Source organism: Phocoena phocoena, chromosome 11, assembly GCF_963924675.1.
Source record: "Phocoena phocoena chromosome 11, mPhoPho1.1, whole genome shotgun sequence".
Classification (NCBI taxonomy): Eukaryota; Metazoa; Chordata; class Mammalia; order Artiodactyla; family Phocoenidae; genus Phocoena; species Phocoena phocoena.
The window spans coordinates 9,670,466-9,802,163 of NC_089229.1; the positions used below are offsets into that span (position 1 = coordinate 9,670,466).

At 44.1% G+C, this 131,698-nt stretch overlaps 4 protein-coding genes and 1 non-coding gene across 5 annotated transcripts; 2 read left to right on the plus strand and 3 right to left on the minus strand.

The window, feature by feature from the left end:
- Positions 1-930: 930 nt before the first annotated feature.
- JOSD1 (Josephin domain containing 1) lies at positions 931-12,423 on the plus strand. The gene is made up of 4 exons (XM_065887714.1): positions 931-1,733; positions 9,228-9,356; positions 9,485-9,679; positions 10,318-12,423. The coding sequence occupies exons 1-4, from the start codon at positions 1,549-1,551 to the stop codon at positions 10,415-10,417; spliced, it is 609 nt and encodes a 202-aa protein (XP_065743786.1). The 5' UTR covers positions 931-1,548; the 3' UTR covers positions 10,418-12,423.
- Positions 12,424-13,783: 1,360 nt separating this feature from the next.
- Positions 13,784-15,788, minus strand: TOMM22 (translocase of outer mitochondrial membrane 22). The gene is made up of 4 exons (XM_065887930.1): positions 15,665-15,788; positions 15,294-15,412; positions 14,735-14,852; positions 13,784-14,500 (listed from the first exon to the last, which is right to left on the minus strand). Exons 1-4 carry the CDS (start codon positions 15,785-15,787, stop codon positions 14,426-14,428), a joined length of 435 nt encoding a protein of 144 aa, XP_065744002.1. The 5' UTR covers position 15,788; the 3' UTR covers positions 13,784-14,425.
- A 4,185-nt stretch (positions 15,789-19,973) lies between these two features.
- On the minus strand, positions 19,974-20,046 carry TRNAD-GUC (transfer RNA aspartic acid (anticodon GUC)). The gene has a single exon. It is a non-coding gene; the product is annotated as a tRNA-Asp (tRNA).
- Positions 20,047-22,630: 2,584 nt separating this feature from the next.
- On the minus strand, positions 22,631-25,349 carry CBY1 (chibby 1, beta catenin antagonist). The gene is made up of 4 exons (XM_065888006.1): positions 25,261-25,349; positions 24,226-24,331; positions 24,022-24,140; positions 22,631-22,750 (listed from the first exon to the last, which is right to left on the minus strand). The coding sequence occupies exons 1-4, from the start codon at positions 25,336-25,338 to the stop codon at positions 22,670-22,672; spliced, it is 384 nt and encodes a 127-aa protein (XP_065744078.1). The 5' UTR covers positions 25,339-25,349; the 3' UTR covers positions 22,631-22,669.
- A 15,229-nt stretch (positions 25,350-40,578) lies between these two features.
- FAM227A (family with sequence similarity 227 member A) lies at positions 40,579-119,725 on the plus strand. Its single transcript, XM_065888128.1, is given in 18 exon segments — positions 40,579-40,702; positions 48,777-48,859; positions 58,829-58,901; positions 59,521-59,597; positions 61,040-61,186; positions 65,267-65,368; positions 65,865-65,969; positions 68,011-68,134; positions 72,726-72,838; positions 74,482-74,556; positions 79,326-79,513; positions 85,361-85,503; positions 91,669-91,763; positions 101,157-101,314; positions 103,051-103,203; positions 109,273-109,399; positions 109,402-109,475; positions 119,587-119,725. Coding segments are annotated over 18 exon segments (2,100 nt in total).
- The last annotated feature ends 11,973 nt before the right edge of the window (positions 119,726-131,698 follow it).

Below are 131,698 nucleotides of genomic sequence, written 5' to 3' on the forward strand. Positions count from 1 at the left end.
TAGACAAAGATAAAACAGCCAGCGCAAGTGAAACTAGTCCGGGTTCGCGAAAGCACTCGGCCCAAAAAGCCTGATCAGAAAGACGGGAGGGCTGGGGAGAGTCGCGAAGTGTAGCCCCAGGCTGCGTCGCCGCCCCGGAACCGAGCCGACGCCCGTGTGATGAGAGGGGCGGGACAGGCATCGGGGCGGGACTCCCGCCGGTCGCCCGGCCTGCCCAGCCCCGGAGGGAGAGAACAGAGGATCCGGGCACCAGCCGAGGAGCCGGGCACTATTTCTACCTGCGGCGAGTCACCGCTACAGCCGCCGCCGGGCTACCCACCCCACACCGCCAGGGGGCCCAACGCAGCGTGCACCCGCGCAACAGACGCACGGCGGCCGCGACCCCACAGCCGGCGCCGCTGACGTCAGGGTGACGTCAGAGCGGACGCCGCGGCGGGGCGGGAGCTGGGACGGCGAAGGAGGGCGTTTTCGGAGCACGCGCTGGGCTGGGGCCGCTGACGTCGGGCTCAGGTGCGCGCGCTCGCTCGCTCGCCCGAGCGCGGCCCAGGTGGCGGCTCGCAGCTCCAGGTGGCAGCCTGCAGCGGTGAGGGGGCGACCGGCGGCGCGTCCGCACGCTGTCCCGGCGGCGCGGGAGACCGGGCGGGGTCGGGGTTAGGGGAGCGGCGGGAGGGCGCCTCGGCTTGCACTCACGTGACGGGCGGGGAGGTTGGGGTGGGGGCGGCGAGCTGGGTGGGCCTGGGCCCCCGAGGGCGAGACGAATTGTCCGGCCCCACCCCTCGCGGGCCTGCCCGTCGCAGTGCAGGACCTTCCTTGGGGCTGGGGCCGGACCCGCCGCGCAGCTTCCCTGGGCAGCCTGGTCCTCTGCGGCGGCCCACCCGACCGCCGGAGCTGACAGGAGTTGTCTTCCCCGTAGGGCCGCGGCGAGAGGGCGAGAGTCCGCGCTTTCCGAGGGAGCTGCGCCGGCCTCGGCCCCGCGGGGTCCCACCGCACCCGAGAGGATGGAGAGCCTCCCCCGACGCCCCAGCAGGGCCCGCGATCCCACGCTGGCCGGCCCTCGCTAGCTGCTCGAAATCTGCGTTTTATCCACCACCTAGGCCTTGTCTCCTGAGTCAGTGGCGTTGTGGTTCCAAAGAAATGGAAGAAAAGGAGCGATGTGACCGACTCCGTTCGGTCCTCCTGCCTTGAGGCCTGGTTGGCATTTGCAGAAAGGAAAATACAGCAAGAAAATCGTGTGTTTTTGGAAGGGGTAGAAGAGGAGGGTGGAAGAAGGAAAACAAGGTCTTAGATTTTATATGATTTTTTAAAACTTATGCACTTCGACAGTGGTGGCAAAATACACTAAATCCAAAAGTTATCTTTGTTTTGAGAAGAAGGGGATTATTTTTCCTTTTGATTACGACCTTTTCTCCCCGTGACAAAGCATAAATCATGGACATCAGAAAATAAGGTAGACCTCAGGAACCCTGCAAAGACTGAGAAGCTTACATTCCTCCTCAGGAGGAAAGAGTGGGGTGTTTTTAGCCCTCTCTGGAACCTAAAACGAAAAACATGAGTTGCGTGCCATGGAAAGGAGACAAGGCCAAATCCGAATCATTGGAGCTGCCCCAGGCTGCACCCCTACAAATCTACCATGAGAAACAGCGCAGGGAGCTTTGTGCTCTGCACGCCCTCAATAACGTCTTCCAGGACAGCAATGCCTTCACCCGGGACACGCTGCAAGAGATTTTCCAGAGGTAGGGGACTCCTTCTTGGTGTCTCTATCCTTTTGTGCTCTTTTTGAATTTCTGCACGTGGGACAGTGTCTCTGCTGCATAAACCTTCGAACCAACAGGGATTGTTAGCTAAATGCTGTTAGCAGGTATAAGGGACACAGGAATGGGAAAGTGAATAATCAGGACCATTTACTGAGCACTTAACAGTGGGCTGGGCACAGTGCTAAGAGCCTCAGTGGTGTTACCTCAAGTGATCCCTTCTACAATCCATTGGAATCTGTGTTGTCATTTCCATTTTATGGATAAAGACGGGGCTCAGAGAAGTTCAGTAATTTGCCCAAGGTAACATAACAAGAGATGAAGCCAGGCTTGAATCCAGGTTTGTTGTTGCTGCACTGTTGACCACTATGCTGTTAATGCCTCTCAAGTCCTGCCCCCAAGGGGTTTAGTCTAGAAGGGGGACAAGGTACGCACACACTCAGTCACCTGTCATCAGAGTTGGAATGTAGTGGGTTCCATAAGAAGGGTATATACACAGCGCTCAGCTTTTCTACGAGGCCGTGTGCTGGGGTTGGTGCTTTTCACATGGTGTTTTGTGTAGCTCTCCTCACAGTAGATTTACTGTCTCTATTTTACTGATAAAGAAACCGAAAGAAAGGTCAGGTAATTTGTCCAAATAGCTTCTAAGTAGCAAAGCTGTGATTTGAAGCTGACTCTAGGTCCCCTCCCCTTTCTACTTCATTCTAGAGGGCCTTTCTTATCCACTTTCCAAACGCTACCGGACAGGTTGATAGAAGTTCAGCTTTCTTCTGTCAGCTCTGATGTTCTAAAATTCTTCTCTCAAAGGGTATGAGAAATGGTTCTGCAGTGGCTGGTTCAGCACGTGTGCTGTCCATAGCAACTCTGACAGTGCGCCCGTCTCACTACGCCAGCTTATAAAGAGTTATCCTGCTCAATTCTCAGTGCAGAGAAAGCCCAAGAATTCTTCAAGCAATGTGTATTGGCAGTTCCAGAAGACCCTTCTCTGACTCCATTCAAAAATGAAATGATTGCCCCAGAGGGCCTGAATTACAGCTGGGAACAACCTATTTGGGGTGATTTATGAAGCATAGGTATGGACCACTTACCCTGAAAGAACCGTAGGCCCTCTCTTAAAAGAATGTTAATCCCAGTGTGCTGACAAAATTGTAATGAGAGTAATTATTTTCCAGTGTCAGTAATAACCATAGTAATGCCTTAGCAGGGCAGATGTGTCCTTTGCATCATGGCCATCATCTGGCAAGTAGAATGAACTCTTCTCAGGAAACAGGGCCCTGGGAGGTGAGATAACTTGTCTCAGATTGCTAGGTCATGTAGCTGAAAGCAGAAAGGAGGCCAGTCCATTAGACTGCTTCCTTTTGGCAGCCATTAATATATCTTCTTCTCCTAATTGGATATTTTCAGATTATTTCCTAATCGAAGTCTAGGGAGAAGAAAAAGACTGACAGTGAGTCCTTGAACTTGCTTGGTACTTGGTACTCTGTGACAGCCCTGCAACAACTTTATCAGCAGTGATCCTAGGAAACTAGGTTTCCATTTAAGCAATTTGCCCAGTTTCACTCACTAGTCAATGTCAATTCCAAGATTCGGTGTGTCCATTCAGAAGTTTTCCACTTCTCTGAATTTGGCCTGGACCTGACATGATGGTGATCACTAACACAGATGAACAGTCACTCTGTGCAAAGCACTGTTCTGAGTGCGTTCCTTGTGTTCACTCACTCCTGACACCAATCTTAAGGGTAGATCCTGGGACTTCCTTGGCGGTCCAGTGGTTAAGACTCCGCATTTCCAGTGCAGTGGGCACCGGTTGGATCCCTGGTCAGGGAGATAACATCCCACATGCTGTGCGGCCAAAAAAAAAGAAAGGTAGATCCTGTTATTTTTCATCTTTCCAGATGAGGGAACAGAGTTCACAGAGCTATTAGTTGCAGGATTTGGTCCCAAGCTTTGTGAATGGAGGGCCTGCTTTCCTATCTGCTCTGCTACTTCCTGAGTATTGGGAAGGCGTCTCAGAGCAATTACATCATCAGTAGCTGTTCACCCTGCTAGGAAGTTGGGCCTGGGTTTGAAGATGTGGACTATAAGCTCTTTGTGGATAATAGCAGGACTTTTTCAGCTATGTTTTCCCTGAATGAAAGAATGCTAAGTATTTGCTAAACACTCACATGGAACCAAAGTTCTGTTCCTGGCTGTTGAAGCTTTAGGAAGTTGTACTACATTTCCCCAGGTACCTGTCAGCACAAGACCCACCTCAGAGTAACAGCAGACCAGTACATGTGAGAATATATGTACCCCACCACTCCAGAGGTGGAATTCTGTATGGAGTATTTAATATGGGAAGATTCGGTGTGGATAAATAGAAACAAGTGTGAAAGGGAGGAGAGGAAAGAACAAAGGGAGGAGAGGTGAGGGAGAGGAGATAGAATTTTTTAAACGAGAAACATTTACTAGCTGCCTTCAGTATGCCAGGCACCACTACACACGGTAGAGAAAACAAGCTGAACAAGACTTAGCTGCTGAGAAGTACGTCTTAGAACCATCCATTGACCCGGCCTTGAGAAAAGACTGAAGTGAATTTGGAACCATGGAATTCAGAGCAATCTAAAGGGAGAAAGATAATCTATTTGGATGTTAACAGAAAAGAAGAGTAACGTTGGCAGTAACGTTAACTAGATAATTTTTAATTCCCAGATCTTAAGTTCTATGCTGTTTTGAAGATGTGGCTGAGGCATGGTAGAGATGGGACACAATTTTTGATTAATGCCGTTTGTTGAGAGGAAGTTCATTCTAGCAGTTGAATTTTAGCCAGACAGAATACAAAAGCAGGGTGGAGTTTCAATGCAGTTGTGGGTATGAGATGACTCATGGTTGGAATAGAAATGAATAGGACTTTAGACAGGACTAAGCTAATGACTCGGAGCAGCGCAGGAACAGGCAAGAGAGGAGTCAGGTGTGACAGGCTCAATCCAGGATTTGAAGATAGTGGTCACAAAGAGATCATCGGTTTGAAAAGGATGAACAACTGCAATTGGAGAAAAGGTCAGACTCTAAGAGATTATAGATACCGGTGAACATCCTCTACCACAGAGAAGCCCTCCTGCCTCCCCGTTAAAAAGTCCCTGAGCACACATTTAAAGGAAGGCGCCACCTTTAAAGGTATGGCGGTTGTAAATGGAGGAAAGGTGTTGGTGAGCGTTAACCTCTAGAGATTTAAATTTTCTCATCCAAGGGCCGGGCAGACGCCTCCTCCTCCTCCTCATCATCGCCAGCACCTACAGAGTACTTTTGTGTGCCTGGCGCTGTGATCTGTGCTTTATGTATTTAAGCTGTGCTTTATGTATTTAATAATTTAAAAACACATTAGGAAGTTCTGAGCCATATTTTCTAAGGTCACACCTCAGAACTTATAAAAAGGAAAAAATTAAGGGAAAAAAGGAGTCTTGATGACATGTTTCCACATCTCCTTTTCATTCAAACCTGAAACATCACCTTAGCCAGACACAGTGGTAACTATAAGAGAGGACCAGAGACTTAACTGAGGGCACAGACATCAGTGGAGAGACCTGGACTAGAACCCATCTCAGTTGTAGATCACTTCAAATCTTATGGCTCTAACCTCTGCCTATGGTGACAAAAATGAGAGGCTAGCGTACAGTCCAGAATTTCCGTGGAAATAATTAAGACAGTCCTGAATAGGAGTTTGCCGAGGAGTCTCAAGAAAACATTCCACTGGGACAGAGTAGAATTCCCATGGAATTCAGTGGGATCAGTGTGTTGAAATATCCAGAAGACTGTTCATTGTAGCTTTAGGTTTAGAGGTGGAATCCTAGCTCTGCCACTCACTAGCTGTATATAACTGTACAAGTCACCATAACCTCTTTGTACCTCAGCTTCCTTACTTACACTACGGGGTTAATTTCTATCTCAAGATTGTTGGAAGGATTAAGTGATAAATCTCATAAAAATAGCTAACACAGTGGGCACTTGATTATTGTCAAAGTAAAAACAAGCACTGGTGTAATGGGCACACTGGATGGATCCCACTTACTCAAATGGCCACTCTTCTAGGAGTGAGATGGAAACCATTCTTAGCATTTCCTATATTGATTGGTTTGACAGACACGTGGTTATGCAGTTGCCAGTGCCCAGCTGTGAGAGATACAGAGGAGATGAGTCATCCCCTTTGCTTCGGGAATTTACTATTTTGTTGGACATGTACAAAATAAAGGAATTCTTCAGTGGTCCTATAAGATAGGAATCATTCCCATTTTTACAGAGAAGCTAACAGGCATGGAGACTAAATCTCAGAATTGATACTGATTCTGCTTGGATGTGAACTCAGATGTGTGTGGTCCTCCTGATCTCCCTCCTTTTTCTACTGCCCTGGAGCCAGGAAGGATTCCATGGAAGAGGTAGGATGTTAGGTTGAGCTTGAAGAAGCTTTAGGATTTAGCTTGAAACAGGAACTAGGATAAAAGAAGAGAGGCCACATGGTCATGGTGCCTGAAGTACACTAAGCCCAATGAAAGGGAAACAGCAGGTCAAGTGGGGCTGGGAGGGTTGGAGTTGGCCAACCAGGCAACTGGCTCCACTGACAGTTCTTATGTAAGTGAGTGAAATGATACCTTGGTGAAGGTGGCAGGAACATAAAGGCTGAATAGGTGGAAGGAGCATTTGGAAGCAAGGAGGTCAATTTAGGAACCTGTGTCCAAAAGTCCAGGTGTGGGACTTCTCTGGTGGTCCAGTGGTTAAGACGCTTCCAGTACAGGGGACGAGGGCTCGATGCCTGGTCGGGGAACTAAGATCCCACATGTTGCATGGTGCAGCCAAAAGATTAAAAAAAATTTTTTAATCCAGGTGTGAGGTGAGGAGCCTCCAGTTAGGGGAGAGATAGTAGGAATAGACAGGCAAGGATTTGAATCTGAGATTGATGTAGGACAAGGAGAAGAGACACTTGGAACACTAGCCCTAGAAGGTACACCTCAAAAAAAAATGTGTGGTCAAACCTGTTTGGGAGCTGAAACCTTTTGTACACCCTCTCCCCGAGACTCAAGGTAAATATTAGCATATTAGGGGCTTCAAGAAAACCTGTAGGAAACCTGTTTACTTGATTCATTCAGCTATTGTATTAAATGCCTCCGTGATCCTCTGAGGAGCGCATTGCAGGGAAACGCAGCACTAAGGTTTGAGCTTGGTAGGGAGTTAGATGGTGAAAGAGGTGGAGGACTCAGCAGTTTCTTTGCTGGAACCTTCGTGCGTCTACTGGCTGGAGACTTCTCTGAAGGTATTGAGAAGCTACTGAAAAGTTGGTGAAGGGAGAGTAACTTGATATGTCTTGAGATAGACTTTCATATGCTTTCTCATTTAATCCAAGTGCCCAAGAACCCACTGAGAGCCTTTGTCCTGTTAAGCTACATTTTAGGCCCAGGCCAAGGGACTCAGCTGGCCTTTCCTCTTATCAGCCCACCGCCACCAGCCACTCTGATTCATGAGTCCTTGCCGTAAGACAGCAAGCAGAACTTTGGATTCAAACAAATCCGAGTTTGAATCCTAGTTCTGTCATCTATAAGGGAAGTGATCACGGGCTAGTCATTTTAAATCACCAAACTTCAGTTTCTAAACCCATAAAATGGTAATAATTCATAGCTTCTTATGGGTTTATTGTGAGGATTAAATGAGATACATATATGAAAGCATCTATCATCAGGCATGGCAGAGAAGTTTTCACTAAACGGTATTTATTGTCACAGGTAAAACAAAGTTTGGTTGCAGAGTGGAGTTTAGTGTCCTCAGATCCCCTTCTTTGCTAACTCTGGAGGCTAGCATATAAGCCCTTATTATTTTAAGGGTCTGCTAATATTTACAGGGCAAGAGAGAGGGAAAACAAAATAAACATGGAAAACGTTTCAACAAACGTCCCTCGAGCACCTATCACGTGCCGGGTATTCTTTGAGGTCTGGTGATGGGTAGAGAAGGCCCCTGCTGTCTTTCTAGTGTGGAAAAACATGCAAGTCAGAAAACATGTCCAGTAGTAACACGAGCTATAATTAAATTAAAGCAGGTGGATGTAAGAGGAAATGACTGGGAGAAACGTAAGGTTGGGTGGTCAGAAAAGGCCTCTAGGGCAATAACACTTGAGACCCAAAAAATGAGGAGCAGAGCAAGTGGAGATCTAGGGGAAGAGGATTCCAGACCGCGGGAACAGTGAGTGCAAAGGCCTTCCAGTGAGAAGGAGCTTTGTGTGTTCAGACTGCAGAGAGAAGGTGTTTGTGCTAAGAGGTAGGGATGAGGTCAGCAGAATCCTAAGGGCCTTGCAGGCCAGAGGAAGTAGTTTAGATGGTATTTAAGTGCTTTGGGAGCCTTGGAGGGTTTAAGTAGTGGCAGGAGTATGTTTTATGTTGGAAAAATATCAGTGTGGTTGCTGTATATAGAGTATAAGATTTCTTAAGTTTTTAGAGTTGACCTAAAGATCTGATTCTCTCCTGGAGATGGCATTTAGCAACCTCCTAGACATCCGCTCTCCACTTTTATTCCTGAGGAACTCACGTCATTTCCCTTCCTCCCCTTCACACAGAGGTGAAAGGCATGCTGCCCCTTCCTTCAAGATGGCCTTTCCTCAGGTGCTGGCCTGCGCCGCCTATGAAATCAAATTAATAGCATTGGGAATGCCTTCAGAACTGACCTTGTCATGAGATGGAGGAGTGGCTAAAGAGGCCTGGGCAAAGGTGGCTTAAAGCCAGTGAGCAAACCACACTGCAGTTGAGTTTTGTTTATCTGGTACAAAATTTTTTTCCAATTTGTGTTTGTGTGTTTTTTTTTAATTCAGGTATTTTACACACGTGTATATTCAGAATACCTTTAGGTGGTTCATGAATTTCAGTTTAATATGGGCCTTACTACTTTATATTGCCTTATGTGGCCCCAGTTCATACATTTATGTTACCTGTCTGAGCCCCTGTAGGCCTTTGAGTATTTAATGATTGATGATTACCAAGTATGCGAGCCTTAAACAGAAAGCATTTAAAGTGTAAGAAGTAAGAGTAAGAAATACTACCCATGCAATCAAACTATCAAATACTATTTTTAATGTTTAAAAAAAAGGCTGTATCAAGGCAGGAAGATCAGCAAGGAAGAAGACTGCAGAAATGGGAAGACTGGGGATTTCATAGATGAGACTTCTTCGTGGAACATTCTCTGTATCCATTGAATTCACTGGAGACACACTTTCTAAATGGCAGGCAGATAGGCCCCACTGCTACTGAATTATTGTTTTTCATAAAAGGAAAGGTAATCCCTAGGGAAGCAGGAGCCCAGACTTCAAAATACTTTGGTAAAAACTCGTTACGTTTACTTGAATGGGAGGAAACAAGCTTCCAGGGGCAGTGGTGTAAAGTGCTCTTTTGTCCCTGCCAGTGCAGGGCCAGGGGGGGTTAGGTTGACCAGCAAGTCTCAGCTTTCCTCCTTTCACATTTGCAGGTTGTCTCCAAACACCATGGTGACCCCCCACAAGAAGAGCATGCTGGGAAATGGGAACTACGATGTGAACGTCATTATGGCAGCACTTCAAACCAAAGGCTATGAAGCTGTTTGGTGGGACAAGCGCAGGTAATTGAACCAGGCTTGACTTGATGAGAACTGGCATTCAGCCGGGGAGGTGGCCAGTGGTGGTGTTACAGCCGGGGAATCCGGGGGAGTTGGCTGCTGCAGAGCCCGACACCGTTTCTGTTCTGCAGGGATGTCGGCGCCATTGCTCTCACTAACGTTATGGGCTTCATCATGAATCTGCCCTCCAGCCTGTGTTGGGGTCCACTGAAGTTGCCACTCAAAAGGCAGCACTGGATCTGTGTTCGAGAGGTGGGAGGTGCCTACTACAACCTCGACTCCAAACTGAAGATGCCCGAATGGATTGGAGGCGAGGGCGAGCTCAGGTACCTGTGTGGCTGATGTAGTGGCAAGTTAAGCTTATCTTTGGACAAAGGAAATGAAATTCCTAGTTCCTTGGGTCCTCTCCTTATTGTCACTTAGAATCATAGGGTTTCAGACTTTAAAAAGACCTGAATCTCTGATGGCCCATGAAGATGTTAAATCCCATTAGTAGAGAAGTCCCATTACCTGGGATGCTGGCTTCCTAGTCTGGCGGGACTGGCATTGTAACATTCTCCCAACTTGACAGTATAGCTGCCAGTTCAATGAAAGGAAGGCAAACATTTGGGCCAGAGGGGGCTAAATTTCCCTGGAACCAAAGAAGAAACTCCTCCTCCTCCTTATTTTATTTTATTTAATTTTTTACAATTATAAGTCCTTTAGAGTACTTTGGGCTCTGTTCCTCACAGAACTGGCTACTGTTGGCAGTAACATATGAGGATGAGCGGAAATTTAACTGGACAGATTGAGGGGTAACCAAATGTGGACTCCTCCAAGAACAGATCACTACTAGAGTGTGTTTAGGGCAGCCAAGGGTATAAATAACAAGGGTCCTGTCTGGCGAACATGTGGCCCCAAGACTGGAGTTTGCAGTTTTACTAGCATTTTCATTTTCTCTTTCATCTACCCTTTTTTCCTGTAGGAAATTTTTAAAACATCATTTGCGAGGAAAGAACTGTGAACTCCTGCTGGTGGTACCAGAAGAGGTGGAGGCCCATCAGAGTTGGAGGGCTGATGTGTAACACAGTTCTACCCAGCCTTCCCTCACCTCAACCCCCGAAATCCTCTGTGATGTGCTGTGGCCTCTACAGTGGGTCTGCCCTTGCCACGTCCCCAAACATCTCATCGGGTTTTTCCCCTCAGATTTGACAGTGCAATAGGACAGACATGTAGACTGTTACAGAACCAACCAGCGTTACTTGTTCTGGGAAAGGAAAGTAGGAGCTCTGTGTGCTTAAGGCAAGCTATGGAAGACTTTTGTTTTATTTAAGAGAGGAGAAAGAAAGGTGGGTCTTAGCTTATTTCCCCGTTTCTCTGAGGACTTGCCAGAGGCTCTGCTGGAGCTCACTGCTGCTCTGACTCACCTGGAGATGCTGCCTTCACTTCCCCTTTCCTGGCAACCAGTGGGTCTGAAGACACAGTACAGGCAAAGCCCATGCTGACGGGTTTGAAGGACTTAGAGCAAAAAGGCCTCTCAGGAAACCATCTCCAAAACTGCAGCAGCAGTACAGCATGCTGTCTCCAACCCTTAATGCCGCCCTTACCCCATTTTTAAGAGTGGTTTATGGCCATCCTTGGAGTTTTATAATGAAAAGTTCTCTAATATTCCATGCCGGGCGGTTGAATCCTGCGATATTCTGGTGTGACAGGATGAGCTAGATACCTAAGAGGATGTGGCCAGAACCAGGCTGGGGCAGGCATGGACAGCCTGTCCGCCTCACTCCAGCATCATCCCTCCCACTTCACTGCATTGCACTGGTTTAGGAGGCTTTGAGGCACAAGATAGGCAAAAGGGCAGTTTTCCCAGCTGACCCACTCTGGCAAAAATCAGGAAAAAAATAAGACTGCCTTTGACATCAAATTCTACTAGTTTGAGACAGAGTTGGGCAAGGAAAGTGTTGGGAAGATAAGCCTTCAGAGACTTGGAGCAGCTAGAGTGGGTAGACGTCCTAGGCTCGGAGTCACTGTAGTGACAAGAAGCAGAGCCCTCACATTGGGTGGGTATGTGCGTTACGCTTTGTCATCTCTCTGTAGCTTCCTTTACAGATCAACTGAGAATGGACCCGCCCCCTACCTCTTTAAATAGTTGTAGGCCACTTTTCTCCCCGTAACTTGGGGAAACAAAAGGAGAAGTAAGGGTCGTACTACACCGCCTGTCACCACAGTGGCTGTGGTTGTCTCAGGGCAGGCGGGCAGGCAAGGATGGCCTGTCCAGCCCTCACAGGTCAGTGGTTTCGGCAGGTCTGAGAGCTGCCCCACTGGCCAGACCTCTCCAATAGCAGAGCCAGCCTGGGGCTTGCGTGTCCAGCCTGAGCAAGCTTAACGGGATGAAGCTGAGGCTTTCTCCCCACTGTGACTGGAGCGCACGTTTACGCCAGCACTTTCTCTGCACATGTATCTTCCATCCAACAAGGCCATTTTTAATGCTGAGTTAACAGAGGCCACCAAGCGGCAACTGCATTACACCCTCTCAGCAAGTGGCCGCATTGTCTTCTGCACCATTTTCCACAGCAGACCTGCTTGGCACCACAGGGAGCTCTTCGCCCCCGCACAATGACATTCCAACCACCACCAGCCAGAAGTTCCAGCCAACCTTGCTCATTGTCACAAGCAGGACCTTGGGTCCATCGGCACTGTCAGTGATGTAAGCCATTTCCTGGGAGGAGACGGAAACTCCTCGCCACCAGTCTGCTTGGGCCTGTGCAAATGGCACTTCAAAGGAGTCCCCATGCACTTGGAGTCCATGAGCCAGTGGGATATATGCAAAGACGCTTAAAACATTTCAGGGCTGGTTTCTCTGTTCATATCCAATTCTGGTGCTTAGGAACAGGGACCCATGCTGATGCCCAAGGGCAAAAAGCCCCACTTCCTTTAAGAAAGGGGGCAGGCCTGACCCTGATGCCCAGTAAGGGGCAACCCTAGGCTTTTTGTTTTTCTGGCTTTTATTCCTTTTTGTTGGCCTTGTGCTGGGTTTGTTTACAAAAGATGTATTTTGTTTAACCAAATATTAAAAATGGAAAACTCCATACATAAATTTCATCTGTCTGAATTCTATAATTGTGTACATTTAAGAGTGAAGTTTAGTATGACGCTGCTTTGGAAGGAATTCGCTACCACCGGAAGTCATCTTGTGGAGACATACTGTGCTTTGGCCAGACCTCTCACTTCAAAAATCCAGACAAGATACTCACCGAGTAGGACTTGATTCAGAAAAAGCCCGAGACACTTTTCGACTTAATTTGTAAAACCTAGGCTCCACAACATGAAGAACCCTAACCCTAATCTTAAGTACAAGTTTTCTTTACTGACAAGCGACTGTTCTTCCCTGGTTAACAGGTGGAAGATTACGTATTTACACAGGGGACCTGGGAGGCCCGGCACCAAGTACGTAGCAGGATTCCGGGCCAGACTGACTAGATTGGAATTCAGATCAGGCGTTTTCTGTTCAGCCTGGAACAGATCACTTAGCCTTTCTGCGACTGTTTTCCTCTTCTGTAAAATGAGAATACTACCACCTCCTAAATTGTGTAGTATAGTTCCAGCAACCCACATAAAGGACTTAGTATTGTTACTAGCACAATGCCAATAAAAATGTGTGTGAAATGGAAAAACCACAAAGTCCAAAGATAGGGCTACCGTTGGATTCACTGTCAATAGCTCATCAGCAATTACAATTGATCCTCAACCAGCACAGGTCTGAACTCTGGGGGTCCACTTACACGTGAACTTTTTTCAAGAAATACTACAGTGCCACGTGAATGTGATTGGTTGGACAGCAGACACACAGAGGGCCAATGATTTTTTAAAGAAATGCATAGGCTTTTGACTGCAAGGAGGGTCAGTTCCCCTAACCCCGTGTTGTTCAAGGGTCAACTGTATTTTCAAAAAGAACAAACCCAAGATGTTCTATTTGCAACCTTCCTACCCCCAGACTAGATAGCAATACTGTGTCATTCTTTGCAAGTTCTTTATAATTATTGTTTTTTCTTTTTTTTTTCCTTTGGCCGAGCTTCACAGCATGTGGGATCTTAGTTCCCCAAACAGGGATCGAACCCGTGTTGCCTGCAGTGGAAGCACAGTCCTAACTACTGGACCACCAGGGAATTCCCCCTTTATAACTGTATAATGTCACTGTAGACTGTGCAAGTACATGGACCCAATCCTTTGCTGGTGGATCTGAAACCGATTGCTTGAACTCAGAGAGGTTCTTGGTCAAAGATGAATTTTTTTTTACCTCTAGGAATTTAACTGACTTGGGCCTAGGGGATCAGTCAGTATTAAACGGTGGTGCTGGCTCAGGTGAGAGAAACTGTGAGGGGCTGTTTTCTTTGCCCTTCTAAAATGGTCTAAATAATTTCAAGGTACGTATGACGAGCACTTGGAAGACATTTTTGGTTGGGATCATTTTTTAATATTTAAATAGAAAAAGTGAGCACTGACTTCTTTTGCTCTTTTAGACACACACACGTCTAACAGCCGAAATATACAGAGGAAATGAGCTCCTGCTCTGTCCTCCACAGTCCCCACGTTGTGGTTGAAGCTGTTGCCAGCCCTCTCTCCATCCTTTCCAACACACACAGAAATTCACAGCACAGCTGTAATGCATTCTATCTCGTGTGCACGTCCCTCCCCAACATCCCCATTCTTAAAAACCGAACAGTCGTCCATGGTCAGGGGCACATCCTTCCCGATGGCATCAGTTCCTACCCCACAACGGGATAGCGAGGAGATCTTCCGTCAGAAGTAATTTAGTGAAAGGGGTGGGATGGCCGGAGCTGGAGTAACCATCTGCATTGCTGCACTCTGGTATCAGAGTGAGGACAGAAGAAATGTCAGGAGAGCATGGAGGGCACAGTTGCAAGTGAGGAGTCTCTCCGTGAGACAATGTGGGGAGAATTCTCCCCACCAGGTTTAGATAAATCAACGTGCCAAAGTTCAAAAAAAAAAAAAAATCCAATAATCAGCAGTTCAAACACTATTGAATTTTCAAACTTCTCCCACCAAGACAGGCCAAACACAGCAGTAACAATCTAGATCTTTCCAGGAAGTGAAGGTAGAGCCCCGGGCATTCCTCCTGACAGCCCTGTATTAGGCCCTAGAAGTATCTGGAAAAGAAAAGGAGGGGTGTAAGGCATCGTCCAGACCTAGGGCTCTCATTTCCATCATACCCGTCCGGGCAGACAAGGTCTATGAAAACAGTGCTGAGGGCACCGTCAGGCACCTCAAGGAGGGTGGGCCGGATCCCAATCCCTTCCGGCACACTAACCGCCCTACCCAGGTGCCGGAGGAATAAACAACTTCTGTCTCCGCTACTGGCAACAAGCAGGGTCTGGGCTCACCTGCCGCTGTTGCAGCTGCTGCTGTTGCTCCATCTGCAACTTCTCAGTCTCAAAGACGACCGGAAGAACCAGGATCATGAAGGAAGTGGTTCCGATCCACAGCGCTGCCCTGGAAAACCTGCGGAGGGAACATGAGCACGACGGCAAGACAAAAACACACAGCTTCACCAAGGACTCGCCAGTAACCAGATCGCTCACCCCGCGCCTTCCGGTGTTCTTGGCAGGCGTGTCCTACCCAGCTCCTGCACGGTGCTCCTACCGGAAGCCGGAGGAGCAGCTCTAGGGCCTGTACGTCTAGTGAGAGCAGTCTGAACGTCCTCCTGAGTTCTCACAGTGCTGCTTATACATGAATTATATCACATGATCTGAGGTGACCCTCACTTTACAGACGAGGAAATAGAGACCAAGAAAGGTTAAAGTAGCACCAGTCCAAGGTCACTCAGTGATCTAGCGGGCGGGCTGGCCTCCAACCCAGGTCTGCGGCTCCCAAAGCCCGTGTTCATTCAGGGCACCTCAGTCACCCCAGGCACACCCCAACGTCTTTGCCCTCGTCCCTTACCTGTACATTTTTTGAGCCACGAAGAGGGAGAGATCAAAAGTGGCTCCAGCCGCGGACCGGACTCTCTCGGGGAACATCTCCGTCAGACCCCACAGTCTCTCCGACAGAGTCTCATCTAACTGTGGTGGAGGAGGCGCGGATATGGGCCGAAGCAGCGGTAACCACCCCCCGACGCCGGGACATGCCGGTCTCCTGGAGCTAGGGCACCCCGGCCCCAGCGGAGCCTCACCCCGCCTCCCGGAGACGCCTCTGCTCGGACCTCTCCAGGCTCCGCGACGCGCCTTCGTCCCGCTCCTGCAGCACGCGGAGCCCTCACCCCCGCTCCCCGCCCGCACCCTCCCAGCCCCGCTCCGCCCCGCAGTGCCCAGTACCTCCTCGTCGTCTTCCTCCTCCAGCTCCTCCTCCGGCTTCTCGGCATCGCCTTTCGGAAGCAATTCTTCCGGGGACAGCGGCGCCCCAGGGCCCGCGGCGGCAGCGGCGGCGGCGGCAGCCATGGCTGTGGGGAACGCCGGAAGCGGAAGAGAAGAGGCGAGTGCGGCGCCGACGGCGGACAGAGCCGCCCTTCCGGGAGCCGGAGGCTGGAGAGCTGGGGAAGAGCGCCGCCCTCTGGTAGGCGGGCTTCACCGGCCTTCAGCAAAGGGCGGCCGGGAGGTCGGAGAACGTGAGACACGTGGGAAACTTATTAAAGCCCTGAATCGGGGTGCGTCAGCGGTCAATTCTGTTCTGTGGGCTTAGGGTGAGCCCGAAAATCTGCATTTTAACAAGCCTCCCAGAGATCGCACATAGACAAACACGAATCCAGTTTCATTTCCCTGAGGGCTCTGTTTGGTAGGAGCAAATTAGAGATTTGGAGATGTATTGGTCTTCTGGGAAAATGTCAAGTAAACAGTCCCAATGTACTAAAACAAAGGCGAGAGTGTACCAGGCACTGTTTGTGCGTGCGAAGGGCGGGGTTGGGAGGGGCGCTTATTTAATCTTTGCATCAACCCACTGAGGTGCTACTATCCCCATTTTTTTTTGGCCGGGTCATGCCGCATGCAGGAACTTAGTTCCCCAACCAGGGATGGAACCAGTGCCCACTGCATTGGGAGCCTCAAGTCTTAACCACTGGACTACCAGGGAAGTCCCTATTGTCCCCATTTTAGAAATGAGGAGATTGAGGCACGGTACAGGGTTGCTGCAAGTATTTCTGGAGGATGGATTTCAAGATGTGGGTTTGCTGGCCAGAACGTATGAACATTTAAAATTTTGGTAGGTATTAGCTAATTGCCCTCGGAATTATTATATCACATACTTTCACAATAGCAAATGGAAGTGTCCTTTTCTCCACACCCTCCCCAGCATTAGGTATTATCCATATTTTCATACGATGGATGAAAATGCTCCTTTTTATAATGTGTCCCACAAGTTATCAATACAAGGGTAGTTTGATATACCTCTTTAGACAACTGACCATGGAACCGAAGAATCTCAGCATTGGACAGTCCTGATCCTTATCTGATACTTGAGAGACTTGTCCCGTGTTTACATATTCCGGGGAGGGGGGGTGGGGTTTGCACTTTCTCCAGATAGAGTCCTCAGTCCTCTTTATCTTTGGACAGGGCAGCTCTAACTACAAAAAGTCTTCATGTCACAAAAGGGTACCTACTGTCTGATTCCATTAGGTAAAGTTAAAAGGCAGGCAAAACCAATCTATGGTGAGAAAGGTAGTGATTCCCTTTGAGGAGGAAGAGGAGGTAATATTTGGGAAGGCAGGAGAGTTTCTGGGGTGCTGGTAAAGTTCTATTTCTTGACGTGTGTGGTGTTTACATGGGTATGCCCATTTTGGATAATTCGTCAGGCTGTACATTTATGAATTATACTTTTTGCATGTATTAAAATTTTTTTTTTAAAGTAGGCTTGAAACCAAGCAGGATCCTGTGGGTCCCTCCCGGGTACAAATCCTTTCCCTGTCCGTGTTTCTCGTTTGTAGGAAATCGGCTTCTTTCAGCTTCCCTGACCTTCCCTGAGTTCCAAAGGGCAGGTTCAAACAGTTGCTAATCAGGGAAGGGAGGGAAAGCAGAAACAAAGGAGGAGCCATCAAGAAACAGTGCAGCAATCCTGGTTCCTCAAGAGATATACATAACCTTTGGGTTCTTCTGCAGGAACTAAGGTCCCCACGCAGGTGGAGGATGGTAAACTCAGGCTGAGAGCAAGATTCCTGCAGCACCCCCCTGTTACCTCACCACCAACCAATCAGAAGAAAGTCTGCACACAGTGGAAGATAAGGAAGACTCTGACCCTCTCCCCCAAATGATTCTCCCAGAATCTTTGGAGTCCGCCTTCTCCCCAGGTTGCTGACCTCCTGAATAAAGCAAGCTTTCCAACCAACACTTGTCTGAGTATTGGCTTTTGAGCAGTGAGCAGCTGAACCAGAGTTAGTAACAGGCTAGCTCTACATAAATGCAAGGGCAATCAAATGCCAATGGCTTTTGATTCTCTTATGGGCTCTTTTAAGAAATGCTGGAAGACCAAGACTCTTTTTTTAAAAAAAATTACTTATTTTAGCTGTGTTGGGTCTTCGTTTCTGTGCGAGGGCTTTCTCTAGTTGTGGCAAGCGGGGGGCCACTGTTCATCGCGGTGCGCGGGCCTCTCACTATCGCGGTCTCTCCTACTGCGGAGCACAGGCTCCAGACTGCAGGCTCAGTCGTTGGTGGCTCACGGGCCTAGTTGCTCCGCGGCATGTGGGATCCTCCCAGACCAGGGCTCGAACCCGTGTCTCCTGCATTAGCAGGCAGATTCTCAAGAAGCCCCTAGACCAACACTCTTGAAGGGTAGAGAAGGCAGTCTTACGTGGAAACTACAGACATCATTGACTCTGATGAAATGAAATTCATATTTTACGGCAAGACAAGAAAAATTTAAACATAAAATCTTTCTCTGCCTGTTTGGGCCTCCTCCCTCCCCTTTAGTGTGTATTATGCACCTGCATTAACCAGACCTCCTTAGGAGATAACCTTCCTTCTTGTAAAAGGCCATGATGGCCCATGACCCGCTACTCCCTGTGTACATATAGATCTGGATTGTGTAAACTGTCAATAATACGTCATTTAACATATGGCACTCTGTCTCAAAACCTTATATAACTGTGCTTTGACCTCTAATAGATGGAAAAATTCTCAGAGCTGAGAGGCTTTCTCCAGGTTATAATCCTCAATTTGGCTCAAATAAAAGCCTCCATTTCTTTCTTAGATTGACTGATTAATCTTTTTTTTTTCCATCGACAACTCCAAGTGGAAAGTCACGAGGCTAATATGAAGAAATTTTTGGAAAACTTTGACCAATTAATTTTGTTTATATTCACAAACAGTACATGATTTTTTAAAAAAATCCATGTTTAAGGCTGAAAGATCTCTTTCAATATTTATAAAATTGTCCAAGGATAAGAAAAAATATTGGGAATCATGCCATGCAGAGTATTCAAACCTTAGGAATAGATGTGATGATCCAGAAAAGGCAAAGTGAGAAAGACAGAGCCCTGTGGAATCAGACAGGTCAGGGGTTACTTAGTCAAAATCATAGACAGAAAGTAGAATGGTGGTTGCCAGGGGCTGGCAGGGAGGAGGAGATGGGGAGTTCGTTTTCGATGGGTATACAACAGCTTCAGTTTTACAAGATGAGCAGTTATGGAGATGGGTGGTGGTGATGATGATGGCTGTACAACAGAATGAGTGTACTAACATTACTTAACTGCTTTAAAATAGTTAAGATGGTAGATTTTATGTTATGCGTTTTGCCACATAAAACAATTTAATTAAAAGCAAAAAAAAGAGAAGAAAACAGAACAACTATCCCCCCAAAAATCCCCCAAAGGGGCGGGGAGGGGCACCTTCTTCCCCCAAATCCAAGAGATTCGAGGAGGAGCTGCTGGAGATGAAGAAGGGAAACCTTCACTGAAGGTTTCAAGGGGAAATGCTCAGTGGCAGCAAAGAAGACATATGGTAAGATTGATGCCAGCCCAGGGGCCTCAATCGAGGCACAAGTAAGGGTGCCATCAAGTAAGTGCTAATGTCTCATGCTGGGCACAAAGCTGACTCTGCCATCTAGATGATGATGAGGTGTTCTAGAAACACCCCCCCCCCAGCTCCTCTCATTCCCTACTCCTCAAGTCCATGGTTTCCACCTTTACTGTTCCTGTCTTGTCAGAATGTGAAACTGGTAATATAGTATAGTTCCTAATTCGGTTCGGTGTGGGGCATAGATCCCTTTGAGAATTTTACAAAAGCTGTAAGTACTCCCCCCAATAAAACATACACATTAGCCCATTTCTGTACAATTGTGCATATGGATCCCCTTGTTAAGCCTCAAACTGTTAAGGTTTCCTCTGATTTGTTTGCACTCCCTCCCTCACACCCGCAGAACTTTCGATCTCAGCTCTTCAGTAACAGTTCTTCCCTTATCTGACACTCAACTCAGAAATTTACAAAACCGCTGTAGTGATTACAAATGATAATGTCAAGTAGACAGCACCACTTACTTGGGTGCCCCCAGAAGTAGTAGATTTGCTCAATAAAGGCTTTGAGGAGGAAGTATTTTAGGCAGAACCTAATAGATGTATCGGACAAAAAGGTAAATCTTTACAGTATGTAGCATTTTTTTTTCTTTTTTTTTGGCCATACCGCCCAGCTTTCAGGATCTTAGCTCCCTGACCAGGGATTGAACCTGGGTCCTCAGCAGTGACAGCGCAGAGTCCTAACAACTGGACCACCAGGGAATTCCTGAAAGTACGTAGCGTTTCAGTGCGGGGGGGAATAAACCAACAAAGGTTAGGGTGGTGACATATAGCTGATGATTTTTCCTATTTCTTACAAATTTCCATTAATAGGATTATCCTTGACTCAGATCACACACCACATCCATCAGCAAACTTACAATTTGATGGTGGGCTCCACCTTCAATTCCTGCCTAGAATCTGACCACTTCACCTCCTCTGCTGCCACTTCCCTGGTCCCAGTCTTGAGCTCTTCAGTCTGTTCTGACCCCACAGAAGCCAGAGGGATCTTTTTAAGTCAATCAGACCATTCCTCTGCTGAAACTCACCAATGGCTTGCTTCCCTCATCACCCCAAATACATGTCCTCCTTCACTGCAGAGCTGTCCCTCATGGCTGCAGCCCCCTCAGGTGCCAGTGCTGGTACAGAGGGGACCAGGACCCACGTCACTATGACAACCAAACGTGCCCCTCCTGACGCCAAAGGTTTCAGTCCTAGCTCCTTCCCTCCCAGCTGTATCACCTTGCTGGGCTTGTTTCTTCATCTAAAAGCAGGGGATGACGATAACAAACTTGAAAAATTCTCATGAGAATTAGAAATATAGCCCTTCTTTGGTTTATGTCCCAATAAACCCATCATAAGTTAAAAATATAAGTCGAAAATGCATGTAATACCCCTAACCTACCAGACATCGTAGCTTAGCCAACTTACATGTGCTCAGAACACTTACATTAGCCTACAGGCGGGCAAAATCATCTAACACAAAGCCTATTTTACAAAAAGTGTCGAATATCTCATGTAATTTTTCGGATACTGTACTGAAATGAAAAACAGAGTGTTTGTCTGGGTCCAGACTGGTTTTAAGCGTGTTGATTGTTTGTCTGGGTCCAGACTGGTTTTAAGCGTGATTGTTGACCCTCGTGGCTGCGTGCTGACGGGGAGCTGCAGCTCACTGCCACTGCCTCGCATCATATTGCATTTTGCTGGCCCGGAAAACTATCAAAATTCAAAATTCGAAGTACAGTTTATACTAAATGTGTACCACTTTTGTACCACCATAAAGTCGAAAAATTTTAAGTTGAACCATCATAAGTCAGGGGGACTGTCTACAGATGTCTGGCATCCAGGGTGCAGGGTAAGTGGTTGCTAATGGTACTGGTCTAGGAATAAGCAAACTCAATTGCGCCTATTATCTGCACCTGAAGATTTACACCCTCATATAACATCCTTTTCCAATGTCTTCTGAATTAGTCTCTCCTATTATCAGGAAGGAAGGTTATGGGCTGGGGCTACAGATCATGCTTCTCTATCCATCCCCCATGGAGCTGGCCCTGAGGGTGGCCTACGCACAGCAGCCTCCATTTGAGGCAGCCCCTCACCCAGCTCCCCTCTTTCAGTGTGGGCTGGGAATCAGCGGGCTCCCACACTTCCCCTGTCTGATCCTAGACCAGTTTCTGAACGTCCTGGGGTTTGCTTCCTTATCTGCCAATAGGCGTGCTGACTGAGAGGGCCTGCTCCACAGGGCTGAGCTGAGGAGGAAATGAGAGTGTGAGCAACATCCTGAGCCCTGTCCAGGTGGGAAACAGGTGTTCTGACCTTAGTAGCCATCCCTGGTCTAAAGCCTGGGGCTCTGTGTCCCCACCCTCAGTGCCTTCCCCCTTGACTTTGGAAGCTCGACTCCCTCTTACTGCCTTTGGCTGGCTCCCTCGCCCAGCCAGAGAAGCCCAGCTCACTCAAAGACACAGATTCCCACTCCAGGAAACCAGGCCCCCATCCCAACCACTCGGTCCCTGCCCGGTCCAGGCTAGTTCCAACACCCCGAAAGAGGAAGGCAGGGGAATCTGAGCAGAGAGATTGCTCTGTTCCAGATCAGCCTCTGCTGATGCCCAGGAAGCTGGAATGCTTCTTCTGCAATGGTGACCTTCCCCCACAACCTAAAAGTTCTGTCTTTGGATGCAGCATCGGAAGCTTAGAACCCAGCCTCCATTACTTACTTCTTCGAGAACTGATGTTTCTTTTCTCAGTCACTTTGGCCGGAGAGAGATTATAGAACATCATTTAATTTAAAAAAGTAGGGTAGACAGGAAAGTAGCACAAAAATATAGTGTTGCCGTGGGAGGTCGGTGCTTGCTGCTGAGAAGCTGAAGCCAGAGGAGGCTGTGGATTTGGGGAACAAGTATTCTTTAAAGGAGGGAGAGAGTGGCCTGAAGGGCAGAGAACCAGGAGACCTTCTTATCTGAGACCCCTAACAACAAGGCTCTGCACACCTGATGCCACACCACACACAACAGTGTGAGGGGATGATACGATGAACTCCGTCCAATAAGCGCGAGCCTGGGCCACGGGCGTTTGTGTGTTAAGTAACTGGAGAACACCAAAGGTCTCCGTCACCCCAGACCTCCCTGAGGAGGCCTCCCTGTGCTGTGAAGCACAGGACTGGCCTGGAATCCACTACGTTGTCGCCTTCCTACTGCCAACCTAAGGGGGCCAGTGCCTTTTGGCCCCATTATATGATACTCTCTCCCAGGACCTAATCCACTAGTTTGGTTAAAAATTCCCTCAGCCACATCCTCCTCTTCTGACGAAGGGTTTCCCCGTGTGCGCCTAACGGGTGGCTTTGGGGTCTTCATTTTCTCCGCCGGCTGACACTCTTCAGTTCATCCAGCTCCTTCTCCATTAAGTGGGATTCAGCAGTGGTCTCAGAGAGCTGGAAGTAGAGCAGCAAACCGTTATAAAGAAGGACGTTTCTGGGCTACGTTTCAGGTCGGCAAGGCCAGCCCTGCGCACTGGGAGAAGCCCCATGGCATTTCCCTTAACGCTGCCGGCAGCCTCCACGATGGGAACCCCTTGGTAACTGGGCAGAAAGTAACCTCCTGATGACCCAGGGCCTCAAGCACTTGAAGAACATTCACCATCCATTCTATCAACATTTTTGATCACCTAGGGCTGCGTGGCACTCACTGTGCGAAGGACACCAGGTTTCAGGGGATGAAAAAGGCAAATATTGGTGATTTTAAGGTTAAAGGACTAAGGTCTAAGTTGCTTCTGAGTCGTGGCTCACATAAAAACGTTTAAAAAAGCATGCCACTTCCCGCATCAGAATCCTTCAGTGGTCTTTAGAGGAGAGGGTGGAAGACACTCCAGGCAGGGACGGAGAGACACAGACTCCAGAGGTCAGCTTACTGTGAAACAGAGGAGCTGCACTTCCTGAGCAAGACACTATTCCAAGAGCTTTGCTTATATTATTAACTCACTAATGAGGTAGATCCTACTATCGCGCCCATTTTATTGCTGAAGATACTACGTTTCTTACAGATACAGAGCAGTTAAGTAACTTGCCTGAAGTCACACAGCCAGTGGTGGAGCTGGGCCAGGGACCTGGGCAGTTTAGCTCTAGACACCTGCTCTTAACCACTGCAGTGTGTGCTCTGCTGCCTCTCAACCAACCGTCACACACAGCCCTAGGCTCAAAAGGTTGTTGGGTTTTAAAAAGCCACAGGAAACCGATGCCAATGCAGAGAGTGCCCGTCGGCAGGTCTGCGCGGGGCACTGACTAATTGCTGCGTGGTGCAGGACCTCGCCCAGCCCGGAGCAGGCTGTCCTTCTTCCTGAAGGCCTTCATCCCAGCCTCCATTCCCACCTTTATCTTTCCACATTCAGCTCAAATATCCCTTCCCCTGCAACATCCTCCCGACTGGACAGAATGAATCTCTCTCTCCCATGTGTGGATACCAGGCCGTGGAAAGACTTTAATCACTGCCCTTACCATGAGGCACTGTCACTATGTTTACTGTCTATCTCCCCACTAGACTGGGAGCCCTGGAGGGTGGGGACTGTGTCTGATCTGGTTTTGTATCTTTGGATTCACAGCAATGTACCTGAGCAAACTGGCACTCGAGAGGTGTGGGCTGGCTGAAAGGACTCGCAGTGGACCTGCCTAAAGAAAGCCAAGGCTTCCCTCCCCACCACCCTCCTCACCATGTCCAGCAGGATGTCCACCTTCAGCCGCAAGAGATTGTTCTCTTCCTCCAGCTGCTGGTTCCGCCTCCGGAGGCGCTGGGCCTCCCTCCGGTCCACACCTCCACTAACCCCTGTCTCTGGTGGAAGGACACAGGCAGCAGTCACAAGGCGGGGGTTCCTTCCACCATCTTGCTGGGCAAAATGGTAGGAAATGCAGCCCACCTGCTATCCACTGGCCGTTTTCAAACTTCAGGCTCTGCCCGGCCAGGTTCATGGTGGGCGTTCCATAGTCAAGGCCCAGCTCCACCTCCCGGGTCGAGCGATCCAACTGTGGGGGAGACGCGCATGTTGGCTTCGGGAGGCCGGAGCACAGGGGCTCGAGGCCCAGCACCTCTTCTGCTAACGGTATGATCCCAACAACTCATTTCTTCTCTATAATCATTACCCAGCACATTTAGTAATTGTTTTTAAGTCAGGAAATTAAATAAGGTACCCCCAAAACTTTTAAACTGTAAGAGAGAAGAAACGTACAGCTTTATACCATAGATATTTTCTGGAAAAGCTATATATGCTGAAATTTGTAAACTGAATTATTTCGTATGTACAGGGCACTTAGCAGTTTAAGAAATCCTACTGTAAATTTTGAATAAAGTGAAAAATTCTTTTTAAATGTAATAAGCCCGAGCTATCATTTGTTTTTTATGGAGCTACGTATGTCCTGGAAAAGGCATAAAATGCTAAGGCCCAGGGAGTAGTAGCAGCTGTTCTTTAATGTGTTTTTCAGTGTTTCTACAGCTCACTGAGCGCCCACCCTGCACCAGGACTGGTACTGGATATACAGAAATGAATGCAACCCCTCTGCCCTCAAGGAGCTCAGAAACTGTCTTTGGACCTGTGATATATCCTTCTGAACGCTCTTAATGATAGCAAAACATCATCCTTTGAGAATAAATTTGATTCTTAGACATGAGTAAAACTGATTCCTGGACAAGTCTTGGGAGTCAAGTGAAGTCAAATTGGATAACATCATTTGGTCCCCAAAATGATAATGAGGACGACTACCTTTTAAGGTTCTTCAACAAGCTCTGACAATAATTCCCAAAGGAGTTTAAAAATGTTTTCAGCAATAACAATAATATGAATTAAAAGGATGCCCTCCCACGAGGATACCTCTGGAGGACCACACTTTCCATAAGAAACCAGGCTCGATGCTCCAGTCACGCTGCACACCGGGTCGAGCCCCGTGCTGACACTCACGTTATGCAGGTTGGAGAGAGACGCAGACTTCCGAGGGGGCGTCTTCTTCGGACTGAACGTACTCCCAAAGAGAGGCATCTTTGGCCTGATGAAGGAAAGGTCAATGCTTTCTTCTCCTAGGGTCAGAAAAAGTCAGGGATACAAAGAGTTGGGTCAGTGACCTGGCGCCCCTGTCCCGGAATCATGAAAACACACATCTCATCACGTGGCCATTAACAATCCTGGGTGACAATCCTCAGCTCCCACGTGCTGAGTGCTCACTATGTGCTAGGCATAGTGCCAAAACCTTGGCAATATCTCAGGCCTCACAACCACTCTTCGTTTAGTTCCTCTTCCTATACATATTTGACAGATGAGGTTTAGAAAGACTAAGGTCCTAAGTGTGAGTGAGTATTAGAATGCAGGTCTGTGTGGCTCTACAGTTCATGTTAACCACAGGCAAGTGCCTAACTGGCCTGTCTTAAGCTTTGTCACAAATTGGCATCACCAGATTTACACTCTGGGGCAAGGCATGTGATCCTACTTATTCCTGAACACTGGTAAGCCTCACAGCTAGGGCAACAGCTTCTATATACACTCCATTTTCAAGAAATGAAGCCTTTCCTGGGACTTGCCTTTTTTCTTTTTTTTTCTTTTTTTTTTGTGGTACGTGGGCCTCTCACTGTTGTGGCCTCTCCCCTTGCGGCGCACAGGCTCCGGACACACAGGCTCAGCGGCCATGGCTCACAGGCCCAGCCGCTCCGTGGCATGTGGGATCTTTCCAGACCGGGGCACGTACCTGCGTCCCCTGCATCGGCAGGCAGACTCCCAACCATTGTGCCACCAGGGAAGCCCCCCCCCTTTTTTTATTGGGTTCTTTTTAAGTTTTTTTCATTTTTCTTAAAATTTTATTTATTTATTTTTGGCTGCATTGGGTCTTCGTTACTGAGCGCGGGCTTTCTCTAGTTGCAACTCCTTGTTGCGATGCACGGGCTTCTCATTGCAGTGGCTTCTCTTGTTGTGAAGCACAGGCTCTAGGTGCATGGGCTTCAGTAGCTGTGGCACAAGGGCTCAGCAGTTGTGGCTCACTGGCTCTAGAAAGCAGGCTCAGTAGTTGCAGCGCACGGGCTTAGTTGCTCTGTGGCACGTAGGACCTTCCAGGACCAGGGCTCGAACCTGTGTCCCGTGCATTAGCAGGCAGATTCTTAACGACTGCGCCACCAGGGAAGTCCTATTGGTCCCTCTTTGATTAAAGAAGTTCTTAATTTTAATGGGATCTAACTTATCAAGAACTTTTTTTAATGATTAGTGTTTTTGTGTCCTATTTAAGAAATGTTTGCCTAAGGTCACGCTATTTTCATATATTAACTTTTGGAAATTTTCTTCTTGCGGCTTTCACATTTAGGACTACGACTCATCTGCTATTAACTTCTGTGTGCCGTGCAGGGCAGGGTCATGGTTCATTTCTCCCCATGTATTACCCAATTTTAATGTGTAATACACAAATAGCTTAAAAAGATTCCCTCGGGCTTCCCTGGTGGCCCAGTGGTTGGGAGTCCGCCTGCCGATGCAGGGGACACGGGTTCGTGCCCTGTTCCGAGAAGATCTCACATGCCCCGGAGCGGCTGGGCCCATGAGACATGGCCGCTGAGCCTGCGAGTCCAGAGCCTGTGCTCCGCAACGGGAGAGGCCACAAGAGGCCCGCGTACCGCAAAAACAAACAAACAAAGAAAACAGTGGTAGAGAGCCCTGAACCAAGATGGCGGAGTAGAAAGACGTGCTCTCACTCCCTCTTGCAGGAACACCAGAATCACAACTAGCTGCTGGACAATCACTGACAGGAAGACACTAGAACTCACCTAAAAAGATACCCCACATCCAAAGACAGGAGAAGCCACAATGAGACGGTAGGAGGGGCGCAATCACAGTAAAATCAAATCCCATAACTGCTGGGTGGGTGACTCACAGACTGAAGAACACTTATACCAGAGAAGTCCACCCACTGGAGTGAAGGTTCTGAGCCCCACGTCAGGCTTCCCAACCTGGGGGTCCGGCAACGGGAGGAGGAATTCCTAGAGAATCAGACGTTGAAGGCTAGGGGGATTTGATTGCAGGACTTTGACAGGACTGGTGGAAACAGAGACTCCACCCTTGGAGGGCACACACAAAGTAGTGTGTGCATCGGGACCCAGGGGAAGGAGCAGTGACCCTAGGGGAGACTGAACCAGACCTACCTGCTAGTGTTGGAGGGTCTCCTGCAGAGGCTGGGGGTGGCTGTGGCTCACCGTGGGGACAAGGACAGTGGCAGCGGAAGTTCTGGGAAGTACTCCTTGGCGTGAGCCCTCCCAGAGTCCACCATTAGCCCACCAAAGAACCCAGGTAGGCTCCAATGTTGGGTTGCCTCGGGCCAAACAACCAACAGGGAGGGAATCCAGCCCCACCCATCAGCAGTCAATCACATTAAAGTTTTGCTGAGCTCTGCCCACCAGAGCAACAGTCAGCTCTACCCACCACCAGTCCCTCCCTTCAGGAAACTTGCACAAGCCTCTTAGATAGCCTCATCCACCAGAGGGTAGACAGCAGAAGCAAGAACTACAGGCCTGCAGCCTGTGGAACAAAAAACATATTCACAGATAGACAAGATGAAAAGACAGAGGGCTATGTACCAGATGAAGGAACAAGATAAAACCCCAGAAAAACAACTGAATGAAGTGGAGATAGGCAATCTTCCAGAAAAAGAATTCAGAATAACGATAGTAAAGATGATCCAGGACCTCGGAAAAAGAATGGAGGCAAAGATCGAGAAGATGCAAGAAATGTTTAACAAAGACCTAGAAGAATTAAAGAACAAACAAACAGAGATGAATAATACAATAACTGAAATGAATACTACACTAGAAGGAATCAACAGCAGAATAACTGAAGCAGAAGAACAGATAAGTGACCTGGAAGACAGAATGGTGGAATTCACTGCTGCGGAACAGAATAAAGAAAAAAGAATGGAAAGAAATGAAGACAGACTAAGAGACCTCTGGGACAACCTAAATGCAACAACACTTGTGTTATAGGGGTCCCAGAAGGAGAAGAGAGAGAGAAAGGACCAGAGAAAATATTTGAAGAGATTATAGTTGAAAACTTCCCTAACATGGGAAAGGAAATAGCCACCCAAGTCCAGGAAGCGCAGAGAGTCCCATATAGGATAAACCCAAGGAGAAACACGCCGAGACACATAGTAATCAAATTGGCAAAAATTAAAGACGAAGAAAAACTTACTGAAAGCAGCAAGAGAAAAACGCCAAATAACATACAAGGGAACTCCCATAAAGTTAACAGCTGATTTCTCAGCAGAAACTCTACAAGCCAGAAGGGAGTGGCATGATATACTTAAAGTGATGATAGGGAAGAACCTACAACAAAGATTACTCTACCCGGCAAGGATCTCATTCAGATTCAATGGAGAAATCAAAAGCTTTACAGACATGCAGAAGCTAAGAGAATTCAGCACCACCAAACCAGCTCTACAGCAAATGCTAAAGGAACTTCTCTAAGTGGGAAACACAAGAGAAGAAAAGGACCTACAAAAACAAACCCAAAACAAGGAAGAAAATGGTCATAGGAACATACATATCAATAATTACCTTAAACGTGAATGGATTAAATGCTCCAACCAAAAGACACAGGCTTGCTGAATGGGTACAAAAACAAGACCCATCTATATGCTGTCTACAAGAGACCCACTTTAGACCTAGGAACACATACAGACTGAAAGTGAGGGGTTGGAAAAAGATATCCCATGGAAATGGAAATCAAAAGAAAGCTGGAGTAGCAATACTCATATCAGATAAAATAGACTTTAAAATAAAGAATGTTAGAAGAGACAAGGAAGGACACTACATAATGATCAAGGCATTGATCCAAGAAGAAGATAAAACAATTATAAATATATATGCACCCAACATAGTAGCACCTCAATACATAAGGCAACTGCTAACAGCTATAAAAGAGGAAACTGACAGTAACACAATAATAGTGGGGGACTTTAACACCTCACTTATCCTAATGGACAGGTCATCCAAAATGAAAATAAATAAGGAAACAGAAGCTTTAAATGACACAATAGACCAGTTAGATGTAATTGATATTTATACGATATTCCATATAAAAATAGCAGATTACACTTTCTTCTCAAGTGCGCACGGAACATTCTCCAGGATAGATCACATCTTGGGTCACAAATCAAGCCTCAGTAAATTTAAGAAAATTGAAATCATATCAAGCATCTTTTCTGACCACAACGCTATGAGATTAGAAATGAATTACAGGGAAAAAAACGTAAGAAAGACAAACACATGGAGGCTAAACAATACGTTACTAAATAACCAAGACATCACTGAAGAAATCAAAGAGGAAATCAAAAAATGCCTACAGACAAATGACAATGAAATCACGACAATCCAAAACCTATGGGATGCAGCAAAAGCAGTTCTAGGAGGGAAGTTTATAGGTATACAAGCCTACCTCAAGAAACAAGAAAAATCTCAAATAAACACTCTAACCTTACACCTAAAGGAACTAAAGAAGAACAAACAAAACCCAAAGTTAGCAGAAGGAAAGAAATCATAAAGATCAGAGCAGAAAAAAATGAAATAGAAACAAGGAAAACAATAGCAAAGATCAATAAAACTAAAAGCTGGTTCTTTGAGAAGATAAGCAAAATTGATAAACCATTAGCCAGAGTCATCAAGAAAAAAAGGGAGAGGACTCAAATCAATAAGCTTAGAAATGAAAAAGGAGAAGTTACAACAGACACCGCAGAAATACAAAGCACCCTAAGAGACTACTATAAGCAACTCTATGTCAATAAAATGGACCATCTGGAAGAAATGGACAAATTCTTAGAAAGGTATAACCTTCCAAGACTGAACCAGGAAGAAACAGAAAATATGAACAGACCAATCACAAGTAATGAAATTGAAAATGTGATTAAAAATCTTTCAAGGAACAAAAGTCCAGGACCAGATGGCTTCGCAGGTGAATTCTAGCAAACATTTAGAGAAGAGCTAACACCCATCCTTCTCAAACTCTTCCAAAAAATTGCAGAGGAAGGAACACTCCCAAACTCATTCTATGAGGCCACCATCACCCTGATACCAAAACCAGACAAAGATGTCACAAAAAAAGAAAACTACAGGCCAATATCATTGATGAACACAGATGCAAAAATCCTCAACAAAATACTAGCAAACAGAATCCAACAACACATTAAAAGGATCATACACCATGATCAAGTGGGATTTATCCCAGGAATGCAAGGGTTCTTCAATATACACAAATCAATCAATGTGATATACCATATTAACAAATTGAAGAATAAAAACCATAGGATCATCTCAATAGATGCAGAAAAAGCTTTTGACAAAATTCAACACCATTTATGAAAAAAACTCTCCAGAAAGCGGGCCTAGAGGGAAGCTACCTCAACATAATAAAGGCCATATATGACAAACCCACAGCAAACATCATTCTCAATGGTGAAAAACTGAAAGCATTTCCTCTAAGATCAGGAAGGAGACAAGGATGTCCACAGTCACCACTATTATTCAACATAGTTTTGGAAGTCCTAGCCACGGCAATCAGAGAAGAAAAAGAAATAAAAGGAATACAAACTGGAAAAGAAGAAGTAAAACTGGCACTGTTTGTAGAGAACATGATACTATACATAGCGAATCCTAAAGATGCCACCAGAAAACTACTAGAGCTAATCAATGAATTTGGTAAAGTTGCAGTTTACAAAATTAATGCACAGAAATCTCTTGCATTCCTATATACACTAATGATGAAAAATCTGAAAGAGAAATTAAGGAAACACTCCCATTTACCACTGCAACAAAAAGAATAAAATACCTAGGAATAAACCTACCTAGGGAGACAAAAGAGCTGTATGCAGAAAACTATGAGACACTCATGAAAGAAATTAAAGATGATACCAACAGATGGAGAGATATACCATGTTCTTGAATTGGAAGAATCAATATTGTGAAAATGACTATATCACCCAAAGCAATCTACAGATTCAATGCAATCCCTATCAAATTACCAATGGCATTTTTTATGGAACTCGAACAAAAAAATCTTAAAATTTGTATGGAGACACAAAAGACCCCGAATAGCCAAAGCACTCTTGAGGAAAAAAAAAGGAGCTGGAGGAATCAGACTCACTGACTTCAGACTATACTCCAAAGCTACACTAATCAAGACAATATGGTACTGGCACAAAAACAGAAACATAACTCAATGGAACAAGATAGATAGCCCAGAGATAACCCCACACACGTATGGTCAACTAATCTATGACAAAGGAGGCAAGGATATATAATGGAGAAAAGACAAGTCTCTTCAATAAGTGGTGCTGGGAAAACTAGACAGCTACATGTAAAAGAATGAAATTAGAACACTCCCTAACACCATACACAAAAATAAAGTCAAAATGGATTAGAGACCTAAATGTTAAGACCGAACACTGTAACACTCTTAGAGGAAAACGTAGGAAGAACACTCTTTGACATAAATCACAGCAAGATCTTATTTGATCCACATCCTAGAGCAATGGAAATAAAAATAAACAAATGGGACCTAATGAAACTTCAAAGCTTTTGCACAGCAAAGAAGACCATAAACAAGACAAAAAGACAACCCTCAGAATGGGAGAAAATATTTGCAAACGAATCAACGGACACAGGATTAATCTCCAAAATATATAAACAGCTCATGCAGCTCAGTATTAAAGAAACAAACAACCCAATCCAAAAATGGGCAGAAGACCTAAATAGACAATTCTTCAAAGAAGACATACAGATGGCCAAGAAGCACATGAAAATCTGCTCAACATCACTAATTACTAGAGAAATGCAAATCAAAACTACAATGAGGGTATCACCTCACAGCAGTTAGAATGGGCATCATCAGAAAATCTACAAACAACTAATTCTGGAGAGGGTGTGCAGAAAAGGGAACCCTCTTGCACTGTTGGTGGGAATGTAAATTGATACAGCCACTATGGAGAACAGTATGGAGGTTCCTTAAAAAACTAAAAATAGAATTACCATATGATCCAGCGATCCCACTACTGGGCATATACCCAGAGAAAACCATAATTCAAAAAGATACATGCACCCCAATGTTCATTGCAGCACTATTTACAATAGCCAGGTCATGAAAGCAACCTAAATGACCATCGAGAGATGAATAGATAAAGAAGATGTGGTACATATATACAATGGAATATTACTCAGCCAAAGAAAGGAACGAAATTAGGTCATTTTTTGAGACATGGATGTATCTAGAGGCTGTCATACAGAGTGAAGTCAGTCAGAGAGCGAAAAACAAATATCGTATATTAACGCATATATGTGGAACCTAGAAAAATGGTACAGATGAACTGGTTTGCAGGGCAGAAATTGAGACACAGATGTAGAGAATAAATGTATGGACACCAAGGGGGGAAAGCAGCGGGGGGATGGGGGTGGGGGTGTGATGAATTGGCCAATTGGGATTGACATGTATACACTGATGTGTATAAAACTGATGACTAGTAAGAACCTGCTGTATAAAAAAATAAATAAAATTCAAAAAAAACCAACAACAACAAATAGCGGTAGACCCACAACCTGGAAGATGGCATTTGGGGTGGGGCACAACACTTTAGGACTTGGACAAACCAGAATGATTCCAGCTTGGTGGTGGACAGGACATCACTGAGGACTAAGATGATGAGGGAATTTGAAGCTGTGCTATCATGTCATCCAAAACACAGTGGAAGCCCCTGGCATTGTTTCTGCTGGAGAAAAGAAAAAGGGTGGAAGAGGGAAGACAATCTTATGTCTACAGAGAGCGGAACAGGAATGAAATGGGAATATCCAGGAAGAAAGATTTTTAACTCAAAAAAGAAAAGGTCACAACAAAAACTAACTAATATCACTTCCTGCTTATCCACTAGGGTTTGGACACAATGCTAGGCACACTTCATATATTTCTTTTATTCTCTGTAGTAACCCCATAAGGTAATTTTCCTGTCCATATCAGAGATGAGAAAACTAGGGTTCGGAGAAGTTATCCAATTTTCCCAAGGTCCACAGCTATGGTCAGCTGGCTAAAGATGTATACCAAATTATTCTTGTATTAATAACTTGTGGGGGAGACTTCCCTGGTGGCACACTGGTTAAGAATCCTCCTGCCAGTGCAGGGCACATGGGTTCGATCCCTGGTCCAGGAAGATCCCACATGCCGCACAGCAACTAAGCCCATGCACCACAACTACTGAGCCTGCACTCTAGAGCCCACGAGCCACAACTACTGAGCCCGCGTGCTGCAACTACTGAAGCCCGTGTGCCTACAGCCCATGCTCCGCAACGAGAGGCCACCACAATGAGAAGCCCACGCACCGCAACAAAGAGTAGCCTCCACTCGCCGCAACAAGAGAAAGCACACACACGGCAACGAAGAGCAGCGATAAATAAATAAATAAATGTATTAAATAAATAAATAAAATTTAAAAATTCAAAAAATAAATTTTAAAAATTCAAAAAAAATTTTTCAATTAAAAATTTTTCAATTAAAAAAACCTTGTGGGGTACATCATAAAAGGAAGCATTTTCATCCATCACATTGGCAAAATTTAAGAGCTCAATAATATCCAATGCTGGTGAGGGTATGGAGAAAAAGATACTTTCATTTACTCTTCGTGGAAACATAAGATGCTATCATTTTTTCAATTAGGCAAAAGCTAGCAAAGTTTTTCATGTGCACACTTTTTGGGCAGCAAATCTGCTTCTAAAAACTCTCCTCCAGAAAGAATTGGACATGTTCACACAAATGTTCTCTATTGTTGATAACAGCGAAAAATAAGAAACAATTCAAAATGCCTACTAATGGTTGGTGTAGCCAAATACATCGTGGCACATTCTTATAAGGGAGTCCTAGACGTCAAGTAAAGACAGAGAAACAGCTGTACATGGACCACTCTAACATTAAGAAAGCAAGCGAGGGACTTCCCTGGTGGTACAGTGGTTAATAATCTGCTTGCCAATGCAGGGGATATGGGTTCGAGCTCTGTTCCGGGAAGATCCCACATACCGCAGAGCAACTAAGCCCGTGCACCACAACTGCTGAGGCTGCGCTCCAGAGCCCAAGAGCCACAACTACTGAGCCCACATGCCTAGAGCCTGTGCTCCGCAATAAGAGAAGCCACGAGAAGTGGCTTGAGAAGTCCAAAGAGAAGTCCGCGCACCGCAGCAAAGAGTAGCCTCTGCTCGCCGCAACCAGAGAAAGCCTTTCCACAGCAACGAAGACCAAACGCAGCCAAAAGTTAATTAATTTTTAAAAAAGCAAGAGACAGAACAATGTATATACTATAATCTCACATGAGAAGACAAAAAGAAAATAAAAAGCGAGCATATAGGTCGCTAAATAAAGAAGATTTGGAGGGATAAACTGCACCCAGTGGTTAAATCTGGGAAAGGAAGTAGGATGGCTGACTCAACTGAATTTGCCATTTTTAAAAACTTTTAATTGTAATTCTAATTTTTTTTGGCCGAGTCGCTCAGCTTGCAGGATCTTAACTCCCCAGCCAGGGATGGAACCTGGGCCCCTGGCAGTGAGAGCACCGAGTCCTAACCACTGGACCACCAGGGAATTCCCTGAATTTGCCATTTTAAAGGTTAAAAAAATATATATATATATAGTGGCAATTTCATGTTACAATATAAAGTTATATTAAAGAAATATATTTCTGGATTTACTGAATTATTACAATGATAATATATCCATATATTACTCATGAAAAAACAAACCAAACAAATGAACAAAAAACAAGATAAAAAGTAGTCCCTGCCCCTCCAAGATCTGGAGACCAATTGAAGAAGGAAAAATAAGCCAAGTTGTTCTTGCAAAGCCCACAGTGGTGCTAAGAGCACTAAGCCTGAGCATATCACCTGGACACAACAGACCAACTCCTAGGCCTGGCTCTGCCCCTCAGTTGCCCGCTAAACCCCGGCCAAGTTACTTTATCCCTCCAGGTTTTAACGAGGGCACTTCACGCACGACCTCACTAATTCTCACAACACTTAAGCCAAGCACCGTCACCAATATATTACAGATGAGGAAAAGGAAGGGTCTGGACTAGCTTTTAAGTCAGATCCACTCATCCACAAACAACTCTGGCTGAGATCCTGGGATCCTAGAACATTAGTATGGACCAAGAGGTCCCAGCTGTATCCTTGGCCCAAGGAAGCCTTCTTTCCAGTGAAACTCCCTGGAGAGAAAGGGCTCAGCACAAACGAGAGCTTCTAGGTTCCAACCATTGCTCTGCTTCTCAACCCCAGTGGGACCCTGCAACTTACCTTCCCTGGGCCCCAGGCATAACAATAGTACCCACTCACAGACTGTTTTGTGCTTTAGTGTTTTTAAAAAGCTGTCGCATTTGATGCTCACAACAACCCTGGCAGAAGTAGATCAAGTAGTTTGTTCCTGTCTACAGATCAGAAAACTGAGGCTTAGAGAAGTTAAGTAACTTGTTTCCAGTCACGCCGTGGGAAGGCGGTGGAATTGGGCTTCAAATAAGGTCTACTCGTCTGCGCTGATGATAATAATCACGTCAACACTGTGCAACGCTTTACAGTTTGCAATGGGCCATAAAATACATTATCTTATTTTAATCTAACAAGAAGGTGAGGAAGCAGTCTCTGGCTTTCATCGGATTCTGGAAGAGTTCAGAGCCAACCAAGTATAAGCCACGCAGGTACACGCCCACCCAGGGCTGTAAACTAACGGTAGCGAACAAACGTTCGTTCGCAAGCTCTCGTTAATCACCTTCACAGCTGACTTATGAGAGGAATGACCACCCCAATTTACAAAGGAGGAAACACACTTGGATAAAGGAGGTGACAGGCCTGCGGTAAACCCGGCCCCCGCCCCCTGCTCCGCGCCCTCCGGCTGCCCCAGCTGCGGAGAGGCCCTGGGTCCCCTGGGGAACGCCCGGCGGGTCCCAACCCTCCTCGGGCCCTCGGGCGACGCCGGGCTCGGAGACGTACCTGACGTGCCCCAGAAGCTGAGGTTCCAAGAGAACCCCCCGACCTCCCGCTAGGTACCCAGCCGAGGCCACGTCCCCCGCCGCGACCTCGACCGCGAGCGCCTCCAGTCCGCGGGCCGCGCGCACGCGCACACGCAGCCCCGCCGGGCTCTACCACCGAGGGAGGTGGGGGTACCCGATACGGCACGGTCCCCAGCGCGAGCCTACGCAAAGCACCAGAAACTCTTGAGGACTACCCCCGATATATTTAATAGAATCCACAAAGGCAGGGTCTTCTGGAGTCACTTCCGTGCCCCGTGCTACAGGCTAGGACGAGGAGCCACACTCACCCTCCCCACAAACCCCTGGGTCTGGTCTCCCCCGCCTACAGGGGCCGTCGCCGTGGTAACGGCGTCTCGCGGATGAGGTGGAGGCTCGCCACGCCTCCGTTGTCGTGGGAAAGGTGCGAGTGGTGGCTGCGGCCCGCGTTGCCTGGAGAACGTCAGGACTTACAAACGCAAAATGGGCCTCTCCCCGACGTCCCTCCTCCTCTTCCTCCTCCCAGACCACAAAACAAAGCGCACCCCTTCCTGGTGGATGTGGGGACAACGGGTGTCGGGTGTCCCATCCAGAACTTTACAGGGTCCCCAGAGGGAGCCGTGGCGGAATAGGCCCCGAGTTCGTCGGATTCCGCCTATGTCTTCAGGTAAGATGAACAGACAGTGACCCTGCCTGCCAGCCTCCCCACGCCGGGCCTCTCATCGGCTTTGACGGGCAGGGGAACCTGAGGTCAGGGGCCGCTTCAGGGTCGCACAGTGAGCAAGGAGCAGAGAGCTACTCGAAAATCAACTCCAGATCTCCTAAAATCCTAACTGTGTGTATTACTGGTTCCATTTGACAAATGAAGAGACTCCGGGCCATTCAAGGGATATTTACTGGCTGCTTAGTGAGTGCACCAGGTCATCCATCCAGTGAGGGGCAGGACCCATAGGTCTCTGGCTCCAACTGCAGTTTTCTTCCAACTACATGTTACTTCATTGAAAAGGGGAGAGTTCCGTGTCCTAGAACCAAACCACATGGTCTAACCCAGCACAGTCCAATGGAAACATAATGTAGGCCACGTATATAATTTAGAATTTTCTAGTAGCCATATTTTTTAAAAAGTAAAAAAAATCAGGTGATGTTAATATGACTGTTTTAACTCATATGTCCCAAATATGATCATTTCAACATACAATCAATATTTTAAAGTTTATTCTGCTTCAGTTTTTAAATTTTAATTAACTAAAATTAAGATTTTAGTGTTTCGGTCACACTAACCAAATTCCAAGGACTCCATTGTCACATGTGGCTAGTGGCTACTGTGATGCACCGGTCTAGTCTTTTCCTGTCTTTATACTGTGTGTCCCTCTGCTTGGGTGGTATTTCCCCTCCCCACTTATCTAACTAACTCTCGCTCTTCCTTCAAGTCTTGACTCCCTTGACTAGGTCATTATCCACTATTATGTTGTCTCTCAGAGCATTGTGTCCCTCCCTTTGAAGCAGTGGTCAGTTATAATTCATGGTTATGTATATAATTAATTATCACTTGTCACCCCTAGTAGACATAAGCTCCATTAAGGCAGGGATAAAGTCTGGTTTAACTCACCAACCTGTCCCCAAGTAGGGACACATTGCTGGCTGTGTTGGGCAGTCAGTAAGTAGTCATTTAATGACTGAAGTTTAAACTGAACAAAAGTCTGTCTGACTCCAAAGTCAGCATTGTTTTAACTTGTTTAACATGTTTAAGTTAAAGTGTGTTAACTTTAAACAACGGACTTTCAAATCTCAGCTGCCAGAATATGTGCTCCATGAGGGCAGAACGTTTTTTTATTCTTCCACTCACCTGCCCCTAATATACAGCACAGTGCTGGGCACAGGGTGGATATTCAATAAAGTCAGTTTGCTCCTCCACCCATTTTTTCTCCCCAAATAGTGACTGTAAAAACTTATCATGCTTCAGAGAATACTTATCCTAAAATGATATGATGAAAATTTCAGAAGGGAACAGAGTATTTTAAATGTGTCTTTTAACAAGCATAATATTCAATTCTCCCATTAGGCATGGGTAATAATGTTAAGCTAAAGCAAGAGGCTTCTTAACAGGGTCCCCCTAAGCCTGGCTTTTCAGAGAACGTGGAGTTTTCCAGTCATGCTGGCGGGGGGTGGGTGGGTGGGTGGATAAAAGTGAGAAGCCCTAAAATGCACCTGCTTCCTCTTTACCCTCACCCCCTTGCCTGTATGGCTAAAGACTAGGGGCAGGAGGCAGGAAATAATAGTTTTGACCTGAGCCTGGGCCAACCTTTCCTACAATCCAACTGACTTAGGACAGCCCAAAGTGGATAGCCTCTTTGGACCAGAAAGAAGTATGGTGAGTGAGTTAAAAATGGAATCAAATATTGAGTGAATCTAATTCCTAGAGAGTAATTTGCCTAATGGAGAAAGACGTAGAAGCAAATAAATTCTGGTTCTGTATTGTAAGTGCTGTAATAGAGAGTTGAAAGCAGCATCCTGGACTTCACAGAAAAGGGGTGGTATTAATGGCCTGGAGTAATTCAAGAAGGTTTTCCAAAAAGACATATCACCTGGACTGATTGAATGGAGGGAATTGCATGTACAAAGGCATAGAGGCACAAAGCGCACACCATGGCAGGGATCAGGAAAAAGTTCGGTGGGGCAGGCATGTAGGATGGATGGCTGGGGAGAAGACAGCAGAGCAGAAGGCGTGAACCAAAGGAGAAGAAAGGAGACTGGTGAAAGGACACCTCGGTTAAGTTTTCCATCAAACTACACCTTTTCTCTGTCTTTCCATTATGTATGAGCTTCTTGAGGGCAGGTCTGAGTCTTTTACTTCATTATAACCAGGCCTATACCACCAGGCTCTGGACAGGGAGGACCCACAGATGGTAGTGATGAACTCCTCCTGGCCAATAAGCAAGGACCCAGGAGAGCACTCTGGCCAGAATATTACAAATCCAGGAGGAAAAGTAGTGTGGGGCCAGTTTCCTGAAAGGGAGCAGAAAGCCTCAGCTAGATTAGGAGCCCCATGCTGAGGAGATGGACCCAGTATCATAGAAGCCCAGCATCTGAGGCCTGAAAAGGGGCTTAGGGACCTAATCCAAATCTCTGACTTTACAGGTGAGGCTCAGAGAGCCAAAGAGATTTGACTGGATTTCCAACTTGGAAACTGGCTTGCTGGATGGTCTGGAGCCCCGTCTTTTCAGCAGTCTAGTCTTCTTATTTTTATTTATTTATTTATTTGGCCGCACCGTGTGGCTTATGGGATCTTAGTTTCCCAACCAGGGATGGAACCCGGGCCCCTGGCAGTGAGAGCGCCGAGTCCTAACCACTGGACCACCAGGAATTCCCTAGTTGCCTTATTTTTAAAACCAGAATAATTCTCATCAGGGGGTGGTAGGGATCAGCAGGTAGAAAGCAAAAGTATATATGCCTTGAAGTTCTCTGTTAAGAATGTGGTACCTATATACAATGTACACATGTGGGCTTCTCATGTGGTACATATATACAATGGAACATTACCCAGCCATAAAAAAGAATGAAATAACGCCATCTGCAGCAACATGGGAGGACCTAGAGATTGTCATACTGAGTGAAGTAAGTCAGACAAGAGAAAAACAAATACCATATGATATCACTTATATGTGGAATCTAAAAATATGGTACAAATGAACTTATTTACAAAACAGAAATAGAGTCATAGATGTAGAAAACAAACGTATGGTTACCAAGGGGGAAAGGGGCAGGGGAGGGATAAATTGGGAGATTGGGAATGACATATACACACTACTATATATAAAATAGATAACTAATAAGGGCCTACTGTATCGCACAGGGAACTCTACTCAATACTCTGTAATGACCTATATGGGAAAAGAATCTAAAAGGAATGGATATATGTATAACGGATCCACTTTGCTGTACAGCAGAAACTAACACAACATCGTAAATCAGCTACACTCCAATAAAAATTTTAAAGAATGGGCTTCTCAGACAAAAGCCTTTATTCCCCATTAACATGCAGCATGTGCCTCGCTATCAGCCCGGCTTACAAGATAAGCGTGGTTGTGCTTTCTAAGATGGTTGTATGCTATTTGTGATTCCCAGGAGGCTGGTGGAACAAAACAAGATTGTAGTGAGGAATGAGAGGCTCTTAAAAGTGGAAACTTACTCTTTGTCAGTTTACAAGAAACTGGACAATGGCTGATCTCAGGAACATGGATGTCATCAATTTCACTGCCTTGCCAATGGTGCCAGTAGATGAGCACCTGGCTGTCTCATTCACTGCACGGAAAGCAATGAAGGATGCCCTGAGGAAGAATCTGGAGGACAGTCCACCCTGTATCCTTCTGTGGTGCCGTCTGCAATAGAGACCAAACACACCCGTGCAGAGGTGTAACCTGGGCTCGAGTCTATAACATACACCACTTACTAGCTCGTTTCTTATATGTTTGTTAATTTTTTTCAATTACTTAAGCCCTACCTGTCCTTTAAAAGAATATGAAGCTGTGAAGGATTGTTTGTCTTGAGTTTGTTTTACTAAGATAATCAGAAAGAGCCCTAAAGGGAGACATACTGGAAATATTCATTGAAGGAATGGGGAAGAAGAGAAAAAAATGTTCTTTTTACCCCATTGTCTCTTTCTTTCCCTTCTGCCTTCTAAAGAATTAAACTTATAGATAGAAACTAAGTTGTAGTCCAGCCCTCTGCCCTCAGACTAGTTAGCTGAGTGCCCAACTTAAAAAAAAATTTTTTTTCTTTTTCTTTTTGTGGCCACGCCGCACCACAGCTTGCAGGATCTTAGTTCCCTGATCAGGGATTGAACCCAGGCCCTCGGCAGTGCAAGTGCAGAGTTCTAACCACTGGACCACCAAGGAATTCCCATTTTTTTCTTTCTTTTCATTTTCTTTCTTTCTTTTTTTTTTTACTCCCTTTGACCTTTCCTCTTCTCACCTGCCACTGCCAGCACCTCTACCTGGGCCCAGACTTTGCTCCTTCTGACATCATCCAGGCTCTACCAGCATCTTTCTTCTCTGACTCTGCCTTTATTGATCCTGATCTCACTTCTGACCCTGAACCTTGTATCTCAGGGACCCACAGAATCCCGCCTCTGGGGGACCATAGAACTCATCCAGCAAATAAAGACCCTCTCAGGTTATAAATAACCCTGTCTTTCCATCTTATATAGAGCTCATTTACCTTCAAGTCATCCTCCTGCCAACCAAACTGCATGTATCCCTCTGCATCACCTCACTTTCCATGCCTCTCAGAAACCCTTCTCAAGATGAGCACAAATGATCCCATCAGGATCTATTTCAGGGTCTCACTTTCCTGGGCCTTTTTCTAATGTACCCTCTTTCTTCTTAATCCTACACTTATCTCAACCTAAGTAATCCATTTCACTTCCTATGATTTGTCATGTCCCTTCTTGGCATCTCCATTTGTCAAGTATCCTCCGGTTTGTAAGAACACTTGAGGGTAATGGAAGTAACAGTGAACCTTGCTATATATGAAGGCAATGAGGAGTGGTAGGATTATGGGGCTTTTACAAAGGATATATCCTAGACCAATTGAGGCTAAGACAGAAAGAAATGCAAACGTAGAGAGGGTAGTAAGAGGGTGCATTGAACTGAGCAGCGATTTCAACAGTGATAAACAAGGTTGAGATGCCCTTGGACCCAGGCATCCTTCACCTGACAGAAACAGCTCTCTGTGTGACTGTGTGCGGCACAGCATTATCTGTACGTGTAAAACAATTATAAACAACTTAAATATTCAATAGCCAAGGTACAGTTAAGTCTATTAAGATGCATTCTCTAAATGGATTTGTATTCTGCCATTTAAAATATTATGAAGATTATTTAGCTTTATGGAAAATAATCATAATAATGAGTAGGAGAGAAGTCAGAGTAGTAAAATAGGCATCCACTGATATTATAATTATGTAAAAATGTGTGTATATCATAATGCTAGAAGGAAGTCTCCCGAAAACCTAACAAGTTGTTAGGGTGGTAGCGTAATAGATGATTCTTTTTATATTTTCCAAGGTGTCTAGAATATGGTTAATTTTTGTTTATAATTTATAAAGCAACTCATTTAACACAAGGTAAAAGAAGTGTGAATGTTCGCAGAGAAAATAATTAAGTGAAAAGACAGCACAGAGGGCCCTGAACCAAGATGGCAGAGTAGAAGGATGTGCTCTCACTGCCTCTTGCGAGAACACCAGAATCACAACGAGCTGCTGGATGGTAATCGACAGGAGGACACTGGAACTCACCAAAAAAGATACCCCACATCCAAAGACAAAGGAGAAGCCACAATGAGACGGTAGGAGGGGCGCAATCACAGTGAAATCAAATCCCATAACTGCTGCGTGGGTGACTCACAGACTGGAGAACACATACCACAGAAGTCCACCCGCTGGAGTGAAGGTTCTGAGCCCCACGTCAGGCTTCCCAACCTAGGGGTCCGGCAATGGGAGGAGGAATTCCTAGAGAATCAGACTTTGAAGGTACTGGGATTTGAATGCAGGACTTCAAGAGGACTGGGGGAAACAGACTCCACCCTTGGAGGGCACACACAAAGTAGTGTGCGCATCGGGACCCAGGGGAAGGAGCAGTGGCCCCAGGGGAGACTGAACCAGACCTACCTGCTAGTGTTGGAGGGTCTCCTGCAGAGGCTGGGGGTGGCTGTGGCTCACCGTGGGGACAAGGACAGTGGCAGCGGAAGTTCTGGGAAGTACTCCTTGGCGTGAGCCCTCCCAGAGTCCACCATTAGCCCCAGCAAAGAACCCAGGTAGGCTCCAGTGTTGGGTTGCCTTGGGCCAAACAACCAACAGGGAGGGAATCCAGCCCCACCCATCAGCAGTCAATCACATTAAAGTTTTGCTGAGCTCTGCCCACCAGAGCAACAGTTAGCTCTACCCACCACCAGTCCCTCCCATCAGGAAACTTGCACAAGCCTCTTAGATAGCCTCATCCACCAGAGGGCAGACAGCAGAAGCAAAAAGAACTACAGTCCTGCAGCCTGTGGAACAAAAACCACATTCACAGAAAGATAGACAAGATGAAAAGGCAGAGGGCTATGTACCAGATGAAGGAACAAGATAAAACCCCAGAAAAACAACTGAATGAAGTGGAGCTAGGCAACCTTCCAGAAAAAGAATTCAGAATAATGATACTGAAGATGATCCAGGACCTCGGAAAAAGAATGGAGGCAATGATCGAGAAGATGCAAGAAATGTTTAACAGAGACCTAGAAGAATTAAAGAACAAACAAAAAGAGATGAACAATACAATAACTGAAATGAAAACTACACTAGAAGGAATCAACAGCAGAATTACTGAAGCAGAAGAACAAATAAGTGACCTGGAAGACAGAATGGTGGAATTCACTGCTGCGGAACAGAATAAAGAAAAAAGAATGAAAAGAAATGAAAACAGCCTAAGAGACCTCTAGGACAACATTAAATGCAACAACACTCACGTTATAGGGGTCCCAGAAGGAGAAGAGAGAGAGAAAGGACCAGAGAAAATATTTGAAGAGAGTATATTCGAAAACTTCCCTAACATGGGAAAGGAAATAGCCACCCAAGTCCAGGAAGCACAGAGTCCCATACAGGATAAACCCAGGAAGAAACACGCTGAGACACAGTAATCAAACTGGCAAAAATTAAGCACAAAGAAAAACTTACTGAAAGCAGCAAGGGTAAAATGACAAATAACATACAAGGGAACTCCCATAAGGTTAACAGCTGATTTCTCAGCAGAAACTCTACAAGCCAGAAGGGAGTGGCAAGATATACATAAAGTGATGAAAGGGAAGAACCTAAAACAAAGATTACTCTACCCGGCAAGGATCTCATTCAGATTCAATGGAGAAATCAAAAGCTTTACAGACATGCAAAAGCTAAGAGAATTCAGCACCACCAAACCAGCTCTACAGCAAATGCTAAAGGAACTTCTCTAAGTGGGAAACACAAGAGAAGAAAAGGAGCTACAAAAACAAACCCAAAACAAGGAAGAAAATGGTCATAGGAACATACATATCAATAATTACCTTAAACGTGAATGGATTAAATGCTCCAACCAAAAGACACAGGCTTGCTGAATGGGTACAAAAACAAGACCCATCTATATGCTGTCTACAAGAGACCCACTTCAGACCTAGGGACACATACAGACTGAAAGTGAGGGGGTGGAAAAAGATATCCCATGGAAATGGAAATCAAAAGAAAGCTGGAGTAGCAATACTCATATCAGATAAAATAGACTTTAAAATAAAGAATGTTAGAAGAGACAAGGAAGGACACTACATAATGATCAAGGGATCAATCCAAGAAGAAGATATAACAATTATAAATATATATGCAGCCAACATAAGAACACCTCAATCCATAAGGCAACTGCTAACAGCTATAAAAGAGGAAATTGACAGTAACACAATAATAGTGGGGGACTTTAACACCTCACCTACCCCAATGGACAGATCATCCAAAATGAAAATAAATAAGGAAACAGAAGCTTTAAATAACTCAATAGACCAGATAGATTTAATTAATATTTATAGGACATTCCATATAAAAACAGCAGATTACACTTTCTTCTCAAGTGCGCACGGAACATTCTCCAGGATAGATCACATCTTGGGTCACAAATCAAGCCTCAGTAAATTTAAGAAAATTGAAATCATATCAAGCATCTTTTCTGACCACAACGCTATGAGATTAGAAATGAATTACAGGGAAAAAAACGTAAAAAAACCACAAACACATGGAGGCTAAACAATACGTTACTAAATAACCAAGACATCACTGAAGAAATCAAAGAGGAAATCAAAAAATACCTAGAGACAAATGACAATGAAATCACGATGATCCAAAACCTATGGGATGCAGCAAAAGCAGTTCTAGGAGGGAAGTTTATAGGTATACAAGCCTACCTCAAGAAACAAGAAAAATCTCAAATAAACACTCTAACCTTACACCTAAAGGAACTAAAGAAGAACAAACAAAACCCAAAGTTAGCAGAAGGAAAGAAATCATAAAGATCAGAGCAGAATAAATGAAATAGAAACAAAGAAAACAATAGCAAAGATCAATAAAACTAAAAGCTGGTTCTTTGAGAAGATAAGCAAAGTTGGTAAACCATTAGCCAGACTCATCAAGAAAAAGAGGGAGAGGACTCAAATCAATAAACTTAGAAATGAAAAAGGAGAAGTTACAACAGACACCACAGAAAATCAAAGCATCCTAAGAGAGTACTACAAGCAACTCTATGCCAACAAAATGGACCATCTAGAAGAAATGGACAAATTCTTAGAAAGGTATAACCTTCCAAGACTGAACCAGGAAGAAATAGAAAATATGAACAGACCAATCACAAGTAATGAAATTGAAACTGTGATTAAAAATCTTTCAACGAACAAAAGTCCAGGACCAGATGGCTTCGCAGGTGAATTCTAGCAAACATTTAGAGAAGAGCTAACACCCATCCTTCTCAAACTCTTCCAAAAAACTGCAGAAGAAGGAACACTCTCAAACTCATTCTTAGAGGCCACCATCACCCTGATACCAAAACCAGACAAAGATACTTCAAAAAAAGAAAATTACAGACCAGTATCACTGATGAATATAGATGCAAAAATCCTCAACAAAATACTAGCAAACAGAATCCAACAACACATTTAAAGGATCATACACCATGATCAAGTGGGATTTATTCCAAGGATGCAAGGATTCTTCAATATACACAAATCAATGTGATACACCATATTAACAAATTGAAGAATAAAAACCATATGATCATCTCAATCGATGCAGAAAAAGCTTTTGACAAAATTCAACACCCACTTATGAAAAAAACTCTCCAGAAAGTGGGCATACAGGGAACCTACCTCAACGTAATAAAGGCCATGTACGACAAACCCACAGCAAACATCATTCTCAATGGTGAAAAACTGAAAGCATTTCCTCTAAGATCAGGAAGGAGACAAGGATGTCCATGGTCACCACTATTATTCAACATAGTTTTGGAAGTCCTAGCCACGGCAATCAGAGAAGAAAAAGAAATAAAAGAAATACAAATTGGAAAAGGAGAAGTAAAACTGTCACTGTTTGCTGATGATATGACACTATACCTAGAGAATCCTAAAGATGCCACCAGAAAACTACTAGAGCTAGTCAGTGAATTTGGTAAAGTTGCAGTTTGCAAAATTAATGCACAGAAATCTTTTGCATTCCTATATATACTAATGATGAAAAATCTGAAAGAGAAATTAAGGAAACACTCCCATTTACCATTGCAACGAAAAGAATAAAATACCTGGGAATAAACTACCTAGGGAGACAAAAGAGCTGTATGCAGAAAACTATGAGACACTCGTGAAAGAAATTAAAGATGATACCAACAGATGGAGAGATATACCATGTTCTTGGATTGGAAGAATCAATATTGTGAAAATGACTATATCACCCAAAGCAATCTACAGATTCAGTGCAATCCCTATCAAATTGCCAATGGCATTTTTTACGGAACTCGAACAAAAAATCTTAAAATTTGTATGGAGACACAAAAGACCCCGAATAGCCAAAGCAGTCTTGTGGGAAAAAAACAGAGCTGGAGGAATCAGACTCACTGACTTCAGACTATACTAAAAAGCTTCACTAATCAAGACAATATTGTACTGGCACAGAAACAGAAACATAGGTCAATGGAACAAGATAGAAAGCCCAGAGATAACCCCACACACGTATGGTCAACTAATCTATGACAAAGGAGGCAAGCATATACAATGGAGAAAAGACAGTGTCTTCAATAAGTGGTGCTGGGAAAACTAGACAGCTACATGTAAAAGAATGAAATTAGAACACTCCCTAACACCATACACAAAAATAAACTCAAAATGAATTAGAGACCTAAATGTAAGACCGGACACTATAAAACTCTTAGAGGAAAACATAGGAAGAACACTCTTTGACATAAATCTCAGCAAGATCTTTTTTGATCCACCTCCTAGAGTAATGGAAATAAAAACAAAAATAAACAAATGGAACCTAATGAAAGTTCAAAGCTTTTGCACAGCAAAGAAGACCATAAACAAGACGAAAAGAGAACCCTCAGAATGTGAGAAAATATATGCAAATGAATCAACACACACAGGATTAATCTCCAAAATATATAAACAGCTCATGCAGCTCAATATTAAAAAAAACAAACAACCCAATCCAAAAATGAGCAGATGACCTAAATAGACATTTCTCCAAAGAAGACATACAGATGGCCAGGAAGCACATGAAAAGCTGCTCAACATCACTAATTATTAGGGAAATGCAAATCAAAACCACAATGAGGTATCACCTCACACCAGTTAGAATGGGCGTCATCAGAAAATCTACAAATAACAAATGCTGGAGAGGGTGTGGAGAAAAGGGAACCCTCTTGCACTGTTGGTGGGAATGTAAATTGATACAGCCACTATGGAGAACAGTATGGAGGTTCCTTAAAAAACTAAAAATAAAATTACCATATCATCTAGCAATCCCACTACTGGGTATATACCCAGAGAAAACCATAATTCAAAAAAGCACATGTACCCCAATGATCATTGCAGCGCTATTTACAATAGCCAGGTCATGGAAGCAACCTAAATGCCCATCGAGAGATGAATGGATAAAGAAGATGTGGTACATATATACAATGGAATATTACTCAACCATAAAAAGGAACGAAATTGGGTCATTTGTTGAGACGTGGATGGATGTAGCGACTGTCATACAGAGTGAAGTAAGTCAGAGAGAGAAAAACAAATATTGCATATTAACGCATATATGGGGAACCTAGAAAAATGGTACAGATGAACCAGTTTGCAGGGTAGAAATTGAGACACATGTAGAGAACAAACGTATGGACACCAAGGGGGTAAAGCAGCAGGGGGGTTGCGGGTGGTGGTGTGATGAATTGCACCAACTGGGATTGACATGTATACACTGATGTGTATAAAATTGATGACTAATAGGAACCTGTGGGCTTCTCTGGTGGCGCAGTGGTTGAGAGTCCGCCTGCCGATGCAGGGGACACGGGTTCGTGCCCCGGTCCGGGAAGATCCCACATGCCGTGGAGCGGCTGGGCCCGTGAGCCATGGCCGCTGAGCCTTCACGTCCGGAGTCTGTGCTCCGCAGCAGGAGAGGCCACAACAGTGAGAGGCCTGTGTACCGCAAAAAAAAAAAAAAAAAAAAAGAACCTGCTGTATAAAAAAATAAATTAAATTTTAAAAAATAAATAAATAAATGAACTGTGGGGGAAAAAAAAAAGCACAGAAAGGCAGTGAGCTGCTTTTCTTTACAGGCTCGCCCCATCCTGTTCTATTTGTGTGTAGTCATCACCCAGAAAGTTTCCTTAACAGACTCACCTCCCAGCCTGCTGCACTGGCTCCATACAGCAGGTGAACCAAGAGATTGCTGAGACAGATCTGAGTCCCAACCCGTTGGTGCACAGCCTGGTAAGTTATGTGTGCTGAGGCAAGGCTTCCAGCAAGGAAGGGCCCTAGGGGCCCCTCTACTTATTTGAAAGCACATTTGCACAATAGAAGTCTCAAAGATATATTTTTAAAATTAATAAACTTTATTCTTAGAGAAGTTCTGGGTTCATAGCAAAATTGAGCGGAAAGTACAGAGTTCCCACATACCCCTCCCTGTCCCCACACATGCACAACCTCCCCATCACCAGAGTGGAACATTTATTATAATTGATGAACCTAAATTGACACATCACATTCACCCAAAGCCCATGTTTACATTAGGTTTCTCTCCTTGTGCTGTACATTCTATGAGTTTGGACAAATGTATAATGATATGTGTCCACCCTTATAGTATCATATGGAATAGTTTCACTGCCCTAAAAATCCTCTGTGCTGCTATTCATCCCTCTCTCCCCCCAGTCCTTGGCAACCACTGATCTTTTGCTATCTCCTTAGTTTTACCTTTTCCAGAATGTCATAGAATTGGAATCATAAAGTATGTAACCTTTTCAGATTGGTTTCTTTTACTTAGTAATACGTCTTTAAGGTTTCTCCATGTGTTTTCATGGCTTGATAGCTCATTACTTTTTTGCGCTGAATAGTATTCTGTTGTTTGGATGTCCACAGTTTATTTATCTGTTTACCTACTGAGGGGCATGTTGGTTGCTTCTGAGTTTTGGCAACTTTGAATAAAACTTCTATAAACATTCATATGCAAGGGTTTTGTGTGTGGACATGTATTTTCAGTTCATCTGGGTAAATACCAAGGAGCATGAATCCTGGACCATATGGTAAGAGTATGTTTAGTATAGTAAGAGACTGCCAAATTGTCTCCCAAAGTGGCTGTGCCCTTTTGCATTCCCACCAGCAGTGAATGAGAGTTCCTGTTGCTCCACATCCTCATCAGCATTTGATGTTGTCAGTGTTTGGGATTTTGGCCATCCTAACCAGTATACTGTGATATCTCGTTGTTTTAATTTGCAGTTCTCTAATAACGTGATATTAAACATCTTTTTATATGCTTTCTTTCCATCTGTATATCTTGTTTGGTGGTGAGGTGTCTGTTGATGTGTTTGCCCCATTTTTTAATTGAGTTGTTTGTTTTCTTATTGTTGGGTTTTAAGATTTCTTTGTATATTTTGGATAACAGTCCTTGATCAAATGTATCTTTTGCAAATATTCTCTCCAGTCTGTGGCTGGTCTTCTTTTTCTCTTGACATTGTCCTTTGTAGAGCAGAAGTTTTAAGTTTTAATGAAGTCCAGCTTATCAGTTATTTCTTTCATGGATCATGCCTCCGATGTTGTATCTAAAAAGTCATTGCGAAACCCAGGGTCATCTAGGTTTTCTCATCTAGGTTATCTTCTAGGAGTTTTATATTTAGGTCTGTTATCCATTTTGACTTAATTTTTGTGAAAGATATAAGGTCTGTGTATGGGTTCGTTATTTTGCGTTTGGATGTTCAGTTGTTCGAGCACCATTTGTTGAAAAGTCTATCTTTGCTCCATTGTATTGCCTTTGCCTCTTTGTCAAAGATCAATTGACTTTGTTTATGTGGGTCTATTTCTGGACTCTATTCTGTTCCATTGGTCTATTTGTCTGTTTTTTTGGCCAATGCCATGCTGTCTTGATTACTGTAGTTTTATAGTAAGTAAGTCTTGAAGTCAAGTAGTGTCAGTTCTCCTTCAATGCCGGGTTTGCTATTCTGGGTCTTTTACTTCTCCATGTAAAGTTTAGAGTTAGTTTGTCAATGTTGACAAATAAGTTGCTGGGATTTTGATTGGGACTGCATCGATCAAGTTGGGAAGAACTGACGTCCTGACAATATTGAGCCTTCCCATCTGTGAACATGGAATATCTCCATTTATTTAGTTGTTTAATTTATTTCATCAGTTTTATAGTTTTTCTTATTTTGATCTTGTACATATTTTATTAGATTTATACCTATGTATTTCATTTTTTTGTTAATATAAATGGTATTGTGTTTTTAATTTCAAATTCCACTTGTTCATTGTTGGTTATAGGAAAGGGCACATATCCAGTTGATTGATGATGCTGTTGAGTTCAGCTATTTTCTTACTAATTTTCTGTCTGCAGGATGTGTCCCTTTCTAACAGAGGAGTATTAAAGTCTCTAACTATTATGGTAGATTCATCAATGGATTCATTGTCCATGCAATTCTTATTTTGCCTCATGTATTTTGATGCTCTGTTAGGCACATACACATTAAGATTGTTAAGTCTTCTTGGTGTATTGACCCCTTTATCATTATATAATGCCCCTCTTTATCCCTGATAACTTTCCTGGACCTGAAGTCTGCTCTAAGTGAAATATACTTTTTTTTTTATTAGTGTTAGTATGGTATATCTTTCTTTATCCCTTTACTTCTAATCTATATATTTATTTATATTTAAAATGGGTTTCTTATAGACAAAGTATTTTGGATCTTGTTTTTGGGTTTACTCTGACAATCTCTGTCTTCTAATTGGCATATTTAGACCTTTCATGTTTAAAGTGATTATTGATATAGTTGGATTAATATCTACCATATTTGTTCTGTTTTCTATTTGTTGGCCTGTTCTTTGTTCCTATGTTTTAAAATATTTATTTATTTTTAATTTATTTTTATTTTTTGGCTGTGTCAGGTCTTAGTTGCAGCACCCAGGCTCTTTGTTGTGGCGCGTGGGCTTCTCTTTAGTTATGGTACATGGGCTCAGTGGTTGCGGCGTGTGGGCTTAGTTTCCCCGCGACATGTGGGATCCTAGTTCCCTGACCAGGGATCGAACCCACGTCCCCTGCACCAGAAGGCGGATTCTTAACCACTGGACCACCAGGGAAGTCCCCTTTTTTCCTACTTTTGTCTTCCAAACTTTTTCTGCTTTTTGTGGTTTTAATTGAGCATTTTATGTGATTTTATTCTCTCTCCTTTCTTAGCATATCAATCATACTTCTTTTTGTACTTTTTTTAGTGGTTGCCCTAGAGTTTAAAATATACATTTACAACTAATCTAAGTCTACTTTCAAATATTATTATATCACTTCACGGGTAATGCAAATACTTTATAATAATAAAATATTCCTAATTCCATCCTCCTGTCTTTTGTATCATTGCCATCATTCATTTAATTTCACTTGTGTATGTGTGTATATATATATACACACACATTGCTACTATTATTTTGAACAAACTGCTATCTGTTAGATCAATTAAGAATAAAAAAACAAAATTTTTTATTTTACTTTCGCTGATTCATTCTTTGATGCACTTCCTTTCTTTATGTAGATCCAAGTTTCTGACCTGTTATCATTTTCTTTCCCTCTAAAGAACTTCTTTCAGCATTTCTTCACGGCAGATGTACTGGCAACAAATTCCCTCAGTTTTCGTTTGTCTGAGAAAGCCTTCATTTCTCCTTCACTTTTGAGGGATAATTTTGCAGAGTACAGGATTCCACGTTGGCAGGGTTTTTTTCCTTAACACTTTAAATATCTCACTTCATTTTCCTCTTGCTTGCATGGTTTCTGAGAAGTCGGATGTAATTCTTATCTTTGCTCTTTTATAGGTAAGGTATTTTTCTCCCCTCTGGCTTCTTTCAAGATTTTTGTTTCTTTTTTTTTTTTGTCTCTGTTTAAATATTTATTTATTTATTTAGGCTGCGCCAGCTCTTTTTTTTTTTTTTTTTGCAGTACGCGGGCCTCTCACTGTTGTGGCCTCTCCCGTTGCGGAGCACAGGCTCCGGACGCGCAGGCTCAGCAGCCATGGCTCACGGGCCCAGCCGCTCCGCGGCATGTGGGATCCTCCTGGACTAGGGAACGAACCTGCACCCCCCATATCGGCAGGCGGACTCTCAACCACTGTGCCACCAGGGAAGCCCTGCGCCAGCTCTTAGTTGCAGCACGTGGGATCTTTGTTGCCACGTGTGGGATCTTTAATTGTGGTATGCGGGATCTTTTAGTTTTAGTATGTGGACTTCTTAGTTGCAGCATGTGTGTGGGATCTAGTTCCCCAACCAGGGATTGAACCCGGGCCCCCTTCATTGGGAGCACAGGGTCTTACCCACTGGACCACCAGGAAAGTCCCTAAAGATTTTTATCTTTGATTTTCTAAAGTTTGAATATAAAATACCTAGGTATAGTTTTTTGGGTTTTGTTTTTGTTTTTGTTTTTTGCATATGTTCTACTTGGTGTTATCTGAGTTTCCTGGATCTGTGTTTTGGTGTCTGACATTAATTTGGGAAATTTTCCAGTCGTTTTTTCCTTCAAATATTCCTTCTGTTCTTTTCTCTCTTTCTGCTACTTCTGGTATTCCTATTATGCACATGTTACACTTTTTAATAGTTGTCCCATAGTTCTTGGATATTCTGTTCTGTTTGGGGGGTATTTTTCAGTCTTTTTTTTTCTCTTTGCTTTTCTGTTTTGGAAGTTTCGATTGTCATTTCCTCAAACTCAGATTCTTTCCTCAGCCGTGTCTAGTCAACTAATGAGCCCGTCAAAGACATCCTTCTATTTTGTTACAGTGTTTTTGATCTCTAGCATTTTTTTTCAAAGATTCTTTTGATGTGGACCATTTTTAAAGTCTTTATTGAATTTGCTACAATATTGCTTCTGTTTTATGTTTTTGGTTTTTTGGCCACGAGGCATGTGGGATCTTAACTCCCCAACCAGGGATCGAACCGCACCCCCTGCATTGAAAGGCGAAGTCTTAACCACTGGACCACCAGGGAAATCCCCTCTAGCATTTGTTTTGGACCCTTTCTTAGAATGTTCATTCTCTGTTTACATTATCCTTCTGTTCTTGTATGTTTCCTGCTTTTTCTGTAAAAGCCCTTAGAATATTAATCATAATTTTAAAAAATTCCTGGTCTGATAAGTCCAACATTTCTGCCATGTCTGACTCTGGTTCTGATGCTTGTTTATGCTCTTTAGACTGTGCCTTTTGCCTTTTAGTATGCCTTGTAATTTTTTGTTGAAAGGTAGATATGATGTGCTGGGTAAAAGGAACAGTGGTAAATAGGCCTTCAGTGATGTGGTAGGTGTGAGCGTTGTGGGGGGAGTGTTCTGTAGTCCTGTGGTTGGGTCTCAGTCTTTTGATGAACCTTCGGTACCTCTGGACTGGACTTCACCATTGCTTCTCAGTTTTTTTCCCCCGCTTGGGTGGGACAAGATAGCTAAATGGTGCTAGAATTGGGTATTTCCCCTCCCCCAGGTGGGTTAGGCTCTGGTAAATCATTGTCTCCTGAGAGAAGACAAAATGCTATATGGGGTATTTAAGAATGGTTATGTTTCCTCCGCACTTCCACGTGGGGTCATCAGCTGGAGCAGAACAGCAGTGGCTCTCTTTATCAGAGTGTGAGGTCTCCAGGTTGCCACAGTCCCCACCACTCCCTGACGCTCCTGATATGGAGGCAAAGTGTTGGTTGCCACATGGTCTTACGCTCGGCCGGCTTCACTCATTTATGTTACTGACTACATCTCCAAACACAATGAAAGAGATTCAGACTAGATGAGAACCCAAGTCATTTGTTGGCAGTGCAGTTCTGTAGATTGGGAGGACCTTCTCTGTGGGTTCTCACTTGGCCTGATCTTCAGTCCACCATGCTCCCTGGCCCTCCTTCTCTCCTATCCCTTCTCTCTGCTTCTTTGGTCTGTCTTAACCCTGCTCCTTTACTTCCTGCCAGTTCACTCCACCTAAACCTCCTCACCCCTTCCTACCTGGCGTCTTGCTCTCCACCAAGTTCCTCTGGCCCAGGGTCCTGAACCTGGTGATCTGCCTCCACAGTTTTTAGCTTTACCCTCACCTCGGCTTTTCCAGTACTGACCTTTGGGCCAGTTTAGCTCTTGAGTCAACAATCTTTTTCTTTTATTAAAAAAATTTAAATAGCAAGGTAATGCATGCTTATTCGAAAGTATTCAGGTATCTACAAGTATGTAAGTAAACAGTGAAAGTCACTTTCCCTCTCAGCCCTAGATCCCTCCCTAGAAGTAACCATTGCTAGTTATGTGGTGTGTATCCTTCCAGAACTTTTAAAAAATACATTAGAAATATACAATATAGACGTTCAGGGTTATTGTTTTCTTTTAGGGTTATTGTATCCTTCCAGAACTTTAAAAAAATACATTAGAAATATACAATATAGACATTTAGGGTTATTGTTTTCTTTTTTAATGTAATCAGGATCATACCATAAATATTGTTTTGGAAGCTGCTTTTATTTTTTTCTTATTTATTTATTTATTTTTAGCATAAATACCTCTTGGAGATTTTTCAAAGTCAGTGCTGTTGACTGATCCCATTCTTTTCTTAGCTGCATAATATTCGAAAAGTTGGATATGGCATAATTAATTTAACTCTTCCCTATCAATAAGTATTTCAGTGCTATTTTCATCATAGTGAACATGTGAATATTTTTGTACATGTATCTTGGGACTCATTTGCAAATATTTTTGCAAGCTAGAGCCCTAGAAGTGAAATTTAAAATTTTGGTAAATATAGTCAAGTTGCTTTTCACAGAAGTGAAGGCATTCTTCACTGAAGTGGAAAGGACACCATGAGCTTCTGTTTCCCCTACCCCACTGTCAAACACATTCTAGAATTGAGTTGTAAATAAAAGCAAAATAGACACACACACACTATTTGGAATGATTCCATGTAAAAAGTCTTATACCTCTGTATGTGTGCATGAGGGTATAGCACCAGAGGCACAAAATAAGACTGTCAGAGTTTAAATTCCTGCTGCTTTACTGTTTTCTCACTCTGTGACATTAGGTAAATTATTTAACCTTTATGAGTCTCAGTTTCCTGTAAAATAGTGATAACATTAATAACATACCTACCTCATAGATGTATCATCTCTGAAAGAACTGGACAAGTTAAGACTCCTGAAAACCCTTAGATCAGTGCCTGGCCCACAAGAAGGACATTATATATGTATAAATGTGTAGGGGAGAAGTCTGGAAGGATGCATATCAGATGGAGTCGGTTCTGGCAAGGGAGTGGGATGGAAGGGGGTAAACTGCTTTTGCTCTGACTACTTCTGTAATGTTTGGGTATTTTACAACAAGAATGTATTTATATGTCAGTTCTGTGGGTTTTTTTAATGATAACTTGAGAACCAGGAAAATGAATGAGATTATTCTCCCAGTAGCAGGATCTGGTTGCTTTTCAAGGCTGCCCAGCATCGGCACAGCTCCTCGGTGTTCTTCATTGCCACTCAGAACAGGGCCAGGGCCGGCAGGAGCAATCATGGATCCTCACGTGACCTGACCTGGAGGAAGCATCCTTCCTGCTCCTCTGCGCAGGCAGCTGGTCAGACCTGGCAGATGCTGGCTGCCTGTTGCCACCAGAGCCCACCCCTGGGCTACCCTGCCCAACCTCTGCTGGCTGCGGTGTGCCCTGCCCTTTATATATCAGGCCTTGACTGTATGGCTGCTTCTCCCACGTCAGCACCTATAGCCAGGCTCCACGCTGCCCTACCACGTGGCACCTAGCACGTACCTGGTGCGTAAGAAGTGTTTAATAGCTGTACTAGCAAATGAGTGAGCCGCCTCCTTCTGAGACCCAGGCACCCCCCGCCGACTTCCCCCACAGCCATGTCCTATTTCTATTCCTTCTCCCATGCCCTAAATGTGGGTTCCCCCCAAGACTTTGGCCGTGAACTTGCCTAGCTCTTCTTTCCAGTCTCCTTCCTTTGGGAGCTTGTTCACCCACCGTCACAGCTTCACCATTCGCTCCAGCAGTAGGTGTGTTCCTTCCTCTCCCGATAGGCCACTGCCTCTGGAAAGGCCTTCCCTGCACCCTCAGCCCAAGATCAGTGTAGGTGCCCCATCGGGGCGCCCTTCTGGCATCCTGTCCCTCCCCACAGCAGCATCAATCACCTCATAATCATCGGCTTCTCCCTGCTAGTCTCTGAGCCCTCGGAGGGCAGAGACGGGCTTCACTGCTCAGGGCTGCATCTTCTCTTGGACACCAGCCCGGCACCTGGCTTTTAGTAGGTGCTCAGGGAAGATTCGTGGAATGAATGATATGTTTGCAAATTCTATCTTCTCACCTGTATTTCAGTCTCACATTCCCAGCTACCTAGAGCAGTGATACCTAAACCTAGCTGATCATCAGACTCCCCTGGGAGCTTTTTAAAAACTAAAAGTGGGCTTCCCTGGTGGCGCAGTGGTTGAGAGTCTGCCTGCCGATGCAGGGGACACAGGTTCGTGCCCCGGTCCGGGAAGATCCCACATGCCGTGGAGTGGCTGGGCCCGTGAGCCATGGCCGCTGAGCCTGCGCGTCCGGAGCCTGTGCTCCACAACGGGAGAGGCCGCAACAGTGAGAGGCCCGGGTACTGTAAAAAAAAAAAAAAAAAAAACTAAAAGTGAAGAGAGCCAGGCACAGGCCTGTGAGCTGTGTGTGCTCTCATCTGAATAGGTACAGAATATCTCTAGAAAGCTGTGCAAGAAACTAAGGGTCTTGGGTGAGCAGTAGGAAGGAGACTTTTTACCGTATTTGATTTTGTACCATGTAAAATATTTATTGTTTTTTAAATTTAAATAGAGAACAACTCAGGGGCCACAATAAATAAACAATTCAGAACCCGATAAGGAATGACGTTTATTCCTTGGATTGGATGTTTATTCCAGATTCTAATGAACCTGTATATCTGAATACTTCCGCAGCAAGGCTGGTCATCAGCCAGGTTTGGGAGCTGCCTTCCCAGGGAACAGCCCCACCTGTAAGTCCTTCTGTCGTCTCAAATGCAAACTCAGGTCTCATCATTCTTGCCCTAAAACTTGCTTTTCCTCCAGCGTTCGACTATCTTTTCTGTTCTTTCTCTGTGCAAATCTTGTCCATCCTTCCGGGCCCTGACAATATCAGCTACAGTGACATCCTGGCAGGTATCAAAGACATGGCTGTATTGACACACACCCATCCGATTCATCCATCCATCATGCCTTCTCTAGTGTGCTTAATTGGAGTGACAGTGTTGCTGCATAGGCTTAGCAGTGTGACCCCTTCCCTGACACACACACACACCTGCGCACATTCCAGTACCTTTAGCTCATCGTGCAGGCCGGGGCTGCCAGTTCAGGAGGAAGGTGGGGGAAGGCTGGAGGGGCATTTCACTGTTTATCAAGCTAAGGAGAGATGCCTCATCCCTCGTATTCCCAACACTCGTGCCCCGCCACTTCTGGCCAGTCCTCTGTGACTGCTCCAGCCCATACCGATCTTACTCCTTTGAATCCTAAACATAGCAGTTTAGGACTTAATTGTTCCACGTGTGTTGATTTGGTTCTCTGAATAGACTGTAAATTCCTTGAGGGTGGTGAAGACATAATCATACTTTAACTTCGTCACCCAGGCTCAACGCTGGGCTGGTTGACAATCAGTACAACTTGCTGGGTCACTGACATTCATTTTCCTTTCCTCCCTTTTTGGCAGGACTGGGGGTAAGAGGAGTCAGAGGTCAAGAGAAATCTCTTGAGAGGCCAGGGGTATGATGATTAATAATAATAAGGGTTACCCTTTATTGAGCAGCTCCGATCTGAAAGCCTCCGTGCTAGTGTTTCACAGCGTATTACATTCTTTATATCTTATCCTTATGAGAGCACTGGGAGGCAGGTATTACTATCCCCCTTTACAGAGGTCAAACAGTAGCCTGTAACCCGTGGAGCCATGATCAGAACCCTGTTGCCAATCCTGTACTCTTCAGGAGCATAGCCAGGAGGAGGGGCAGGTGGGAGAGCGTGGGGGGGGGGACACATCGGTGGTGACACTCGGGGGGATGAGGTCAGTGACACAGATGGCCACCAAGGCCCTACCACCTAGTGGGAGACAGCAAGGCCCTGCCACACACTTTGTTCCAGGCCTTTTGCACACCAGCAAGAGAAATGGCCTACTCCCTGACCCCTGCCCTCCTCTAAGATTTGCACTAACCCCTAAAACCCCATTTCTTTTTTGGTTTTTGAAGGCAATTGAGAAGTACGAGATGGAGAAGGCGGCTCTAAAAGGAGAGAGAAGTCGCGGCAGCTTGGGAGACAGAGGCAAAACTCCTTTCTCATAGCCTTGATGGCGTTTTTGTGGGGTTTGTTTTTTTAGTATCTAACATGTAATCGAGTAGGAGTCTGGAGTCTCAGATGAGGGTATTTTTAGCCTCTTCTGAAAGAGCCTTTAATCTGACTTCTTGGCATAGGGCAAGGAAGGGGGAAGGGACAACACCATTTCCAGACGACCTGTATGGGACACACTGCACCAGGTGCTTTCATACGTATCCCCCTGTTAAAGGTTCCTAATGCCCCCTACCTGTGAGGCGGGTGCCGTAGAAAGTGTTTTATAGATGAGAGAATAGGCTTGGGGGTAAGGGAACAGCTTGCCTTGAAAGCCACACAGCTTGTCTGCGGCAGGTCCTGGATTCTCCCCAGCCTGACTTCAAAGCCCACGTTTTATCTACTCCTCCTGGCTGCTTCTCTGGCTCAAGCAGTCTAATCAAATGAGGGGAATCTTAGTAAGTCAGCAACCCAGGTGGGATCTAGGGAGACTAATAGTGTGCGTGTCATCTGACTGCTCAGGTTGAATGAAAAATCACAGGTATGATCACCACACAGCAGCGGACAGACCCCGTGGTTACTCACATCCTATTTCTCTTCTTCCATACTTCTGCAGAAAAGAGCGAAAGAAAATTTCAGTGTATTTGCAAAGGCTCAGAATCCAGGAATGTCAAATCTTTCATTATCAAAAGGGTAAGGGATCTATGGCTAGGTCTGTTTCTGCTGGGCATGGACTAGATTTTATTCCCAGGGAGGGGATACTTGGCACCTGGATGGTGACTACGCAGGAACATGGCAGAATTCCCTTTTTAGAGAATCTTAAAGTATTTTAAAAATGCTGGAATTTCTCATAACCCCTCAAAAAGGTAGACTGAGGAGTGTTCTAGAGGTCATTTGTCTGTTTATTTTTAGAACTCAGAAGATGTTTGCCCTTAGAAACAGTGAGTTCAGATTCAGTTCACACAGCCACTGCGCCGCGCAGCTCCGTGGGGCCCATTCCCGCAGCAGTGCTGGTTTTGTCGGTCGCTGCAGATAGCCCGGGACGCTGGCAGTCGGGAACAGTCAGAGGACGTGTCCAGCATCGGACAGCTTTTCGGTAGCAGAGACCTGCTTCCCTCTCAGATCCTCGGACCTGCGGCCAGGCTCTCTCTGCTGCCTCTGCAACCACAGCCTGGCCCCGCCATACAGCCGCCCCAGTTAAGATCCTCCTAAGCTGGCTCTTTAACTACCCAGCTCGTGTGTATTCAAACCTTGAAATGCTGGAGAACACGTTATCCTTTTTTCACTTTTTAGCCACACAGCATAAAGCCCAATGGTTGACGGTCTGCATTGAAACTGTCATACTACCCATGATGGTGGCTGAGCACATTTAAATGTCCTGTCCAAGGCAGGACAGCTAGTAAGTGGGAGAGCTGACATCTGACTCAGAGTCAAAGCAGTTAATCACTGAGTTCTTCCATTGTCAAGGCCGTAGCCCAGTTAGAGAGGACCTCAGTCCCTCAGAATGTTTCCGGTAGGTGCCTTTGGGTGGTGGTAATAGGTTTCCTCTTTCTACTTTTCTGTATTTTTACATTTTTTATAGTTATATTTTATTTTTATTCTAAAAATCCATTTAATGTATATGTTAAGAACCATAGGGATAGTTGTATCCTTTGATCTAATAGTGCCATTTTGAGAAATTCATACTAAATAAATAACCCCAAAGGGGTGAACCATATGCTCCAAGTTACTAATAAATAATATTAATTTGAAGTGATCGGTGAGTAGTTAAATTAAAGCAATCTTGTTAACAAGATACATTATTTTAAATGATAAATTTGAATACAGTGTAACAATGTGAAAAATCTAAAGTTAAGAGGATAAAGCAGGACATAAAAGCGTGTGTGTACATATACGTATTCTAAAATGATTGAAGTAACATACATATTTGTATACATGTGCTCAAAGCCAGAAAGGGAAAGTGGAAATAATGTATATAGGTGTTTGGTAAGGGGTGCTGGGATCATGAACGCACTCTATAAAACACTCTGTCTATAAGGTTGTTATATTGTCTCCGTGATAAAAAGCAGATACTGTATTGTTTTAAACTGTCAAAATGATGGACCCCATTTTCGTATTCTGCTTTTTTTCTTCAGAAAACAGCAGACAAAAATATGCTGGCAGAGCTGTACCAGTATCCACAGTTTGACGACTCTAAGCCAAACAACCTTCCAAATGGGGTGGACTTCTATGACATGGTGGGCAATGTGATCCAGGCTGAGAGAAACCCCCTTAGTGGCAAGGTAAGGAAAGAGAGCGGCAGCCCCTCTGTGATATCCAGCCAGCCTCACACCAACCTGCGCGGCAGACGCAGCGGTCCCAGTTTTACACACCAGGAAACCAAGAGTGGTGGCAATTAAGTTGCTGAGGGCCACACAGTTTGCAAGTGACTGAGCTGAGATTAGATGCCAGGCCCACGTTTCCTCCAAAACCTACATCCTTTCTCCCAGACCTCTGGTCTCCCAACTAACTGTTCTGATCACGTATCCTATTAGCACAACATTTTGAGTTCACACCCTCATGATATATGTTTCTTTATAAATGATATATGTTTCTTTATAAATGATATATGTGTTCTGTTGTCAGTCATGATGTTGTATATTGGTAAATTTAATTTCTTTTTTTTCTTAATTAGACATTAGTTAGAATATTTACTTCCCATACCCTGTGGTACCCCTTGGGGTGAGTCACCCACTTGGAGAGCAGTTCACACTGGGTTCCTTAGGAAGGAAGGAAGGGAGAATTCGAAGGCCCTGAAGAACCTGTGTGCGTGTGAGACAACGCTGGCCACTCAGGAGCTGGGGGATAGTTGTGAGGAGGGGTGGAGAGGGGAGGAGGCCCAGAAAATGGTCTCAGCAGTCTTACAGCTGTGTCTCATCGCCCTTCACGATGGCACAACTCCAGGGTCCCCAAAGCAGCTATGACATTGTATCCTCAGCTCCTAACTAGTCACCCCCACCCCCGTTCTTGGGACCCAGCTTTGCAGTCTCTTCTGTCTGTACTTCTCACTGCTGCTTCAAACCACACCCCCATTTCTCCCTCTTTCTCCCTCTCCCTGCCCACCCCCATCTCCTCCTCCCTGTCTCCCTCTCCCTTCTCTGCCTTCTTCGCCCCCTCTTCATGATTTTTCCCTGCTGCCCTCTCTCTGGCTGTGTCTCTACCTCTGTTCCATCTTGCATTCAGACTTCCTAAGAGCAATGATCTGTTTAGGCCAGTCACTGCCCAGTATGACAGTGGTGTCTGCTGGATTTCCAGTGCCGGGCTCTGGCATGGACTGCAGTCAGTAAGCTGCCTTTCACCAGGTGCTGGTCCCCAGGGCAGGCAGTGGTCACCCTGGGATCAGGTACCTGATCCCCTGCTTTCTTTATCAGAGAGGTAGAGGAGCAGCAGGCACTCAGAGCATCACATTCTCTCCAGGACAGTGTAAAAAGATGCTCACCACGTGGATTCTGTGACAGCAAGGGACTGGAGGGCAGTACATCTTTGGTGGTTAAGTAGCTCTCTGGGCTCCAGTTTCTTGTCCTATAAAATAGGGATAACAGGGCTTCCCTGGTGGCGCAGTGGTTGAGAGTCCGCCTGCCGATGCAGGGGACGCAGGTTCGTGCCCCGGTCCGGGAAGATCCCACATGCCACGGAGCGGCTGGGCCCATGAGCCATGGCCACTGGGCCTGCGCATCCGGAGCCTGTGCTCCGCAACGGGAGAGGCCACAACAGTGAGAGGCCCGCATACCGCAAAAAAAAAAAAAAAAAAAAAAATAGGGATAACAATAGTCTCTACCTTGAAGTATTATTGTAAAATTAAATAAGATAATATACATTAGCACACTTAGCACAGTGCTTAGTAAGTCATAATTGCTCAAAAAATGATAGTTTTTATTATCAATGTTATTAGAAAAGTTTAATGATCAATAATAGAAGAACAGTACAGTCATTTTTGGTTTATACATGATGGACTACTTAGCCACTGCAATGAATATTTATGAAGAGTGTATTTTAACATGCTATGCTATGTTGTTAAATGAAAAACATCGGTATATAAAATTGCAGTACAATGTTACATAAGCACACACAGGAAAATCTGGGGTGAAACCATACATAGCTATCACTAGCATTCTCTGAGTAATAAGATTGTAGTTTTTAAAAAACATTTTATTGAAACTTAGTTTATTTACAATGTTGTGTTAGTTTCAGGTGTACAAGATTATAGGTTTTTTTCTTCTTCCTTTTTATACAATTTAAAAATGGAAGCAAGACCTTTGGAAATGGATGGGGTGTTTCACAGACCCGCCGTTCCTGTGAGACCTTCCAGCACCTCTGCTGCCCCTGACAGGCCCGCTGGCCCAGCCACATGTGCTCTTGCTCCATTTGCTGTGTGGGTGACCCCCAGGACAGTGACTACGATGCTACTTAATGTCCCATTCTTTAGGTCCCCTGGGGAATGTTTTCCTTAGACCTTAATCCCAAGAAAAACTGTGCATCTACGGGAATGCTTTTAGTCTTATAACTGATGCTGGTTCCTGCTTTTCTCTGGCTCCCAGGAAACCCAACGTAGATATGTGCCCTGGCTTTAAAAGGACCCTCTTCCATCCTGCTCGGGGGCCATCCCAAATTTTACTTGCCTCCTCCTGGGATTCCTTCTCTCAAATGTCTGTTTACCTGTGAACACCTTCAGGGCAGGGACTCTCCATCAACATCCCGAGCACCTAGGTGCTCGATAAATATCTGTTGAAGAGCTGAAATGAAATCTTTTTGAAAGGAAGCAGGAGCGTGAATAAATAAACAATAAAGAGCTAGCACACCCTTAACAAGTGTTGCCTAAGTGCCTGGCACTGTTCTAAGTGAGTATGTATGCTTTGCGTGTGTGTCACTCGTTCATTTAACCCTCAGAGCAGTCCTGGAGGTAGAGACTGTCGTCATCATCATCTCCATTTCCCAGATGAGGAAATTGAGCACAGACAGTTTCAGTAACATTGCTCAGGGTCACGCAGCTAATAAGCTTAAGAGCTGGATTAGAATCCAGGCAGTGCGGTATCAGAGTCTGTGCTCTCCGAGACCTCTCTGACGATACTGCCTCTCTAAGGAAACGTGAGGAATGGCGGAAAAGACAAAGCCAAGAGCAGGGCTCAGAGAGCTCCTTGCTAACTAGGGTGGCTTGTGTATCAATGCACCATGCCCTCAGCTTCTGTAGGCTTGAAGGGAGTGCCAAGGCGGCGTCTTTCCCTTTGCATCCAGGATGGGGGCAAGAGAGAGATCTCTGCTCCTCTTAATGGTAAGAGGAGAGGCAGCCTTACCATGTCTCTGGGGCCAGGCTGCCTGCTTTTGAGCCTCCCAGGCTGTGTAAGCTTAGGCAAGAATCCTAACCTTTCGACCCTCATTTTTCTCTTCTATAAATTGGGGATAACAGTTCCATCAACCAGCACCAATCACAGAGATAGATGATGAAAAATAAAGCGAGATAAACAATGAACGGCATAGCTCAGTGCCTGATACATGGCAAGCATTCACCAAATGTTACATATTATCGTGGTAGCAGCTCTGGAGTCAGGGAAGGTTCAAGACCCAGTTTAGGACAATGAAGCCTGAATTTTCTGCCTCTCTGAGTTCACTGATAATTCTGTTCTAATTTTAGAACTCCATATGCTTACTGCTAACTCAGCAGGATTTCATGGTCCAGTGATTTGCATCTGTATAATATCTATGTTTGTTGATACTGATTATTATTGAATGAACACAGATGACAGCATGGAGCAACTGCCTAGAGTTATGGGTTCCGATCCTGGCTCTGCCACTTGCTGGCTGTGTTATTTTGGGCAAGAGACTTCAGCAATATATTTATTTTGGCCGTGCCACGTGCCTTGCAGGATCTTAGTTCCCCCACCAGGGATCAAACCCGTGCCCTCAACAGTGAAAACGCAGAGTCCTAACCTCTGGACCTCCAGGGATTCCTGTGACTTATCAGTTTAGTCCTCAGTTTCCTCATCTGTGAAATGGAGATAATAACACATGCCTTGTATGATTATTGTAGGGGTTAAATGAGAACATGTAAAAAAACCTGGCAAGGTAAATAGTTGGCAGTCACTGAAAGGTTAGGTGGTTTTTTTTTTTTAAGTTGACCCCAAAGTGTGTTGACACCAAAGATGTCTGGCGGGGAGGTGGTGTAATTAATGACAATAAAAAGCCATGGAACATAGGTGGAAAAGTGGGTTTTGAGTGGAGATGATTATGAATCTGGCTGTGGCTCCAGGTAAATTTCAAAGAATAAATAAGTAAATAAATAAACAATAACAATAGCAGTAATCATGTGAATTTTGTTTCTTTTCAAGTCTTTCTGTTCAGATAAAGAATTAGAGCAGTTTCTCTGTTCTCCTTCTGTAAGAGCCATGTGGCTGGATAGCTTCTGGTGGATCTTTCATGAAAGGTACCAGGTAAATGCAAATCCGATGGCTTCTCTCCCTCACTTAAGTTATTTTTCTGTGGCACAAACCCCAGCCTCTTTAACGTGGGCTGTAAGCCCTTCTGATTCCACGGACCGCCCCGGCAGCCTCATCTGTCACACCCTGTCCCTTCCCCACCCATGCCTCGTCCATGCACTCTGGGCTGTAAACATTGCACCGCGTCCTGCAGCTCCCCAGAGCATTAAGAACTGGTCCGTGTCACATGGCTGGTCAATGGCAGGGCAGAGAGTAAAGTCAGGACCTCCTGGCCCAGAGTTTGGGTGCTTTCCTCAACATTCTACCTCTCTGTATGTGTTTTATAGATCCTATAAAACAAATCAGTGCAGTATTTCATAAATAATATGAGATTAATTACCTTGAGAATAAGATTCCTAAAAATGAGAGAAATACTTAGTTAAGATTCCCAGTCCTTGGCCGCTTCAACAAGGCGCTCTAGTAATTCCTTCTCCGTTTGTATTCCTGGTAGCCAAAGAAGGAAGTCCAGAGCAAGCTGTTCGACCGGATAGCCCAGCAGTACGCCTTTCTTTTGTCTCGTGAATCCAGGTCCCACTATGAAGAGGCTCTCTTAAAAGTGAGCATCAATCGCTGTTTAGGAAAAAAATCACATTGGATAGCTATTCACTGCTAGTGCCAAGTTAATGCCCTTAACGTGCTTTCCATAAGGGAGTAATTAGTAAGTAATTAGTAATTAGTAATTAGTAAGTTGTGATGTATTCATACACTGACTTGTAATGCAGCAGTTACCAAAAATAAGGTAGATCTATATATACTGATAGGGAAGATGTAATGATGTATTTCAAGTGAAAAACAAAACTCCATGTTAGAAAAATTATATGTATATGTATGTGTTCCTATGAGTAGAAAAAAAATGTCTGGAAAAATATTTACCAAACTCATAGCAATGCTTATTATCTCCAGGGAATAAGGTTATAAGAAGCTTCCTTTTATATTTTATTTATTTCTATAGTATTTAAATAAGCATGAGATTTGAAAATTATGAATATACATATGTACTTTTTATATATGTGTGTATGTACATGTATACTAAAAGGGTTGCTAGAAGAAAATATAAGTGAATATTGACATGATTTGGGGGTAGGGAAGGACTTTCTAAATATGACCCCAAGGGATTAACCATAAGAAGACCGATTTAACTATATAAATTATTTAAATTGCTACAGTCAAAGTTAAAAGGCAAATGAGAAACTATGCAAAAAATACTGGTAACATATATGCCACACAACATAAAGAAGTCTTACAAATCAATAAGAAAAATGGACCAATGGACAAAGTACATAAACATTCACCAGGGAAGAAATAAAAATGGGAGAAAAAGTTCACCTTTGACAATAATCGAGGGAATTCCCTGGTGGTCCAGTGGTTAGGACTCTGCTCTTCCACTGCAGCGGGCACAGGTTCTATCCCTGGTCGGGGAGCTAAGATCCCGCATGCTGCATGGTGCGGCCCCCCCAAAAATAATAATAATTGAAAATACAAATTAAAACAATCCTTTGGTACATCTTTTTACCTGCTAGATTGCATAGATTAAAAAACGTAATTCCCAGTGTTATGAAGGACATGGGGAAATGGCGCTCAGACAGCCTGAGTGGGAAGTGAATTGGGACAGACGGGCTGAAAGGCACTTACACTAGTCAAGCATCTGCTTAACAAGTTGCTTAGGCTTTCAGTGTCTCAGTTTCATCACCCATAAAATGAGGACAATGATGCCTCTCTCGCTGAGTTGTCCTGAGTATTAAATGAGATGATGTTTGTAAGGCATCTGACATATCACCCAGCACACGCTAAGCCCCCAATATATAATAGCTGCTATTATTACTCTTATTATACCATCTTCTGGAAGTCATATTTGAATATATAGTAAAAGCTGCTTTCATTTATGCATTCAACAAATTTTTGATTGCTTAATATGTGCCAGACACTGAGCTAGCTTAATAAATAAATATAGTTATTCTGCATAATTTGTAATGCAAAGTCCTAGAAACAAGACGATATCCACAGATGCTGAATGTTTAAATAAATTTTGATATGGCCACTCAGCACAATATTATGAAGGTCGCTACTGGAAAAAAAAAATCCCAAAGAGTTTATAGTAACCCGGGGAAGTATTTATGTTATGATGTTAAATTAATAAGCCAGATATAAATGTATAATTTGACCTTAACCATAGTTAAAAAGGAACAACAGTACTACTTATGCACAGGAAAGGAAAAAAAAAAAAACAAACCAGGAAGTAGGACTTAATATTTTCTCTGGGAGACAGCAAGATGGGTATGGCAAATGTACTTTGTTATCTTCTGCGCTAATCTTTGGCCAGGTTGTAGAAGGGGCTGAGGCACAGACCGCGTGCAGAGGAGCTGGGGGAGGGGGCTTTGCTGGCCAACGTAGCATGGTGTTTGAGGAGTGGTCCCCAGGTAGGGTAAGGGGTCCACCGAGATGTGGGGCAGCTGCAGATAGAAATTGCTTCCCTCGTGAACAGGAAGGCAGCACGGTGTCAGGTAGAGGGTTTTATCACAGGTCCTTTCTGAAGTCAGGGGCTCTTTTCTGGGTGTGGAAATGTCCAGAATATTGCCTGAGCTCTGCTTGCCCCCCAGAGGTTGCCATCACTTCTGAGTAAAGCCCTGTACACCAGCTTCTGCTGCTGCTTCCCTCAGTCCTGGTTCAACACTCACGAATTCAAGTCTGACATCTGTAACACGATGAGCCTGTGGATTTCAGGTGAGAGGTGGCTACTTTCTCCTGGGGAAAGCAATTCCAGAAACACGTCTTCCACCCGAGCCCAGGTAGGTTCCTGTTTGCCATCACACCTCTTCATCGAGGCAGCTGTTCTTTTCTCTCCTTGACGATAAAGAAAGTAAAGTGTGTGGTTAGAGCCCGAGGAGTACTCATGATTCTGCTCCCTCCAACAGTTCTGAGACATTCCTAGTCCCCTTTCGTCCCCAGCTGCATCGACAGGGAGCAGGTTTCGGCACAGCCCTGTTAGTTAACAATGTGCTGTAGGCCGATGGACCCAGGAACCCAAAAGCAGTGTGCTGGCTAGATAAGCCCACCTTCCACCCGCACTGTGACCCCACTTGACCCAACTGTCGTCCCCCTCTCCCTGCAGCGCACACAGTGCCAGCTTGATGTTTGCTTGTCAATTACTTTTCAGTCTCCTTCCTCACGTCCCCCATCTCAACCCAGACATCCTCTAAGGTCGTTGAAAGCTGAGAGGTTCCCTGTGTACTAGGTACTGTGCTAAGTAAGCACCTTTCACATTTCCTACTGTGTTGAGGGTCTCCGAGATCAGTTCCACATTAGGAGATTTGGTAGAGCTCACAGGTCTCGGCACACAGTTGTATTTATGGCTAAGACTTATTATTACGATGTAGTAAGGGTCCACAGCCAGATCATAAGGGGAAAGACAGGCATTGTTTGGAGGAATTCACGCGCAGCCCTCCTCCTCCCGTGAGGAGTTATACAGAGCCCCTCATCCCACTGCAGTGAACACGTGGCAACATGTGTGTGATGTTTCTGCCCAGAAGCCCGTTAGAGAAACAGCGCCCAAGGGTTTTACTGCGGGCTGGTCATGGAGGCACCTCTGTCTATCGTGTACCAAAGTTCTAGGGAAGCAGGTGTTTAGCATCAGCTACATTGTTATATAAACAGTCTAGGCACAGTGAGTCACTCGTCAGCTAGGGAATAAAATTTCCCCCAGCTTTATTGAGATATAATTGACATAGGACACTATGGAAGTTTAAGGTGTACAGTATGATAATTTGATACACGTATACATTGTGAAGTTTTTACCACAAGCAGGTGAGTTAACACATCCTTCACCTCACATAATCCCCATCATGTTGTTGTTGTTTTATGGTGAACATTTAAGATTTACTCTCAGGACTTCCCTGGTGGCACAGTGGTTAAGAATCTGCCTGCCAGTGCAGGGCACAAGGGTTCGAGCCCTGGTCCAGGAAGATCCCACATGCCGCAGAGCAGCTAAGCCCGTACGCCACAACTACTGAGCCCGCATGCCACAACTACTGAAGCCCATGCACCTAGAGCCCGTGCTCCACAAGAGAAGCCCCCACTCGCCACAACTAGAGAAAGCCCGTGCACAGCAACAAAGACTCAACACAGGCAAAAATAAATAACTAAAATAGATAGACTAATAAATAAATAAATAAAAAGATTTACTCTCAGAGCAAATTTCAAGTGTACAATACAGTGTTATTAACTGTAGTCACCGTGCTGTCCATTACATCCCTGGAACTTGTTCCTTCTATAACTGCAAGTTTGTACCCTTTGCCCCACATCTCCTGATTTTCCCCACCCACAGCCCCTGGCAACCACTGTTCTACTCTCTGCTTGTATGAGTTTGGCTGTTTTAGATTACACACACATAAGTGAGATCATACAGTATTTGTCTTTCTCTCTGAGACTTATTTCACTTAGCAAAATGTCCTCAGGGCCCATCCATATTGTCACAAATGGCAGGATTTCCTTCCTTTTTATTGCTGAATAATGTTCTATTGTGTATACATGCCATAGTTTCTTTACCCATTCATTTGTGAGTGGACAGTTAGGTTGTTTCCAGGTCTTGGCTATTGTGAATAATGCTGCAGTGAACATGAGCGTGCAGATATCCCTTTGAGATAGTGATTTCATTTCCTTTGGCTGTATATCCAGAAGTGAGATTCCTGAATCATATGGTACTTCTATTTTTAATTTTTTGAGGGACTTCTATACTGCTTCCATAATGGCTGTTCCAACTTACATTCCTATCAACAGTACACAAGAGTTTCCTTTTTTCTCACAACCTCGCCAGCATTTGTCGTCTCTTGTCTTTTTGACAATAGCTGTTTTAATAGGTGAGAGGTGATAATCTTATACTGGTTTTGATTTGCATTTCCCTGATGATTAGTGATGTTGAGCACCTTTTCATGTACTTGTTGGTCATTTGTATGTCTTCTTTGGAAAAATGTCCGTTCAGATCCTTTCTCTTTCTCTAATTGGACTGTTTGGATTTTTTTGTTACTGAGTTGTATAAGTTCCTTACAGACTTTGAATATTATCCCCTTATTAGACATATGGTTTGCAAATATTTTCTCCCATTCTGTAGGTTGCCTTTTCATTTTGTTGTTTCTTTTGCTGTGCAGAAGCTTTTTAGTTAAATGTAGTCCCACTTGTTTATTTTTGCTTTTGTTTCTTATGCTTTTGGTATCATACCCTCCAAAATCACTGCCGAGACCAATGTCAGGGAGCTTTTTGCCTGGGTTTTATTCTAGGAGTTTTATGATTTCAGGTCCGTTTAAGTCCTTAATCCATTTTGAGTTGTGAATGGTGTAAGGGGTGTCCAGTTTCATTCTTTTGCTTATGAGTATCCAGTTTTCCCAACACCATTTATTGAAGAGACTATCCTTTGCCCATTGAGTATTCTTGGCTCCTTTGTTAAATATTCGTTGATCATATATGCACGGGTTTATTTCTGGGCTCTCAATTCTGTTTCATTGATCTGTTTTTCTGCTAGTACTATATTGTTTTGATTTTCATAGCTTTGAAATATGTTTATTTATTTATTTTTGTAAATCTATTTATGTTTTTTTGGCTGCATTGGGTCCTCGTTGCTGCGTGCAGGCTTTCTCTAGGCGCAGCGAGCGGGGGCTACTCTTCGTTGCGGTCCACGGGCTTCTCATTGCCGTGGTTTCTCTGGTTGCGGAGCATGGGCTCTAGGTGCACGGGCTTCAGTAGTTGTGGCATGCGGGCTCAGCAGTTGTGGCTCACGGGCTTAGCTGCTCCGCAGCATGTGGGATCTTCCCGGACCAGAGCTCAAACCCATGTCCCCTGCACTGGCAGGCGGCTTCTTAACCACTGCGCCACCAGGGAAGTCCCTGTAATATAGTTTAAAAACAGGGAGTGTGGTGCCTCCAGCTTTGTTCTTTTTCAAGACTGCTTTGGCTATTTGGAGTCTTTTGTGGATCCATACAAATTTTAGAATTTTTTTCTATTTCTGTGAAAAATATCATTGGAATTTTGATAGAGATTACATTGAATCTGTAGATGATTTGGGTAGAATGGGCATTTTAACAATATTAGTTTTTCTGATCCATGAACATGAGATATTTTTCCATTTATTTGTGTCTTCAATTTCTTTCGTCAGTGTCTTAGAATTTTCAGTGTATAGATCTTTTAATTCCTTGGCTCTAAGTTTACTCCTAAGTATTTTATTGTTTTTGATGTTATTGTAAATGGGGCTGTTTTCTTTATTTCTTTTTCAGATAATTCACCATTAGTGTATAAAAACACAACTGATTTTGGTATGTTGATTTTATATTCAGTAAAAATGAATTTTACTGAATTCATTTATTAGTTCTAACAGTTTTTCGTGGAATCTTTAGGGTTTTCTATATATAATATCGTGTCATCAGCAAACAGATACAGTTTTACTTCTTTCTTTACAATCTGGATACCTTTTATTTCTTTTTCTTGCCTAATTGCTCCAGCAAGGACTTATAGTACTATGTTGAGTATGAGTGGTGAGAGTGGGCACCCTTGTCTTGTTCTTTTTTATATATATATTTATTTATTTTATTTATTTATTTTTGGCTGTGTTGGGTCTTTGTTGCTGTGCGCAGGCTTTCTCTAGTTGGGGAGAGCGGGGGCGGCTCTTTGTTGTGGTGTGCAGGCTTCTCATTGCGGTGGCTTCTCTTGTTGCAGAGCACGGGCTCTAGAGCACAGGCTCAGTAGTTGTGGCACACGGGCTTAGTTGCTCTGCGGCACGTGGGATCTTCCCGGGCCAGGGCTTGAACCCGCATCCCCTGCATTGGCAGGCAGATTCTTAACCACTGAGCCACCAGGGAAGCCCAGCAAAGTGTAATAGTGTGTTGAACAAACATTTGCTAAGTGCCTGTTTATTGTGTTCCAGGTCCAATACTAAGCCCTGGAGGTACAAAGATGAATCAGACCCAGCCCCTGCCTTCCAGGCGGAGGAGATAGACAGGAAAACAAATAATTACTATGCCTTCACATCTGTGTAGTGTGTCACAGGTTCACACGTCTGTGGTGTGATCTCATCCTCACACTCACGCTGTCGGGAGGGCAGGGTGGGCGTCACATCTCCGTTTTCCAGATAAAGAAACCAAAGTCTCATAGAGAGGAAGTGGCTCACTCAAGGCTACAAGGCCAGTACTGAGGGGAGGGAGGAGGGGTAATGCTGGAAGCTCAGCCTCCCCGGGACCAGCAGGGGCATCTCAGAGGCCTCTGTCTTCCATTTTCTGCCTCCCTTTCTCTTTTGCAGAAGTTTTCATGATCACTCTTGACTCCCTCTTAGGTATATATCCTTGCCCACATAGCTATAATAGCTGGGACTACTCGAAACTGGATCCAGAGAGATTCCAGAGAGAAGAATTAATGTTGCAGAGAAAAAGTCTGCGGAAGGGTAAGGTGCCAGCTAGGGACTTCCGTCCCCTCTGTCCCCTGCCACACCCAGCTACCATCTAGTCCGGGCTGGGAGGGGCCCTGATACTGAAATCCTCAGGCCTGGTTCTCTCTCACGTACCTCAAACTAGCCTCCAAAATGACTGAAATGTTAATGCTTAGCAACTATAGAGCCAGCACACCAAAAGTGCTGGGATGTGTGGGAATTTTAAAAAGGTAGATGTCAGTTATTCGGTGTCTACCATGTGCCAGGCACCAGGTATCCTTTTTTTATATATATATATAAATTTATTTTTTTAATTTTTTTTATTTTTGGCTGCATTGGGCCTTTGTTGCTGTGTGTGGGCTTTCTCTAGTTGCAGTGAACAGGGCCACTCTTCGTTGCAGTGCGTGGGCTTCTCATTGCGGTGGCTTCTCTTGTTGCGGAGCACAGGCACTCGGCACGCAGGCTTCAGTAGTTGTGGCTGGTGGGCTCTAGAACGCAGGCTCAGTAGTTGTGGCACACGGGCTTAGTTGCTCCACGGCATGTGGGATCTTCCCGGACTAGGGCTCGAACCCATGTCCCCTGCATCGGCAGGCGGATTCTCAACCACTGCGCCACCAGGGAAGCCCCCCAGGTATCCTTTCAATTTAATCCTCACAACGGCCAGCTGAAGTACACATTAAATCCACTTCACAGGTGAGGAAACCAGAGTTCAGAGAAGCAACTTGCCCAAAGCCAACTTTCTTTTCGCACTTAACAGACACGTAAAGAGTGCCACGTGCCAGGCACTGTGCTAAATAAACACTGGGAACACAGCGTGGAGGCAAGCACAGCCTCCGCTGTGTGGTCTAGTGGGAAATCGAGGTCAGGCAGTTATCCTACAGTGGACTGGGCACTGGTGACAGGTATACAGGGTGCTGAGGCAGCAGCAGGAGGGGGACCCAGGCCAGCCCTGAGAAGGTCAGTAAGTGGCAGGTGAAGCGAAGGACCACTGTGTTCCAGGCAGAGGGGACAGCAAGTGAGAAGACCCAGAGGCGCTGAGGGAACAGAGACAGTCCTCGTGGCAACAGCGAAAGGACCGTGATGGGCAGCCAGCCCGTGGGTGGCTAAACCAGGATTCAACTCAGGACTGTGAAGCCAGGGAGACCCCACCTTGGGTTAGGATAAATTTACATCCTCCAGCTGGGGGCTGTCTGCCCCTTTTTATGGGGCACCCCAGGGATGCAGCAAAGCCTTGTCTGTAATGGTCAGTAGGACCCAGGGAGCAGACAACATCTGGCTAATCAAACCCCCGTAGCAACATCTAGGACCCTTTGGAGGGGATAGGAGTGAGAAGAGTTTTTTTTTTCTTAAATATGGTGAAAACAGTTCATTCTGTCAAAGAGCATGTATCCGAGCACATAGCCGTAATCTGAATAAAACTAATGCTAATGCACACGTCGTTCTCTACACCAGCCACCGTTTGACTTGTGTCATTCCACACCGCAGCTTTTTGAGAAATCCTGTCACCTCCATCTTACAGCAAGAATTGAGGTGCAGAGAGGTTCGTGTGCCCAGGGTTTTCCAGCACAGCTGGGGAGCCAGGATTTTGTCCAGATAGGCTAATCAGTCTCCTGCTTCGGTCAGTCTGGCCTCTCTGACCAGTTAAACCGTTCCCCTCCCTCAGTCTAATGCCCTCGGGGAAAGCAGCGTGCTCAGCAGGAAGGAGGGACCTCCTAAGAGGCAGTGCGGTCTCACCGCGGTGAGCCTCCTATCCCTGGAGGGCCCTGGTAGAGCTGCTGCATGCTGCCTAAAAGGTTCCGTGTTGGGTGGGAAGTTGGGTGAGGTGTCCCCTAAAGACCCTCTTTCCGAAGGCTGGAAAACTGCAGTTAGGATTGTGGCTAGGATAAACGAGGGTGGGGGAACTGTCCCCAAGGCCATGTTAACTTTCGGTAATTCCTTAGGACACACACAGGGCTCAGTGTGTAGTCGTACTCACCGCTGTGATCTATTGCAGCGAAAGGGCACAAAGCAAAATCTGCCAAGGGAAAAGACAGGGCTTCCCTGGTGGCGCAGTGGTTGAGAGTCCGTCTGCCGATGCAGGGGACGCGGGTTCGTACCCCGGTCCGGGAAGATCCCACATGCCGCGGAGCAGCCGGGCCCGTGAGCCACGGCCGCTGAGCCTGCGCGTCCGGAGTCTGTGCTCCGCAATGGGAGAGGCCACAACAGTGAGAGGCCCGCGTACCGCAAAAAATAAATAAATAAATAAATAAAATAAAGGGAAAAGACACATGGAGCAAAGTCCAGTAAAACCAGGAGCAAGCTTGCAAGAGTCCTTTCCCGCAGAGTCACACAGGACCCACTTTAATTCCCCCAGCGAGTTGTGACAACACGTGTGAAATGTTGCCTGTCAGAGGAGCTCGTTAGGGACCCAGTGCCCAGGGTTTTCCTGGGTGCTGATCACATAGGCGCTCCCCTGTGTGGTCACATACCCAGATTCCAAACTCCCAGAAGGAAAGTGGGTATTCAGCGTAAACCACATTGTTTGCACCGACAGTTTAGGCACAGTGAACCACTCTTATCAGTGGTGGGAGCCCTCCCGAGAGCTACATTCCCAGATGCCAATCAAGGGCCAAGCTTGCAATCAGGACTTTTCAGGGACAGTAGCCAGGACTGCTGTGTTAACGCTTTTCTGCACAGTTGTGAAGATGGACGTGAAGCCATAAGCAAGATGGAAACTCATGGAAATTCAAGAGCTTTCAAGCACAGTAGGACCAGGAGGAGACTGGAGCTGGGGCGGGTTCCAGATTCTAAGCAGCTCTAAGCATCTAGCAGCCAGCGTTTGTAGATATTCCATTTAGAAGTAAGAAATAGAGAGGAGGATCAGGTCTGTGGAGAAAGGCTATACGTTCAATTTTAGATGATGAAATTGAGGGAAGGATGGAACATCAGGTGGAGATGTCTAAGACATTGTTGGTGATACGGCTAGGGGAGAGATCGGGGCTGGGACTCCCACCTGAGGATTTATTCAGATACATGTGTTTGTAGAAATTACCTCTAAATGGGAATATCAAAGAAGGGAGGAGACAAGGAGGCTGAGGTCAGAGCCTTGGGGACCTCCTACACGCAGGAGGCGACAGCAAGAGAAATCAGAGGCAGGGGGAGCCCAGAAAGAATAGGGCTGTGGCAGCCAAGGTGGGCTCTACTGAGGGATGGTCAGTGGTGCCAACTACTACAGAGCGTACCCCAGAACAAGGCCTAGGAGGAAGCCATGGAATCATACAGATAGGTTGTTGGTGATCTTTATATATCGGCTTTATTGAAACCTAATTTACATAACATAAAATTAACCCCTTTGAAATGTATAATTCAGTGATCACCACTAATTCCAAAACATTCTCATCATCCGCCTCCAAAAAAACCCCTGTCAGTGAACTTTGAAACAGCTATTAACATCAGGTGGTAAAAGGCGGGACCCAGATTTCAGGGAAAGTGATACAGAAGTGAAAACAGAGTAGAGAAAGGTGTGCTGGAGGAATTAACAGGGTTGGGGATAGAGAGCCACCCTCGTGTAAGCAAACACCATCGCTCTTAGATGCCAGCCGAGAAGAGCGGAAATAGAATGGGTAGGGGAGGAGGGCAGGGTGCTTCAGCATCCCCCTCTCCCATGAGGCCTCCTCCCTGGGGTAGGTTTCCTGGCTCAGGAGGCAGGCTGCTGGGCCTTCACCTCTCTGCCCCACGTGGCTCCCGTGGTGTGGCAAAGACTCGCTGCTGTAAGTGTGGTCCGAGGACCAGCAGCATCGGCGTCTCTCTAGATCGACTAAAGCAGAGCCTGCAGTTTGCCAGGGTCTCCCAGGGATCCGTAAGCACATTCCAGTGTGAGAAGTCCTGGTCCAGGGCACAAGGGAAGAACATACCCGGCAGCCCTTAGGGAAGAGTATGGCTGCGGTTATCAGCTGGAAATTATAATAGCCACTACTTATTTGTCTAAGCAGTTGCAGCTACTGACTCAAAAGGTTTGCTTTCCCAGCAGTCGCCATGAACACACAGGAATTTCAAAGTGAAAGAACACTCTAACCTGGAAATTGCCTTCGAATTTAATGACATTTCAATGAATATTAAATTTAACACCTTAAGAGGTTGATAGATTGTCGCTCTTTTAAGTGTTTAGTCCAACATTTATTCATCTCAGTTGTGCAAAGTTCTGAGTTTTTGTGTTTCTTTTGAAGCCAGTGCTTTTTTTGTTTTTTCTTATGGGTTGAGTGCTTGCCCTGTGTACTCCCTGCATACATCATTTGCTTTAATCGGCTCATCAGCCCTTCAAGGTAGTTAGTATTCACACCCTTTAACAGGATCAGAGATGTTAGGTAATTTGCCCGAGGTCACTCAGCAGGTGGAATGACCGAGAGGCTCTGCTTTGTCAGAGGCCAGTCCTCTCGCTGTTGCTGTTGCCTCCAGGGAGGGGGGCTGTCTCAAAGCTCCTCCTCTGCAGTGTCACCCCCAAGACAAGAAGGAACTGAAGAACTACTCTTTTTCTCTTCCCTAGGAAGAGATTTTTCTTTCCTCACTTCTAGGAGATACTCCAGACAGAAGTCCCCCCAGAGCAAGAAGGTCTGCTGCCCTCAGGTGAGTGTGAGGCACAGACCCAGACCCCTTGGAGCCCCCTAAGCTTCAGTGACTTCCGGTTGGTTCCGCGCCTCTGCACTCCCCGCCCCATCATCTCGGGGAGGGGTCCTGCTAGTCCTCCAGATATACATGGATGAGTGGGGCGCTAAAGGGTAGCCAGAAATGCAAGGACTGGGGGGAGAGAGGAGAGGAAGCAATCTTCAAGTGTAGGCCACAGCACAGGTGCTTCTGTATCTTCTCCTCCCCAGTGACCCTCATCTCCAGCCTGAACCTGGCCCCCCTCCCCACACCTCCTTGTTCCTCTCTGCCCAGTTCCTCTGCCCTGCTGCGTAGCACCCAGCACCACCACTCCTCTCCCAACACCCCAGAGGTTGAGCTCCTTCACTAGTGCAGTAGGCTCCTGTCTCCCTCAGGCTCTCATACCTCGCCCCCCGCTTCCCCCCCGCCCCCCCCCCGCAGTGTTTTCAAAACACAAATCTAATTACATCATCCTGTCACCACCTGGCCCTGCCCTACTCCCCCAGCCCTAAACACGGTCCTCTCAGCCCAAATGAAAAACACCTTCCAAGCCTTGGAAAGCTTCCTCCTGCCTTGGGGTAGACGGCCCTGTGGGGCCCTGCCATGTCTGGCCAGCCCTGTTGCCACCCTCCCGGACTCTGGGGCTCCTGCCGCAGGGACCTTTCTCCTTGTAGACACCACACCCCCTACCTATACCTGGCCTCTGGACCTGCCGTTCCTTTTGTCCCAGGAAAGATCCCTCCACCACTGCCCTCATCATTGTCAGCATCTCCTCCCAGTGGTAGCTTGAAATCATCCAACGCTACCAACCAAGGCCTATTTTTTTCTGATAAATGTCCAGGCAAACTAAGAATGGGGCCTTCCACTGCCTGTTGTGGTAAATAAGACCTTACTGGCGCAGTCACAGCTGCTGGTTGGTTATTGCCGTTGACTCTGCGGCAGAGTTGAGTGGTTGCTGTAGAGAATCAATGGCTTGCAAAGCCGGAAACATTTGCTCCCTGGCTCTTTGCAGAAGTTTGTCGCCCCTGTCTCAGGGGACACACACTTATCCTTCCATCTCAGCCGAGGCCCTCGTCCTCAGGGTCGGCTGTCTTGACCCTGGTCTGGATTTGGACCCTTGTCATCCGTGCTCACATCCCTCTCCTTCAGAGCACTTATATAGTTATTCGGTCACGACTCTGATCACGGCGCTCTCCCGAGCTACTCTTTGAGCTCTGGACTGACATCCCCGTTTCTCATGCTTCATTCTTAACAAGTAGCTTACGAGACTCGATCTACTGTTAGAACAGCCTTCCCCCTTTGTTTGGTGCAAAGTTGGGAGTGTTTCCACCCTGGAACCTTCACCAAAAAGATGTTTGGGGTGGGTGGAGGTGTGCTTTTCTTCTGTAAAGTGGGGTTAAGGGATACTGCCAACACCTGCACATTCTCAGGACGATCACTCATAGCAAACAGTAACTAAGGAAACTTGAGGATCTGGAGATGGCTGTTCTTAGAACCGGCAGTCCCACTATTCCTTGGAAAGTCTTCATGTACCCACAGGGGTTGACGATCTCTGCCTAGGAGCCTGGTCTCACGGGTTCAGGTTCTAGCTGTGCAGACTTAGACAAGTTACTTAACTCTCTTAAGACTTGGTTTCTGCAGGTGTGAAATGAGCACAGTTACAACAGTGCTTTCTTCCTGACACCACGAAGGTTGCAGCACACCGACCGTGGCTGGGCTCCCTGTAGATCCACGGCCACACGTCTCAGCTGGGCACTCAGCCCTGCCCGCCTGCGTTACCACGCTTCCCCAGCCCGTCCAGGTTCCCACTCCTCCAAAGCCTTATCCTGTTCCCTTTGCAGAATTCTCCGGCTGCCGTCAGCCTTTCCCACGTGCCCTCCACCCCAGCATCTCCCAGGGAATGTCTTCATTGAGAAATTAGAAGCGGTCAGCAGTAAGACCCTCGCCTGCCGACCACGAAACAGCCTGCCCCCATCTGTACCTTTGCCGCCTGCCAACCCGGCGCCCCTGGAGGAAGGGCCCTGCCCCCCACCTGTGCCTGGACCTCGGCCCCTCGGCTTCCACTCCTGCACTTGGCACCCTCTTTCTTGCATCATAGTTTTCCCCTGCTCTGTTGGATCACTCCCATCGTTGAACAGTCCTGCTCTAGCATCTCTTGCCTTTGCAAAGAAAATCCCCCTTGTCTCTGCACCCCCATTTCTTGCTGCCTTTCCCACACAATTCCCTTGAAAGACTCGTCTGCACCAGCATCTCCTTTCCTCAGCCACTCCAGCGGGTTCCTGCCCTCCGCGTGCCTCTGCACCTTCTCTGGCCAACCTCACCTGGCCTCTAACCTGTTCACTCTTCTGGTCTGTTTCGTGTGGTGGGCTGCTCCCATCTCCTTCTTTTTTTTTTGGCTGCGCTCGGTCTTCGTTGCGGCGCACGGGCTTTCCCTAGTTGCGGCGAGCGGGGGCTACTCTTCATTGCGGTGCGCGGGCTTCTCATTGCGGTGGCTTCTCTTGTTGCGGAGCGCAGGCTTTAGGTGCACGGACTTGAGTAGCTGTGGCTCGCAGGCTCTAGAGCACAGGCTCAGTAGTTGTGGTGCAGGGGCTTAGCTGCTCCGCGGCAGGTGGGATCTTCCCAGACCAGGGCTCGAACTCGTGTCCCCTGCATTGGCAGGCGGATTCCTAACCACTGCTCCACCAGGGAAGTCCCTCCCATCTTCTTGAAATGCCTTTTTCTCTTAGCTTCTACGTTGCCAGATTTTTTCAAGGGTCTTCCTTCCCAGCTGGCTCCCTGTCTCATCAGTCAGCTCTAGCTTGGCTCCTTCCCCTTCTATCTATATCTTCTTCCCAGGTGGTCTCATCTGGTCTGGTGGCTTTAAATACCACGCATATGCCAGTAACACCCAAATCTCCCTCCACGCCCAGGCCTCGCTCGGGACTTAGGCAGGTCTGTCCAACCGCCCTGTTGGCCTCCCTGGGAGGCTCTCAACTTAGCAAGGGAAGGGCAGAGCACTGATTCCCAGCCCCGGCGTCACTCCTCTCCTGGCTCGTGGCAGTAGCCTCTTCCTGGGCTCCTTTCCTTCACTCTTAGCCCCAGTCCAGTCGCCACACAGCGACCAGAGTGACCTTTGACAGACAGACACCAGAAGAGGTTGTTCCCTGCGCAAACCTCAGCAGCTTCTCCCGTGCCCTTCAAATGAACTCCAGACCCCTTAGCCTGACCTGAACTGCCCTGCAGAATCCAGCCACCATCTCTCTCTCTCCAGCCGCTTCACTTCCATTCCCTCACTGCACTTCCTTCTGCCTCTGGGACGCTCCAGGCCCGTGCCCAGTTGCCTCACTCGCTGTCACCTTTGCCTGGAACGTGCTTTCCTCAGGGTCCCTGAGGGAAGGGCTGGCTCCTTCTTGTCCTTCAGATTCCAATTTTCTGTCATTGCCTTAGCGGCGTCCCTGGCTCCCCGGCCGCTCTGTCATCACATTGCCTATTATGGTTCCCTGTCACTCTCTGCTATTCTTCCTGCAGGATTTATATGTTGTTTAGTACCGGTCTCCCCCTATTTGAATGTCAACTCCATGAGAACAAGACCTCTTTTCCGTTATCCCTCTTCTATCTCAAGCTCCTAGAATAGACCATGTACAAAGAAGACACTCAACAAATATCTCTTGGCTTCACAAAGGAGGTCATCTATGTAAACTCTACACCCTGTGCTTAGTGTATAATGGTGCTCCATACATGTCAGCCTCCAAAAGTATAGATAAAACAGGCACTGTGGAGGGACAGCTGTCACTCCCAGACCGAGATCAAAATATTATTCAGTGTTTTTGCACTGCCTGTCACAACCGTGTCAAACACATGTATTTTCTTGTCCTGGAATACGTAAAATCTTCTGACAGTTATTTCAGAAACCCAGCTAAGAGAGTCAGTTTTCTTCCCCAGAAATAGAAATAATCAAAAGCTTTCCAGCCTTAAAAGCAGCTGAAGTTTTACTGGGCAAACCAGGATGGAAGGAGTCATCAGATTCCTCGTGCGGGCAGATCCTCTCTCTTCTTTTTAGCAAACATGCTTTCCCATCTGCTCAAGGAAATAGTTGGCTGTGTTCAAAAGTGCTTTTCAATGGCAGCAATCCGTCTGGGAGTCCACAGTTCGGGGGAATGAATGGCAGTCATTTTAAGTCTCTGACCTGTGGTTTGCCCTTCTCCCACTTCGTGTTGGAAATTTGCACAGTGGGAATGAAAAAGCATCTAACTGTACATCTGACTTCTGCTATGAGGCTCAGCTATAAATAAGGGCTCCTACCTATTAGAGACCGGGTCATTCGTTCATCTAATAAAATGAGAGAATTGTCAAATGAGACCTTTGTAAGGAGGAATCATCGTCAGAGTTCTTATTTGCAAACAAGGGAATCTACTCCAGCTACTTTAAAGAGGAAGAATGTATTAAAGGGTATTAGTGGTGCACGGCTCCCCAGGACGGGCCAGTGCTTTGGTTTCAAATGCCACGCCACCAAGAACGATGCCCAAACCGTACACCCCTGCAAAGGTACACTGATGTGCGCCGACCAATGGTAGTGGGGACTCATGCTCAAAACGGCACTCTGCTTTCCTTGAAAAGCCAGTTGCCCCTGTCAACAGTCTCTCCAAAAGCTAGAGTCTCGTTGGTTCCCCACTTCCTCACATTGCTCATTTCCATCTTGAAGTCTCAGGCAGGTGCGTTGCCTCTGAGGGCTAGAGCCTATGCACCCAGCCACAGAAGAAGCTGGGAGAGCAGCTTAAGTCTTTCACTTTGGGGCCTGGGTCTCGTGAACATGGAGAACATGTGACAAATAACACCCCCAGAAAGTGCCATTTGAGCCAAGAACCAAAGGATGAGAGGGAGTCAGCCATTAGAAGAGTGAATGAAAGAACCTTCCAGGAAAAGGGAACAGCATGTGCAAAGGCCCTGAGGCAAAAAAAAAAAGGAAGTTGAGACATTCAGGGAACAGAGAGAAGGCCAGTGACGCTGTAGCCCAGTGTGTGTGTGTGGAAGAGGGGCAGGAGTCGAGGCTGGAGGAGTAGCAAGGGCTGGATCCTGCAGAGTTGGGTGGGTCATAGTAAGAAGTATGGATGTAATTTCAGTGCTGTGGGAATCCATTGAAATAAGGGGATGACATGATCTGATTTCTATTTTTTAAAAGAACAGTGTCTTCTGAATATGGAGAATATAATCGAGAGGGGGACAGAAGACCAGTTAGGAGGCTTTTGCAGTTGTCTAAGGAAGAGGCAGTGACAGCAGGAGGCAAGAAGCAGAGAGATCTGGAAGGTGTTTTGGAGATGGATATTTCAGCACTTGCTAGTGGATTGGCTTTGGGAGTGGGGAGGAGGGGGAAAAATGGGAGGAGTCAAGGATGCATCCCAGTGTGTGGCTTAAGCAGCCCGAAGGTGTGTGGGGTTTGTGAGATGGAAAGTGAAGGGTCAGGGATGGGGGAAAGCTATCAAGTTCAGTTTTGAACTTGTTAATTTTAAGCTGCCTGTGAGAAGTGCAAACGGAGATGTCAAGTAGGTAGTTAAACATGCGAGGCTAGGCCAGAGGAGAGGCCAGGGTTAGAGAAAAAACAATTCCTACCGAAGTTTCGTGTATTTGTGACAAAATATGGGGACTGCGAGTGAGTGACCACCATGGAGCCATAGGCAAAGGCAGAAAGATACTAGGCTTGGTTCCAGAAGAGCTAAATTTTCCCACCTATCAGTTATATAAGCTTTGAGCAAATCTGAGCCTATCTGTCCTTATTTGCAAAATGGGCATCGTGACTGGTATTAATTCTTATAGATTCAGTCTAGGTTTAGGACATGTCCCATAAATTGTTGTCTAGCCATGTCCTGTCAGAATGTTTGCTCATTTTAACCAGAATTTCCCTGAGCTCCAGAGCGTGGGTACGTAAGGGTCACTTAACAGTCACGATCCGAATTCCTGCAGCTCATTCCCGTACCTGCTGATACCGGATCTGCAAAGCCCACTCCCCTCCAGACGTTCCAGGGCATCCCCAGATTGAATCTCACGTTGGCTCAAAAGCAGGTTTCCCTGCTGCTCTGTCCCATCACAGCTGAGCCCTCAGTGTGCAGAATCTGAGCGGCAGGGTGACACAGGGTGGAATGGTTCCATCTCCTCTGTGCCGTGGTAGGAAGGGGGTCCCAGAGGAGCCCGGCAATAGTCACCTTGCCTCGTATACTCAGAGGGCGGTTGCTGGTCACAACACAAGAGAGTGGGTGGGAAAGGACTTGGGAGAAAGTCCACCATGTGCAGATTTTCTTTGCATATATCCTCCTAGTCCGTACACCATCCCTGCACTGCACGGTAGGTAATTATTCTCTTTACTTGACTCAAACTGGTGAAGACTTGCCCCAGGCCACACAGCTGACTTCAGATGACGTCGGGGTGCCGTCATTCTGAGCTCTTTCTGCGTCATCCTGCTGCCTCTCCAACACATACGAGGGTCTGATAACTTCATCCAAGCCCGTCTCCTTGCATCTGTTCTCTGCTCCACGGCAGATCGCTCCGGGGCCTGTTAAGAATGAGCGTGACGATTCACTGTGCCCCGGGAGTGTCTCTTCTCTCACAAGTCCAAGTAACCACTTCAGCCCTATACAGATCGGTAGCTGTTGGACAACCAGCTGCATGGTGGATGGGAAGTCCTTTCAGCTTTCTTCTTCCCATTCAAATATCATATTTATATAAAAGCAAAGTGAGGATTGTTGAGGCTGGTGGACTGCTTGTCTGCCACTTGGTGGGCCATCTGTTTAACATTGCCAAACTCCTACTCATCCTTAAAGACAGAACAAAAGTGTCTTCTCTCCTTGGAAGCCCTCCAGCTCCGCCCCCAACAGAATCAGGCATTCGCCACTCTGGCTTCCTAGAATACTCTGCTGGTACTGCTGACTATTAACTGTTCCCCAATATTTGTTGTTTCCTCCCTCTATAAAAAAAAAAGAGAACCTATAAAATACAGATTACATTTCCTCACCTCCCTTACATCTATGTGTAGCCATGGGACTAAGATCCAGTTAATGAGATTTAAGCAGATGTGCCTTGTAGCCGTTTCTGGGAGCCCTCCTTCAAAAAACAGCTCATGTGAATCCTTCACCTCTTTGTCCTTTTCTCCATTCTGCTGCGTGGAATGTGAACGTGATGACTGGAGCTCTAGTTGCCATCTTGGACCCTAAGGACAAGGGTCCTATCTTAGGAAAGTTGGAACTGAGCTAGAAGAAGTCAGAGTCCCTAAGGACTTATCAGAAATAACATATAGACCCCGAATTGCCTACCTTCAGACTATTATGTGGGAGAGAAACTTCTCCCTAGTTTGAGCCACTATTAATTTTGAGTCTTCGTCACTCACATACAAACCTAATCCTAAGTTATGTTACCTCTCTAATATGCGGTACTTTCCACACCTTAGCATAATTGTCTGTTTACTATTATCTCCCCTGCTAGACTGGGAGCTCCTCTAAACAGAGATTAGGTTTCAGATTCTGCCCAGTGCCAGACGCGTTAGAAGTTGCTCAATGAAATGTTTCCTGAAGGAAGTGCGGTGAGTGATTGCATAAACAACGGTGCAGCGTCAGCGCAGCACTTGCCACGAGCAGCAGTGCACGCACTTTGCATGCATTAGCTGACTTAATCCCCCTAAGAACCCCACGAGGAAACCACGGCAATCGAGAGGTTCAGTGACTTGCCCGAGATCACCAGCTGTTGAGTGACAGGGCTGGGACTGGACCCCAGTCTGCCTCAGTCCCCAGCTCACGTATTTTCTACATCAGCCACTGCTCTCCCCCGTGCTCCCAGGATGGAGGGCTGAGTTATTGAGCTGTGCCTGAAAGGTCTCCCTCTACGTGTTCCTCTGTTGAGAACAATGACAAATATCTAGGAAACTGCACGTATACTTTTTGTATTCCTCTCACTGCCAGTTTTACTAAATTTGTTCTTCTGTGTTTTTGTTTTTTGTTTTTTCCTCTCTTGGCATCTTCTGATATGAATTCAACCAATGAGAGAACCTCTTTTGCCCAGAAGAATTCAATGGATGGCTCACAAAAACAGAATACCTCAAAAGGTACATTAACCGCCTAAAGGGGAAATGTAGGCTTTTGATTTAGTTATCATCTCCAAAACCATAGTTTCTTGGGTTTTTTGGAACCTAATCTGCCACCCTCATTTGCACCTGTGGTTCTAGCCTTGGGCCTTGACATCAAGCAGTATCTTAGGAGAAGACACAATTGTCTTTTCAGTTCAGTTATCACTAGTTAAGTTCCGCTTTCGTGATAATGAGTTCAGCACAGCGCTAATATCTGTGGGGAAGAGAGATTGTTGGCAATGGAAGAAAAGAAATGTAAGATATGATCACTGCCTCTCTCTCCCATCAGAAACCAGCATTTATTGAGTTAGAAACTGATTTGTACCTGGGTGTTAATTTACAAAGGTGACTGAGTGACTACACAGGTCAATGCCATGGAAAGAAAACTTCGTTGCTCTCAGTTCTAGAAACGGGAGGCACAGCTCTCCATGCAGGACCCTGGGAGGGAGCTCCAGTGTTGGTTAGGAGGCAGAAAATGCTACTGAAAGCTCGGCCTCTCTGGACACTGGTGCCAAATCCAATCCCGGGGACAGAGGTTTGGGGGAAGTAGAAAAGGATAGCTGTCGTAGTTTACCTTAGGACAGGGCCGAAAGTCAGCTCATCACACGAGATGAACTGTGCCGAAGCACGGCAGTAGAGGGCTGCCGCTCGCTCAGGCAAAACAGCGCCGTCTGTCCTGCTGTGGTAGCTTTTATTAAAGCATTATCTAGGTTTACATTTTAAGATTTGTTTTTTTAACATTTCAGAAATGTCAAAGCAGCAACCTATGTTTCTATTAATTATAGAAGCAATAATTGGCTTTCGTGAGCACCCGCCGTGCTTCCTCCTTGAGCGCAAAAACAGCACAGAGTTCCCACCGTTATTCTGATTATACTGAAGCAGCACAAGGACATCTCCTTGCGTTCCCACCACTCTGATTAGACTGAGGATATCTCATGGATCAGTGCCCAAAGCACTCAATGTTTTTTTGTAGGCCCCCCGTTTGTTGGGGGGGCGCTCAAAGCATTTAGAACTGTTTACAGTTCTGGCTTATTCGCTAGCCCCCAGTTTGTTGGCGGGGGGGCTCATGGGTTACGTCTCCTTTCCATGTCCTCAGTTGTTCCACTACAGATAGCTTTATTGCTTTGCCAGGCAAAGGGGGACACACTGGGCTTGTGCCTCATAAAAGCTATGTGACCCCACCCCAGAGGATTTGATGAGGGGTTTTATAACAGTGGTTCAAAGGTGGGGTCCTGACAAGATTAGTGTGTGTGCAGGGCTCGCCCACTCCCCTTAATCTTGTCTCAGGTGGTTTCTTGTCTGCTCCTCCCTTGATTAGCAACTGTTTGAATCCACCCTTTGGAACTCAGGGAAGGTCATGGAGGCTGGGGTCTTGCCTACAAGAAATGGTGGACAAAAGGAGGCCTCCGTGCCCGGCCTCCACTTGGTTTCAGGGTCTGGGAGCCCCACAGGGCCCCGCTCGGTTTCAAAAGGAGCAGGGGGAAAGCACAGGCCATAGCCCTTACTGGGATTTCCTTGGGAAAGGCAAGACACGACAGGGTAAACCACTTAGGATTGGCTATATTGAATAATTCCAGTGGGCTTTGGAGTATAAGGGCTGTCCCTAGTTGTCTGGCACCTGGGCCTGGGCTGATTTAAGTCAGGGGAGATATTGGCTTGGTGTGAGAGTTAGATAAAGGAGGTAGTTCAGAGTATGGGCTCTGGATCATGGAGGAATTGTAAACAACTTTGGCCATTAGTTTGGCCCTGTAATCAATGGATGCCAAATAGACAAGTATAGAACCTAAGAAGCCTGAGTTAGAACATAAACACTTAAGTATCATTCTAGACCATTTCACACATGTCATCAGTATTTGAAAAAAGTTAAGCAATCCTTCTTCTTGATGGAGAGATGGAGAAGTATGTGCATTACATCTCAATAAAGCTGTTAAAAAAACCCAAAACTTGGGGGCCGCTCATTGAGAGGTATAGAGGGGATTCCAAATAGAGGTAAATATTTGTGGGAGACTTTGCAAGTCCCCAAAATATACATATATTGACCTATGAGTCAAAGAGGAAGTATCAAGAGAAATTAGAAAATATTTTGAACTGAGTGAAAAGGAGACCTTTTTCCCTAATATGACCATTTAACGCTATAGAGTTCCCTCTGCGTGCTAGGCATCCCACAAATGTTTTAGATAGAGTGTTTTTATCTTTATTCAGTTTGTGTTGTTTCTACTTTGTAACTATCATAAATAATGCTGCTGTGAACATTCGTGTACAAGTTTTTGTGTAGACATATGTTTTCATTTCTCTTGGGTGTACGTATACCTAGGGTGGAATCGCTGGGTCATATGTTTAACATTTTGAGGAAATGCCAAACGGCATTCCGAAGTGATTATCGTACATATTTTAAAGAATGTAAGAGGAAGAAAATACAGTATTATATTTACTCTATATAACCAGATAGATTTATAATATATATTCTATATTTACTATATATATTGTACTTACTATATATAACCAGATATTTACAGTTCCTGTTGCTTTTCCTTCATTCCTGAAGTTCCAAGTTTCCCTCTGGTATTATTTTCCTTCTTACACGCCCCCTCCCAAAAGAAAACCCTTCACTTAAAATAAGCCTGTTGGCAATGAATTTGCTTAGAGTTTTCTTTCTTCTGAGAATGTCTTTATTTCACCTTCATTCTTTTTTCTTTTTTTAATGGCCTACTCACAAGACTGCCTTTATTTTTTTTAACATCTTTATTGGAGTGTAATTGCTTTACAATGGTGTATTAGTTTCTGCTTTATAACAAAGTGAATCAGCCCCTCTTGCGTCTCCCTCCCACCCTCCCTATCCCACCCCTCTAGGTGGACACAAAGCACCGAGCTGATCTCCCTGTGCTATGTGGCCGCTTCCCACTAGCTATCGATTTTACCTTTTCACCTTCATTCTTGAAGGATATTTTTTTCTGGTTATAGAATTCTGGGTCGAAAGTTCTTTTCTTTCCACACTTTCAAATGTTGTTCCACAGCTTCTGGCCTCAAGGGTCTGATGAGAAATCCACAGTCACTTAAATTCTTGTCCCCGTTTTGTGTCAAGCATTTCTCTTAGACTGCCCTCAAGTTGTCTTGCCTTTCAGCTGGTTGTCAGGATGTGTAGGGACATGGGTTTCTTTGACTTTGACTTGACTGGGGTTTGCAGAGCTTCTTGAAACTGTAAGTTTATGTCTTTTGCCAAATTTGGGAGGTTTTTCAATATTTTTTTGGTACCACACTCTCCTTTCGTTTTAGGACTTTGATGACACAATGTTAGACCTGTTGATATTGTCCCATAGGTCCCTGAGGCTCTGTTCATTTTTCCTGGTCTTTTGTCTCTACACTGTTCAGATCGTGTATATAATAAAAATACAGATTTGATCTTTGTCCCCAGGTCCTGGCACAGAGCTCCTAAAACCCTTGGGATTTCCTGAGTGATGGGAATGTCTTTTGTTATTCATTATCAGCATCTTCCAGCCACACCTGAGTATATCCTAATGTGACCCAGGTTGGGGCCTTAGGTAGCTTCAGGATAGGACCCAGAAAGGCCAAAACATGAGGGACTTCCCTGGTGGTCCAGTGGTTAAAAATCCACCTTCCAATGCAGGGGACACGGGTTTGATCCCTGGTCAGGGAACTGAGATCCCACATACTGCGGGGCAACTAAGCCCGCGCACCACAACAACTGAGCATGTGGGCCACAACTACAGAGCCTGCGTGCTCTGCAGCCCACACACCACAACTAGAGAGGAGCCCATGCCCTGCAAGGAGGAGCCCGCGCACCACAGCGGAGGATCCCGCGTGCCGCAACGAAGACCCAAGGCAGCCAAAAATAAAAATAAATATTAAGAAAAACACAAGACCAAACATGATTAGAGGGTGGGAACTTTCAGCCTCACCCCTCCCAGCCTCCAGGGAGGCGAGAGAGACTGGAGACTGAGTTATAGAAACTCCTGAACAATGTGATTTGGTGAACTGCCAGGTCGCTGAACGCACTGATGTGCTGGGAAGGTGATGTGCCTGAAGAGGGCATGGAAGGTCCGTGCTCCAGCCCGCACACCGTGCCCTATGTCTCTCTTCCATTTAGTTGTTCCTGAGTCGTGTCTTTTATAGTAAACCTGTAATAGTAAGCATAGCACTTTCCTGAGTTCCATGAGCCATTCTACTGAATTATTGAACCCAAGGGGGTCATGGGAACCCCCAAATTTATAGTTAGCTAGATAGAAGTATGGGTGGCATTTGACACTGGTGCTTGAAGTGGGGACAGTCTTGTCGGATTGAGTCTTTTAACTAGTGGGATCTGACACTAATTCCAGGTAGATTTGGAATTGAATTAAATTGTTAGACACCCAGTTTATTTCCGAGAATTGGAGAACTGGTGTGGAAAACCACACGTATGATATTAGAAAACACACAAATTGGATAATTTTTATTGATCTGTTTTCAAGTTCATTGTCTCCTTCCTCCATCACCTCCATTCTGGTATCGATCCCATCCAGTGAATTTTTTATTTCAATTATTGTATTTTTCAGTTGTAAAATTTCTATTCAGTTTTCTGTCATAGCTTCTATTTCTCTACTGAGACTTTCTATTTTTTCATTTATTTCAATGTTACGCGGGCCTCTCACTGCCGTGGCCTCTCCCGTTGCGGAGCACAGGCTCCAGACACGCAGGCTCAGCGGCCATGGCTCACGGGCCCAGCCGCTCCGCGGCATGTGGGATCCTCCCGGACCGGGCGGACTCCCAACCACTGCGCCACCAGGGAAGCCCCACCCTTACTTCTTAAAGCACTGTCATAATAGCTGCCTTAAAGCCTTCGTCTGATGATTTCAACATCTGAGTCATTTCAGGATTGGTGATGCCGATCGTCTTTCTTCCTTGAGAATTTATCAGATTATTCTGGTTCTTTGTAGGTTGAGTAATTCTGGATTCTATTCTGGATATTTTGAATATTTTGAGTCTTGTTTAAATGTATGAAGAATGTTGGAGTGTTTTGTTTCCTTTGTTTTAGCAGGCAATTCACCCAGTTAGGCTCAGGTCATAAGTTTTGTAGATTGTGGTTTCAATGTTAGTTCGGTTTTCAAAACTTTTGCAGTGCTCTTTTGATCTGTCCTAAATGTGTGCTACCCAGGGACCACATTTGAGACTTGAGAAGTGCTCTACCCTGTAGTTCAGTTCTCAAAGCCATCTGTTTAGGGTCAGATACACATTTATATGTACAGCTCAGGGGTGAGCATATGCATCCGTACACAATTATTTAGGATTCCTTTCTTGAGCTCTCTCCTCTCTGTAATTTCCCCCACATATATATACAGAGAGAGAGAGAATTTTTAGCAGTGCCTTACTGCAGTTCTCTTGGTAAGTTCCCTTGGTTTTTGTTTTTCTATGAATGTCTTTATTTCACCTTTCTTCTTAAAGGATAGTTTTGCTGGGTATACACGTTTACCTTAATGCTTTGGTGATTTCACTCCACTGTCATCTTCTAGCTTCCATCGTTTCTGTTGAGAACTCTGCAGTCATTCTAATTGTTATCTGTTTATAGATAATCTGTTGTTTCTCTCTTCCTGTCTTTAAGATATTCTCTATTAACCTTCTACAGAAGAACCATAACTTCGTGCAAGAGTTGGATATTTTTTTCTCTTTTAATCGCAACACCTTTCCTGATTCTGCTTCGCATTTTTAAAGCCTTTAGGCTCCTTCCTCCTTATTCTGGGACCATACTGTATTGTACAGAGAATTCTATCGTGGCACATGAGTTAGTGTTACCCTTATCATTTACCTGTCTTTTTTTCTTACTCAGCTGTGAGTTCCCTGAAGACAGTCTACTTCCAGCACCTAGCATGGGCCCGGCACATAGTAAAGGCTCAGCAAAATGTTGGCTGGATGGATAGAAGGATGGGCAGATAGATTAGTAAATGGACAAATGTGTGGCCACAAGTGTACATCTGGCTAGAATGCAAGTGAAATTCTATGAATTTACCTGAGTGATTTCCTCTAGCATCTCCCAATGATCTGAATATACCCAGGCATCTTCACATTAATAGAAAGCTGAGGTCTACCGTATGCTCTTTCTCATCATAGCTGAGAAGCCCTGTTGATCATTTCTTGTGCATATTGCATTGACAGAGCATAATTACCAGACTCTGGTCTTGAGGAGAGCAACACAACAAGTCAAAAGGATATCTGCAGCAAGAGAAGTTGAGAATATGCTTCCTAAGCCGGTGAGCACGTGATTGCAAACTTAATAGCAGAGATGATTTAAAGGGGGCTAGGAGATCTGGCTAGAAGAGCTAGCTCTGTGAAGATGTCAGGGTAAGAACTGGGGTATTTCTGATTGTAGACTTGGGCGAAACAGTAAGGAAATCTCGTAAGGGTAATTACTGACTGAGGTAGGCACAAGTTGAGTGAGAATTTTGCCTGGATTTCTCCAGGATTTAAATTACTTGCTTGAAACTCAAGAGCCTGGGTGTAATGGAAAGAGAACAGAGTCTCAGTTTTCTACTCTATGAAATGGGGACAATAATTCCTGGTTCCTGGTGTTCTTATGAGGTTTACCTGAGGTAGTGATGATGATTAACATGTAATGAACACTTACTCACTACGTGTCAGGTGCTGTGCTAAACCTGTGCGTACAGTGTATTTTATTTTACTGTGACAGTCGTTTGAGATCATTACTCCTGCTATTTTTCAGTTTATTAGTGAGGAAAGTGACGCTCAGAGCAGGTAACTAATTTGTCCAAATTCACAAAGCAAATAAGTGATAAAGCCAAGACTTGCATGCAGATCTGCCTGACTCTGAGCCTGCGCTCTTAACCTCTGAGCTTTGCCACCAGCACAGCCCCCAGAACACAAGAGGCGAAGGATTACGGTGTGTTCTCTCCTCTTCTCCTCCCCTCCCGCAAATCTTCCCTACAAACCTCAGTACATGGTAGGTTACATCAATGGCACGTTCAGTCTTACGTAGTGGGAAGAGGCCCTTAGGACCGTGAACAGGGCAAGAGGCTTTGGGGCTTCCCCAAGCACCAACTAGCAAGGGAGTCAGGCCATAGAGTTTGGATCAAGTATTGTAGAAGATTTCTTTCTTTCCTTCTTTCTTTCTTTTTTTTTTTTTCTTTTTTTTGGCTGCGCCGTGAAGCTTGCAGAATCTTAGTTCCCCGACCAGAGATTGAACCCGAGTCCTAGCCACTGGACCACCAGGGAATTCCCTGTAGAAGATTTCTTGAATGTTCTTCGTTTCTCCATAATTATTCCACTGCCTATTTCCCCTCAGCATTTAGCAGTGAAACTTTTGAGAAGTGGCAGGGCCTGGTGGAAAAGACAGACAGACATGAGTTCAAATCTTGGTGCTGCATCTATCTCCTCAGCTGTGTTACTTGAGTGAGTTGTTTAACTCTACTGACCTTCTTCTGTAAAATGGGGGAAATAAAGCCCAGCAGTGTTACGGTGCTTACTGCTGACGGGGATCGTGGGGTTGCTCTAGAGACAGAGACAAGGAGATGAGTAGTCATGTCCTACTCTGGGATCTGTCCTGGTGGGGTGGTGAAGCCCAGCAGTTAGAGTGGATAGTGGCAGAGTTTAACAGGAGTGGAAAGCAGCTGAATGGCCTGTGAATGGCCTGGCGGACACATGGAAGGGAGATGCGTCAGTGAGCTATTCACCGGGGGTGGGGGTGGGGGGCCTTCTGGATGTTCCTGACAGAAGAGCCAACACATGACTCTACCACTTTAAGAAGCACAGCACTGATACAATCTGCTGCCCATTCTTTTTTTTTTTTTTTTTTTTTTTAATGTGGTGCGCGGGCCTCTCACTGTTGTGGCCTCTCCCGTTGCGGAACACAGGCTCCGGACGCGCAGGCTCAGCGGCCATGGCTCACGGGCCCAGCCGCTCCGCGGCACGTGGGATCCTCCCGGCCCAGGTCACGAACCCGTGTCCCCTGCATCGGCAGGCGGACCCTCAACCACTGCGCCACCAGGGAAGCCCTATTTATTTATTTATTATTATTTTTTAATACCATAGTTTTTATTGAAAAAATTTTTGCCTGTGGTAAAACCAAACAGTATTAAAGGATATGTAACAAAAAGTTAATCTCTCGGGCTTCCCTGGTGGCGCAGTGGTTGAGGGTCCGCCTGCTGAGGCAGGGGATGCGGGGTTCCTGACCCGGGCCGGGAGGATCCCACGTGCCGCGGAGCGGCTGGGCCCGTGAGCCATGGCCGCTGAGCCTGCGCGTCCGGAGCCTGTGCTCCGCAACGGGAGAGGCCACAGCAGTGAGAGGCCCGCGTACCGCAAAAATAAATAATATTTAAAAAAAAAAAAAAAAAAAAAAAAAAAAAAAAAAAAGAAAACTAAGGCTCAGAAATATTCAGTATCTTGACCAAAGTCAAATAGCTAGTAAGTGGTAGAGCTAAGATTTTTTTAAAAGCTATAATTCACATACCATAAAAATCAGCATTTTAATGTAAAATTCAGTGGTTTTTAGTATAGTCACAAGGTTCTATAATCATCACCACTATCTACTTCCAGAACATTTTTATCACCCAAAAAAGAAACCCCATACTCATTAGCAGTCACTCCCCAGCCCCCTCTCCCCGCTGCCTCTGGAAACCACTAATATAGTTTTAGTTTGTATGAATTTGCCTATTCTGGACATTTTGTATAAATGGGAATCATATAATATGTGGCCTTTTGTGACTGATTTCCTTCACTTAGCATAGTGTTTTCAAGATTTATCCATGTTGTAGCATGTGTCAGTATTTCACCTTTTTTATGGCTGAATAATATTCCATTATATGACTATACCAAACATTGTTTATCCATTTAGTAGTTAATGGACATTTGGACTGTTTCCGCCTTTTGGCTATTATGAATGACATGGCTTCTATGAACATTTACGTACAAATTTTTGTGTGTACATATGTTTTCTATTCTCTTGGATATATACTACCTAGGAGTGGCATTGTTGGGTCATATGGTAAGCCTACATCTAACTTTTTGAGGAAATGACAAACGTTTCCACAGAGCCTGTACCATTTTACATTCCCGCCAGCAACATACGAGGATTGCAATTTCTCCACATTCTTGCCAACACTTATTTTCCATTCTTTTTGATATAGTTATCCTAGTTGGTATGAAGAAGTATCTCATTGTGGTTTTCACTTCCGCTTCCCTAATGACTAATGATACTGAGCATCTTTTCATGTGCTTATTGGCCAGTTGTATATCTTCTTTAGAGAAATGTCTGTTCAAATCCTTTGCCCATTTTTAGATTAAGTTTTTGTCTTTTTGTTGTTGAGTTGTAAGAGTAGAGCCAGGATTTTAACCCAAGCAGTGTGACTCCAGACCCCATGTTCTAAATCAGACTCTGTACTGATTTCAACATATCTTAGAGAGTATTCCGAATGAAAGCACATACAGATCTATCACAATCTTATTTCATGGTTGCACCTGTATTCTATAATTCATTAACCATTTTCCTATCCGTGGACATGTATGTGCTCCCAGTCTTTGCTATTATAAACACTGCTGTCTTGAACATCTCGGTATTTGTGTGTCTCTTGGCTCATATGTACAAGTATACATGTAGGAAGAATTCCTAGAAGTAGAATTCCTAAATCAATTGTATATCTTGAATTGCTCTCCAAAGAAGTTGTACCAATTTATATTCTCACCAGCAGCATGTGAGAGACTATCCATGTACCTTTGCCAATGTTGTACATTATCAAATTATTTGTTGCCATTCTGATGAGGGGAAAATGCTATGTTATAATTGTTTCAATATTAATTATTTAATTATAAGTGAAGTTAAATCTATTTTCCTATAGTTATAATCCTTTGGAATTTCTATTTCCATGAAATGCCTCTTCATGTCCTTTGGTTTTGGTTTTTTCTATTCTTAGTAGAAATATTTCTGTTTCTAAGGTTCTTAGTCTTCTGCTCATTTTTGATTTGTAGAAGCTCAATTCTTAGTCATATACTTGGCAAAAAATGTTTCCTATTTAATCTTTTTACTTTAATTATGGTACTTTATTCTAGAAAATTTAAATTTTTATACAGACATGTTTATTGGTCATCTCTTTTATGGCTTCTGGATTTCATTTCCTACTAAGAAAGATCTTTACCACTCCAAGATTTTATGAAATACTCTCTCTCATTTTTTTCCCCAATGTTTTTATATTATCACCTATTCTTAATAAAAAACTTTACTCGCATAACCCAGATGTCACCAGGGGTTACTCTACTCCTTTGAATTGAATTAAAGATTGGTTCAAGCATTTGTTATATGATTTGTTTGGAGGCTCATACCCTCCCCCAAATATCTGAACTCTGGGGACTTATGTTTTCTGTGGCACCGAGCTCCTCTTCTGTCCTGCATGTGCTGTGCATGTACCACCTCTTCCCTTGATTTTCACAAAAACTGCTCACACAAGGCCTGTGTGGGTGTGTTGTGTATATAGAAAACTTTACTAAGTTTAAAGAGATGGGAAGAAGGGGGACCATATCACAGTAATGCAAAGACCTTTCATGTGAGTTGCCCTTCTTAAAATCCTTTAGTCATCCCACAGTTTGCAAGACCATCCTCTATAGCCGTGTGTACTTTCCTCCCTCTTCTTTCCCCAAACTCCTGCTCACCTCTAATGTAGAGCAATGTAGCTCTCACTCTGCCTTTGGCTCTAATCTTTGTTTTCCTGAGAAAGGACAGTCCCCTCCCTCTGGTGTATTCTGGTACTAGCAAAGTCAGTTTTTTGACATCCCTCTACACTAGGAATAGAAGGAGACCTCGGTAACTTGATAAAGCCATTAGCATCAAAGAACCTACAGAACAGTGGGACAGTGGAGGTGTTTGGCTTAACACCAGGATCAAGCAAAGGACACCCATCATTCCACCTCCCTCTGAAGTTGTTTTGAATCAGGGCATCCAACTTCAGGGCTCCCTTACCTCCCTAGGCCTCAAAGGATTTCCCTTACTTTCTTACAAGCTCCTTCACTCATTTAAAAGGATTTTAAAATATTTTTCTAGCATTTTTAGGTGTTTTGTCATGAGTTTAGGATATTCTATTCAATTTTAATGGCATACACTGAAGACCTGGCAGTTTCACTTCCAAGAATCTATCCTGTAGAAATGTTCACACAAGGCCATCCCTTACAACATTAATCTGTACCAGCAAAAACGGAAGAAAATTAACATTTCAGCAGATAAATAGGTAAACTGTGAAATGTTCATAATATAGATATTCTGTTGCTGTTAAAAACAAGACAGATTTATACCTTATCATATGAAAGAATGAAAGTCAACAATGTCTAAAATGAATAAATCAAGAGAATACTACAGGCAATGTATTTAGATACTGATGAGTGAAAAATTAAAGTAATAAAACATGGTGTATAGTATGATTCTATTTTTATTTTTGAAATACATTTTTGGTATAAAGTCATTATGTGCTTATAAAAAGATTTGGAAGGATACACGGGAAAACATTAATAGTATTTATTCCTTATCTTTTACTATATACATTTATACATTGTATGAATTTTTCACAAAGAACATAAGTTTATTTTGTAAAAAAATAAACAAATAAATGTTTTCACTCTCAGAGATAGCAGAAAAGGATATGTAAATGTCAAAACAAAGAACTTTTTAAAAAGATATACAACTGTCCCAGAATAAGGAAGAGGATGGTCCCACTTCAGATGGTCCCATCTAACGTGTTCAGGGAGAGGGACCAGGCTGGAGAGAAAGAGGGTCCGGGAGTCACTGAAGGCACTGAAGATGTTTAGGTTGGAGAAGCAAGACTTAGAGAAGATGTGAGGGCTCTCCTCAATTTTTTTTTTTTTTTGACCACGCTCTGCGGCTTGCAGGATCTTAGTTCCCCAACCAGGGATTGAACCTGGGCCCGGCAGTGAAAGCTCAGAGTCCTAACCACTGGACCGCCAGGGAATTCCCTCCTCAAATATTTTAAGGACTGTTACGTAACACACAGTCTGGAGGGAGATGGGTTGGAATTACAGAGAGTCAGATTTTTATCTAGAGGAAGAAAGAACTTCATAGGAGTCCAAGCTGCTGTCATTTTAAACCAGCTCTACCCTCCGGCTTGGCTGCAGACGGTCTGCTGGTTCCTGTTCCACTCTGGCTCTCAAACCACGTCATTCCTCTTGCCAGGTCTCTGATGCCAACCCCTTTACTCTAGCTTCTGCTCTGCTTTCTACCTGCCTCTTGGAGCTGAGGTTCCGGAATGACTCTCCTCTTGCCTGGTGGCTTGTCTTTGCCCAGTGCTGTTGGCCCTGAGCCAGCCCTTTCCCTGGGAGGAGAAACCAGATGCTTACCGACAGTGGAACTGGATGTTTCAGAAGGGAGTGTATTCCTTGTTTCCAGAGTTAGGGAAGCAAAAATGGGCAAGTACCTACTGAGAATATTATTGAAATGATGTGTATCAGTTGGGATTCTTTGCTTACAAGTAACAAAATATGCCAACGTGAGCAAACACTGCAAGAACATTGAGAACAGTGTGAAAATCGGTCCAGGGACCAGGAGGAGAATCAAGGCAGTTGCAACCCTTGAACCAGCTTTTCAAGGTGACATCTCTGGTATGGTTGAACCCCCATGTGTTTTCAGTCTATATTTCACCCCACTCAGGACTCAAAATCCCAGAAACCGGAGTTTTGATTGACCAAGCTTATCCCATGTGCTCTGGCTCTAACTGGGTGGATGAGAGAAAGGCTCTGGCTGGCAGAGCCTACAAAGGCTTCTGAGGCTCGCTCCTGTGGCTCACATGGGGAGCAAGACATTTGATTTAAAGTCCTTCAAGCAGTAGAGGGCAAGTAAACTCCCCCAAACACACAAGAATTGGGGGTTGTTAGCGGAAGGAGAATGGGTACTGGGCAACTGAAAGAACAGCACTTGAATAAATGTGGAACTGGATTAGTGGTTCTAGATCTTTGGACTTTTCTAGACTTGGAACAACTTTTTTTTTTTTTCACTAAATAAGTTCATTTAAACAAAATGACTGCTATCTGGTATCATCATCATTTCATAAAAGAAAGGTCATTAATGTAAAAAAAGTAGAAAGACAATCTCAGAATAAAAGAGAGTCCATACGTGAATAAATTTCCTTTAGGTCATGGAATTCCCTGTTGGTGCAGTGGTTAGGACTCTGTGCTTCCACTGTAGGGGCACAAGTTCAATCCCTGGTCAGGGAACTAAGATCCTACACGCTGCATGGCGGTAGCCAAAAAAAAAAAAAAAAAAAAAAAATTACTTTAGGTCAGATTTATTACAGTGTTTTGTTTTTGTTTCCTTTTTGCGGTATGCGGGCCTCTCACTGTTGTGGCCTCTACCGTTGCGGAGCACAGGCTATCCGGACACGCAGGCTCAGCGGCCATGGCTTACGGGCCCAGCCACTCCGCAGCATGTGGGATCTTCCTGGACTGGAGCACGAACCCGTGTCCCCTGCATCGGCAGGCGGACTCTCAACCACTGCGCCACCAGGGAAGCCCTACTAGTGCCATGTATTTTTCCTTGTTTCCCTCATTTTGCTGGAGACCATTGAACACAGACTAGCCCCCATTTGGAGATGGGCTTTTAGGAATCATTGGACTAAATGATCTATAGGTGCTCTACTAACCCCAAGTTTCTGTGATTCCAGTGGGATCTTGCTATAGAATAGTGGTTCTCAACTGGGGACAGTTTTGCACCCTAGGAGACATTTGGCCATGCCTGGAGACATTTCTGGTTGTCACAGCTGGGGGTGAGGGGTAGAGTACTACTAGCATCTCTTGGGTAGAGACCACGGAGGCCACTCGATGTCCTGCAATGCACAGGACAGTCTCCCACAACAAATCTGGCCCCAAATGTCAAAGTGCCAAGGTTGAGAGACCCTGCTACCCATAGAGGAAATCTCATTAAGCAATGAAAATGAATAGGACAGAGAAGAGTGTGATTAGGTGCCGCTGCAGCCTTCACTCATGAGACAGAATTTTTGTCTCGTTAGATTATAACCGCTTCGTCCAAATAAAACGTATTTTTAAAAAAATACAAAAGAAGCACATAATCGCCACTGACATTTTGGAAGAAGGCAGAGGAATATAAGGAAGGGAAACAGATTACTCTCAGCCCCTGCCCGTTCTCTTTCCTGATCTCTGTTGCCTCTTGGTTGTCTATTAGCATCTCAAATACAGCACATCCAAAACAGACCTCTTGATTTTCCTGCCCTGTCAGCCTCTTCCTCCCCACATCTTCCCAGCTGGGAAACTGGCACCTAACCCTTTAGAGTCACCCCTGGCTCCTGTCTTTCTCACACCTACATCGACTCCATCAGCAAATCCTGCCAATTCTGCTCTCATAGTGTGTTACAGATCCCATCACTTCTCACCCCTCCCCATTCCCAGCCCCAGCACTGCCTCAACCACTGCAGAGGCTCCCAGGTGCTCTTCTAGTGTCCACGCTTACCCACTGCAGTCATTTCTCCACACATCAGTTAAAGTGATCTTTTTTTTTCATTTGTAGTTTTTGGCCGTGCCATGTGGCATGTAGGATCTTAGCTCCCCAGCAGGGATTGAACCCACACTCCGTGCCTCGAAATCACAGAGTCTTAACCACTGGACCACCAGGGAAGTCCCAGTTAAAGGGATCTTTAGGAAAAATTAATCAGATGTACCCCAGCTCAAAACCTTCCAGTGGCTTCCATCACACTTAGAAAGTCCTAACTTCTTCCTGTGGCCCAAAGACCCCGCTCCTTCTTCAGCCTCATCATTTGTTCTCATTTGAGCCGTGCAGGCCTGGTTTCTGTCCCTCAGCCACACCAAGCTCCTGTCTGCCTTGGGGTCTCGTGCACTTGCTGTCCCCTTTGCCTGGAACATCGCCCAGATCTTCCTTCCATCATTCAGGGTCTGCCGGGATCGCTCCTCCTCAGGGCAGTCCTCCCTGACCTCCCCATGGAAAAGATCCCTCTCCTCCCCAGTCTCCCATCCCACCACCCACACCCCCTGCCCTACTTGATTCTTACCTAAAGCCCTTATTATTCCATAGTACCATGTTGATTTGTTTATTGTTTTTCTCTCAACTATGATACAAGCTCCGTGAGGGCTGGAATTTGTCTTATTCTCGGCTGAAAGGCCAGTGTCTAGAGCGGTGTGTATATGCAGTAGTCACCCAATAAATATTTGCTGAATGAATTGTTAACATTTTGGTAACTACACTTCTAGTCTCTTATCTACCATTTTTTTTGGTTGATTGATTTCATGTAATTATATTCATTTTATGTAAAATATATAATAATATCTATCTAATTTTGTATCTTGATTTTTAAAATTACTATTATACCTGAAACAATATCTTAGTACCAACTCTTCATAAACAATTTAATAGTGGCGTACTGTTCCTTTGGGTAGAGATGTCAACAACTCCTTGAACATTTAGGTGGTTGTAACCTTTTGCTGTAGTAATTGTCACTGCAGTAAACATTATAGTGCCTGAATCTTTTTTTCTTGTGGGTAATTTCCTTAGGATAGCATCCTAAAACTGGAGTTACTAGATAAAGGATATGAGTACCTTTACATTTCTTAATATGTGCCATAAAAATGATAATATCCTTTATTTTTTTTCCTATCTCCTTCCTACTCAGTCTTACCCTGCCTGCAAAAGCCCTGAGATGACTTCAAACCTCTTCAACATTTATGGAAAGAGCCCTCTGATTGTGTACTTCCTCCTGAACTACGCCTCTCTGCAACAGCCTGGCAAAGACGTGCTGATGGTCAGGAGGGAGAAAACCAAGACCATCCCATATCCTTTCCACCGTGGGCTGGGCACACATTACTCCAGGCCCCTGCTTCCTCTTCCCAGAAGCAGGGGTGAAGAGACAGGCATCCAGCCCTCAGCACAGCACCTAACACGTAGTAGGGGCCCATCAAGGGTGACCATGGTTACGAGCCTACGGGTCGGAATCTTGCTCATGTTAATTCCAAATCTGCCTCATGCACTGGCTGAGTGGGACCCTGGGCAAGTCGAATTTCCCTGTGTGCAATAATCTCTTCCTTTCTACCAGAAAGCATGGACTACTTAGGGACTCTTAACATATTTTGCAACTCAGTAATGCCTCCTAGATGCTCACTGACCCCACAGTATATATTGATCAGGAATTTTGGTGTCTAGGGGTATGTTTCTTCCAGCACCCTCCTCACACACACCCCTCCCCAGACCCATCAGCAAATTCTTGGCCCTCATGACATTTATCCTAAAAATATGGTAAAAAAGCTCAGATCTTAAGAAAACAGGTGTGATATGTGTTGGTGTCCTGGGTCTTAACAGTTTACCGTAGAGGGGCAGAACATGGACTCAAATAGACCTGGATTCAGGAACCAACTCACCTGCTCACCAGCTGAGTGATCTTAGACAAGTTCCAGCTTCTCTCTGAGCCTCATTTTTTTCATCTGTAAAATGGAGATAAGAGTACCCGCCTCATAGAATTGTGATGCAGAGAACAGGCACAACACCGGTAAAGGCTTATTTAGCGCAGTGCCCGGCAGGTAACAAATGACTGAATGTTACCTATCAGAATACAGAGCCCCATAAGGAGGAGCTTTCATAATGAAGTAGGTAGGACTTAACTCCGGCCCTATAGCACTGCATATCCACAAGCGTATTTATATATCTGTCGGCAGAGATTAACAACACACAATTCATAGGACTTTATTGTTTATAAAACGCTTTCCCTTATATCACCTCACCGTTCTGTAAAGACAGTGTAGTGTAGTAGAAGGAGCCTGGGCTGGGGATACACAGCCCTGGATTTGCGTCCCAGCTCAGCAACCCACTAGCTTGAAGATCTCACGTGCACAGCTTAACCTCTAAGCTCAATATCTTTATCAACTCGTTCTTAAAGTGAGGATGGTTATACCAAATCAGTAGTGTTGCGACCAGGGTAAAATGGCATACAGCTGGTACTAAAAAAATATAGTGGCTATCATTATTATCATTAACATCATCTAAGGTAGGTGCCATCTATTTTATAGATAAGGAAATGGAGACGTAGAGGATGACATAGATTGTCTGATGTCCCACCGCTCGTGATGAGTGTGGCTGAGATTCTGACCAGTTCAGAAGGGGTGGAGGGGTGGCGAAGGTAGAGAGAGCTTTTCAACGTGCAAACCTGAGACGGGGAATGAGGACTGGGCCTGAGAGGAAAGGAAAGTTGGAATCCCTTCCTGTTCACCACTGTGATAAGAGAGTAAGAATTTTAGATGGTAGTCTAAAATAAGCACTTGCTAGCCCTTCCATCATCAGGAAGGGAGAAAGACTTTATTAAAAGATGGGGAATGGCCTAGCCATGGAGAGGATAGCTTCTCTCTTTCCCAAGCAGGCCATGGAGTGGTTTCCTGCTCAGATTTCCAGAACCAGGTCGGTTTCCCCATCCTGCTATCACACCCACCTCCTCCCCATGTACTGGACACATCCCACTAATAATAACGCTGAGTCAATACCAACTGACAGTGTGGGGTTTTCCTCGACATGAAAGCCACTGAGTCCACCCTGACATACGCCGAGGTCATCAGCCTGACCCTGAGCAACATGAAGAAGCGGAGGGACGACCTCCACCAGCTGAACCGGTTTCACTGGAGTGAGTGGCATCATTTCAATGCGTGCCTGGAGGAGCTGCACAACAACTTCCTCAGGTATTTAAGGGGCCTTCAGGGGAAGAGGTGTAGTTTCAGTATTTGTCTATGGCAACACATCACACTAATTTGTGACTGGGGTCCAGCCCTGTAATGACCTGTGAAGTGCATTCAGCTTTCTTGTGGTCAGAATGTAAACCCCACGATCAACAGAGGCCGGATATTTTTGTAAAGCTATTTTTTTCCTAACTACAAAAACATTTATGCTCAATGAAAACAAACAAAGAACCTGGAAAAGCACCTACAGGTACACATTGCCAACATTTTTCTATAAATTCTTCCAATCTTTTTCCCTGGACACATACATCTGGATCTCTAAACAAAAGTAGTAATCATGCTGTCAGACTGTTTTTAGACTTTCCCCCCCATTAGCAGCATATTATGAACATTTTCCTGTGCCTTCTCCCTCTTCAATATTTTTATTATATTTAGAAATTTTTCAGACCTTTCAGAAAAGTTTAAAGGACAGTGCCATGGACACCATTATGCCCCCACTACGTTTACCAATTATTCACGCTTTGCCACATTTTCCTTCTCTCTCTAATAATTAGGTCAAATAAAAATTTCCCCAATTGTGCCCAAAGTACCATTTTTGGTTTTACTTGCTGCTCCAGGATCCATTCAAGGATCCAGTACCTGGAGGTGTTGTATTTCGACGTTCTCTCTTTGGTGTCTTTTAGTCTATGATAGTGCCCTGGCCCCCAGCTTTGTTATTATTATTATAATTATTTTTTATGACATGGACTTTCTTGAAAAGCTCAAGCCACGTTCTGGATTTTTCTGATTATTTCTTCGGGGTATCATATAACTTGTTCCAATTGATCTCATATTTCCTATAAGATGGACGTTGGATCTGTACTAGAGGATTGATTAGATTCAGGTTAAGTCTTTTTGCCAAGAATACTTCACAGAGACCTTGTAAATTCCTGTTACACCTCATTAGGAGAAACTTAATGTCGGGTTGCCCCGCTGCTTGTTTAAGATGGTCTCTGCCAGAGGTCTCCATTGTAAGCCTACATTTTTGCCTTTCTAATTAGCAATGAATGGTGTGATTCTTTGAGCCTGTGAATATGCTTTCCCAACAACATCCATCCAGTGGTTTTAACATCCATCCAGGGTCTTTGCCTGAATCAGTTGTTACATTTGGGGCCGCAAAATAGTGATTTTCTACGTCTACTATTCCTCCTGCTTTTATTAGCTGGCTTTTTTTTTTTTTTTGGTAAAAAGGAGCTCACCTTCTTTTTTCACTCTTTGTCTCACATGTCTTCTCTGCCTGCCCCCAGAACTCTTTCATGTGGCCACCGTGAAAGAGAAGCTTGAGAAGTATCTGAGAAAGGAGAAGGAGATTTTCATGACTGGATTAGACCAGAACTGGTCACTTTGTTATCCAAAACAAAACTGGATTCAGTTTGCAGGGGAGAAAGGGGGAAATTGCTATTGGCTAGACAGCCATCTATATCTGCCATAATATGAGAGAAAGAAAAATATGAACTCATAGATAAATACTTTGTTATGCAAAGTGATACAATGCAGTTATTTCTAAAATGTGCTGGGACACAGACAAACAACACATACACACACACTTGTTAAGTACCAGCACAGAAATGCAGTTCAGCCTAAAGTTTCATCAAAAGATGATTGGTTAAATAAACTATCAAACGTCCATACTCCGCAGCCAGAAAAATGGTGATGTTGATCTATTTCTATTTTACGAGGAAAGATGGTCACAACATGTTAATGGCCCGCAAATCACGTTATAAAATGGTGTGTATAAATAGGCACAGTTGTTTATCCTTATTCTACAGATGTGGAAGCTGAGGTCAAAGGACAGAGCCTTAGAGGGCAACTGCATATGTGGGAGAGGATAGAGTATGGGGTAGAGGGAGAAGGAATGACCAGAAGGAAGGAGGAGAGCTTATATATAAAGGCAGACCAACAGAGAATGAAGCTGAGAGAAGAAGGGGAAGTAGTAATTAGCAGTGTGAGTGCCAGACACAGAAACTTGGGGCTGAGACAGGTTTGGTGCTTTGGCAGAGAAAGCAGTCAGACACTAGAACATGGGACATTAAGGAGAAGGTATGAGTCCCCATGTGGGGGTGGGAGGGGGGAATAACTAGGAGGCAGAGGAACAAAATTCTGAATCAAAAGGCAAGATTGGATGGTAACAGGGCTATTTAAAAATAAGGTGGAAGACTCAAGCTTATATGAAGAGGGAGAGATTGGAGGTGCCGGTGAGGGAGGAGAAGGTCACGGTGGGTTAAGGGAGAGCACACAGGAATTGCTGTTTAGGGCTCTTTGCTTCTGCCTCTGTTACTGTAGTTCATTATGCTGTTTGTTCTGTAGTTCATTGTCCCAGCAAATATTTTCAGCACCTTCTATGCACCAGGCATTTTATTTTGTTTACAAAACATTGTTTTGTAATGTCTGTCTCTTCCAATAGTTGTAACAATTCATGGGTGGGACCCATGAATGGCAGAGGCTACAGCCAGAATATAGGCTTTTTCACTTACTAGCTCTATGATATTTGATCTGTCACATAGGTCATTTAGCTTCAATTTCTTTGTTGATTTAATGAAGATAGTATTTCCTACTTTGTAGGGTTGTATTGATCAAATAAAATAAGGCATGTAAAGCCTTTTCATAACCAAGCCCACAGTAAATGATTGTATAAATTAGAATTAGATTTGGCTTCAAGTGACAGAAGAGCACAAAATAGTGGCTAAAACAAGATACAAATCTATTTCTCTCATTTAAAAGGAGTCCAGTAGATATGGCAGTTCACAGTATCAGGGATCCAAGCTCCTTTTATCTTATTGCTCCATAATCCTCAGCCTCGTGTTCCAATATGGCTGCTCAAGCTCCAGCCATCAGGTCCACATTCCAGCCAGTAGGAAGGAAGATGGACTTCCTCCTGGAAGTCACAAATACACCTTCCATTTTCATTCCATTTGCCAGAACTTAGCCCCATAGCCACACCCAGCTGTGGCATTAACAAGGCAAAAATAGTTTAGGGTTAACATTAAATTCATATAGAATATTCACGATTAAGCCTACAGAGGGAATTCCCTGGTGGTCCAGTGGTTAGGACTCCGCTTTCACTGCCAAGGGCCCGGGTTCAATTCCTGGTTGGGGAACTAAGATCCCTCAAGCCACATGGCGTGGCCAAAAAAAAAAAAAACCAAACAAAAAACAGATTAAGCCTACAGAATATTTATTTCAGAAATATATAAGGAAATCCTTTTTTAATAATGACATCCTTATCAGGTGAATTACAGTAAAGATTTTTTAAGTCAGGAGAAACTTTGTAATTATGTGTTAGCAATTCCATTGCCAAATACATCCACTTTTTGTTAGATAAGGTATTATCAAGAAACTCAGCATGGCTTCTATTAATAAAGTGATTCTCAAAGTTTTGTCTCTAGAAAAAACTGGTGGCCTTAAAATACATCCGTGTTGTCAGGGCAGGGCTACCCTTGGGAAAGTAGGGTATGACTGAGCAGGGATATGAGGGGGCTTCTAGGGGGCTGGCACTGTTCTGTTTCTTGATTTGGGAGCTGGTTACATGGATGTGCTCAGTACATGAAATCTCCTTGAGGTGCGCATTTAGAGTTTGTCCACGCTTTGGTATGTATGTTATACTTCAAGAAACTTTTAAAAAATGGTGACCATCTACATCCACCAATTTAAAGGACATACAGAGCTCAGAGGACCTTGTCAAGCACTCCAGGGATGCAATTGGCAAATCCAGAATGGGAAATTCTGTAGGACAAATAACCTGGTTTCTTCAGTACATAAAAAGCAAGGAAAATAAAAGAGCGAGGAGGTGCTGTTATTGTTTAGAAGATACTGGAGAGATATATTAATCAAAACATTGTTTGGATCCTGACTTAAATCAACCGCTTGAGATAATTATCTCAATTATGAAATAACTGGGGAAATTTGAACACTGACTTGGTTTTAGATGATATTAAGAAATTCCTTTTATTGGTATATTCCCTTTTTTAAAGACATTATAATAGTTTTGTAGTTATGTTTTAAGGATCATGTCTTAAAGAGATACATAATGAAGTGTTTATGGATGAAATGACATGGTGTCTGGGATGTGCCTTAAAATAACCCATTTGGGATGGGAGGCAAAGGAAGTAACAGATGAATCAAGACTGACTTCAGATTGATAACTAATGAAGCAAGATAATGGGTAAATGATGTTAATTATACAATTTACTTTTATAAATGTTTAAATTTTTGAACACTATCTTTTTTTTTTTTAATGATGGCCATAACAAGATCAAAAGGTGACAAATGCCCATGTGGAATAGTATTGATACTTGTAGGTGGGCTAGGACTCTTTTGGGACATCAATTACCACTTGTTCCCCTAATGTAGCATATCAGCTGGGAGCACTGCCATTGACCTTGGACAGACCAAAGCTGTAGGAACAGCTCTGTTTCACCCTCAGTATAATTTAGGTCCATCATTTACCCCATGTGAGGCTTGGATACCTCATCTACAAAACAGGGACACTACTCACAGAGTAGTTGTGTAGGTTAAAGGAGATGTCGAGCTTAGTGCCTGGCTCACAGGAAGTGCTCAGAAAATGACGGCTATTAGAGGTAATATGTGTGACCCCCACACCATGAAGAGTGCAGGGGCCAAAACAGCACTGGGTCTTGGAGTTGGAAAGTTTGCCACGGGGGAGGCCTAGCGAGCGGTCTCCCTTAGAAAAGGCGATCCAGCAGCTGTTTTGCTGGGGTCTCTGCTCTAGGTGGAGGAGGAGCCTAGCTGGCACATGCAGATGGAGCTGTACAATGAAGGAGCGGGGTCAGTTGCTGCTGGAGAACTTAGTTGCCTTGTGAGTCCAGAGCCCTGATCCTTAAACCTGTATGGGGCCAAAGCACCCGCAATTCAAAATGCCCTTTGCAGAGTTTTATGAAACGTTTCAACATATGATTCTCTCGTACAAGCTAAAGATGCTTCTACTAGTGGAAAATAGGAGCCTAAGACATGTATAGACTTCAACAAATCAAGAAATGACAATATAGAAAATATTATCAAGGAATTATGACCAAGTTTTCCTGTTAGAAAATGTCATCACAGCAAGGACAAATGCAGGTCGCCGCTTGTTCTTTGTCTCTCCACTGCAAGCAGACGCAGGCTTCAAAAGATTAAGAAAAAGTTGTGGCAGAAGATGCCAAAAATGAGAATTTTGTGTCAACACAATTTTTTCCTTTGACTTGGGGAAAGACCCTCACTGTTGGAATAACCACTGGTTTAGGCCAAGTTCAACACTAGTTTCTTAACACCAGTCTTTCTACATCTATTCTGCGGCAGCAGAGAAGTATATGACAGCATCTTAATTCACTTGAATGTATATTTATTGTTTTTTGGCTGCCTTGAATGACCATAACCTGCTTCTTCATCGAGTGGAGGTCCACTCACATTTCACAGATCAGCTGGTATATTTTCCAGTTCAGCATTTCCATTGAGTACCCCAAACGTATCTGAACATGCGCCACTGAAAACCTTCTCCTGTAATAACAGCAGCAGCAGCAAGCAGCATTCATTGAGCACTGCCTGTGTACCAGGCACTGTGCTAATCGCTTGACCGATGGTAACTCAATTAATCCTCACCACTGCTGCAGGTTCTATTACATTACCACGTTGAGACGAGTACACTGGCAAGGAGAGGTTAAGTAACTTGCCCAAGAACACACAGCAAATGGCAGAGCCCCACATTGAATTCAGCCTGCCCTCAAGCTCATGCTTCAGCTTTCTCTCAGATCGTTGGTTTTCCTCACCTGTCTTCCTGATTTGAGTATGACCCATTGAGTCAGGGACCACATCTTATTCCCCCGTGTCCCCCAGGGCCATGTGACTCCCAGCACATGGCAGGGGCTCAGTGACTGAGTTGCTGCAGCGCAGTCAGCTTTCGGCTTCAGTCCGTTGCTCCTGACAGATGTGATGAATGAATTGGTAAATATTTGCCTCTCTTTTCGTGTGAAAATAGAGTGAAACGATAACGCTGACTCTTTAGTCTTTTTCCATGTGTCTTTGTGATTTTCCCCACAGGGAGGTGAAGAATATTGATCAAAGAGCAAAAGACGAAAAACAGGCGAACCACATGTTCATCCAGCCTTCAACCTTCATTGAGGACTCCCCTGAAAAGAAATCTAGAAGAAGCTGTCAGAGGGAGATTGCGTTTCTTTTGAGGTTTGTTTGAACGAAGACCATGGGCAAAGTAGAAATGTGAACACTTTAGGAATTCTTAATACGTGGAAAAGTATACATAAAAGTCCTCTTGCTTTTATGTGTTAGCCACTCAACTCTCACTTTATTTTTATTATTATTAATGGTAGTAGTAAGAGCTACCAAAGACTTTGTACTCCCTCTATGCCAAGCATTTGTACTTTACAAAGTGTATTATGAGTCAGAGCTCATAGGTTGCAAGTGCCAGGAACCCAGCTCAAACCAGCTTGAGTGGAAGGAACATCTCGTGGCTTCAGTAACTGGGAAAAGGCCACATTCAGGCTGGCTGCAGCCACGATGGACCTAAGGGCTCAATGATATTTTCAGATTCTCTCCCTTTCTTTCTTGACCCTCTTTGCCTCTGTGTGCTGGCTGGCTTTTCAAGCTGCCCCTGCCCTCAAAGAAGGAAAGAGGGCCAAGAACAGCCCCAACCCTATGTCCTTATAAGTGCATGACCTAAAAGGAAGAGAGACACCCTCTCCCAGCCTCCGTAAACCAAGCCTCAATAAAAGTCTCTGACGATGATGCCAAAAGCTCAGCCTCTGTACACTGGTGCCGAACTGAATCTCTGAGACAGTTTTGGGTAAAGTAGAAGATAAGAGATTTATTGCTTTGTCAGGCAAAGGAGGACACAGAGGGCTCCTGCCCTCGAAACTGTGTGTCCCAACCCGGGAGGATTTGATGAGGAGTTTTATAGCAGTAGTCCAAGGGCAGGGTTGCTGACAAGATTAAGGTGTGTGCAGGGCCTGCACTCCCTTAATCTCATCTCAGGTCTCCTAATCTTGATGAGCTTCTCTGGTCCCTTTAATCTTGCCTCAGGTGGTTTCTTGTCTGTTCTTCTGACCTTTGGAACTCAGGGAAAGTCATGGAGGCTGGAGTCTTGCCTACAAGAAAGAGGGGACAAAAAGGCTTTTGTGCCCAGGAGCCCCACAGGGCCCTTCTCGGTTTCAATGGCTCTGCTTGGTTCATGGTTCCGCACATCCCTTCTGAACCAACACTGTGTTCAGGAAGAAGCAGTGCTATTACTAGCCAGACCTGACCATCCCTGCGGCCTGAGAGAACAAGGCAAAGTCTGTGACATGGGGTAGAATTGGTGAGATGCCATCAGACAAAAACAACATGCCCAGTTTATTTGTATCTCAACAAAACCCTATTAGAGAGCATGACACCCATTTTACTGAATAGAAAACTGAGGCACAGAGAAGCCAAGTAAACATTGACTGAAGACCTACTGTGCCAGGCACTAAGGATGCAAAGAAATAAATAAGTTAAAGTTCTTGCCCTCAAGGGCTCATAGTATAGAAGAAGGAAAAAATATGGAAATAGATAACATGCAACAAATTGCACAGGTCCTAAGAGAGGACTTCAACAGAGAACAGAGTAGGGAGCAGTCAGTTCTTTATATTTGCTAGGCAAGGGGGGAGGGGAGGAATGGGCTGGAACTCTAGGCAGAGAGATGTTCAAGCCAATTTGCAGAGCTAAAAGTTACCAGACTGCAATTGGGTCTGGCTGATTAGAGAGTGAGGGAGAGTTGAGGCAATGAGGGGCATCAGAGGGTCTCACATGCCACCTTCTAGATTCTACCATCCTGTAGCGCATAGGCATCCAAGAGTCTACAGAAATTATAATTTTCAATTCTGGAATTTACATCCATTATTCTAAATAACATGCTTACATATGCATTTCTTGGTTTCCTTTTAGACGTTATCTGTTGATAAGGTTTTCCAGATTGTTAAAAGCTATCAAAAACCAAGCAGCATCATTTTCCATATTCTCAAACGTACCATATATATTCTATGTATATCATATTAATATATTCTGTTAGGTAACGTGATCATAACCAGGACAGATGCAGTTAGCTGCTTGTCCTTTTTCTCTCCATTGCAAGCAGATGTAGACTCCTAAGGTTAAGAAAAAGTTGTGGCAGAAGATCCTGAAAGTGAGAATATATTCTGATAATTTCTTCTTCATTTTTTTAATCTTGGAGTTCTCCTTCTCAGGCCCTCACCCTCCTCCAGTCTGGACTGGTGCGCTCAAGGTCTGCTCTCAGTTATCATTTCGGGGCTTCTTTTCACCATTACCCTAGGGCTTCCCTTAGTCAGCTTCGCTTTGTTGGAGTCTCCCAGGTCACATGTCTTTCTCTTTCTTGTTTACTCATTTTGCTGGAGCACATCTTCTAGTAACTCTCAAGGGAAAGGTACGTAGAAAGTGTTTTTAGTCTTTACATGTCCAAAATGACTTTGCTCTTGATTAATATTTGACAAATGTTCTGCTGGGAATAAAATTCGAAGTCAGTATTCCGCAGAAATTTGAAAACATTCTTTTTCCTACCTTCTAGTTTTGCTGTTGAAAAATTTGATGCCGTTCTGATTCCTATGGTCTTGTATGTCACCTCCACCCTCCCCACCCCCACCCCCCATGGGAGTTTTTAGGATATTGTCTTTCTCCCTATTATTCTGATGTTTCACAATCATGTGCCTTGGTATGACTCTTTTTCTTAGTATGTTTCATTGGGATTGGGAAGCCTTCTCAAACTGGACAGTAGTGTCCTTCAATTCTGAGAATTTTTCTTTTATTATTTCTTTGGTAATTTTCTTCCCTTTATTTTCTTAGCTCTGTTTTTCTGGAGCTGTTATACTCAGTTGTTATACCTCCTGGACTGATTCTCTAATTTTCTTATTTTTATTCTCCTCTTGGCATCTGTACTTTCGATGCATCACCTACTTTCGAGAGGAGTCTCTACATTTTATCGTCCAATGACTTCTTCTAATTTTTAGAATTCTACTGTAGTATTAATTTCCTAGAGTGAGGTCTTTCTTATATTTTGGTTGTTCCTTTCTCATAGCATTCTATTCTTTTTCATGGGTGCAATATTTTCATCTATTACTGAGAACATTAATCTTTATTTTTAAAGTTTCTGACCCCCATATTATTTCTGTGGGTTCCTTTTCTTGGGTACCTTTTTACATTTTTTGACGGTTTTCTTGTTTTGAACTCTCACCTTTGAACTCTCATCATTTATTTGGCTGCGTTGGGTCTTAGTTGCGGTACGTGGGAATCTTTTTTTTCTTTTTTTTAGTTGTGGCATGCGGGATCTTTCATTGTGGCATGAGAACTCTTAGTTTTAGGTTCACTCTTAGTTGCAGCATGTGGGATCTAGTTCCCTGACCAGGGATGGAACCTCGGCCCCCTGCACTGGGAGCGCAGTCTTAGCCATTGGACTATGAGGGAAGTCCCCTGGGCTGTCTTTAGCTTTAGGAGTGAAGCTCTAAACAGCTGACAGTGGCAGTTGGTATCAGTGGTCATGGCTTCTCAGTTGGTTGGCTCTCTTTTTTTTCATGATCAGGAAGCAAGCCAGCTTTCTCATTTGAGAGACTCTCCAATATCAGCCATTCAGTTTCTTAGGAGAAGAATCCTCCAATCATTTGCCTGTGGGACATATGCCTGGCTAATGGCATTCTGGAAACAGAGGAAAGGAAAGGGGGGTAAAGATCCTGCATTTAGTAGAGCCAACTTCCGCTTAACTATTTTTATTTTCTACTAATCTACTATGCCCAAGACTGTAGCCTCTTTATTTTAATTTCCCCAGAAAGAAAAACAAAAGCACAAGAAAAACTTCCAATTTTCATTTGACTCTCAGAGCAATTCTTTGATGTAATATATAAATTAGGATTTTATTTAGTCACATATAACAGAAAAATTAAAAATAACAATGGCCCAAAGGTTGATTCTCACATATAAACGAAGTCTGAAGGTAGATGATATAGCCTGATACGGTGTTTCAGGGGCTTCAGGGAGCCAGGCTCCACCATCCTAGCCCTTGGTATCCTTCCTCTGGGACTTCCATGGTCCACCAAGACGGCTGATGGAGTTCCAGGCAACCTATCTGTTTTCCAGACCAGAAACTATAAGAAGGAAGGGAAGAAGAGGGCTAATGTCATTCTCAATCTCTGTCTCTCGGTCCCTCTCTCTCTCTTTCTTTAAATATATTTTTAGAGGAATTTTAGGTTCACAGGAAAATTAAGAGTAAGGTACAGATGTTTCCCATGCACTCTTGCCCCACCACACGCAGAGCCACCCCCATTATGGACTTTCCCCACCAGAGTGGTATATTTGTTACAACTGATGAACCCACAGTGACACATCATAATCACTCAAAGTCCATAGTTTACGTTAGAGTTCACCCTTGGTGTTATACATCCTATGAGTTAAGACAAATGTATAATGACATGTATCTATCATTATAGTATCATACAGAGTATTTTCACTGCCCTAAAAATCCTCTGTGCTACTCTTATTCATCCCTCCCTTCATCAAAACCCTGACAACCACTGATCTGTTTATTGTCTCCATAGTTTTGCCTTTTCCAGAATATCATATAGATGGAATCATACAGAATACAGCCTTTTCAGATTGGCTTCTTTCACTTGGTAATATGCATTTTAGGTTCCTCCATGTCTTTTCATAGCTTGGTAGCCCATTTCTTTTTAGGACTAAATAATATTACATTATCTGGAGGTACCATAGTTTATCTGTTCACCTACTGAAGGACGTCTTGGTTGCTTCCAAATTTTGACAAGTATGAATAAGGCTGCTGTAAATATCCGTGTGCAGGGTTTTGTGTGGATGTAAGTTTTCAACTCTTTGGGTAGATACTAATGAGCGTGATTGCTGGATCCTTTGGTAAGAGTGTGTTTAGTTTTGTAAGAAACTATCAATCTGTCTTCTAAAGTGGATGTGCCATTTTGCATTCCCACCAGCAATGAATGAGAGTTCCTCTTGCTCCACATTTAGTGTTGTCAGTGTTCTGGATTTTGGGCATAATAGGTGTGTACTGGTATCTCACTGTTGTTTTAATTTGCATTTCCATGATGACGTGATGTGGAGCATGTTTTCATATGCTTATTTGCAATCTGTATATCTTCTTTGGTGAGGTATCTGTTAAGATCTTTGGGGGCTTCTCATTGTGGTGGCTTCTCTTGTTGCGGAGCACGGGCTATAGGTGCTCGGGCTTCAGTAGTCACAGCACGCAGGCTTCAGTAGTTCCGGCACGTGGGCTCAGTAGTTGTGGCACGTGGGCTCAGTAGTTGTGGCTCTTGGGCTCCAGAGCGCAGCCTCAGCAGTTGTGGCTCACAGACTTAGTTGCTCTGCAGCATGTGGGATCTTCCCAGACCAGGGATTAAACCTGTGTCCCCTGAATTGGCAGGTGGATCCTTAACCACTGCGCTACCAGGGAAGTCCCTTTGGCCCATTTTTAAATCAAGTTGTTTATTTTCTTATCACTGAGTTTTAAGAGTTATTTGTATATTTTGGAAAACAATCTTTTATCAAGTGTGTCTCTTGCAAATATTTCCTTCCAGTTCATGGCTTGTCTTCTCATTCTCTTCACATTATCTTTTGCAGACCAGAAGTTTTTAATTTTAATAAGGTCCAGTTTATCAATTTTTTCTTTCATGCATCAAGCCCTTGATGTTATATCTAAAAGGTCATCACCAACCCCAAGGTCATTTAGATTTTCTCCTATGTTACCTTCTAGGAGTTTTATAGTTTTGCTTTTTTTTTTTTTTGAGTTTTGCTCAAAATGTGTATGCTCCATTTTTGAGTTAATTTTTATGAAAAATGTAAGGTCTCTGTCTAGATTCTTTTTTTTTCTTTTGCACATGTATGTCCAGTTGTTTTAGCACCTTTTGTTGAAAAGACTGTCTTTGCTCCATTGTATTGCCTTTGCCCCTTTGTCAAAGATCAGTTGATTATACTTATATGGGTCTCTTTTGGGGCTCTCTATTCTGTTCCATTGATCTCTTTGTCTGTCCTTTCACTGATATCGCACTGTTTTAATTACTGTAGCTTTATAGTAATTCTTAAAGTCAGATAGTGTCAGTTCACCAGTGTTGTTTTTCCCCTTCAATATTGTGTTGTTTATGCTAGGTCTTTTACCTATCCATATAAACTTTACAAATCAGTTTGTCGATATCCACAAAATAACTTGATGGGATTTTGATTAGGACTGCATTGAATCTACAGATCGAGTTGGGAAGAACTGACATCTTAATAATATTGTCTTTCTATCCATGAACTTGGAATATCTTTCCACTTATTTAGTTCTTATTGATTTCTTTCATCAGAGCTTTAGTAATTTTCCTCATACAGATCTTATACATATTTTGTTAGATTTATACCTAAGTGTTTCATTTTGGGGGTATTAATGTAAATGGTATTGTATTTTTAATTTCAAATTCCACTTGCTCATTGCTGATATATATCAATAGGAAAGAGACTGACTTTTTAAATTTTTATTTTATTTTTATTTTTTGGGGTGCCGCACCGCACAGCTTTGGGATCTTATTTCCCCGACCAGGGATTGAACCCAGGCCTTCGACAGTGAAAGCATGGACTGCCAGGGAATTCCCACGATTGACTTTTTTTTTTTTTTTTTGCGGTACGCGGGCCTCTCACTGTTGTGGCCTCTCCCGTTGCGGAGCACAGGCTCTGGACGCGCAGGCTCAGCGGCCTTGGCTCACGGGCCCAGCCTCTCCACGGCATGTGGGATCTTCCCGGACCGGGGCATGAACCCGTGTCCCCTGCATCGGCAGGTGGACTCTCAACCACTGCACCACCAGGGAAGCCCTATAATTATTTTTATACATTGTTGGATTGACTGGCTTATATTTTGTTGAGGATGTTTGCATCTATGTTCATGAGAGATATTGGTCTATAGTTTTCTTTTCCTGTAACATCTTTGTCTGGTTTTGGTATTAGGGTAGTTCTTGACTGGTAGAATGAGTTAAGAAGTATTCCCTCTGCTTCTATCCTCTGAAAGAGATTGTAGATAATTGGTATAATTTCTTCCTTAAATGTTTGATAGAATTCACCAGTGAATCCGTCTGAGCCTGGTACTTTCTGTTTCTGAAGGTTATTAATTTGTTATTCAATTTATTTAATATATATATAGTTCTATTCATATGGTCTATATCTTCTTGTGTGACTATTGGCATATCGTGTCTTTCAAGGAATTAGTCTAGGAATTCCCTGGCAGTCCAGTGTTTAGGACTCAGTGCTTTCAGTGCCGGGGCCCATGTTCAATCCCTGGATGGGGAACTAAGATCCTGCAAGCCGCACAGTGAAGCTGGAAAAAAAAGGGAACCGGTCCATTTCATGGACCAGTTGTTTATAGTACTGCTTTATTATCTTTTTAATGTTCATGATTCTGGTATTAGTAATTTGTGTCCTCTCTCCTGTTTTCTTACTTAACCAGGCTAGAGGTTTATCAATTTTATTGATATTTTCAAAGAACTAGATTTTGGTTTTGTTGATTTTCTCTACTGATTTCCTGTTTTCATTTCATTGACTTCTGCTCTAATTTTTATTATTTCTTTTCTTTTGCTTACTTTGAATTTAATTTGTTCTTTTTCTGGTTTCCTAAGGTGGAAACCTTAGACGATTGATTTCAGGTCTTTCTTCTTTTCTAATGTATGCGTATAATGCTATAAATTTCCCTCTAAGCACTGCTGCCAGCACACTCAGCAAGCACATTCTCTTTCAAGGAGCATTTCCAGAATCCCACAAGTTTTGATAAGTCGTATTCTCATTTTCATTTAGTTCAAAATATTTTTAAATTTCTCTTGAAATTTCTTCTTTGACCTATGTGTTATTTAGTAGTATGCTGTTTAATCTCCAAGTATTTTGGGATTTTCCAGCTCTATCTCTGTTACTGATTTTCTAGTTTGATTCCATTTTGGTCTGAGAGCAGGCATAATGTGATTTCTCTTATTTTAAATTTGTTAAGGTATATTTTTTGGCCCAGAATTTGCTCTGTCTTGGGGGATGTTACATGTGAGCTTGTGGAGAATGTGTATTCTGCTGTTTGGGGGTGATGTAGTCTACAGATGTCAATTACATCCCTTTGGTTGTTGGTATTGTTGAGTTCAACTATGTCATTGCTGACTTTCTGCCTGCTAGATCTGTCCATTTCTGATTAGAGGGGTGTTGAGGTCTCTAACTATGATAGTGGAGTCATCTATTTGTCCTTGTTATTCAATTATTTTTTGCCTTATGTAGTTTGATGCTCTTTTGTTAGGATCATACACGTTAAGAATTGTTATGTCTTTTTGGAGAACTAACCCCTTTATCATTATATAATGCCCTTCTTTTTTTTTTTTTTTTTTTCAATGCCCTTCTTTATCCCTGATAACTTTTCTTGCTTTGGAGTCTGCTCTGTCTGAAATTAGCATAGCTACTCTTGCTTTCTTTTGATCAGTGTTAGCATGGTATATTTTTCTGCATTCATTTACTTTTAATCTATAACCACATTCTCTTTTAAGGAGCACTTCCAGGGCTTCCCTGGTGGCGCAGTGGGTGAGAGTCCGCCTGCCGATGCAGGGGACGCGGGTTCGTGCCCCGGTCCGGGAAGATCCCACATGCCGCGGAGCGGCTGGGCCCGTGAGCCATGGCCGCTGAGCCTGCGCGTCCGGAGCCTGTGCTCCACAATGGGAGAGGCCACAACAGTGAGAGGCCTGCGTACCGCAAAAAAAACAAACAAACAAACAAAAAACAAGCACTTCCAGAAGTCCCAAACAACATTTCCACTTATGTCTCATTGCTAGAATGTGGCTACAGCAATTTCTTTCTTTTTAATAAAATATTGTTTTAAAAACATTTAAAATGTTCTTTTATTAAAATAATAATTATTAATATTTATAATTATGATATAATTGTAAATATTATAATTAATATTTATAATATTAATGAGGTACAATTTCCCGTAAGATTTGCCCACTTTAAGGGTACAAAATTCAATGATTTTTAGTAAATTTACAGAGATTTGCAACAATTACTACAATCTAGCTTTAGAATTTTCTATCATCCCAGAAAGTTCCCTCATGCCCATGCGTAGTCAATTCCTATTACCCTCTCCCTTTTTAATAACCTCCCTGGAAATACCATATAACATTACCAGTTTATTTCAAGGGCCAGATATTAGTCACATGGTGATGTTGGTTTCAAAGGAGGCTGGGAAATGTGTGACAGGTTTTTTTTTAAAATCTGGCTCCATTGCTAAAGTAAAAGGAGCGAGTGGATGATGGGTTGTTAACTAACCATCTGTATCACAGATAGATGGTGTTATACTCTCCATTTCAGAGATGAAGAAACCAAAGCTTAATGAGTTAAGAAATTTAGCCAAGGAAAACTTTCAGTCTTAAACCTTCTAGTCGAAATTTTCCTTCAAACCAGAAAAAGATCACATTTTTTTTATACTAGGAGTTTAGCTTGAGGCCCACCTGTTTGAGCCATGGAATACTATAAGTTCAATGGTCACTCATTAGCAGTCTTTCTGATATCCATATTAGATTCTCAGAAATACAAAAAGCCAACTATTTTAATTCACCAATATTATTGTCATTCCCTCAGACTTGACTATCCTTCAACTACTTCTTTTTTTTAATTGAAGTATAGTTGATTTACAATGTTGTGTTAATTTTTGTTGTACAGCAAAGTGATTCAGTTATACATGAATATACATTCTTTTTTATATTCTTTTCCATTATGGTTTATCTTGGGATATTGAATGTAATTCCCTGTGCTATACAGTAGGACCTTGTTGTTTACTCATTTTATATAATAGTTTGCATTTGCTAACCCCAAACTCCCAGTCTGTCCCTCCCCTACCCTTTCGACTACTTCTTAATCTAGCTAACCCCTCACTAACCCTTAAAACCCAGTTCAGGCATCACCTCCAGGAAGTCTTCCCTGACTTGCCTTCTCAGGGTATTGTCTTGTGCTTTCCTGATCACATGCCACAGAACATAGCCTACTCTAGTTATAAATTTGCTTGTCCATCTCCCTAGATTGAGGTTTGTCCTTAAGGTCAGGAATACTGCCCTAGATGACCTTTTTTTCCCAGGGCCTAGTGCAGGGCCTGGCACCCAACAGGTCCTCAGTCAATACTTAGAAGATGAATGAGGGAGTCGTTGCAGTGTGTCCAGCACTCTGCTTCAGTTATTTGCTATTGCCAATGTTACTGACTGTTTTGTAAACTTTTTCTTTCAATACCTATCAAGATTCTACTGAAACCTTTGAAGAAATTGCACTGAATTTTTGAGCCAATTTTTGTTGATGTCTTTTTTGTTTCCCCCACAGGAAGGAAAAAGAGGAGAGGGAAAGCGAATGGAAACAGAAGTTGAACTACTCTTCCTTCTCACCATCAAGCCCTGATGAATTCTATTCCCTGGAACTAGGAAGCCCCTACAAAATCTCTGATATTTCTACTACCAGGTAGAACAACAACAGGAGAAAAAGAAAATTGGGGCCAAACACTGAGAAATAGAAATAACTATTCCCAGGATAGGGGAAGGATTCCACTGTAGTTTTTCCTAGGCTGAGTGAAAAGCAGGAGTGGGGAGATTTTTGCTTAGGTCACTACTTTTAGTCATGCTAACAATATTAAATTATAATATAATAATCATGGCTACCATTAACTAACTGTTCACTCTGTACCAAGCACTAAGGTAAACACTATACAAACATGACCTCATTTTAACCTTCATAACAGTCCTATGAGGTAGAGATTATCCAGTGCATTTTATACAGCAACAAGCCCAGATTTGGAGAGGTTTCAAAAGTTCCCTGCAGCAGACCCTGGGTAAATAACAGTAGATAAGACACAGTCCCTATTCTCAAAGGGCTCACTGTCTGATAGAGAAGGCAGATATATCAACAAATAAATACCATAAGTTCCAGAAGTGCTGTTAGACAAAGGAGACAAAGAATGCAATGGCCTTGGAGCCATGCAGACACATTTTATAGAAGTGGCGTCCCTTGACCTGAGTCTGGAAAAGATAAGGTGTTTGTAAGGCAGGAGGAGGTGGATGAGGCAAGGGGTTGGCATTCTCAGTAGATGGAGCAGCAGAGGCAAAGGCTCAGAGGCAGGAAGTAATGTGGCAGGAGGTCAAGAAAGTGTGTGAGGGGCTCCAGGAGAGGTGAGCCTGGAGAAGATTCCTGGACAAATCATGAAGGGATTTTATTTTCTAAGTCGTGGGGAGCCACGAAAGATATTAAACAGGGAACCACGTGGCCATATTTGGATTTTTAAAGTCCTGATGGCAGATGGTGGTCTCCATGAAGGGAGTATGTATGTACTTTGAGGGATTCGCAAAGTCTCCGGCAAACATTTACCTCTACGTGAAACCCTGACTATACCACTTGATCAGTAGTCCCCAAGCTTTCTTGATCTTGTATCTTTCTTAGTAAAACATTTATGAGAACTCAGCCCCTAATAATATATTAATTATTCAGTAATAATATATATAGTTCTATGCTAATATAATACGTATACTATAATATAATACATATAGAAAATAGAAATTAAAAAGAATGAGATAAAAATATATAAATAGAAGTTCCAATATCTTCTCCTATAATGGATCCATTGTAGATCCATCTATGGGTGGGGATGACTACTCTGGATGAACCCCAAGTAAAAATTAACCAGGTAAGGGAGTTACCTTTTAGTTTCCCCCACAGGAGAAGATGAAGCAGTAGAAGGAGCTTTGACTCTAAAAAGATCTGGGGTTTGCCCTGCCCCCTCTGTGACTGCCCTGCCCCCTCTGTGACTTTCAGTTAAGTTACCTAAATTCTCCAGGCCTGTTTCCTTGGCCATAAAAAACGTGGAAGTTTGTTAATATGTAAATAAGCTAACCCATATAAAGAGTCTGGCATAGAACTTGTCAATAATTAATAGGCAATATATTATTGTTCTCATAAGCTTCTTACATTCCTTAATCCAGGAAGCCTTCGAGCATGCTTGAGAGCACTGGTCTGCCCCAGCCCAGAAAGACTCCCTGGTCTTCTAAGCCCTGGACCAGCTGGGTTCTCATCTCTTAGGGCAGTCCTTACCCTGTGCTTACCCATCATGCAGGACTGAAATGTCGAACTTCCAGAAAATATACAAGTTCTTATTCATAGGGAAGAGCCTCCAAAGTCTAATAGTTTCACATTCAGATGGGTCACAGCCTGTGTCCAAAAATGTCCCCCTAGACACCTCTTTCAGAGAGCATTAAGGACTGGTGACCCCAGACTTTTAGGAGCCTGAGGAAGAGCAGACCTGCTCTTCCTGTTACAAACACTGGAAGGGAAATTGAAGGGAAGATTTCCCTGGCCCTGTGATAGACGTATTCCATCGGTTATCTTATTGAAGTCTCAGAACAGTCCTGTGAGGTAAATTTTATTTTTCTTGTTTTTTTTTTAATATTTATTTATATTTGGCTGTGTGGGGTCTTAGTTGTGGCACACGGGATCTTTCATTGTGGCGCGTGGGCTCTCTAGTTGTCCAGGTGGGCTCCAGAGCGCGTGGGCCCTGTAGTTGTGGTGCACGGGGTCAGTAGTTGTGGCACGTGGGCTTAGTTGCCCCGTGGCATGTGGGATCCTAGTTCCCCGACCAGGGGTCGAACCCACGTTCCCTGCATTGGAAGGCAGATTCTTAACCAAAAATAGGAAAGTCCCCCTATTTTTCTTGTTTTTCAAAGGAGGCAACTAAGACTCACTTGAGTTAAGGCCCCATGGGTCTCTTTCAAAAATCCATATCTCATCAGGCTACTCCTTTGCTTAAAACCTGCAGTTTCTTCTCAACCCCTAAGGATCCTAGGGATAAAATCCAAACTCTTAGACTCGAGGCCTTCATGAGGTGGCCCTGCCCACCTCCCCTCTCTCCTCTGTCTTCACCCACCACTCCCAAACACCTTTCAAGCCACATTGAGCCCCTGCAGCTGCATTAAGAGGCCAAGTTCTTCCAGCCTCCAGGCCATGCTTGGCACAAGCTTCTTCCTCTGCAGGAAAATTTCCCCTCCTACCCCTGGCCTCCTTCCCCAGCCAGCTCCTCCTGCTTCTTCAAAGTCAGTGCAAATAATGACTCCTCCAGGAAGCTTTCCCTGACACACACACAGAAGATCAGGGTTCAGCACTTCTCCTCAAAACTCTCAGACCTTCCATACCATGAAAACTTGCTGAGCCCAAAGCAGTGCAAGGAACTACATTGGAACATTCTGGACTGGGAGGTTTGGGGCAGACCCATTTTTGAGAAAGCATCCAGCAGGTGTTTCGCATAGTTTCTGCGCTAGAATAGAGGACGAAGCCAGCTTCAAGTGCACTTGCACTGAAGAGTAAAGGATCAGATGCTGACATACTCGGCATTTCCCTGAGTTCAGAGCCTTGATTCTCCTGTCTTTCGGGGACAGGACAACTAGAAGTCATGGTACTCTTTGCAGAAGCCTATAAAAATATTACCAAATTATTTTGGTAATAAAGGACTATTGACTAAGATAAAATATGAATCTTTAGATAGCTGCCAAGTTATCTTAAAATAACATAACACATAATATGTTAAGAAATCACAACTAACTTTTCTCTTAATTATAACTTTTACTTACTCATTTGTTTTTATCACCTTGAGTACGCAACACAGTTGTGTTTGCCAGGTCCTTATTCTCTCCTAAGCATGATACGTGTATTATTTAATTCTCACAGCACTTCTGTGAGATATGGGATGTTGTTATCCTCATTTTACAACTGAGGAAACTGAGGCTTAGAGAGGTTAGTGACTGGCTCAGGTGCTCACATTTGGTAAGCAGTGGAGCCAGGATTTGAAACCAGTAGTCAGACTCCAGGGCCTGGGCTACAGCCTAACAAGGCTTAAGAGGTAAACTTGGGACTTCCCTGGTGGTCCAGTGCGTAAGACTCCACGCTCCCAGTGCAGGGGGCTGGGGTTTGATCCCTGGTCGGGGCACTAGATCCCACATGCATGCCGCAACTAAGGGTTTGCATGCTGCAACTAATAAGTTTGCATGCTGCAAGTAATAAGTTCGCATGCCACAACTAAGACCCGGCGCAGCCAAAATAAATAAATAATAAATAAATAAAGATTAAAAAAGAGGTAAACTTAATATGAAGAAAGTTTTATCAATTCATTTTTTCCTTTGATTAGAGAAACAGTCACTGATATTGGAGTATAGCAGCATGGTTTGCACCCCATTGGTTTAGGCTATGGAATCTCCAGGTTAAGAGGGGCTTTTAATACTAGTATTTTTGACATCCATTTTAGAATTTAGAATGGAAGAGGAAACAACCAATTCAGTTCATTTTAACAAGTATTCACTGCTCTTTCCTCTTCCTTGAACATACTTTGGCCACTTTTTCATCTGGCTAGATCCTATCTGACCCTTAAAGCCCACTCAGATGTTGTCACTTCCAGGAAATCTCCCCAGACTGCCCTAGTGACTGCCTATTTTGTACTCCACCAAATATGTCCTACTGTAGTCATGGAGTTGTCTGTCTCCCTCTCTGTACTGTAAGTCTCCCAAGGGCCTTTTATCATTAAGCATTGAGTCTTCTGCACCTGTTCCTGTGGCTGGCACATAGTAGGGATTCAGCAAATTCTTTTTTTTTGGCCATGTCATGCAGCTTGCGGGATCTTAGTTCCCCGACCAGGCATTGAACCTGGGCCCCTGGCAGTGAGAGTGCGGAGTCCTAAGCACCAGACCACGGGGGAATTCCCGGGATTCAGCAAATTCTTGATGAGGGAATTAATGATTACCTAATGTGTGTTTAGCATTCTGCTCCAGTTAATTGCTTATAGAAAAAAATAACTTATTACATTTTAGAACTTTGTCTGTCTATACTCAAAGTTAGGAATAAAGCCTCTTAAAAATCACACTTGTTAAATTTTTGTTTTTATTTTAATTAAAGTAATACATATTCATCCTTTAAGAATCAAATAGAGAGGCAACTCTGGGGCCAGACCACCTGGGTTTTAATCTTAGCTCCACAACCTACTAGCTGTGTAAGCTTGATCAATCATTTAACTGCTCTGCATCTCAGTTTTTTTATCTGTAGAATGGGGATGATAATATTACGTATAGCATAAGGTTGTTATGAGGATTAAATTGGTTAACATTTGTAAAGAAAGCACTTAGAACAGTGTGTGATGCAAAGTAATATATAAGGCACATTAAATTAACTGATTGAATTAACTAATGGAAAGCATAATATAAGGCTTATTAAATTAACTAATTAATAGTTCTACAAAGCTTGTTACAAAAAATTGCACTCCTCCGGACCCCCTTTCCCATTCCCCAGCAACACTTTCCACTTTCGTAACTGATTGTTTTGGTATTTGTTTTCCTCCATATGTCTAAATACCGTGGTGCTCTGGCTCCTTGATTTTTTAGTGTTAGGCATTATCTATTGAATTCACACTAGGAGAAGTGAGGACTGGGCTCTCTCTCACTTGCACACACTTCCGCTCTCCCATCCTCCCAATGTGTCTCTGTTGTGATTCTGGTTGGATCATTAATCAGCATTATTATACTAGCAACAGCACTGCCATGAGCTACAGGGTATACTTTGGTTATTTTTATTTCTTGCAAAACTTTTTGCTATCCCTGGAACTAAGTCTCTTTTTCAATCTACCTGTTTTCTTTCTTTCTTTTTTTTTTTTATGTACTCATCTCAGTTTATCTCCAAATTTTCCCGTGGTTGTATAAGTCTCCCAGTACATTCAGACACTTTACATAATCTATCAATTCCACCTTCATTTCCCAGCCTTCTGATCTGCTTCACTCTAAGTGGTTGATTTCCAGGCTGTTTATATAATCCTGGGGATTCCTTTCTTCATTCTCTTGATCACACTGGTTTTTTAATCTGTTTCTGTTTGTATCTTTATGGTTCATCCACAGAAAGGTCATCAAGAAGTCAAAACCAATGCAGAAAAAGTAGTCTTCCTTATCCTCTCACCTTCCAGCTCACCTGCATGAATCCTTATCCAAGAATCAGAAGGACTTTTTGGATGAAGCCTGCACATGTTGTTGGATTTAATCTAAAATAGAAACAACAAAACAAACAAATAAAAAATAATACTGTAATACATTTAGTCATTCGTAGTCATCCATGGGACAAAGAATATTAAAGTCCTCTCCTACCCTGGGCCAAAGTCAGGATTCAAACTGACATAAAGTCACCTCATTCATTCATGCATTTGCTTACTAATTCTTTCATTCACTTGTTTATTAATAACAACACTATGGAGTATATATTAGTATGTATTATATGTATTATATAACAGTAATCATAGGAGACATCATTTATTGACTACTTACTACGTGCTAAGTACTCTAAATCCTTTTCAAACATTATCTCAGATTAACCCTCCTATCCCCTTCTCTCCCAAGGTGGGTGTTGTTACCTCCATTTCTCCTAGGAGGACACTGGGGCTTGGAGAGGTTGAGGAAGCATTCACTAGGTATCTATCCTATACCATGCTTGCACATACCAGGTCCTGTTGATACAGAGATGAATAAAGACATAGTCCCTGGGCTTCCCTGGTGGCACAGTGGTTGAGAGTCCGCCTGCCGATGCAGGGGACACGGGTTCGTGCCCCGGTCCGGGAAGATCCCACATGCCGCGGAGCGGCTGGGCCCGTGAGCCATGGCCGCTGAGCCTGCGCGTCCGGAGCCTGTGCTCCGCAACGGGAGAGGCCACAACAGTGAGAGGCCCGCATACCGCAAAAAAAAAAAAAAAAAGACATAGTCCCTGACCTTAAGGAGCACACAGTCTGGAAGAGGGGGAGGATGTGTAAACCAATAAATGCTTTAATGCTGTGCTAGAGGTTTGTGTGGAATCCAAGAAAAACCAAGTCCAGAGAGTCTTCACTGAGGCTCAGAGGTACAGGGGCCAGTGTGTAGAAGGACCTGCAGTTTGGCTGAGGGGCTTGGCCTTTATCATTTGGGCCTTTGGGCACAAGGGAGTAACCTGCTCTGTGTTAGAACAGTCTGCCCAACCCAGCCAAGAGGGAAAAAATCAAGCAAACCGCTGTTTGCCTGAACCAAGAAGCAATCAAGTATATTCTTGGGACCTATGATGTCCCCCACAGATAAACATCTTCACTTGAACCTGAGTGTAATTCTAGGTGACCCTCTTGGAGAACATTACCCAGGTAAAGGGATGAAAGAAGGGTAAAAGGGAAGAGCTCAAGCTTTGGCCCCAGGAAATTCAGGGCTTTGAATCCCTGCTCTGCTTCATTGTAGATATATGACCTTAGGCCTAGTAGCTTTTGTGACTTGACTTCTGAACTTGTTTTCTTGAATGCAGAAAGGGAATGCCTGCCTAGGAAGGTAGTGCTGTTGTGATGGTTAAACGAGATAATTTATGCAAAGTTCCTGGCTTAGCATGTTTCACTTGGTAATTGCTACCAGCTGTTGTTGTTATTGTTGTTACCATTGCTGTTAAAAGGTGTACTCTTCTCCTGAAACCAGGACATGCTGAGCATGGAAACCAGGACATGTCTTTCAGGATACTCCTTTTTACAGCTTGGGTCCAAGACCATCCCTGCTCAGACCCCTTCCAGAAATTACTGAGGACTCATAACCATAGGCTTCTCAGGAAGTTCAAGATGAAAAGATCTGTCTCTGTTCTTTGTAAGTATTAGAAGGGAAAATTATGGTGAAGAATTCTTTGCCCTTTATAAGTGGGGGGTGGAGAGAGGGTAGAGTGTCAAAGGGAACTAACATTTAAGAAGCATTAACTGTGATGTGGGATAAAGCAAATGAGTAATTATGTAATACCCCAGTTCTGTCATTCCTACTGTGGCTGAGAACCAGTATTCTCAGCATGGAAGTAAGGAAATTCAGATGTTAAACTAGAAGAAATGAAGTTAAAATCCTATAGTCCTGATTTTGAATTGATTATGAATTGAGAATATATTTTATCTTTAAAAACAAACAAATAGTTGCTAAAGAGGGGAGGAGAGGAGAGGATGGAAGGGAATACAAAGAGGCCCAAGAAAACTTTGGGGCATGGTGGTTCTGTTCACTATCTTCATTGTGGTGAAGGGTTCACAGGTTCACACACCATATACAGGCTTTAAATATTTAAATATGTTCAGTTTCTTGTATGTCATTTATACCTCCTTAAAGCTTTAAAACAACACCAAACAGACAAACAACAAAAGAAACCTATTAACTCTGTCTATTGAAATGCCCTAGAAATAAAGACTGACCAACTAGCAATGACCTGGACTGTGATTTTGAAATACAGTTTGCACTAAAAGGGATACAGGGATCCTTGAAGAAGTGTCTGGTTCCAGATCTAGGGCAGGAAAATAGTGAAATGAACATGGAACATCTTGTCATACTAGACAGCAAGGAAGCTACCAAAGATGAGAGACCTGTCAGAAAGACTGAGTAGCCAAATTAGAGAGAATCCCATTGGCTTAAGATGGGACAGTTTAAGCATAATAATAATAATAGCCATGGATTGAAGCACGTCAAACGTGTTTTCACCCATACGTTCATATCATTACTTTAAAAAAATTAACTGGTCACCACTGAAGTATACTAGGGAACCAATTCATTATTTTGAAAACTAGCAAATAAAACGAATCAGCGTTTATCATGCCATTCCCATATGAACTGTATTAGCAGGTAAGCAAACAAGAGATGAGGGGAAGTTTCTCTTCTAGAAATATTCCACCTAATTAAAATATCACCATTTTGCAAACCCTAATGAATTAATGGATCTAGGTTGCTGCTTACATCCCCGAAAGATAAAAAGCCATTAAATGCCTCTTGATGGTACACCACAATACCACCTATGAAATAGTCTTTACCAAATAATCAAATCTGGGTCTGATCTAGACTCCAGCTGCAACTATCATAATAGGAAATACAAAGGACAGAGAAGCATGTTAACACCAAGGGGATGCAATCAGCAAAATCTAGGCTATGGAAAACTCCAGAGCAAATGACTCCATCTTTTTTTTTTAAACAAATAAGTTGCAAAGGAAAAAAAGAGGGAAATCTATAGATTAAGAGAGGCCTAAAAAGCATCAATAGATTGCAACAGGGGGCTTCCCTGGTGGCGCAGTGGTTGAGAGTCCGCCTGCCGATGCAGGGGACACGGGTTCGTGCCCCGGTCCGGGAAGATCCCACATGCCGCGGAGCAGCTGGGCCCGTGAGCCATGGCCGCTGAGCCTGCGCGTCTGGAGCCTGTGCTCCACAATGGGAGAGGCCACAACAGTGAGAGGCCTGCGTACCTCAAAAAAATAAATAAATAAATAAATTGCAACATGCAGACATTTTTTGGATCCCAGTTGATCCGAGCTTTAAAAAATATATGGCATTTATGAGACAATTGGGTTTTTGAATGCTGCCTGGATATTTGATATTAAAAATTATTTTGGGTGTGTGATAATGGTGTTAGCGTTTATGTTTTTGAAAAGAGTCCTTATCTTTTAGAGATACATACTGAAATGCTTACAGAAGAAATTATATGACATGTAGAATTTGCTTCAAAATAATATGAAAGGGAGGAAGTGGATGGAGGTATAAGTGAAACAAGACTGGCCATGTGTTGAAAATTGCTGAAGTTGGGTGATGGGGATATTATAACATTTTACTTAAAAACATTAAAGGCATTACTGGGGACTAGGTACTTTAAAGCGTATTTTTACAGATTATTTTGTCTTCTCTTATAGCCCTGTAAATGATGTACAATTTTCTCTATTTTCAAACTGAGGCCTTTCTTGATTGAAGCTACCATTGCCCCTGTCTTGGACTTTTACAGTGTTCTACTAGGTATTCTCCTTGCCCTCTCTCTTGCCCCCTCCAATCCATTTTCCACACAGCAGCCCAAATACTTCATGTATCTTAACCCATTAATTCTCACAACTCAGTGCAAATACTATTCTTGGTTTTCACATGAGGAAACTGAAGCACAAAGAGGTTTAAATAAATTTTCCCAAGACCACATAGCTTGTAAATGGCTGAATTGTACTTACTATAAGTCTGGCATAGTTGCCATGCCTATGTGTACTTATATCATACTTCTATAAATGGAAAATGAAATCACATATGCATGTACAAGATCTGTCATATACTGGTCTAGCATATTAATAGGCTGAGAGCCTGAACACTGGAGCCAGACTGTGAACCTTAGGCAAGTTACTTAACCTTGTGGTGCCCCAGTTCCATCATCTGTAAACAGAGATAATAATAGTTCCTACCTCATGGTATCTTTGTGTGAAGTAGATGTGTTCATCTGTGGAAAGAAGTTAAGTGATGTGTTAGCTATCCACAAACGTTACCTTTGGCATCTGAGAGTTCCTTTCTCCCTGGTACCTTTTACTCCAGCAGAACCACTTGCAGCTCCCTAAATAAGCCTCTGTGTTCCCTCTGCCTTTCCCACCCTGCCCAGCTGGCAAATCCTCACTTATCCTTTCAGCCCCAAATTAAGGGTCACCACCTCTGTGAGGATCCCCCAGGGAGAGGTCTACTTGGTTCCCAACTGTGTGTACAATCCCTCTTATCTCACCATGTGTGTCATTATCTGTTTCTGTATCTCTTCCCTATAGTAGACTCATCCCTCCTTGAGAGTAGAGACCTGTCTTTCTCTCCATATCCAGCAGACAGCTGGGTCCCACAGTGTTTAATGAACGTTGGTTAAATAAACGGTCATGAGCATGCCTCTCTGGGTAGCTGCATGCCAAAGTTAGAAGTTTTTCAAATTTGGAAATAAATCTAAATAAATGAGAAAAGCCTCAAATGACTGATATGTATGTATGTATATGTATATGTATATACGCTACTGCAATTGCCTATAAACTTATCTATAGCCCACACTAGGGTTTGTATCTTGTTTGTTGTTGAATCCCTGGCAACAAACACCTAGTACAGTGTCTGACAAATAGTAGGGTCAATACACATTTTAAAAATAAATGTGCTTAACGGGAGGTATACCCAATGAAATTCTGTTTTTGTAATGACCCTTCATTCTTTAGTTCTGTACTAAAGCATTTCTCACATTTGAGCTCTTGAAACCAAGACTATGCGTCCATAGGCACCAGTTTGAAGCTACCTAACTGTACATGGTGGAGTTATATGCCTCTATTTGATTATAAGTGGTTGTCCACAGAGGGGCAGTAAAGTGTAATGGTTTAAAATTCAGGTCACCTGTAATTCCACTGCCTGTTTTTTATTTCTTAGAATATCATTAAATGACACACCTTTTTAAAAAATTTGTAGAGACCTCGTAGACTCGCTGAAGGATTTGAGAAATTGGGAAAGCTAATTGACACAATTACTAATTGGTTACTAATTGACACAAAAGCTTTGGTTTGCCGTGCTCTGTATCTAGGATAGGAAAGTAGCATTTTGCCATGCAGGATTTTTCTCTAATACAGTCACTCTTATAAGTCTTTTACGGCTTCTGAGTTTTGTGTCATACTTGAAAAGACTTTTCTTACTCTGAGATAGTAAAAAATTTCCCCATGTTTTCTTCTAGTACTTTTTTTATTTTATTCAGATTTAATTTCTTGATCCATCTGGAATTTATTTTGGTATAAGGTATGAAGTATGGTTACAATTTTATTTTTCTTCCAGATGACTACCTAGTTTGTTCCAACACCATTCACTGAATTCATTTCCCCACTGATTTGAAATGCCACCTTCATCATATTCAGAAGTTTTGTAAGGTATTAAAGACTAGTGTTTTTTTGGTTTGGGTCCTGATTTAAGTGGAAAGATCTTCAAGTGTACTTTTGAACTACCCCAGGGTTTTGGATTTTTTTTTTTTTTAATTTTAAAGTTGTATATTACCATCAATATCCTATCCGAACGAAATTTTTATACTTACTTCACGAATTTGTCATTACCGAGCTCGCTTCAGTTTCTTTAAGTGTACTGCACACAACCTTCAAGTATTATGAACATTTCTCTCTCCCAGCTGTCACTACACCAAACTACATATGTTATATTTCCCTAAATCATCTCGCTGTGCTCTTTGCAGCTCTTCTGTACAGTTGATGTCTCCATCTAACAAGTTGCTCAGAAGTTACTATAATTGTTTTAGGTGAGGCCCAAAGAGAAAGCCTATCGTCACTATCCAGTTCGTGTCAAAAATGGGCATTAATTTCCATTTAACATGGACAGGCTGTGTTTCCGGAAAGTAACAGAGTTTGAAGAACTATGGTAGCTATTTGTTGGTTCTTTAAACAATCCACCTGGGGGGAAGGGGAATGTCCTACAAACGGAATTTTTGTGGGAATTTTTTGTGGGAATTTTTTGCTATTTATTCCAGCAGAAAAAGGTTCAGACACTGAAGAAAAAGGGTCGCCCTGTACTAGGTCTTGAACCCAAAGAACTGTTTGCACAGATATTCTTCCAAGATACATCGCAGCCTCCACCTCAACAGATGCTCTTTCAAATGT

Bases quoted from the DNA above. Each gene is read 5' to 3' on its own strand.
- JOSD1 (XM_065887714.1), top strand. From the start codon at position 1,549: ATGAGTTGCGTGCCATGGAAAGGAGACAAGGCCAAATCCGAATCATTG. The intron at 1,734-9,227 runs GTAGGGGACTCC...TCACATTTGCAG, and splicing joins CTGCAAGAGATTTTCCAGAG to GTTGTCTCCAAACACCATGG. The intron at 9,680-10,317 runs GTACCTGTGTGG...TTTTTCCTGTAG, and splicing joins GGAGGCGAGGGCGAGCTCAG to GAAATTTTTAAAACATCATT.
- TOMM22 (XM_065887930.1), bottom strand. From the start codon at position 15,787: ATGGCTGCCGCCGCCGCCGCTGCCGCCGCGGGCCCTGGGGCGCCGCTG. The intron at 15,413-15,664 runs GTACTGGGCACT...CCTCCACCACAG, and splicing joins AGGAGGAAGACGACGAGGAG to TTAGATGAGACTCTGTCGGA. The intron at 14,853-15,293 runs GTAAGGGACGAG...TTCCCTCCGCAG, and splicing joins GTGGCTCAAAAAATGTACAG to GTTTTCCAGGGCAGCGCTGT.
- CBY1 (XM_065888006.1), bottom strand. From the start codon at position 25,338: ATGCCTCTCTTTGGGAGTACGTTCAGTCCGAAGAAGACGCCCCCTCGG. The intron at 24,332-25,260 runs GTGAGTGTCAGC...TCTCCCCCACAG, and splicing joins CTCTCTCCAACCTGCATAAC to TTGGATCGCTCGACCCGGGA. The intron at 24,141-24,225 runs GTGGGCTGCATT...TCCTTCCACCAG, and splicing joins AAACGGCCAGTGGATAGCAG to AGACAGGGGTTAGTGGAGGT.